We start from the raw sequence: 134849 nt of genomic DNA on the forward strand, positions 1-134849 counted from the left end.
GGCACCCACGGCCCTGCCATCAGCAGCCACGTGGGCGTCGGCTCGCACGGAGGGTGGGTGTCCAGCATGAGGGGACTCGGGGCTGACGCCGTGGTGTGGGTCTAAGCAGTGAAGCAGGGGGCACAGGAGAGAGTCTGGGCTCAGAGGCACTCGGGGCATCCACGGAGAGGTCGCGGGAGGCCCCCGCAGGGCAGCAGAGACCACACAGACACGGCCCCTGATAGCAGGTGCATCCAAGACTTTATTTGTAGACAACAAAGGGGTCTGGCCAAGCTGGCCAGAGACTCCTGTCTCGGCCTCTGTCATGCCCGGTCCTGAAGGCCCCCACAGCTCCTGCCACTGTGAGTTGTGGCAGCACCCACACCTGCGGCAGAGTCCGGTCCCTAGAGGGTGGACATCTCCCAGGGAAGCCTGGGCTCGCACAGTCACCTCCCTGAACCAGGGGCTTGCATGGCGCCCCCAGGCCAGCGCGAGGCCCTGTCGGGCATGGCAGGCTGCCCCGGCCGTGGGGGCCCACGGTGGATGTGCTGTTCATGACGAGCTCACGCGTCAGGACAGGAAGTGAGGCTGCCGGTCCCAGTGGCCCCTCGACTCCGAACTGTCCCTGTCCCGAGGTCTCTCGGCCACCTGAGATGAGTCCATGTGGCCAGCTGAAGCAGGGTCCACCTAGACTGACCTTGCTCAGCAGTCCAGGCCCGCGTGGGCCTCGGGGTCAGCCGAGTCATGTGCAGGCCACTGGAGAGCACAGCCCAGGCGCCATGGGGCCCCCAGGGACAGCCCAGCCCTGAGCGTGGAGCCACAGGCCGGGTCTGGGGTCAGTAGTGAGCCCCGAACAGGGTGGCCGCCCTCTGAAGGATGGGCTTCTGGTTCCCATACAGCGGGATGCGCCTGTCCACCACCTGCCACTGGATGGACATCCCTGGGTCGCCGACCTGCAGGTCCTGGGAGACAAAGGCAGAGCTCACTGCCCGCCTGCGCTGAGCCCACGGCCCCGCCTGTGGCTGCTCATCCGCTCTCCCTCCCATCCCGCAACCCTCCCCCCAGTCCCTCGTGGCCACTGTCCCACCCCCCGACCCACTGTCTGCTGTCTATCTCCCCTGGGGCTGCGGTGCTTCCGAGGCAAGACTCTGACCCCCCAGTGCCACCATCTTCTGGTCCTGGGCTCTGGCCCCAGCACCCCCTGGGAGGCCCCTCCCCCACCTTGCCCCGCCCTCCTGGAGCCAGCCCCCTACCGAGTTCAGCCTAGTCAGCTCCACATCCTGCTGGTCCTGGAAGTGGACGCTCACGGCCACCGTCTCGATCCAGGCGTTGTCCGTGTTCCTGGGGTCGTCCACGTACCCTTTGTACACCTGCAGGGGCACAGCGGCAGTGAGCAGGTGCCCCCGCCCCGTCCCACCCGGGGCCCTCGCTTCCTCTTCCCCTGAGCCTCGGGGACCCCACCCGCCCGGCCTTGGCCTCTGGAGCCAGCGGAAGGGCTCGGTGGAACACTGTAAACACCGCTCGGTGAGACAAGCCAGACGCCAGCGCCGCGGGTGCCAGGAGTCCTCTGCACCCACTGTGCACAACAGGCCGTCCGTGGGCCGGGGTTGGGAAGGCTGCGGCCCCCCCCCCCGATGCAGGAGTGGAGGGAGCCCCTGCGGAGGGTCCCCACGGGGCAGAGGGGCGCTGCTGACCCCGCGCCACCTGTGCCCCTCCCATGGCCCTCCCAGCCACAGGGCCCAGGCCGCCCCTACCTCGGTGCCCTGCCGCAGCAGGTTCTCAAAGGGCAGCCAGCACGCCTGCCCCAGCACCTGCTTCAGCTTCCGGGGCAGCGTTTCCCCTGGCTCCCGGGAGCCCTGGGCAGAGCGGGGAGAAGGCAGGTCAGCAAGGCGCCCGAGCCGGATCCCAGGCCGCCCGGGGGCCCAGCAGCACTGGCCACCTGCCCGGTCAGGGCAGCCGGCCAGCCCCGGGGAGCTGAAGGCAGACGGGGCTCTGGCAGCCCGGCGTCGGCTGTCTCCAGGCTGCAGTGACACTGCCCAGAACCCACCGTCCACGTCAGCTTCCGAGCGCCGGTGCAGCCCGAGCAGGGCCACCACTTTGCAGGGCAGGGGCAGCGCCCACGATCCCAGGCCTGGGTCACACGCTCGGGCCCCCGAGGCCACCCTGGCACAGCCTGGCTGCCTCCTCAGTCCGCAGTCCCAGGCCCAGCTCTGGCTCCCCCCAGGCTGCCGCGTGGCCCTGCCACACCCACCCCGGACTCGGCTGTCACTCAGCTGCCCGCTGAAGCACACAGGGGTCGCTGGCGACTGTCACGCCCGGCCCACCTCAGCCCGCTGGGGCACTCCCGGCACTGGGGAGCACAGGCAGTCCCCTGCAGAGGCAGGACGCTGGGAGACTCATCAGAACACCCCGCAGTGTCCAGCTGGAGTAGACGGGGCTGCTGGGCAGCAGGGCCCCGACGGAAGTGCCTGAGAGCGTAGGGTGTGTAGGGGCAGGAACCCCAGGACGAGGGGACCCCAAAGCTAAGAGCTCCTCCAGCCAGTGGCAGGGTCCTGGCCCCACTGCACGGCTGCCCCTGCACACCCAGACCCCCGCGCCTCGCCTGGGGCTGGTCCTCCTGGCAGGACGAGCGCCTCGGGCCCTCTGGACAGGGCAACCCGGGAGAGGACAGGAGTGGCCGGAGCCACTGGACAGGAAAGACCTGGCCTGCCGCTGGGTTCTGTCTGCTGCCCCCAGGAGCCTCCCATGCGGTCGGCCCTCAGCCTCACGGCCAGCGCTGGCCCTGGGCAAGGCAGCCAGTCGCAAACCCCAGGCAGCGGGAGGGCGGTGGCCAGCTGAGGTGCCTGTGAGGGGCCCTCCCGACCCGCCCAGTCCCTGCACGTGCTCCAAGGAGGGGTTCCGGCCAGCAGACAGCCTGCACCCACTGTCCTTCAACCCCAGGCGAGGGCCTGGGAGACAGACGAACGGCGCCGGCGCGGCGCGGTGCGGCCAGGCTCACCCCCGGCAGGGCCCAGTGCTCCCAGCGCGGGCGCTTCAGCACCAGCACCTCCAACATCTTCCTGCCACTCTGCCTGCAGATGGCGCCATCCTGGTTGCGCCGCCACCTGCCAGAGGGAGCATGATGGGGGGGGTCAGCTTCCCCAAGCCCTGACCCCGCCTGAGGGCCCCGGACCCTCTACCCAGCACAGGTCCGGACCCTGTGGAGAACAGGTCCCGGACTGTGGAGACGCGGCCTGAGTCTGCCTGGGCGGGAAGGACCCCAGGCGCCTCCCTCAAGCCCGGGGCTGGGGTCTGCCTGGGACCCAGCGGGGCACGGTGCTCACTGCGTGATCACAGGGTGCAGCTGGTGGTTGGGCCCAAAGTAGCGGAGGCTCCCGCGTCCACGCAGCCCCGTGCGGCCCATGGGGTTCCTGGGGGGGACAGGGCTGGGCTCAGGAGGGTGACGGAGTCGGGGAGAGGGGCGCAGAAGGGGGTCCTGGCTGGGCTGTGCCAGAACAACGCCTGCTTTGCCAAGAGGCAAGCCCGGGGGAGTCGGGCAGGGGCCACACTCACAGGGGCAGCCCCTCCTGCACGGCGTAGGCCCCGTGGAAGCTCTGGCGGTCAGTCAGGCCGTCCACCGCATTGTAGCTGATCTTGGACCGAGGCTCCAGGGCACTGGGTGCAGGAGGAGAGGATGGGTGCTGGTGAGAGGGGAGTGGAGAGGGCGTAGGCTGCCCCCTCCCCCACAGCCTGGCCCACCCCACAGGCCATCTGCAGCCCCCTGGCCTCCCCAAGCCAGGAACGAAGCAGACGCTGGCCGGGTCTGTCCCTCAGAGGCGCCCCGGGCCCCCCGGAGACTCGCACTCACTCTCCCGTGGGGTCCGTGGCGGCCGTGTAGCAGGGGGGGTCGTAGATGGGGAACTCCGTCTGCAGGGAAGCGTGGCCCCCTCAGGTGTGTACCCAGGGGTGGAGCACCCAGCTGCGAGCTGGGGTGACTGAGGAAGGGGCTCAGCAAGGACCCCCATGCCCGGGGAAGCCGGGAGGGGGCAGGGGTGGGACTCAGCAGGAGGCAAGGAGTCCACGTGGGGAGAAGGCACCGGGAGCAACAGCCCAGAATGTTCCAGAAGGGCCAGCAGGCAGGGGCACCCCTCAGTGCCAGCACCCCCTTCCCTGTCCCTGGGGGGCTCCCCCTCTTCCACACCTGGAGCCCAGCGTGGAGGTGGAAGGGGTTGGGGATTCGGGGGAGGGGGTCAGGGATGGGGGTAGGGAGTACCAGGCCGGGGGGCGGAGCCAGGGTCGGAGGGGGTCAGGGATGGGGGCGGAGGGGGTCAAGGGTGGAGGCAGGGGGTCAGGGGCAGGGGGTCAGGGCCAGGGGCGGGGGCGTGCCAGGGTCCAGGGCGGGGGCGTGCCAGGGTCCAGGGCGGGGGCGTGCCGGGGTCAGGGCGGGGGCGTGCCAGGGCCAGCGTGGCTGTGCAGAGCCCAGGCCACAGCTCCCTGTGTGCCCTCTGTGCCTCAGCTGTGGGGCTGCAGCGACCCCTCCTGGCCCGGGCCGGGTTCTCACCTCCCAAGGCACCTTCTCGTTGGGCACGGGGAAGCGGGAGACGGGGCTGTCGGGGTAGGGCAGGTGCCGGGCGTTGATGTGGTAGCCGTCACCCAGTTCCTCCGCCTTCCTCCGGCTGCCAGCCTCTTCATCCGGCTCCTCCGCGGCCTTCTGGGGTGCTGGGAACAGCCACACGGACGTGAGGCACAGCCGAGCCCGGGGCCAGCGGGACGGGGGCTCCCTCTGCTGCCCTTGGCCCAAAGCTCCTGGGCCACCTCACCTCCCCAGAGCCAGACAGCCAAGCCGGCCACAAGTGGGCACCCCTGCCCGGGGCCTTGCACCGGGATGGTGTCCCCGGCCGGCCCCTGCCTCTGTGCCCGGCAAGGAGCAGAGCCCACAGGCTGCTGGCCACAGAGGCCCCCCAGTGAGCGTGGGCGGACGCGCCCTGGGGCCGCTCAGGTTTCTCTGCCAGCTGCAAGTTGAGGAGGACAGACAGCTGTCACTCAGCCCACCCAGGGACCAGGCCTGGGGTGACTGCAGGAGCTGCCCAGCCCCCGCCCATTGCAGGAGCCCAGCAACCTGGCCAGGTCGGGGGCAGGCTGCACCTGCATGCCCACAGCGGTGGAACAGGCCTGTGGGGCTCAGGCGCAGGTGCCCCCAAAGCCTCCCCCAGCCCAAGCAAGAGCCCCGCCAGCTGCCCCCAGACTCCACAGCTCACAGGCTGGCCCAAACCATCCACAGCACGGCCACGCTCACCCAGGGTGGGGACATCAGCCTCCGAGCCAAAGCCACTATCCCGCAGGGCCCTCACGATCCAGTGCAAGGCTCTGGCCGTCTGGGCCACCTGGAAGGCAAAGCCCAGGGCAGGTGGGTCAGCACCTGCTGCCCGCGCCCGGCCAGCAAGGCCAGGGCATTGCGTACACCCGGACGGAAAGAACAAGCCGCCGCCCCGCAGCCTGCACACTGACAGGATGTGAAGGAAGGGTGCTGTCCACACCCCTGCGGCTGGCAGGCAGCCACAGCCAGGGCAGACACGGAGCCAGGAACCAGCCTGAGGCCCACAAGGGACGCATCTGAACCTGGGGTCGGGGGGGAGCCTCCTCGGGGGTGGAGTCCTCTGCGCCCCCTCCCCAGGAAATAGCGACAAAGGCCGAGTGTGCAGCCACAGGAGCCACCATGATGCACCCAGAGACGCAGCTCGGTGGCCCCTCGGCCTACATGAGGTGTCGGTGAGGCGAGGACCCCAGGGAGCTCGCCGGGGCTCAGGGGGCAGGGCCGGGCAGGCAGACCCCATCACACAAGGGCTGGAGGCAGCAGCACCGGTGACACTGTGCGGACGGCACCCGGAAACCCAAGCGGGAGCCGGCGCTGGCTGCCTGGGGTGGGCAGGGGCTGAACGATGCTCAGTGTCAAGTGGACCAGTGGTGGTGAGGGGGTGCCTGGGGCTCCGCTGAGGTCTGCCCAGGGCACCCAGCTGCCGTGAGGCCGCAGAGCCGCCCTGCTCCAGCCTCTGGGCGAGGACGAGGGCCCGGCCTCGGCAGGACGGCGCCACCTGGTGGCCTCCTGCCCATGGACACCCTCGGTGCTGCCGCCCAGCCAGCGCACCACCAGCACCCTAAGGAGGCCCGAAGAGGGGAGCAGGGTTCCCGCAACGCGAGGGCAGCAGCGGCCACTGCGGGAGGCTTGGCTGGAGCTCAGGAAGGTCCTCCTCCGGCTGCCCGCGCAGACCTCTCTGCCTGCAACGCCGTCTTCACGCCGCCAGCAGGAAGCACCCGCCCCGCCCCGCCCCACCAGGGCCCGCCCACAACCCACCTGCTCCTCCAGGGAAGCCAGTCTCTGCTCCACCGAGCCCAACTGCTTCAGGGGGTCCACGTCCAGCAGGTCCACCATAGTGTCCACCCTGAAAGAGGGCACAGCTGAGCCGGCCGCAGCCAGGCCACGGCAGAGGCCTGAGGCCGGCTCTGCGGCGGTGGCTCTCACGTCCGTCAGCTTCCTCTTCACATGAAAGCTCCTCTGGCCCGGTGCCCCCTGCCCAGTGCCCGGTGCCCCCTGCCCCCTGCCCGGTGCCCCCTGCCCCCTGCCCAGTGCCCCCTGCCCCACGGGGAGGGGCCTCAGCGCACAGACTACCTGGGCTCCCAGGCCTCGCCTCGGAGGGTCGACAGGGAGAGAAGCGAGGACAGAACTGCACACACCTGAGCCACTCCCCTCGTTTGCCACCAAGTCACAAATGGCTGAGTCCCTGCTGGGCACGGCTGGGTGTGTGGAGGCGGGAGGGGGCGGGGCAAAGCTGTTGTTTGGGGCGTGTTTGCTGTTTGTCTTATTTTGCTACAACATAGGAATTTCACCCAACCCTGGCTCGCTGCGTTCATTTGTTTTCATTGGCACAGGCAGAGAGAGATCTCGCACTTGCTAATCCACTCCGCAAATGCCCGCAACAGCCAGGGCTGGGTCAGGCTGAAGCCAGGAGCCTGGACCTCAAGTCCGGTTCTCCCGCGTGGATGGAAGGGACCCGAGTACTTGAACCATCGCCTGCTGCCCCCGGGGCGTGCGTAGCAGGGAGCTGGGACTGCCAGCACAGGCAGGGCTCAGACCCGGGCCCTCCGAGGGGGCACGAGCACCCGTCCAGAGCTGTGTTTGCGGTGGAGCACCCGTCCCAGGTTCTGTCGGCTCTTCCCGCCCACGCGCGGCCTGAGGCCCCATGTCAGCTCCTGTGATAGCGTCAGAAGCATTTCAGAACCGGCCAGCGTCGCGGAGGAGACCTCTAAACAGTCGAAGAGAGCACCCCACGGAAAGACTGGCCGTTTGTCCGGCTCGCTAACACACGAGAGCGACTTCCCGCCCGCCTCGTCCGCCCAGCGCCCGGATCGTGCCGGGCACTTTCCGTGCTCCCCATGGCACCACTCACTAGGAGATGCGCAGACCCCAGCCGCCGGCCCTGCCGCGTGCTCGGCTCAGCCACGAGGCAGCGAGTCCTGGCACGGCACAGTACAGCAGCCCCGCCCCGGGCCTCACACCTTTCACCAGGCCACAGGGAGCAGGCAGCTCGGCCAGGGGGCCTGCTAAGGGCTGCGGAAACCAGGGCTTCTAACCAGCCCGAGGGACAGCTCAACACCCCAGGCGCCAGGCCAGCTCTGTCGCCATCTGCAGGCCCATCTTGGTGTTCTGAGCTCCTTCCACCCCAGGCCGGGGCTCCGGCATCAGACAGCCCTGAGGCTCCTGCAGCTGCGAGGTCCGGGGCAGGCGGGGCTCGGAGCTGGCGTCCGGCGCCCGTTTCTTCGGGTGCAGCCTCGTTCCTTAAGGCAGGACACTGCAATGTCAGGGGCTCACCCTAAATCCAGGCTGCCTCTGGGGTCTCCACTTACGCCTCAGTAGAGCAAGATGGTCCAGCGGCCGCGCCCAGTCACAGGGCCCTGCCACTCAGTGGTCCTGGCCATCTCGCGCCGACCCTGCTGGTCATCAGCATGGCCAGGGCCTCCCAGCAGCAGGGCTGTGTCATGGACGTTCCCAGAAACACCCCGAGCCCAGCCCCGGCCACAGCCACGGTCCAAAGTCCAATGACACCAGACAAGGCCATCGGTGGAGGTCGCTCTTGGCCAGGGAAGGTCTGAGAAGGTGCTCGGAGGTCACAGGCACCCCAGAAACTGGACATCGAGGCTGAGCCGGCCTGCAAACCAGCCACCCCAGGGCCCTGCGACCCTGCTGCGCCAGGGCTAGCGGCAGCTCCAGGTCACCGGGGAGCGTGTGGGACTCTGTCCCTGCCCTCACGGAGCTCACACCTTCATCCAACCAACCCAGCAACACGCCGGCCCACTCACGCACAACCAGCAGCCCACACTTGGAATTTTAAAAGAGCAAGGTGTGGGGACAGAGGTGAAAGGCACGGAAGTTCTCTGATGAAGTGACACGTGAAAGACAGGTGACAGCAAGTCCCGCCTCCCCGGGGAGAAGCTTCCCAAGCAGAGGGCATGCCAAGGGCTGAACTTACTGTCTGGCGCCCAACTACCGCCAACAGGGCATGTGTGTCTGGCCCACTCAGTGTGGGGCCTGTGAAGGACCTTGGCCATCAGCTTCACTCCGAGGTCCTTACCACGTCAGTAGCAGCAGTAGCACTCTCACCACCATCATCATCAACACCACCATCACCACCCTCACCACCATCATCACCCTCACCACCATCATCACCATCACCACCACCATCACCACCCTCACCATCATCACCACCACCACCACCACCACCACCATCACCACCACCACCACCATCACCATCACCATCATCACCACCACCACCACCACCACCATCACTACCATCACCACCCTCACCACCACCATCACCACCATCATCATCACCACCACCATCACCACCATCATCACCATCATCACCCTCACCACCATCATCATCACCACCATCATCTATCATCATCACCTTCACTACTACCATCACCTTCATCATCATCACCACCATCACCACCCTCACCACCCTCACCACCATCATCACCACCATCATCACCACCACCATCACGATCATCACCACCACCATCACCATCATCACCTTCACTACTACCATCACCTTCATCACCATCACCATCATCATCACCACCACCATCACCACCATCACCACCATCATCACCATCATCACCAGCACCATCACCACCATCACCACCACCATCATCACCATCATCACCATAATATGATCACCACTATCACCATCACCAATGACCTTCATCATCACCATCCTCACCTCCATCATAACCACCATCACTACGTCACCCTCCCCCTCCTCACGACCATCAGCACCCTCCCCATCCTCACCACCACCATCGTCATCTTCACCATCATCTCCATCCTCACATCATCACCCTTGTCACCACCCACAGCACGAGTGAGGACGAGAGCAAAAGCATAACCACCGTGCTGGCCAAGCACTGGCCACGGCTCGAGCATAACCTGTGCCGGCGCTGTACTAGCCCAAGCCCAGCAGCCCGCAACAGCAGCAGCTGACCCATGCCACTGTGGTCGGCAGCCAGAGATCAGGTGAGGCAGGTGAGGGACCACAGAGGCGGGGCGTCCGTCCATGCTCCCCCTGCCCCAGGACCCCCTCTCCATCGCCTGCAGGAGCCCTGCCTCCTCCTCCCTCCCTCACTGAGGGGCTGGCGCCAGGCGGGGGACACACACTGACAGCAAGCCCAGAGGCCAGCTGTCCCTGGGGTGCCTGCCTGGCTGTGGGGTCGGGCGAGGAGAGAGGGGGCACAAAGACCTACCTGGGGAGGGGGCAGTGTGAGAAAACCGAGGGAGGATGGAGAGGGCGGCGCCGAGCTCCGGGGCTGGGCGGGGGCTGGGCAGGCTGTGCACACCCACTTCCCCAGGCGTGTGCCTCCGCCCGGCCCCACTCAGCCCGCCACGGCTCGCCCTCCCGGGCCCCTGCTGGCACCGGCCGGCTCCCGTACCTGCTGCTGATGTCCTGGATCCTGTGCTCCGGGCTCTGCCTGTGCTGCGACTGCTGGCTCTGCAGGTAGTTCTCCTTCAGGTACATCTCCCAGGACAGCAGCTCAGCCTCCTCGGTTTTCTCCAGCGTCTTCTCTGCGGGGGCCGGGCACCGGGCACCACCGGGGTCAGGGTCCGCACACGCACCGGGCAGCCAGGGCCGGGCCGGGGGAGCTGCCGCGCCCACCCCCTGCGCCGGAGTGCCCGGGACTCACTGAGCTTCCTGCGCGGCTTGGCCCGGGCCTTCAGGAAGACCCTCCTGAGCAGGAGCTGCAGGTGGCTGAGCAGGATGAGCGGGGGCGGGGCCGGCGGCCGGCCGTGGTACTCCTCGATCAGGTCGTGGCGCTGGAACTTCCAGATCTGGTCCGTGTGCTCCTGCACCTGCTGGAACGTGTAGCTGCCGGGGCGAGAGGCAGGCAGCACCGTGAGGGGTCTTCTGGAGCCTCGGGGGGCCGTCCCAGGACGGCAGAGCCCAGAGCCCAGCACACCGTGGGGGGCAGCGCAGTACCGGCCAGGACCCAGCAAGCTGCAGAGCTGCCAGTCCCCTGGGAGCTGAGCACACGCAGGGTGAGCGCCTGCAGCTCCCAGGTTGGACAAAGCTCACGGGCACGGAAGACAGTGCGTGTCTGTCGGGGGAGGGGCACTGTGTGCCTTGAGCTCAGAGAGGAAGGGGCTCATCCGGGCTCTACCGAGCACAAGGACGGGTAGGTGGGCATCCTGGGGGTGGGGCTCTCGGCACAGCGGGAGAGGCCAGGGCGCAGAGGCCACAGGCGTGAAACGCACGGGTATGCACACACATACACGCACACACATGCATACACACACGCACACACACAGGAACGCACACACACACATGCGCACACACATGCATACATACACACGCACACACAGGAACGCAGACACACACATGCGCACACACATGCATACATACACACGCACACACACAGGAATGCAGACACACACATGCACACACACATGCATACACACATACATGCACACACAGGAACGCAGACACACACATGCATGCACACACACACAAACCCTCACTGCCGCGGGGACAGGGCCCTGCCATGCCCAAGCCTCTGCCCCAGGGCTCCGGCCCACGTGGGGGCTCTGTGTCCGGAGATGCTAGGACAGAAAAGGCCACTGAGTGGAGAGGGAGAGAAGCAGGGCCTGACCAAGCCAGGGTGAGGGGTCTGCATGAGGGTCTCCATGCGCTCTGTGGGCCAGGAGGGCTTTCTGGGGGGATACGGGGTGTGGCAGGAGAGGTGGGGACCCCGGGGGCCATCTGTCAGGGCTGCGGCCAGGAGCCAGCCCCTCATTCCCCCCTGCCCCCCACCTCCACCACCAGCAAGCGCTCTCTGCTTCACAAAGACAGCAAATACTCTCGAAGCCCTAGCCAAGACGGGATGCTTCCAGACGCCAAGGATGGGGTCGGCGCCGAGAGACAGCCGGTGAAGCCGCCACCTGCCGCCCGGCGATCCCAGCGACCCCGGCATCCCGCAGGCTCCACCTCCAGCCCCGCTCCCTGCTCATGGCCTGGGAAGGCAGCAGAGGGTGGCCCAGGTGCTTGGGGCCCTGCTCCCGTGCGGGAGACCCGGATGGAGCCCCCGGCCTCAGCCTGGCCCAGCCTGCCACTGTAGCATCTGGGGAGGGCACGGGGATGAAAGACCCTCTGTCTCTTTCTCTCCCTTGCTCTCCTGCCTGCCAACAACAAAAACCAAGGGTTCCCAGAAAACCCTAGAAACGCCCTTCCCCAGGGCCTGGCTCGGGGCTGCCCGGCCTCCTGCCTCCGCTGCCGCTGCCCCGTCCGCCTGCCAACCTCCTGCCTCCCTCACACCACCCTGCGCTGACACTGCAGCACCCCGATAATCCTGGACAGGCCCTTAACTCACCCATCCCCGCGGGCTCAGGGGACCAGGATGTGCACATCCCTGGGGCCCAGCTCCCCACTGGGCACACAGCACAGTGACGCCACAGCACCCCCAGGTGTGCCCACGGGTAGCTGCCCAGCGGCCAGGCGCACAAGGAGCAGCGGGGCTGAGAAAGCCCTCACGGTGCTGGAGAACCAGACCCCAACTCCAGGGAGACGCCCCGAGGAAGCTGCAGGCCGGCGCGGCCAGAGGTGGGCAGCAGGCGCAGCAGGGACACGGCTGTGGGCAGCCAGCAAGTTCTGGGGCGTGCACTGAGTCACACGGCGTCCCCACAGCCGCTCAGCAGGAACGGGGCCCACCGCGGCCTGCAGGGAGCGAGAAGGCGCCGGGCCCCGGGCCCCGCCCACCGGCGCTCACTTGAACATGGCGATGAGCAGGTTGAGCAGCAGGATGTTGGTGAAGAGCAGGTAGAGGCAGAGCAGGGTGACCGTCAGCCACTGCGGGAAGGCGGGCAGCTGCCGCGTCTCATCGCTCTCGGGGCACTTGGGCTTGTAGGGGTCGGTGCCATTGGGGCTGCACTGGTCCAGGTTGAAGTCCACGCCTGGCATTGGCAAAGCCGAGAGAGTGGAGTCACGGGGGTGCCTGGCCACCCGGTCACCACAGAGGGTCCCCAGGACACGGGGCACCTCGGGAGCCCGGGCTCCTGGCAGCTGGCTCCGAGGGATACCCCAAGCCGGAGCTGCCCCAGGCTCTCCCCGGACCCCAGCCAGGGCTCAGCAGAGGACACAGATGCAGCCCCAGGAGCTTAGCTCGGTGGGAAAGGATCGGCAACCATTCACAGCCATCACAAAGAGCAGCGAGAACGGCAGCGGCCGCCGTGGGGAGCGCATCAGAAGTCAGCCAGCTGAGCAATGCGATGCGAACGTGTCCCCAGCTGTGGCGCTGAAACCGCCGAGGAGGGGCCGGCTCTGGTGTAGCCGGTAAAGCTGTGCCTGTGACGCCAGCATCTCACGCCAGCACTGGTCCTAGTCCTGGCCATCCAGGACTTCCCATCCAGCTCCCTGCTAGTGCACCTGGGAAAGCAGTGGAAGATGCTCAAGTGTTTGGGCCCCTGCACCTCTGTAGGGACCTGGAAGACGCTCCTGGCTCCTGGCTTTGAATTGGCGCAGCTCCAGCCATTTGGGGAGTGAGCCAACGGATGGAAGACCTCTCTCTGTGTCTCTATTACTGTGCCTTTCAACGGGAGGGAGTGAGGGAGGGAGGGAAGGAGGGACACAGATGGCTTCCCAGGTGAATCATCCAGGTGTTGAAGGCGGAGCTTAGCCCAGGCCTCCACAAACTCTTCCCAGCCAGTGTGTGGGAGCAGCGGGACCCTGGCACCCAAACCAGACTGGCGCGTTCCAGACAGCACAGACCCACGGCCCATGTGAAGCCAGTGCAAGCAAGTGAACTGAGCAACCTGGAGGAAGTCCCACGACGTGACAAGGGAGCTGCATCAGAGGAACTCAGCCAGCCACATGCCATGTCCACCGGCCACACACCACATCCACCGGCCACACGTCACACCAACTCCAACTGGCCATGTGTCACCGGCCACGTGCCACGGACACGTGCCACATACCATGTCCACAGCACGAAGCACAGAAGCCACAAGGATGCTTCCCCAGGGGCAGACAAGGCAAGCACCCCGGGGGCCAGGGACAGGAGAATTCCTTCTACCCGATAAAGGACACTCGTGAGGCCTTGCCCAGCCTCGCCCTGCCCCGGGGGGCGCCCCCAAGCCAGGAGCCAGGCAGAGACTCGGCTCTGGATCGTTCTACTCCCAGGTTCCAGGCAGGACGACTAGGAAGGGACAGGACAGGCATCCAGCCTGGAACGGAACCCGTGAGGTCCCGTGCGCAGGTGACGTGGTCCTGTGTAGGACACCCCCGCCAAACCCCGACAGAGCACAGAATGCATCACGGTTTCAATGCAAAACACCACGTGCTTCACGGGGGATTCAACATTGAAAATGAAGACGGCCGGCAACTCTATTCAGAATGACGTGGAAAAGCAGGAAATCCTTGGGGATGCGTGACGTGGAAGACGGCAACACGCGGCTCAGAGCAAGGTCTAGGGGCACGGGGACCTGTGCCGTGGTCAGAGTCCCCCACGCCTGAGAGCTGGCGCAAACTCCCTGCGGGTCCAGCGGACTCAGAACAACCTCGAAAGAATGAAGTTGGACGACTCACGCTTCCCAGCCCCAACTTACTGCAAAGCTACAGAGCCCCTGCCGACAGGGCCCGACCCCAGGGACGGACACACTGACCCACCAGCACCCAGGGATGGACACATGGACCCACCGGCTCCTAGGGACAGACACACGGACCCACCAGCACCCAGGGACAGACACATGGACCCACCGGCTCCTAGGGACAGACACACGGACCCACCAGCACCCAGGGACAGACACATGGACCCACCGGCTCCTAGGGACAGACACACGGACCCACCAGCACCCAGGGACAGACACATGGACCCACCGGCTCCTAGGGACAGACACACGGACCCACCAGCACCCAGGGACAGACACATGGACCCACCGGCTCCTAGGGACAGACACACGGACCCACCAGCACTCGGGGATGGACACACGGACCCACCAGCACCCGGGGATGGACACACAGACCCACCAGCACTCGGGGATGGACACATGGACCCACCAGCACCCGGGGATGGACACACAGACCCACCAGCATCTGGGGATGGACACACAGACCCACCAGCACCCGGGGATGGACACACGGACCCACCAGCACCCGGGGATGGACACACAGACCCACCAGCACCCGGGGATGGACACACGGACCCACCAGCACCCGGGGATGGACACAGACCCACCTGCACCTGGGGACGGACATGCAGACCTATAGCACAGCGTCCAGACTCGTCAAGCAAACCCCCAGGCGATGGCCAGCTGTGGTTCCGCAGGGCGGGGACAGGGCAGTGAAGAAAGGCCACCCCCCACGGGCTGAGGAGGGACCCACAGCACACCGCGTGGAAAAATCCGCTTAACTGAATCGAAGGCTGCCACAGAGCCGGGGCCGTAAAACTCTCAGAAGAGGAAAACACAGCACGAGCCACAACCGGCGCTCAGCCGAACGCTTCTCACCTCCGACGCCCGGGCTCAGGCACGGGGACACCGACGGCCGACGGACTTCGCCACAACACGAGGCGCTGGCTCCTCGGGGAGCCCAGGGAAGCGGGGGCGGGGCACAGGAAAACCGCTTCCCAGCAGCCCCGGCCTCACGTGGGGCCCCCATGCCCGCCAAGCAGCCCTCTCGCCACGGAAGCTCGGCGCCCTGAGCGCTGGAGGCAGAGACCCCACCCCACCGCGTGGGGAGAGCGGGCAGCCACGGGGCCTCACGTGCTGCCACGGACACACAGGGGGCGCAGCGGGGCAGCTGCAGGTGCCCGTGTCCGTCTGAGCACTGGGTTTGATCCCTGACCCTGGCTCCCGGTCCCAGCTCCCTGCCACTCTGCACCCTGGGAGGCAGCAGGTGGGCTTCAAGTAGTTGGGTCCCTGCCACCCACGTGGGAGCCCTGGACCAAGTGCCCAGCTCCCAGCCCCAGCTGATGTGGGCATTTGGAGAGCGAACCAGCAAATGCTCACGGCCCACTGGTGCTGCCCCAGAGCGGCGGGGAGGGGAGGAGAGGACCAGGCAGTACTGAGTGTTGGGGCCGCTGGCGGCTGACACCCAGTGCCCAGGCCACACCGCGCCCACCTCTGATCTCAGCTCGGTGCATTCCGGGCCCCCCGGCAGGCACCCCCTCCCCAAAGGAACCACACAGGTCCCCTCGCTCTCCTCCATGCAGGCGTCACAACCCCGGGTCGACGCTGACCACCCCATAGGCCACAGGGGCAGCAGCTGGGCCCAGCCCTACCGTCGATGTAGGCGGGGATCTGGCCAAAGATGGTGAGGTAGGAGTGGTAGACGGCGCCCCGGAAGATCCAGTCCACACGCCTCTCATTGTGGATGAGGATGGCCTGCTTCGCCACCCCGAAGGACACTACCCACACGGCCAGCAGGAAGAGGAAGAAGAAGACGTCCTTCATCTGCCAAGACAGCGGCCGCCGCTGCAGCTCCCGCCACAGTGTGCACGGGGAGCAGCCCTGAGCGCTGGGTGCCCCCAAGGCGATGAGGGGCCCCGGGGGCGCCTGCAGCCGGATCAGGGGTCAGCCAAGAACCAGGAGCTGTGAGATCAGGAGGAGGTGGCATGCGGGCTGCGCAGGGCACCGGAGGGGCGGGCTGGGGGACTCGGGGCCCTGGGCGGTGTCCCCCGGGGACGCGTCCCCTCACCATGCGCCTCAAAATGATGATCTTGGGCCCCAACGTCTTGCTGACGGTGAAGATGTGCATGAGCCGCAGGCAGAACATGATAAAGGCCAGCGAGAGGACCACGCGCCCGGGGTACAGCGTGGCTGGGATGAGCCTGGGGGCGGGGGGCGCAGTGAGCCGTCTCAGCTCCCTCGCCAGCCATGGCCCCAGGACCTCGCTGTGTCCAGTCTGGGTGGGAGGTTGAGGGCAGAGCCCTGGGGACACGATGGGAACACGGCAGGCGAGGAGGTGTGGCCAGGCCCTCTGCTGGTTGGGAGCGGCCACAGCCTCACAGGGACATGAGGCCTCAATGACACCAAGTGACACCCATGGGGGTGACCTGGGGGCCCCAGTAGCACGCGCACCTCCCCCCCATGAACAGCCCACGGCTGCACACCTGCAGGTCAGCCCTGGATGGACCCCAGCCCGCCCACGGCCGTGCACTTTCAGGTCAGCCCTGCCACGAACAGCCCACGGCCACGTACCTGCAGGTCAGCCCCGCCACGAACAGCAGGATGGCAGCAACGTCCAGCTTGTTCCAGAAGCTGCTGAAGTACGAGGCCGCCATCTTCATCAGCCCGTACTCGTCAGGGCCACAGAGGAGCTGCAGAGAGCATGCCATTACCAGAAACCCTGCCCTCGGGGCAAGGGAGCCCAGGGAGTGCCCGCCCCCTGCGCCCCATGCTCCCGGGGGGGGGCCCGAGAGGGGAGGGGCAGCCGGGACAGTGGGGGAGCCCAGCTGCGGGCAGGTGGGCCAGCGGGAGACACAGGCTCAAGCACAGGACAAGTCGGTCTCCTCGGGGTCTCGGGGGCGTGGGGGACGCTGGACCCCATGGCAGGGGCGTGGCCACAGCGGGAGGCTGTGCAGGGCCAGGGCTGAGCTGCATTCGCCAGCCCCTCGGTCAGAGCGCTCGTCCCAGCCCCGGCTGCTGCACTCCACATCCGGCTCCCCTCTCCTGGCCTGGGGAGGCGCTGGACGACGGCCCCGTGACGGAGTCCTTGCCACCCCCCGGGGGCCTGGCTGCAGCTCCCGGCTCCTGGCTTCAGCCTGGCCCAGCTCTGGCTGTTGCAGTCACTGGGGGGTGAACCAGTGGACAGATCTCACCCCTCCCTCTCTCTCCCTCTCTCTCTGTTCTCTACCTTTCAAATAAATAAGAATAATCTTTTTAAAAATACACGAAAGCAAGAGGAGAGTGTGGCAGGGCCAGGGCCACGGCCCACCTGAGCCCACAGGCCTCCCAGGGCCGACAGGCAGGTGCACACCCCACCCCCACCCCACCTGCTTCGTGGCAGAGGGAGGCTGAGCGGGGCCTCATCCCAGCCCGAGGACATCCCAGCCGGGAGACAGCCAGGTGACCCAGCGAGACCCCCTGCGTTGGCCCTCGCCTCAGCCCCTGGGGTCCCCCCCGAGGCCTGGCAGCGTCCCGCCTGACAGTTTTTGTGTGCCAGGGGTCTGGGGGCCTGCAGTGTGCCCTGGGGTGGGGCCCACACCACATGGAACCAGCTTGGCCTCTGGAGGGGCTGAGAGCAGGGTGGCCACACAGGCTGTGGTCCCATCCACAGGACACCAAAGCCAGCCCACGGGGCCGTGTCACTCTCCCGCTCGGAGGACTGAGCAGTGCCCACACCCAGGATCCAGAGCTCTCCCGGGCCCAGCCTGAGCTGGACCCTGAGTGCCACAGCTCTCAACAGGCCTGAGCCCACTGGGCGAATTCTCAAGCCCGAAGGTGGCCATGGGGACCCCAATGCATGGCAACGCCCCTCGCCAGGTGGGGGACACACAAGTGAGGGCTTCCTGTGGTCGGATGAGGCTTCAGGCATCAGAGCTGAGTGGGGAGGGAGTGGGGGGACGGAACCGAGGGGCCCCCGGGGGAGAGGCCTCGGTCCCACTCCAGGACCTGGGTGAGGCTCAGTGGGGACGGGCACTCGGCCAGGCCCCCCCCAAAGCGCTGTGGCACCCGGCCGGCCCGCACCTGCCGCATCTCCTCACACACGAGCGAGAGGAGCCAGAGGTAGACGAGGTACTCCCAGTAGGAGGGCGTGGGCTGGAAGTCCACCATGAGCACGTAGGCGAAGAGGCAGAGGAAGGCGAAGTAGGACAGAGTGTTCAGGTGGAAGACGACCACGGGCGCGGTGAAGAAAGCGTGGGCGCGGGCCAGGCTGCTTGGGGCCTGCAGGCTCTTCTCCCTGCCGGTGGCACACGGGGCGCCGTGGGGCTGGGGCCCCAACACCGCCCACGGGGAGCTGTGCTGGGGCGTCCCGCCTTGGCTCCTGTACACTCCCGTGTCCTGCCACAGCCACTCGCTCTCAGGGGCTGCAGGCAAGGGAGAAGCTTCTGGATCCCGGCCCCCAGCCCTCAGCCCCCGCGCACCTGAAAGACACCAGCCCCGTGAAGACCAGCGGGAAGGCCACCATGCACAGGGCCAGCCGCCACAGCCCGTTGTCCACGCACAGCTGGCCCCACCACACCTTGGTCAGGAAGGCCTGCGGGGGCAGGCGGGGCCTCAGGACAGTGGCCGCTGACCCCAGCCCGCACACCCTGCCCCCACGGGAAATCCCACTCCCATCCGGGCCCTGTCCTCCACGGCCGCAGGTCCTGGCCCCTCTGTGCTCTGTAGGCTCGGCAGGGGGCTCTGGCCCAGGCCCGGCCCTGGATGTGATAGAGCCTGGGGAACGAGGTGACAGCACGAAGTCGAGCTGCAGGGCTCCAGCGTCCAGGGACACTCAGCTCCAGCCAGGCCCCACGGAGGACCCAGACGCAGGGCAGGGAGGACACCGTCCCTCCCGATGTCCCCAGAAGGGGGCGCTGACGTGGCTCCAGGGCCACCGTGGACTGTCCCCGCTCCCTGCAGGAGACACCCCTGTGCACGGAGCGCCACCTTCCCCCCTGATTGCTGGGCTGTGGCCTCCTCATGGGCAGCGTGGGAGGAGCCTGTAGCCATGAGCAGGTGACTGCCCGTCAGGTGCCAGCCCTGGTCGCCGGAGGCCCTGATTCACATGTGAGTACCTGCACCATGTGTGTGCATGTGTGCACATGCGTGTGCATGCATATGTGTATTTGTGTGTGTGCGTGTGTGTGCCTGTGTGTATGCGTGTGTGTGCTTGTGTGTGTACATGTATGCTTGTGTGTATGTGTCTATGCATGTGCATGTGTGTATACATGTATGTGTGTGCATGCATGCGTGTGTGTATGAGTGTGCTTGTGTGTACATGTATGTGTGTGTGCATCTATGCATGTGCGTGTGTGTGCGTGTGTGTATACATGTATGTGTGTGCATGCATGCATGTGCGTGTGTGTGCGTGTGTGTATACATGTATGTGTGTGCGTGCATGCATGTGTGTATGTGTGTGTATACATGTATGTGTGTGCATGCATGCGTGTGTGTATGAGTGTTCTTGTGTGTACATGTATGTGTGTGCATCTATGCATGTGCATGTGTGTGCGTGTGTGTATACATGTATGTGTGTGCATGCATGCGTGTGTGTATGAGTGTGCTTGTGTGTACATGTATGTGTGTGCAACTATGCATGTGTGTGCATGCGTGTGTGTATACATGTATGTGTGTGCGTGCATGCATGTGTGTGTGTGCGTGTGTGTGAGAAGGAGGCTGAGACCCCGTCGAAGCAGGCTCTGGAAGAGTCACCTGGGTGCCCCCGTGGGACATGAACTTCATGTCCTTGGCCTCCAGGGCCAGCTGCAGGCAGGTGGTCTTGCCCCAGGCCTCGGACACGCGGGTCAGCAGCTTCTGGGCACTCTTCTCTTCTTTCCGGTAGCACTCGGTGAAGACCCCTGGGCAGGAGGGAAGAGCCGAGTCACGACCCTGCCAGGTCCCTGGGGACAGGGGCGGGGCCCAGGCCAGGGTGGGAACGTGGGGCTGGATTCCCGAAGTGCCCATCCCAGGGGCCGGGCCCCAGGGTGACAACCCGGCACCTGCCCCATGGGCTCACCGACGGCCCTGTGCTCAAACTCGTCGGCCAGAGCCTGCATCTCCTCCAAGGTGTCCGTGTCCTCCTCCTCCTCGGACAGCGCCTTCAAGATCTTGCTGCAGGCCAAGGCGGCCACAGTGCAGTCCCGGCTCTGGGGGCCCAGGGTAGCACAGTGAGGACACGCAAGGCCCACGCCGGCTCGCCCAGGCTGGGGACCCGCCACTCCGCCCGGGGGCAGTGGGGCGACAGCAGTGAGCTGCGACAGCCCCAGCCCATGCACACAACTGGAGTCGCCCTCTCTGGTGGACTGTCCACTCTGCCTGCACGGTCTGCCCGATGGGCCTCAGGACTACAGCACCGCCTGGCCAGCCTGGGCTCAGCCAGCTTCGGTCCTGGAGAGGAAGAACCCACCCCTGCCCAGGGCTCAGCTGTGCCTTCTCCAGCCCTGGGCACCCGAGTCCCTCCTGGTGTCTCCACCCCCTGGCCCGCCCTCACCCCGCGGCCGAGAGCTGCCCATGGTCCCCATGCGGCTGTGCCCCAGGGAAGCGGCTGTCCTTACCTGAGCCCAGATGATGCCAGCCAGCTCCTGCCGGTTCTGGACAACAGCCCAGATAAGAAGGTCACGGACCGGGTCCATGGTGAAGGTGATGTGGTCTGATGTGCGCTTCTGTAGGTTCATTCCCTGCACCTGAAGGACAGCCACACTCACAGTCCTGCCCACCGCCCTGGGGCCCCGCCCATACCCCTGGAGTCCCGCCCACGGCTCTGGAGTCCCCGCCCACAGCCCTAGGGCCCTGCCCACAGCCCCGGAGTCCCACCCACGGCCCTGAAGTCCCACCCACAACCCTGAAGTCCCACCCATGGCCCTGGAGTCCCTGTCCACAGCCCTAGGGCCCTGCCCACAGCCCTGGAGTCCCTGCCCACGGCCCTGAAGTCCCTGCCCACGGCCCTGAAGTCCCTGCCCACAGCCCTGGAGTCCCCACCCATGGCCCTGGAGCCCCACCCATGGCCCTGGAGCCCCGCCCACGGCCCTGGAGTCCCCGCCCACGGCCCTGGGGTCCTGGGGAGCCTGGGAGTGCAAGTCCCAATCCAGCTCCTACCCTCTGGATCACCCCCGGGGTCTGTTGGGGTGCAGGCCCCGCCCTCTCAGGATCACCCCCGATGCTGAGTGCTGCCACTGCCCTTTCCACCACCCCCAGGTCGGTCTCGTGCACACCGAAGTTCTGACAACCACTGTTCTGGAGACATCTAGAAGCATCTAGAAGGTGGAAGGGCCCTCGGCTCATGCCAGCCCTAGCTTCCTCCGTCTTCCTGCTGCCGACACGAGGCTGAGCCCCTGGGGGCCCCGCACAGTGAGTCCCACAGGGGAGACCATGGTGCCCCACGGCTCCAGCGCCCAGAAATCGTGTCTGGACCGACCGTTCCCAGGGGAGAGGACGTATCCCCCACATCACACGCGAAGCCACACTGTCCGCGGTTGCAGAAATGTCCTGAAGGCTTCTCTTTATAAGGAAACCGACCCGCTTCTAGGCCGCAGCACAGCCAACTGAACTTCTGCTTTGAACCTGCCTACACACGTTCCCGCCCAGCACCTTAAGGAAACCTCAAATCCCGACGGCAGGACCCCGGGGGCCGGCGCCTGAGACGCAGGCATGGCGCCCGTGAGAGCACCAGATCTGGTCCCAGCTGCTCCACTTCTGACCCAGCTCCCTGCACCTGGGAGCACAGCAGGAGACGGCCCGGGCGCTTGGGCCCCGCCACCCACATGGGAGACCCGGATGGAGCTCCCGGCTCCTGGCTTCCTCCCCGCCCAGCCTGGCCGTTGTGGCCATTTGGGGAACCTATCTCGTGTGTGTGTGTGTGTGTGTGTGTGTGTGTGTATAAAACTCTGCCTTTCAAATAGATAAACCAGTCCTTAAATGAAGAGGAGGAGGAGCAGCCGTGTCGTCCTTCGTCTGGGACAACGGACAGACTGAGAGCCTTAGAGGAAATGGACCGTTTTCTAGCAAGAAAAAAAAAGTGACCTGAACCTGACAGGCGACAGAAACAACTGGGAAAGAAACAGAGGAAACCGCCAAAGTTTTCACCCGAACCAGACTGGGCAGGGGACTCGGCCACGAGAGCCGGTCCGGGGCAGAGAGAGAGAAAACAGCTTTCCAGGGTTCCGCAGAGTCCCCGAGTCCAGCCGCAGTCGGAGGCAGGCTGCCGGCGGCGAGACCCGAAAAGCTGGCCAAGGAATCCGGCCTGGCATCACCCATGGCTGTGCCGCGGGCGGAGGAGGAAGCCAGGCCCGAAGCCCAGCCACAACCGGGGCCCTACAGCAAAGCACGGTGCTGTGCTGTGCAATACCCACCCACGCCAGCGGGGGGAGCTCCGCAACACAGACTGAAACAGCAGCAGCGCTCCCAGCCCCAGACCTCAGGGATCCCGAGGGGCGGGGGTCGTTCCTGGCCTGTCCACTCGAAGGCCCCAGGACTCCTGGGGGCCAGACCCCGGCTCAAGGCAGAGGGGGTCGCTCCCCACGCGAAATCTTTGAATTGTGAGCCGCTAAAATTCCTATGGGGAGGCCCAAACCCTCAACGTGGCTGCAGGATTGGAAGTCTTGGGGTGCGGCCCCCATCCCGTAGGAGGAAGAAGACCCCGGGAGCTCCTCCCACACGGCCACAGCGGAAACCACCCGACAGGCACCCCAACTTCCCAGCGCAGCCCCCAGCGCCGCGGCGCCCGTTTCCCTCTCAGAGCCCAGGCCGGATCGCTGGACCACGAACGTGGGCGGGGTTGTCACCAGCACGTACTTTGGGCTTGTTGGGGGACACCAACAGCCGCCGCGAGCGCTGGCGGTCGTTGTGGCCGGGCCCCGGGTACAGGAGCTGCGTGAAGTCGCCGAGCAGCTCGCGCAGCACCTGGGCCACGTGGTGCATGATGTGCAGGGTGTCCTCGGGACCCTCGTCCTGCACCTTCTTCAGCTTGCGGTTGAACAGGCAGGACTTGAGGTTCTGGTAGAGGCGGCACAGCGTGTCACAGCTGGCGAAGTCCGTTAGCTGCACCCCGTGCTCCAGGAAGAGCTTGACAAACTCGGGCTTGTTGGAGATGAGGGCGTCCTCCAGCATGGGGTACAGATCTGAGGGCTGAGAGCCGGCCCGTGTGGGTGACCCCGCAGGGGGTCCACACGCAGCCACCTCCCGGGGCAGCCCCCAGGGCCCTACCTTCCACTGCCACTCGTCGGTGAAGATCTCGCTGCGGGCGATGTCCACACGGTTCCAGGCCACTGCCAGCTTCAGCTGGTGGACCCAGTTCTCGTGGCCAAAGTGGTCCTGGCTCCGCGAGGCTGTGGGGAGGAGCTTGCGGGTCAGGGGCTTCACGCTGGGGGCCCGCCACGGCACCCCTGCGAGACAGACGCCCCTTCAGCCCACCCCCGCTCCCCCTGCCCGGCTCCTCCACGCCCAGCAGCAGCAACATCAGGAAACAGCCCCACGGCGGCTCCCTGGAAGGCAGGATTAGCTCAGAGATCCGGGAGCCACAGAATGTCCTCACCACTCGGCTGCGACCGCCTCCTGGCCAGGGCTCAGGTGCGGCTGAAGGGGGGGACTCTGGGGCTCCTTTAGCCTGCACTGAAAATTCACGAGACACTGGGATGGCCACAAAGGGGACGGCCAGCTCGGGCTGCAAGGGGGAGACGGAGCGAGGAGCTCCCACCCCAGCATCAGGTGGAGGGCGGGAGCACGGCCGAGGCAGCTGTCTCTCCACCAGAGCACCCCTCATAGAGAACCCCACCCACCAGAGCACCCCCTGATAGAGAAACCCCTGATAGAGAACCCCACCCACCAGAGCACCCCACCACCAGTGCACCCCACCCACCAGTGCACACCACCCACCAGAGCACCCCACCACCAGTGCACACCACCCACCAGTGCACCCCACCCACCAGAGCACCCCACCCACCAGTGCACCCCACCACCAGTGAACCCCCTCACAGCACCCCACCCACCAGAGCACCCTACCACCAGTGCACCCCACCCACCAGAGCACCCCACCCACCAGTGCACCCCACCCACCAGAGCACCCTACCACCAGAGCACACCCTCACAGCACCCCATCCACCAGTGCACCCCACCACCAGTGAACCCCCTCACAGCACCCCACCCACCAGAGCACCCTACCACCAGTGCACCCCACCCACCAGAGCACCCCACCCACCAGTGCACCCCACCACCAGTGCACCCCACCCACCAGAGCACCCCACCCACCAGTGCACACCACCACCAGTGAACCCCCTCATAGCACCCTACCACCAGTGCACCCCACCCACCAGAGCACCCCACCACCAGTGCACCCCACCCACCAGTGCACCCCACCCACCAGAGCACCCCACCCACCAGTGAACCCCCTCACAGCACCCCACCCACCAGAGCACCCTACCACCAGTGCACCCCACCCACCAGAGCACCCCACCCACCAGTGCACCCCACCCACCAGAGCACCCTACCACCAGAGCACACCCTCACAGCACCCCATCCACCAGTGCACCCCACCACCAGTGAACCCCCTCACAGCACCCCACCCACCAGAGCACCCTACCACCAGTGCACCCCACCCACCAGAGCACCCCACCCACCAGTGCACCCCACCACCAGTGCACCCCACCCACCAGAGCACCTCACCCACCAGTGCACCCCACCACCAGTGAACTCCACCCACCAGAGCACCCCACCCACCAGTGCACCCCACCCACCAGTGCACCCCACCACCAGTGAACCCCCTCACAGCACCCCACCCACCAGAGCACCCCACCCACCAGTGCATCCAACCCACCAGTGCACCCCACCCACCAGAGCACACCACCCACCAGAGCACCCACCCACCAGTGCACCCCACCACCAGTGCACCCCCTCACAGCACCCCACCCACCAGAGCACCCCCTGATAGAGAAACCCCTGATAGAGAACCCCACCCACCAGTGCACCCCACCACCAGAGCACACCACCCACCAGAGCACCCCACCCACCAGTGCACCCCCTGCCAGTATACCCCACCACCAGAGTACCCCAGCACCAGTGCACCCCAAGACCAGTGCACCCCACCCACAGGGCATCCCACCACCAGAGCACCCCACCTGCCAGAGCATCCTCTCACAGCACCCCACCCGCCAGAGCACCCCCTCGCAGCACTCCACACACCAGTGAACCCCAAGACCAGTGCACCCCCTGATAGAGAACCCCACCCACCAGTGCATCCCACCCACCAGAGCACCCCCTGCCAGTATTCCCCACGACCAGAGCACCCCACCACCAGTGCACCCCAAGACCAGTGCACCCTCTCACAGCACCCCACCCACCAGTGTACCCCAAGACCAGTGCACCCCCTCACAACACCTCACCACCAGTACACCCCAAGACCAGAGCACCCCATCCACTAGAGCACCCCCTCCAGCAACCCCGCACCCCACCCCCACCTTTGAGCAGCGCCTGCAGGATGGCCACGTCCACGTCCTGCTGGCCGTCCTTGCCCTCCCGGAAGACGGTCAGCAGCTGCCTCTGCCGGACGATGTCCTGGATCTGCAAGAAGCATCTCCCGGTGAGAGCCGCGGCCACGGGCACGTGTCAGCCCGGCCCTGGACGCAGGTCCCGCCCCTCGAGGGACCTGGGCCGCCACCTGCCCTCCCCACTGACACCACGGGGAAGGGGAAGACGCCAGGATCACACGTGGGAAACACGACCCACAGACCCCTCCCCTTAACGGTGACACGGCACCTGCTGGACACAAGGCCCCTCCTCCATGTCCACCTGCCCGGGCCCAGCTGCTCCGCACCTCAGCTGCCTGCCTGCATACCTGTCAATCATCCAGCCAGCCAGCCAGCCAGCCCGCCATCACCTATCTGTTGATGGACCTGACTCCCCATCTATCCATCCATCCACTACTCTATATCCATCATCACCCACCTAAGGTGTGTGTCCATGTATCTAGCCAGTAGCTATCCACGTCTGCCTGCCTGTGTATCCATCCACCTGTGTAACACCCGTGCGTGTACTTGTCCACGTACACCTGCAGTCTGTAGATCTATTGGCCAGTCAGCCAGGTAGTGATCTCGCCCGCTCATCTACCCCTCCACGGGTGTGTGTCTATCCGCCCAGCTACCTGTCCGTCAACCCCTGTATCTATCCGCCCACCATGTGGCTGTCTCTCTGTATCTCTCCATTCACTCACCTACCCGTCTTGCTGTCCACCCACCCATGCATTTACCCATCTACCCATGTGTGTGTCTGTCCACCCATGCATTTATCCATCTACCCGTGTGTCTGCCTGTCTGTCCACCCACCCATTCATTTACCCATCTACCCATGTGTGTGTCTGTCCACTCATGCATTTATCCATCTACCCGTGTGTCTGCCTGTCTGTCCACCCACCCATTCATTTACCCATCTACCCATGTGTGTGTCCATCACTCATGCATTTATCCATCTGCCTGTGTCTGTCTGTCCACCCACCCATTCATTTACCCACCTACCCGTGTGTCTGCCTGTCTGTTCACCCACCCATTCATTTACCCACCTACCCGTGTGTCTGCCTGTCTGTTCACCCACCCATTCATTTACCCATCTACCCGTGTGTCTGCCTGTCTGTCTGTCCACCCATGCATTTACCCATCTACCCGTGTGTCTGCCTGTCTGTCTGTCCACCCATGCATTTACCCATCTACCCATGTGTGTGTCTGTCCACTCATGCATTTATCCATCTACCCGTGTGTCTGCCTGTCTGTCCACCCACCCATGCATTTACCCACCTACCCGTGTGTCTGCCTGTCTGTTCACCCACCCATTCATTTACCCACCTACCCGTGTGTCTGCCTGTCTGTTCACCCACCCATTCATTTACCCACCTACCCGTGTGTCTGCCTGTCTGTTCACCCACCCATTCATTTACCCACCTACCCGTGTGTCTGCCTGTCTGTCCACCCATGCATTTACCCATCTACCCATGTGTGTGTCCACCCACCCATGCATTTACCCATCTACCCGTGTGTCTGCCTGTCTGTCTGTCCGTCCACTCATCCACCAGCTGTCCAAATATCCAGCACGCTGTCCCCCGCAGCTGCTCCTCCTCCAGCAGCTCCTCCGCCTTGCGGCCAGAGTGTGCCCTGCACAACTGCATCTCACCAGGGTGCCCCACGAGCACCTGACCCCTCCCTGTCGCTCCCTAGCCTGACCGCCCTGTGCTCACCTGGAGGAGCCCTCAGCCCTCCCCCGCCTCCGGGCCCCAGAGCCCCCCACCCCTCAGGGTCCAGCTTCCACGGCAACTCCACGATGCTCCCCGGCTCGCACCGGCCCCAGCTGCATCCGCCTCCTCCAGAACCTAACCTTGCCCTTGGCGCGCAAGAGCGGCTGCCGCCACCGAGCACAGCTATGCTGGTGCCACACTTGGCACCCCACACGCCGGGCCCCGTCCCGCCAGCTGTGCCAGGCGCTCCCAGTCCCTCTGCTGCAGGTGAGGAGAGAGGAAGCCGCCGCTGGCCCCAGGGCGGTGAGACCCCTCGGTGGACGCCCGTCTCCCGCCTGTGAGACTGCCGAGCCCTCCCTCAGTGTAGACCAGGCCCAGAGAGCTCTGTGGAAGGGACGGCGCTGGCCAGCGGTGCCCCCGACGCAGCTGTTGGAAACGGCATGGTCTGGGCTGCACTTGGCAGTGGAGCGTGGACAGGCAGCTCTGGACGACAGGAAATCGGACTCGGCTCGGAGCTGCCCAGTGCCGTCCAGCTCAGGGCAGAGGCGCCGGGGGCCTGCCGGCCGTTCCCCGAAGTGGGGGCTGGGTCGCCATCGGGCCCCTCGGACACAAGCGTCTCACCGGACCCTGGTGTCCCCAGGCGGCCACAACGGGGGCCCTGTGCTGCCCAAGGTGCCGCAGCCCCGCCCGGGCCAGCAGGTCACAGCCTAACAGTTGTCCCTGCAGGCTGTGGCCGGGGCCTGGCTGCCCACAGGACCCAGGCCAAGCGCTGCTCCACAGGTAGCCCTGAAGGTGCGGGAGCCCTGACCACACTTTCCCTCAAGGAGCCACAAGGATGGAGCAGCCTGGCGGCTCTGCCAGCCCTGGACCCTGCAGGAAATAGAGGTCAGGGGACCCCCAAGTCCCGGGGTTCTGAGTGAGACAAACGGCGAGGTTGGCTCAACCACAGCCACCCGCAGGGGCGGGGCATGCTCGGCCGGAGCTCCTGGGACGAGGGCTGCCCAGCTCCGCCCTTCACACCCACCCTTTGGGGTCATGGCCATCGGCTCACCAGGGGCACCCAGGATCCAACTTCCGGAGGGGACTGGCCACTGCTGAGGCCACCCAGCCTCAGGTGACCTGGGGGAGGAGCCACAGGACACCCTGGCAGCCACACTGCCAGGCAAGGCACAGGTGTCCAAGCATCTCAGAGCCAAACGGCTGAGTCGGGGGTGACCGTGGCCCTGCCAGGGCCAGCATGGGGAGGGGCCCTCAGGCCGTCCGAGCTGGCAGAGCGCCCTGCCCGCCACCTCTGGGATCTGGCTGCCCGAGGCGCCGGCCTTTTGAAGGGGGAGGCGGCTATGAAAAGCGAGCAGGCTGGACACAGTGCCCAGCTGTGGCTTGGATCCCGGACAGAAAAAACACATTAGTGGGAAAACGGGAGTCAAGGAGCGGGCTGAGTGCGGCCGGCGGTCACCCCTGGGGCCGCTCAAAGCGCTCCAAAACAGGAGGCTGCTGGGGGCTGGCAGCCAAGGGCCCCGCCCGCCCAGGAGGGCCGCCCCCAGCCTCCCCACTGCAGGGTCGGCCTCCACTGCCTGTCCCCCCCCCCGCAGAGGGCACCCCCACAGGGAGCAGCACAGCAAGGCGGGGGGAGGTGTAACTCACCCCACTCCCACACGGATGTTCCCAGCCCCTCCCCACCTCGAGAGTCCCCCTGGATGTGTCCACTTGAGGGGTGCACAGTCAGTCTCTCCCCCGGGGGTACAGGTCAGGTGAGCCCCCCACCCCAACTACCCCCCTTCCCCAGGGCGGGCTCAGGGCAAAGCCATCCCAGTGACGTGAGACCCGAGGTCCCCGGCCAGGCCCAGGACACGCAGGGCCCACGGCTGCCCCCGCCCCACTCATCTGCTCTGAGCTCCCGCCTGGGCCACACGGTGGGGGCGGGGGGGCTCCCACTCCTCCCGCCCTGCCTCCCTCCTTGCCGGCCTGGAGGGCCTCCATTAATCTACCTGGGAGGCCGTGAGCCTGGCCTGGCCCCACCTCACTCCCCAGTACCCAGCAACTCCCCTGCCGCCCCAGCCTCAGCCAAGGCCTCCCCTGCGCCCTCTCAGCCCCCAGCAGCCGCGCCCCTGCGCGCCCAGCTCGGCCTCACCATCTTGGTCCACTCTACGATGCTGCGCTCCGTGAAGGTCTCAAACGCCTCCTGGAAGAAGAGGCTCAACTTCTGCTGGATGACGGCGACGGTGATGGCAGAGATGGGCAGGCCGGCCACCTGCGCGATGACGTCGGCCACGCGGCCCGAGCCCTCCACCACCACGCAGGGCGTGCCGCAGGTGATGGCGTTGTAGATGGTCTGTGGGGGGTGCACGTGGGCACAGAGCTCGGGCAGCGGCCAGGCTCAGGGCCATGTCTGTCCACTCGCTGCCCCCTGGCTGCAGGGGGCGCTCATCGCCAGGGGCCCCCCTGCTGAGGGGGTGGCAGCGCCACTCGGCATCACCGCAGTGAGAGCTCCCGACGTCACCACCCAGCGACCCGCACCTGGACGCACAAAGGCCCCGAGGGGGACCAGAGCCCGGGGGAGACCCCCAGGGCCCAGCCTGCGCCTGCTGCAGGAGGGCCCTTGTGACAAAGCCACCCACAGAAAGGCCACCTTCCCGTGAGTGATGCCCTGAGTGTGGCCGCAACGGGGGACTCGGCCCACGGACCCTGTGGAGACCCCACGTGCCACGATTCCTGTCCAGCCTGGACAGCCCCGGGGTCATAAAATGCCACAGGCCACACCCCCGAGGTGTCCGCCGAGGCTGCTGGTGCCCCAAAGGGGGCCATGCCCCAGGGAGCCACAGCTACTGCTCCCACATCTGGGCGGGGCCTCAGGCCTGGACTGGGCCAGGGTGGGCTTCTGGGAGCCGCTGCTGTCCCCACTGGGGTCCTGGAGCACTGAGACTCCAGCCCTCTCCTCGCCCCAGGGCCCACCCCTAGGGCCCGCCTCCTACTCCTGTCCATCAGCAGCTGCCTGGGCCACCACGTCCACCCCGGCCAGAGCCACGGAGCAGCCCCTCAGCCTTCTGGGAAACAGCCCTGTCCCGTGGGGCCGCTCTTTCCCACATCCCGGGCGCAGCCCCCACCCACCTCCCCCGGAGCCCAAACTCACGTGCAGCGTGCCAGGGCCCCCCTCCAGCACCACGCACACGATGGGGATCTTGATGGCCATGCCTGGACAAAGCACAGAGCCCGAGTGAGGGGACCTGGGGTTGCCCGCCCCAACCCCAGTGTAGCCCCAGCTGAGGCCTCCGTGGGGAGGCGTGGTCAGTGACAAGCAGCTTTGGAGGGGCCTCAGACCCTGCTGCAGATTGGCAGGTGCAGGAGCACCCTGGCAGCCATGCCTGTCCCACAGCTGGGCGGGGCTGCAGGCCTGGCCTGGGGCTGGGACGGGCTTGCGTGCATCCCCCCCATGGCCATGTCTGTCCTCTCGCTGCCCCCATCCCGCCCGACTCCCCTCCACCCGCAGGGACAACCCCTGCGCACTGAGGCACCCCCTGGTGGGAAGGGCGGGAGAGCAACCACCACGGCACTGAGTGTGAGGAGAGCCGGGGAGGAGGCCCGGGAGACTGCGGCCCACGGCTCCTGCTGCCACGCCTGTCGGCCGCCCGCTGCCCCTGGCTCCCGGCGCCCCGCTCACCGCCTTTCCCCTTCGTCTGCTCCGATATGAACTTCTCCAGCGTGGCCCTCAGCGGGATCTCCACCCCGTACTGCCCGTGGGTGCCGTCGTCCACCAGGATGAAGTGGGAGTGGTTGCTGTCCAGGCAGGTGAGGCTGCCCTGGCCCTCCTCGTCCACGCTGTACTCTGCGGTGAAGTCCCCCTGGGACGGCTGGGGAGGCAGACACAGAATGAGCAAACCCGCAGCCAGGGAGCCCGGGGGACCTGCGGCTGCGGCCTCGTTTGGAGAAAGAATCTCCAGGGGATCGGGACAGGGGCCCCAGCCGGGCAGGATGGACCCGCACCGTCCCTCAGGGCCCAAAACTCGACGCCAGAATCCCAGGCCGCATCTCGACCCGTGAGTCCCACGGATATGAACGTGGAAGGGGCTGGAAGGAATGAGAAGCGTGGTCCGGCATGGCTGCACCGGGGCAGGGCGCCGGGCTGGATGTGGGCGCCACGCTCCATGTGGGAGGCAGAGCCGCGAGCCAGGAACTGAGCTCTTTTAGTAAAGAAACTTCCAGAAAGCATCGAGGGCACAGCCTGGGGCTTCTCGCAAAATGCAGACGCAGACAGACACGGAGAGGGGAGAAGCAACAGGCAAAAAAAAACCTAGAACTTGATGCCTCGGAACACTCTCAGCTTTCAGACCACACATAATGGGAACACAGGAGCTGCGCTGAGACGCGTTCTCCCGGGAGGCAGGGGAAGCGAGGCCAGAGACGGCGTCAGGGAGGCAAGCACGGGTTCACGGAACCAGCGCACGCACAGCGCACCAGGGCAAGCTGCACACGTCTGCAAACCCGCACCCGAGCTGCAAGAAACCACACAGCCCCGGCCACTCCCCCTGGCCCAGGCCCCTCCCCCCGTCCTCAAAGTCAGGAGCCTGGCACCCCTGTGCGGACCCATCCCGCAGCCAAACGAGGGGCCTGTCCTGGCTCACTCCTGGACACAAGGGTGCGGCATGGCCGGAACCCAGCCAGGGCCCCTGCGTCCTGCCTGGCTCTCCCCAAGCCCACCCGGGCCCCACTCACCGTGCGGCGGATCAGGCTGTCCCGGTTGTGAATGGTGCCCCACGTGGCCACCCCGATGGTGACGACGCCCCTCTCTCTGCAGCTGCTGCTCAGACTGAAGTCCCGCACCGCCTCCCCGACCTGCTTCATCACCCCGGTGTGGGAGCCCCCGGTGATGATCCAGGCCCCTGGGGAGAGCAGACGCCCGCTGAGTGTGACACGCACCTGCCACGGGGAACCTGTGCCTGCGTCTCGCTCGGGAGCCTGCAAACCTCCGGGGGAAGAGGCTCCACAGCCCGAGGAAGGGGTCTCAGGGACAGTGGCTCCACGTCACAGCTCGGGGACGAGGTGCTCCCACTGCTGGGGGCGGGCGGGGCGCAGGAACAGGGACCCCAGCTTCCGATGCCCCACCCTCACGCCCTGCTCCCCTGCTGCCCCTCCAGGTCCCCGCACCGGGGATTCCTGGGCCACAGAGCAGGAGCCCAGGTGGGGGCTGGGCCGTGGCGATGGCACCACCTGGGTCACGTTCAGCACGAGCTGAACCAGAGCCCATAAACCCAGGCCCGGCAGCCGAGGTAGTGTCACCCGGAGAAAAAACGCAAACAACAAAATCCCTCCAGGGCTGGGGCAGCGGCGGGGAGAGCAGGGACAGCGACCTCGGGCACACAGCAAGACCCAGCCCCACAGGACCAGGCTTCGTGGGAGGCGTGGGCGTGGACAAGGCGGGGCAGAGGCAGAGGGGAGAAAGCTGGGGCAAAGCCGATGGGGCCCGGAGCCTCACCGCCTGGCCTGGCCTAGGCGAAGACCTCGCTCAGGCATGGACCAGGGCAGTGAGGCCGCCCCCACGCCCCTGTTGTGGCCAGACCCCAAGATGCACTGGGTGACCCCAGGATGCACTGAGTGACCCCAAGATGCACTGGGTGACCCCAGGATGCACTGGGTGACCCCAGGATGTAGAGTGACCCCAGGATGCAGAGTGACCCCAGGATGCAGAGTGACCCAGGATGTAGAGTGACCCCAGGGTGCAGAGTGACCCCAGGATGTAGAGTGACCCCAGGATGCACTGAGTGACCCCAGGATGCAGAGTGACCCCAGGGTGCAGAGTGACCGCAGGGTGCACTGAGCGACCCCAGGGTGCACTGAGTGACCCCAGGATGTAGAGTGACCCCAGGATGCAGAGTGACCCCAGGATGTAGAGTGACCCCAGGGTGCACTGGGTGACCCCAGGATGTAGAGTGACCCCAGGATGCACTGAGTGACCCCAGGATGCAGAGTGACCCCAGGATGCAGAGTGACCCCAGGATGTAGAGTGACCCCAGGGTGCACTGGGTGACCCCAGGATGCAGAGTGACCCCAGGATGTAGAGTGACCCCAGGATGTAGAGTGACCCCAGGATGCAGAGTGACCCCAGGATGTAGAGTGACCCAGGATGCAGAGTGACCCCAGGATGTAGAGTGACCCCAGGATGCAGAGTGACCCCAGGATGTAGAGTGACCCAGGATGTAGAGTGACCCCAGGATGTAGAGTGACCCCAGGGTGCACTGGGTGACCCCAGGATGTAGAGTGACCCAGGATGTAGAGTGACCCCAGGATGTAGAGTGACCCCAGGATGCAGAGTGACCCCAGGATGTAGAGTGACCCAGGATGCAGAGTGACCCCAGGATGTAGAGTGACCCCAGGATGCAGAGTGACCCCAGGATGTAGAGTGACCCCAGGATGCAGAGTGACCCCAGGATGTAGAGTGACCCAGGATGCAGAGTGACCCAGGATGTAGAGTGACCCAGGATGTAGAGTGACCCAGGATGCAGAGTGACCCCAGGATGCACTGAGTGACCCCAGGATGCAGAGTGACCCCAGGATGCAGAGTGACCCAGGATGCAGAGTGACCCCAGGATGCAGAGTGACCCCAGGATGTAGAGTGACCCCAGGGTGCACTGGGTGACCCCAGGATGTAGAGTGATCCCAGGGTGCACTGGGTGACCCCAGGATGCACTGAGTGACCCCAGGATGCAGAGTGACCCCAGGATGCAGAGTGACCCCAGGATGTAGAGTGACCCAGGATGTAGAGTGACCCCAGGATGTAGAGTGACCCAGGATGCAGAGTGACCCCAGGGTGCACTGGGTGACCCCACACAGCACTGGACAATCCCAGGAGGAGCTGGATGACCGGTGGGAGACCCCAGGCTCCCCTGCCCCCACAAGGGCTCCCAGGGCCTCCTATGGCTCCTGCTGCTGCCATGCAGGCACACCCCTCTGTGGCTGCTACGAGTGGGGCCCTGCCGCGCCGTTAGGTCTCCGGTGGGCTTCGTGTCCTCACGAAGGGGGCTGCAGGGACCCCCGCCCCGCCGTCTGCCCATGAGCCGACCCCGTGTCTGCCAGCAGCACCCAGAACCACAAGAAACCAGGGTCCCTGTAACGTCGTGTCACAGGTCGCGACCTCAGAGCCCCTCACCCACTGCCTCCCGAGGGGACCTCCTGGCTGTCACTCCGCCCACGCGCACCGGCCTGGCCTGGCCTGGCTCTCACCTCTGCCGCCACCCCAGCGGCCCGGAGACAGGGACGGCCTCTCCCCCTCCCGCTGGCCCCGGCCCCACAGCCACGCGGCCTGGGCCATGGGCATCACGGGTACCTGTGGTCTGCGCCACCTTGACCAGGCCCCTGCGGAAGATGCTCTTCAGCCGCGGCTTCATGTTGAAGTTCTTGGCGCCCCCGGTCACCGAGATGAGGAGGCTGGGGACCTCCAGGTCCCAGTGCTGGGTCATGAGGTGGTACAGGACGCTGGGCGGCGTATCCTGGGCGACGCGCACGTACTGCAGGGGTCAGGGCACAGCAGTGGGCAGCCGGGTTCAGCAGGCGGCGCTGTCCACCCGCCCCGCCACCCCGGCCCTGAGCCCGGCAGCTCAGCCCCGGAGCATGGCAGCTGTCACTTGTGGGGGTGGGGCCTCTGAGGGGGACCAGACGCCAGTGCCAAGCCCAGGGCCCTGCAGCCGCAAGCAATGTGACACAGCCTCGGACAATGCCCGCTGGGTGGAGGACACCAGGCACCTGAGCCTCAGACCCAGCAAGGAGTGAGCGGGGCAGGGACCCGGGAGAGAACAGCACCCGCTCTGTCTCCACGTCTCAGGATCAGCTCAGCCGTCACGGGCGCCCTCCGCCCTGACCTTGGCCTCCTAGGGCTGCCCGCCGCCCATCCCACGCATCCCCCCTCCCGGGGGGGGCGGTTCTTGCTGGGGGCGGGGAGGTAGCCTCTGTTCCCCAGGAGCCCCCGGGGCCTCGTCCTCTCTCTGCTCGGCCATGTCGGTCACCTGGCCTGGCTCACCCACCCAGACCCGAGAGTGGTCACAGAGCCCAGGAAATGGCCAAGGTGACCTCAGAGCGCGCGGGTCCCAGCTCGGCCGCTGCCTGGGTTCCAGCCCAGCCGCTCCGCTTCTGCCCAAAGCCCCTGGCAGAGAACCGGGCGAGGGCTCAAGTCTGGGCCCCTGCCACCAACAAGGGGGATTCGATGCAGCTCCTGGCTCCTGGCTTCAGCCTGGCCCAGCCCTGGCTGCTGCAGGCATATGGCAAGTGAACAGACACACAGAAGACCCCTCTGAGTCTCTGTCTCTCTCTCTCTCCCTCCCCCTCTCTCTCTCCATGCCCCCACTCCTCCCTTCAGGTGGAGGAAAATAGGTAAACATTCTTCTTAAAGACCTAATCTGCACCACAGGGGCAGCGGCCAGTCCCTGGTCAGAGCAGCAGGCCCCCGGGGCTGGCAGGTGCCCGCAGGACTTTGTCCCCAGACGCCCTCTCGCCGAGGGACTGAGCGCTGTCCTGGTCACCAGCTGTCCCCGTTGGACCTGCACAGAGGAGCTGGAGCCAGGAGGGCTCAGGGCTCAGGACCTGGACACCCACCATGGCCTTGAGCAGCGGGCAGGGCTCCTTACCTGAAGCCAGGTGAGAGCAGGGGGCCCTGGGGCCCCACCCCACCAGGGACCCCAGGCCACGAGGCCCCCTCCCCAGGACTGTCCTCCTCATCACCCTTGGCCAAGGGCCTTGGGGACACTTGGGGAGCTGGGGTGTCAGCAACCCCAGTGCTAAAGGAGATGCCAGCCCCACCCTCAGCACGGGGCAGTGGCGTCGGGAGCCCTGGCGGAAGCCTCCGGAAGCTGTGCCAGGCTACAGGGGGCGCTGCTGCGGGGACCACAGGGGCGGGGGGACCGCAACCTGGGCCTGGGCTCCCTCTGGCAGTCTCCGCATCTCCTCTTCTCCGGGCAGGCTCTGAGGCTCAGAGACCTCCGAGTGAGCCCCACCCCGGGCCCCTCCTTCCCACGATGCCCTGGGCTACCCAGCCAGAATTCACCAGAATCCGCCGGAATTTGCCAGCGTCCCGTGGGCCTGCACTGGCCACACTCTGGGACAGCACAGTCTGGGCCTCCTTCGGCACCTGGGGTGCTCGGGGCCCGTGTGCCCGCCCATCTCCCCGTCGCCCCGGGAAGCTCAGAGGTCCCCGTGTCACCGCAGCGCCAGCCGCCAGGCAGCGCGGGAGATGGAGCTCACCCTCCCCTGCTTCTGGCGCAGGCCCTTGAAGACGATGTCGCCGAAGGCGTCCGTGGGCAGCTCCTTGACGTGCGTTTCTGGATCCCATTTCTTGCCCTGTAAGGTGGGGGACTGGGGGACCGCCTCCAGGTGCTGCTCACGCGTGTAGCCACACTCACACGCCACCTTCCTGCAAGACACGGGGCACACGGGTCACCACGGAAGGAGTGGCCGCTCAGGTCCCTGCAGGGACAGGTGAGGGCGGGGCAAGGGACGCTCGCAGGGTGGGGCCTCTTTCTCCTGCTCCCCCCCAACACCAAGTATAAGTTCAGGCTGAGGACAAGTTAGATTCTGCGCCCAGCGGCAAGATCCAGGGGCAGCTCCACCCGGGACCCGGAGGCTCAGCCCACAAAACCCACGGCCGGGGCTCCACCAGGGGACCCAGAGAACCCGGGAACGAGGAAAGAATCAACAGCCACCATGTGGAGGGGGCGTGGCCGGGGGAATCCTGACCACCACATGGAGGGACGTGGCCGTGGGAATTCTGACCACCGCGTGGAGGGGGCGTGCTGGGGAGGGATGTGGAGGGGGCGTGGCCGGGGGAATCCTGACCACCACATGGAGGGACGTGGCCGTGGGAATTCTGACCACAGCGTGGAGGGGGCGTGGCTGTGGAGGGACGTGGAGGGGGCGTGGTCTGGGGAATCCTGACCACCACATGGAGGGACGTGGCTGTGGGAATCCTCAGACAAGGATCTAAGTGGCCATCGTGACTAAGCAGTCATGTCTGTGTGGAAACGTGAACAACGCTGATTCAGCAAAGACAGAGAACAGGAACCACATGCCACGTGGGGAATTCAGCAGTGAGAAATACAGAAACCTAAATCCTAAAGAAGCTCCCCAGATGGGCTCAGCAGCAGGCTGCAGGGGCCAGAGGAGGCGGACGGATCCTCGGGCCAGGAGGTGAAACCACAGAAGTCACCGCCACGGACCACAGATGGCAAATCAACCAAGGGGAGAGGGCGGGACAGGGCCTGGGGACGGTCACAGGGGCTCCACCCTGTCATTGATGGTCACCGGGGGGCGGGACGGGGCCTGGGGACGGTCACGGGGGCTCCACTCCTGTCATCGATGGTCACGGCAGGGGGGAAGGGGAGAGGGCGGGACGGGGCATGGGGACGGTCACGGGGGCTCCACTCCTGTCATCGATGGTCACGGAGGTGGGAAGGGGAGAGGGCGGGACGGGGCCTGGGGACAGTCATGGGGGCTCCACTCCTGTCATCGATGGTCACGGTGGGGGGAAGGGGAGAGGGCGGGATGGGGCCTGGGGACAGTCATGGGGGCTCTTCTCCTGTCACCGCAGCCCCGGGGGAGGTGGGGGGAGGGTCAGGCCCTCCCCATCTCCCCCCCCCCCCGACCACAGCCTAAAGACGCAGCCGGAAGAAGCCACAGAGGCTGTCATGGCACAGCCCAGTCAGCCTCCAACACTCGGCCTCAGAGAGGCTCTGGGGACCCGGAAGACGGTGACCATCCAGCCAGAACCCCACTCAGCGGCGAGGAGGGGGGCGCTCCCCGGGTCGGCTCCCACAGCGAGGACCAGGGGCAGCTTGGCAAGCAGACACAAGCAGCACGAGGCCTGGGATCCTGAGGGAAGAAGTCACGGTGGCCACGGGACACCCGCTCCGTGGCCTGAATTCCCTGGGTTCAACCCTGTCTCTCGTGGGTCTTGGTTCACGGGAGGAAGCGCTTTAAATGCTTGAGGTGCTTCTTTTGTAAAGGTTTGTTTTCTATTTATTTGAAAGGCAGGGTTGGGGGCGGGGAGAGAGAGGTCCATCTGCTGGTTCACTCCCCAGATGGCTGCAACAGCCAGAGCTGAGCCGATCCAAAGCCAGGAGCCAGGAGCTTCTTCCGGGTTTCCCACGCAGGTGCAGGGGCCCAAGGACTTGGGTCATCCTCCACTGCTCTCCCAGGCCACAGCAGAGAGCTGGATGGGAAGAGGAGCAGCCGGGACTCGGACTGGCGCCCGCATGTGATGCCGGCACTGCAGAGGCGGTGTTTCTGCACCTCCCACATGGCACCAGTCGCTGCTTATGCAGCTCTGATAGTGACAACTTTAAACTGTCCAGGAGGAGATGTGCTCAGAAAAGTAGCCCAGAAAAGCCAAAGACAGCAGCCAGTGCTGTGGTGTAGCAGGTAAAGCTGCCGCCTGCAGTGCCGGCTCCCATGTGGGCGTCAGTTCGAGTCCCGGCTGCTCCACTTCCAATCCAGCTCTCTGCTGTGGCCTGGGAGAGCAGGAGAAGATGCCCAAGTGCTTGGGCTCCTGCACCCGCGTGGGAGATCTGGAAGAAGCTCCTGGCTCCTGGTGGTCATTTGGGAAGTAAACCAGCAGCAGATGGGAGATCTCTCTCTCTCTCCAACTCTGCCTTCCTAATAAATAAATATTTAAAAGAAAAGAGACAGGCAGTTTGTATTTTTAAAAAATAGGGTGCCATTACCACTCCAGATATAATTACTAGCCAGGCTGAAGGAGGCGATTGCTCAGCAATAAAAAAGAGCAAACCACCGACAAGCACACCCTGGGGGCTCTCAGGTGCTCCGCACAGAGGGCAAAGGTCACGCAGTGCCCGCTTCCACCTGTGTGACACTCGCACAGGGAGGAGGAGCAGGAGGAGGGGGAGGAGGGGGGAAGAAGGGGGAGGAGGAGGGTGAAGGAGGGGGAGGAGGGGGAGGAGGGGGCAGAGGGGGAGAAGGAGGAGGGGGAGGAGGGGAGGAGGGGGAGGGGAGGAGGGAGAGAGGAAGGGGGAGAATGAGAAGGGGAGGAGGGGAGGAGGGGGAAAGGAAGGGGGAGGATGAGAAGGGGCAGGAGGAGGGGACAGAGAGGGAGATGAGGAGGAGGGGGAGGGGGAGGAAAGAGAATAGGGTCAGGAAGAGGGGGAGGAGGGGAGAGGGAGGAGGGGAAAGGGAGGAGGAGGAGAGGAGGGGAGGAGTGGGAAAGGAAGGGGGAGAATGACAAGGGGGAGGAGAAGGAGGAGGGGAGGAGGGGGAGGGGGAGGGGGAGGGGGAGGGGTGAAGTAGGGGGAGGAGGAGGAGGGCCAGGGCTCTGACCCTCGGCTGCTCCTGAGGCAGATCCCGGTACTTGAAACCCCGCGGGGACCTCAGAGACCCCCGCGTGACCCCCTTCTGAGGGGACAGGACCTGGCTCCAAGGCAGGAAAGAAAGCCCGGCCCAGCGCTGCCCCCTTGCTCTCACTTCCAGGCTTGGTCTGTACCAAGTGGCCTCCTTCCCAGAGTCCCTGGGCCCCACCCTCGACAATCCGGAAACTGACCCAGAAAGGAATCAACCAGAACACATGCTGGGTGCCCAAGGGCCCAGAGACAGAGGTGACAGATGTGACAGATATAACAGACATGACATGAGACACGTGACATGAGACACATGACCTGACATACAGACATGACAGATACAGCACATGATAGACATGATATGCCAGACATGACACATGTGGCAGTTGTGAGACAGCATGATAGCTAGGACATGACAGATGTGACAGATATAACAGACATGACACGAGACACGTGACATGAGACACGACATGACCTGACATACAGATATAACGTACAACACTGATTGACATGACATGTCAAGACATGACACATGTGGCAGACGTGACACAGCATGATATGACAAGACAGCTAGAACAGACATGACTGATAGATACGACAATGACTGACCCCAGCTTGCAAACACTGGGGCTCACGCTGGACAGTCAGGGACACAGGGCTGACGCACAGAGATGTCTGTGCCAGCGGTGCACTGCGTCCCCCTCCACCGTGGGCGAGCACAGCAGGGGAGCACGCAGACCCCGCCTGGCCCCTACCCCTGGCCGAGCAGCCATGGGTCCCTCGGCCACAATGCTCGGTGGCGAGGAGCTGAGCCACACAGTCCCATCCGCCTCCGTGTGGCCAGCAGAAGCAAACCACAGCAAAGCCACGCCCCTTCCCCGCCCCCCTCGCTTCTGAGTGCACGGGGGGGGGGGGGCAGCAGCTGCAGGGGTCCCACCCCAGCCTGCTCAGCACGTGCCGGCGCCAGCCCATGCTACAGACCCCACTCTTCCCACGGGGCACCCCGTCCTCCTCCTCTGTCCGCTGTCTCTCAGTACCTGCTCCAGGGTCCCGGGGACCCCGCAGTCCACACGCGAGTCTCTCATGGCCCCACTGCCAATCCAGCCCTGCTCCCGCCTGCACCCCGCGGTCTCGGCTCCGCCCTCTCTGCGGGAGCCGGAGCATCCAGACAACTGCCAGCACCTGGCGGCAGGTGCTCTGCCGGTTGTTGGGAGCAGCGACTAGAACGCTCTGGCTGTGTCCCAGGACACCGCGGCCGTCAGCCGGGCGAGGTGGCCGCCTGCGACCCCACCGGCGTGTGCTCCCCGCGCTGCCCCAGAGAAAGGATGCGCCCATCGGGGTGCCCACAGTTCCACAGGGACCCTCTCCTGCTCCCCAGGGAGGCTCCTCCTCCCCACAGCACCCAGGAAACAGGAAACAACTCAGCCTGCATCCCAGCCTGAAAGGGGAGACAAGGCAAAGCCACGAGGAGCCTATGGCCCAGGAGGGCTGCACGGCAGCGGTGGCACCTGCAAAGGCCCCAAAGGGGGAGCAGGAGCCCAGCAGTGGATGAAGACGTGAAGCGAGAACGTGGCCCAAGGCACCGGTGTGAACGGGGTGGCCGGGGGTCCCTGGGCAGTGCCAGAGCCGCCCCCAGGACAGCTCCCTGGGGAGGAGGGACCTGGGCCTGAGCCAGGGCCTCCACGTGCCCTCAGTGGGGCTGAGACCCCCAGCTGCACCCAAGAGCGAGGACGGCGGCCCCGTGCCACCCCACAAGCCACCCGCACCGCACACCTGAGTCTCTTCACCTGCAAGCAGAGTGGGCAGGCTGGCCCACTCCCCACGTGGGGGTCAAGTGGACACGCTCTGGGGGTGCTCAGCCTTAGTGGGCACCGGGATGTCCTGTCCACTCCGCAGAGGCTCTGCGTGCTCCGGGCGTCACTGGCCGCCCGGGGCAGAAGGGCGAGCAGGGAGCCTGGGACACAGGCGCCACTCACCCAGCATCCGAAAGCTTGCAGCTCTCCACGAAATACACGCACGCCTTCTTCTTGATGTTTTCTGGAATCCACGACCTGAGACTCTCTCGCTGAGGGCAGAGAGCGGCGTGAGGTTCCCGGGCCATGGAGTCGGTGTCCACCGGTGGCCACGCTGCGCCATGGCTACGCCCCCGACACGCATCAGGCCGCACCCTCTAACACACGGTGGGCTCCCAGGCGAGGGGGAACGAGCCCCCCACTCCTCCCCGGGGCTCCGCCCGCCTCCCCGCCTGGGAACCTGGGCCAATGCCCTGCCCTTGCTGTTGCCCACGCCCTGACCAGGGCGCCAGACATCGCCGGTGCGACCTGCACAGCTCCCCGGGGCTCCTGGTGCGAGGGCACCTGGGCCTCGTGGCGATGCGCCGAGCCCTCAGTGGGATGGAGGTGATGAAATCGGGGTGCAAGGGGCAGGGGGGCAGCCGATTCCCCAGTCAGCCCAGGACGGGAAACAGCTGTGCCAATCTCGCCGCTGCAGCCCCCCAGCCTTCCTCTCCCCGCTGTCCCTCAGCAGACTCCCCCACCCGGGCAGGACACGTGCCCACTCCGCGGTGCGGGCTGTGCCCACGAGGGCCGGCGCGAGCCCACCTTTTCAGTGTGGTCGATGGAGCCCTGCAGCCTCCGGTTGCCACGCAGGCTGTCGCTCCGCTGTATACGGAGGACCACCCCGTCCGGGACACTCCTGGGCGGCCCCCCAGAGCCCTCCTGCAGCTCCGAGCTGGCCTTCTGGGAGACCAGGGGCTCCATGCTGACCCGCGCTCGCCTCCTGCTGCTGGGACCGGGCTCTGGACAGAAAGCGAGAGAGGGAGATGAGGTCGGCGGGCCCAGAGCCTGCCTCTGCATCTGGCTTCTAGGGCCCAGCATCTCCAGAGGGCACGGCCCCGCCCCGGGCAGTCGGGAAGAGCACAGCTGAGCAGGGCCCTCACCTCCCCGGACCAGCGGGGCAGCAGCCGCAGCCGCCTGCTGAGAGCCCCCCGCCAGCCCACGATTCCACTTCCGCACAAGCCAATTCGCTTTCGCTTTCCAAAATTAAGAAAAGGACCCCAGTGCCCACAGAGTGCCTTCGAGAAGTGGCACAGCCCTGGCAAACAAGCCCACTTAACCAGAGCGGCTTTCAGTTTCTGTAGCCCTCACTGCGGTGCGGCGGCCACAGCGCCAAGTGGAAGTTGACCTGGCTGCGGGGTCACAGAAGGTGGGGGAAGGTCACCCGGGGTCAGGGCTCTGCTCCCTCTCCCCACGCCCTTCCCCCACCCGCCCGCCCCTCCACATCTGCTCACCGAACCCTCCCTGCCCACCTCGGGCAGTCACTCCCGGGTCCCTCCCGCCATCTCCGGGCCACACTCTGACACGCGCGCGCACACACACTCACTCACACACTCACACACCCTGCAGCCTCCCAGCACACGCACACTTGCACACACACTCACATATACCCCCCACAGCCTCCCAGCACACACACTCACACACACACCCTGCAGCCTCCCAGCACACACTCACACACACCCCGCAGCCTCCCAGCACACACACTCACACACACCCCGCAGCCTCCCAGCCTGCTGGGAGGTGGGAGCAAGGCAGGGTACTGTCCCTCCCTCCACAGCCAACCTGGCCTCCAACCTGCCCGTGCAGGGCTGTGGGCAAGACCCCACCAGGGGCCGAGGTCTGGAAGGGGTCGGGCCCGGGCAGGACGGACGATGGCGCCACGGGGGCCTTGACGGGGGCCGTCTCAGCACCCCCCGGGCCTCAGGCAGACTCCCGGGACCCCAGTGGCACCTGATCACGGGGAGGCCCCCCAGCCCCTGCCCTGCCAGGCCAGAAAGCCAGGGTCCAGCAGGAGCCGGTGCCTCAGTGGGTCCCACACCCTCCTCCCCGGCTCCTCCGTCCAACCCCCGTGGCTGCTCTCTGTTCCACACAGCACCTGGATGCCTGCTGGCCACCTGGGCTTACGGTCGAAATCCACACAAGCTGGAGCCTAAAACCTTTTGTAGTTAGAAGGAACAGCCAGGATCGGGTGCCTGGATCCGTGTCGGTACCAGAAGGACCTCCGTGACTGCTCCCTGACCCGGGCACCTGGCGGACACAGGACGAGCAAGCTGGGGCAGGCGGATTTCCAAAGCTGAACTCTGCCCCAATACCTCCTGGAGGAGAGAGGCCCTGGAGGAGCCCCAGAGAGGGCGGAGGGGTGGTGTTGCACCTGCCGTGGCCCCGGGTCAGGAAGAGAGGCCAGGAGCAGCAGGACTCGGCCCCACGCCCACGCTGGGCACCCAGTCCCGGGGTCTCCCCCAGCGCTGGGTACCCGCACTCAGCTGCCCCGCTGTAAGCCCGGTGGTGCCCCTCCCAGGCCTCTGAAAGCCACTTCTGTCAGCCACAGGCTGGGACCCCTGCCCTCTGGTCTGAGGAGCTGAAGTCCTTCAGCCCCCGCTTCGCCCGACTGGGACAAGGTCGCCCCTGTGGGGCACAACCTCCCCAGCCCCCCACAGACACCGCGAGGGATCCCGTCACCGCCTGGGCCTCTGGACCACCTCGCACCCGCACCCCTGCACGCACTCTGCACCGCGCCCCCGGACCCAAGCACAGCCTCCCGCCTGCCCAGCGCGGTCTCCGCAAGCCCGGGCTGCAGCAACGCGCCACTCACCGGGCCAGCGCCCCGCCCGCCCCGCACTGTCCTCCGCTGCACCCCCACCCCCGCTCCTGAGCGCGTGCCTGCAGCGCGCCCGGGTCGCGCACCTGCTCCGAACCTGCCCCGCGCCCCGCCTCACTCGCGCCGCAGCGCTAGCTGGGCCGCCCGCATCGGGGGCGGAGCGAACACCCTGCGCCCTGTGCCCCGCACCGCCCGAGACGCCCGCGGCGCGTTCTGCGGCACTGGGGCCCAGAGTGATGCCTGCGCGCCCCCGAGGCTGGAGCACGGAACAGGCAGGCGAGGCGGGGCTCTCACACCCCGCCCCCGAGGCGCCCCGCCTGCTGGTGCGGCCGCCCCCGAAACCCTGGGAACCGGCCTCGAAATGACCCGGACGTTCTGGAGCGGGAGGCGGGGCGCCAGTCCCAGGTGGACGCCACCCCCCAGACCCCGGGACCCCCTGCTGAGACCTCTCAGCCCACCTCGCAGCGGAACCCAAGCCCGGGACCTTCTTTGGGGGCGCTGGGCATCTGCCACACCAGGGCTGATGGGCACGACCACACACACACACACACACACACTCGCCTCCCTGGCCCGCGATGAGCTGTGGTAAGCGTGGTTGGCAGAGCCCGGCCCCCGCCCGCACCCAGCTGCGTCAGGGAAGCACGCTGCTTGGGCAGCTCTGCCCAGGGTCGGTGGCACAGACCCCCGCCCTGGCCACCGCTGCCTCCTCAGAGCCTGGCAACTCGGCTGTGTGATGCCAGGTGCCCTGGGCCCCAGCCAGCCATGCCCAGCACCGTCCCCCCCTCCCCGGGACCATCTCTTGAACTAAAACCTCTCGTGCAGGGCAGTTAATACTTCCTAAGACGGCAGGCGCCGCAGAGCCCTGGGCGGGCAGGCTGGGCTTCGGTTCCCAGGTCCCCGGAAGCCTCTGAGGGGGAACTTCAAGGGAAGTGGTGGGCGAGCTGACATCCACAGGCCGTGTTCCGCCTGCAGCCACCACCGCAGCGGTTATTGCAAAACACCCTTCCTGTCCACACGGAGGCCTCGTGAGCGGCACCGGCCGATCCCCGCGGAGCGCGGGTCCCGGCCTCCAGGGCAGGAACCGTCCACGGCCCAGCCATCGCCCAAGACACAAGCCCTCCCCCCGACTCTGGCAGTAGGAAGAAAACCATGACCTGTCTGAGGGCTCCGGGCTCCATGGGGGCCTCTGCTCACAATGACAGAGCCAGGAAGCCCTGGGGCCGGAGAAGGCAGAGGACAGGCAGGGGCCACACGCTCACTCCACAAGCCTTGCTGGCCGCCGGCCCCTGCTCTGCAGCGGGAAGCAGCCGCGGGCAGTTCATACTGGACCGGTGTGGCTGTGCCAATAAAACATTCTTGAGAAGCAGGCAGCGGGGCAGACGGAGCTGGTGGACTGTATTTGCTGAGCCCTGGTCGAGGGAAGTGGGTTCCAGGCTGGGGACCACCTTGGCTCTCCGCCAGCCGCCTGCCTGCCTGCCGTGCAGAACAGCTCCTCGGGCGGCGCAGGTTAAGCAGTGGCTGGTGACACCGGCCTCCGGCTGGAGAGCTGCGTGCAGTCCCAGCTGCTCGGCTCCCGCTCGCCTCCCTGCTGATGCGCCGGAGGCAGCGGTGACGGCCCGAGTGCTCGCGCTCCCGCCACGCGTGTGGGAAACCCACGGAGTGCTGGGCTCTGGGCTTCATTCTGGCCCACACCTGACTTGTAGGCATTTCTGGAGTGAACCAGTGGCTGGAAGATTCTGTCCCCCCCCTTTCTCTTTCTCTCTCTCTCTCTCTCTCTCTCTCTTTCTCTCCCTGCACCCCACCTTTCAAATAAGTGCAGCTTTTTAAAAATACACACAAAAAAATCGCGTACAAAAGCACTGCTCTAGAATCGAAAGCCCACACCCGTGGAAGGGCAGCGAGTGGTGCGGCCACCGGGCTGCACCCCCGGCCCCGCCCCCACCTCCACGGACAGGTGGCACACCCCCATCCCCATGGCTACGATGCCGGGCGCACAGCTGGAAGTGACCTCTGAACAGACTCTGCTCCCCCTCCCCCCAGGCCACGCTGGGGGGGATCGAGGGGCGTCGGCGGCCAGGGCTGTCCATCACGGGGAGTCCCCACCCTCGCCGTGTCCAGGCCAAGTCTCTGCTGTTGATGAGCTGCATCGTCTGCGAGGTGTCCAAACCCCACTGCCCAGTGGTTGAGGGCGGGGCTGTCTGGGAGGCGCTGAGGTCACATGGGTGCAGCCTGCTGGCCTTTCTCTCCCCATGGGAGGACACAGCCAAAGGTAGACAGGAACCCAGCTCTGCCCGGCTCACCCACAACCGCGAGTGGTGAGTGCCACAGCCAGGGCAGGTGCACAGGGAGAACGAGGAGACGGCGTCGGCTGCCCTGCGGTCTGCAGGAACCCAGGACACGGGCACACCCAGCGTCCAGCGTCTCGGGCTGTGAGCTCATCCACAGAGGAGCCGCGGGAGAACGGCGGGCAGCCGCCAGCAGGGTGGCCTACACGAGCGGGGCCAAGCCCAGTGACGGAGCAGGTAAGGGTGGGGGTCCCCGGGGACACCAGTCCTTGCATTTGAGATGGGGGCAGCCGGCACAGCAAGCCAGGATGCTGTGGACTGGGTGGGGGTGGGGCAGCAGCAGGTCAGGGGGCCTGCAGGCTCTGGGCATGGGTCCCCCTAGCAACCTGTTGGGCCAGACATCCTGTGAGCCCTGGGGCTATGGGGCCGGGAACCCTTGGTCAGGAAGGGTGAGCCCTGGCGAGAATCTAGCCACCTGTCCTTGGGGTGGGTGCTGCACGTGGGGCTCAGGCTGGAGTCGCCACTGGCCAGCTGGCCTCTGGGCAAGGGTGGCAGCCAAGTCAGCCTGGCACGCAGGGAGCCCAGGCTGTGGCTCAGGCCCGGCCTCCATCTTGGCCACCGTGCCTACCCTCTGTGCCCACCCAGCCGTCAGTGGCCAGAACAGCCAAGGATGGTGGTGACGGATGCCAATGGCCACACTGCTTGCTTGCTTGCTTGCTTTCCTTCTTTCTTTCTTTTTCTTTTTATTTATTTTTATTTTTTGACAGGCAGAGTGGACAGTGAGAGAGACAGAGAGAAAGGTCTTCCTTTTGCCGTTGGTTCACCCTCCAATGGCTGCCACGGCCGGCGCACCACACTGATCCGAAGGCAGGAGCCAGGTGCTTCTCCTGGTCTCCCATGGGGTGCAGGGCCCAAGCACTTGGGCCGTTCTCCACTGCACTCCCGGGACACAGCAGAGAGCTGGCCTGGAAGAGGGGCAACCAGGACAGAATCCGGCGGCCCAACTGGGACTAGAACCTGGTGTGCCGGCACCGCTAGACGGAGGATTAGCCTATTGAGCCGCGGTGCTGGCCCCACACTGCTTTCTTGCCTGGTGGCCCCGTGACTGTGCGTGGCTGAGCCCCTGCTGGGTGTTCACATCTGAGGCTGCCTCTGCCCCTTCTCCATTCCTTCTCAAGTCCCTCCCGGGGGGCGGAGCCACCGGCCCCACCCACGAGCCTGCACCTCTCTGTCCCGCCCACTTATCCCGCCCACTTCTCCTGCCACTCAAAGCGGATGACCCGCAGCCCCTGTGGGGCCCAGCCCACCCCTACCCCCGTCTTGCTGGGGTGCCCAGGCCAGTTCTCAGGGTGGCTCCTGCAACTGGCAATGTCTCCCCAGACAAATTCGGGGTCACTTCCTGCTTGCTTTGGAAGCCATGGACTCTGCTGGGCGTCCCTGGACGTGTGCAGCGTCCACGGGGCCTGCCATGTGTCTCCCTGGGGTCAGGGTGACCTGGGAAAATGCGCCGGTGTCGGCATTGCCTGCCATGCTGGGAGTGACCGGCCGTGCCCCGTGTCTGACCGGAGCCCCCGACTTCAGCCACCGCGCACCCCACTCACTGGAGGCATCGGCCGGCACCCAGAGCTCTCGGGGCTGCTGTTGTGGGGCACACAGACTAAAAACACAGCGAGACTTTGAGGTCAGATCAGGAGTCTATTAGCCAGCTGGCGACGGCCCTGTCACAGAGCAGGTCCAGAGAAGACAGCCCCGAGTTGCTGGGGGGGGGGGGGGGGTTAAAGGCAGAAACCACATTTTGGTGGCCTTGACTGTTATCAAGCAGGCAGACGAACAGAAGCCAGAAATGTGCCGGTTACAGCCGGAGGAGCAGACCGGTACCTCTGACTTGTTTCTCTCAGTGCTCTGAAACAACCAAGATAACCCCCCAGGCAGGCTGTGTCCCACAGGAAAACCTTAAACGTACAGCCACCCTGTCACGCTGCCAGGCCTCGGCGTCCGTTCTGACCCTGATCTAGATTCCTCGTGCCAGGGCCCAGCTCGGGCACCCTGGGCAGCTCCCGGCTCCCCCACCGTGCCCCTCTCCCCTCCTGGCTGAGCTTCCCGCTGCCCCGGAATTCCCATCAGCCCTCACGGCTCCCCCTTCTCCAGGGACCTGGTAGAAATCCGCGTCTGTCACTCCCCCTGTCCTGCCGCGCTGCCTCCTGTCTCTCCCTGCGCCCCCCACCCGAGCCTCCTCCTGGCCGGGCGCCCTGTGTGCGAGCTCACCCTCCCCGCCCGGGCACCCTGCACACGCTCACCCTCCTGAAAGGCCTCCAGACGAGCCCGGGGCAGCTGCGCGAGGCGCACGGTGCCCTCAGCTCGGCTCACCGCTGCTGGAGCTCCCACCCTGCCACCCCGCGTGGCCCAGCAGGCCCCTCGGATGGGGCCTGCCATGATGCTCTGCTGGGATTCTGAGCCCCAGGGACTCCTGTCCCCTTCCCTGACACCAGCACTGTAGGGCTCAGCAGGTGCTGCAGGCCAGAGCGGGGCCACCCGCACCTCAGCAGCGCCCGGTGTCGGGGTGAGGAACGGGGCTTGGCACCCACATGGGTCACCCTGGGGGTCCCGGGGCTGGGACAGGGGAGGGGGCCCTGGGAGCTGGGGGAGGCGGTTTCCTTGGCACAGACCCCCCCTAGCAAGGAGAACTGGTGACTGAGGGCCCAGCCTGCACCCTGAGGGGACCTGGGGAGGGGCCCATGGAGCCCACCACTGAGCCGGCCAGACAAGAGCTCTAAGATGGACCCTGGGGGCCACTTCCCATACTGCACCAGGGCTGCGGGGCATTGGCGTCAGCTGAGATCGCAAAGACGACGCCTCCTGAGCCCTGACAGGGCCTCAGCCTCTCCCTGTCCCCCCGTCTCTCTCTCCCCGTCCCCCCGTCTCTCTCCCCGTCTCCCCATATCTCTCCCCATCCCATCTCCGTCTCTCCCCATCTCCCTCTCCCTCTCTCCCCGTCTCTCTGTCTCCCTGTCTCTCCCGTCTGCCCATCTCTCTCCCTCTGCCTGTCTCCCTGTCTCCCCATCTCTCTCTCTCTCCATCTCTCTCCCTGTCCCCCTGTCTCTCCCCATCTCTCTCCCCATCCCCCCATCTCTCCCCATCTCTGTCTCCACGTCTGTCTCCCCGTCTCTCTCCCTCTCCCCGTCTCTCCGTCTCCCCGTCTCTCTCCCTTCTCTTTCCATCTCTCTCTCTTCCCCCCACCTCGCTCTCTTCCCCCAATCTCGCTCTCCCGCTGTCAGCAGCCATAGTTGTAAGGGGTCCCGAGGAGGGCTCCAGGGTGGGGATGGAGCTGAGTGACCCTGCAGGCTGTCCCGATGGCCACCCTGGCCTCTGGGGCTTCCTGACGCTCAGGCCACCACAGGTGTCAGTCAGGGGCAGGGGTGGGGCCTGGACCATGGACCAGCCTGACCCTGGACCAGTGGGGCAGTAGCCACAGCCGCCTGCTGAGAGCCCCCCGCCAGCCCACGGTTCCACTTCTGCACAAGCCAATTCACTTTCCTTTTCGCTTTCCAAAAATGAGAAAAAGCCCTCAATGCCCACAGAGTGACTTCGAGAAGTGGCACAGCCCTGGCAAACAAGCCCACTAACCAGAGCGGCTTTCAGTTTCTGTAGCCCTCACTGCGGTGCGGCGGCCACAGCGCCAAGTGGAAGTTGACCTGGCTGCGGGGTCACGGAAGGTGGGGGAAGGTCACCCGGGGTCAGGGCTCTGCTCCCTCTCCCCATGCCCTTCCCCCACCCGCCCGCCCCTCCACATCTGCTCACCGAACCCTCCCTGCCCACCTCGGGCAGTCACTCCCGGGTCCCTCCCGCCATCTCCGGGCCACACTCTGACACGCGCACACACACACACACACACACACACTCACACACACCCTGCAGCCTCCCAGCACACACACTTGCACACACACTCACATATACCCCCACAGCCTCCCAGCACACACACATACCCTGCAGCCTCCCAGCACACACTCACACTCACACACACCCCGTAGCCTCCCAGCACACACACACTTGCACACACTCACACACATACCCCACAGCCTCCCAGCACACACTCACACACACCCCACAGCCTCCCAGCACACACACACATGCACACACACTAACACACCCCGCAGCCTCCCAACACACACTCACACACACCCTGCAGCCTCCCAGCACACACACACTCACACATACCCCACAGCCTCCCAGCACACACACACATGCACACACACTCACACACACCCCGCAGCCTCCCAGCACACACACACACATGCACACACACACACACCTATGGCGGTGCCCCCAAGCAGCACCGACCAGAAGCACTGGAACCCCCCATTCGCCGGTGAAACTATGAAGGGGGTGCAATGCTTGTGCAGGTAGGGGAACAGTCATAAAGTCTTAAGGCACAGGGTGGCGTTATCAGTACTCCCCGGCCCGGCTGCTTAGCTCTACCTCAGTAGTTTTCCACTAAGAGGCCACATATCGCACGTCCCCGACATCTCCTCCTTTCTTATCAGTTAAACAGAAATGGTGCTGGTTAGGCCAAGCGTGATGAGCGAGCAGCGCCTGTCTTAGGAATCGACCCGGAGCTCCAGCACCTCTCACCCGTCATTGGACACCCCTGCCAGTCCCCAAGGACTCCCGTCTTAGGTGGGTGAGGTTCCGGGAAGGTGCCCGTCATTGGCTTACTGCTCGTTTAATTGATAGGCCTAGGACCCTTCCTGGGCTCCCGACTGGGGCAGCAGCAGACCGAAGGGGAGAGTCAGTTGTTGGAGGGACCGTGACTTCACCGGCCAGACCTCACCGGCCAGAGAGAGCGGTAACGTTCTCCAGGGGACCTTCCATGGCCAGACTTTGGTAATGTATCTGACTTGGTCTGGCTGCTAAATTATCTACTTGCTGTCTGATAAAGGTCATCAGCCTATTGAGCAGACAAGGACCTATAGATAGCACAACAAGCAACCCAACAACGGGGCCTAAAAGCGGTAGCAAATAGGGAAGCAGTCCATTCCATCATGGCACCTCGAGGACGCGCCAGATCTTCTTGAAGTGTCTTGATTTTATCGCGAACAACGCCGGATTTGTTAGCATACAAACAGCATTTTTCCTGTAAAGCCAAGCAAATACCTCCCTGTTCAGCAAGTCTAAGCCTCTACGATTTTGTAGAACCACTTCCGCTAGGGAGTCAATTTGATCTTGAAGGTCCTGAATGGTGGTGGATAGGGTCTGCACATCATTAATAAGTTGTTGGGACAACTCTCTATATTTGTGGACCGCGATTCCTAGTCCTGCGGATCCTGTAAGCATAGCTGAGGAAATTCCCAATGTGGCTAATAAAGGAATAAATTGAATAGCTCGTTTTTGTCTCCCTGCAATATAATCAAGGGAGGGGATAGGAGCAGGGTATCTCCATTGATAACCTCTATATCAGGAAAAAGTATAGCATGCATGCAATTACCGGTCCAATTTGTTGGTAAAATGGTATCAGCTAAATTATCCCTACATACAAAAACAGTGGAATTAGGGGCATATTATTTGTACAGAAAGGAGCAAGGCCCACGTCGATATCGGAGGGATTGTTGTTGGGAGGTCTGTAAAGGCAAGTGATATTTTCCGTTGGGACAGGAAGAACAGGGAAGGGCTGCATGGGGGGGCGGCCCAAGGAGATACTGAACTCAAGGGTATTATTAAGCGGTAGAAAAATGGCAAGAGGAAGGGGGATCCCTGGCATGGACAGAGCCAGCAGTCTCTTCAAGGTTTGGGGCAGAGAGATTAAGCAGTTTATGGGTGTTGGGAAGGGTATCGATGGTATTGACATCCAAGTCTTTGTTTCCTCTGGAAAGAACTTGAGCCAGGGGGTGGTACTGGAGGGAAGGGTAAAGGCTTTCAAATACGGTTTCGAGTACCTTCTGTGTTTTTGATTGTGTAAGGGTATCCTGAGGGCCTCCACCGTCAGACACTCCCACAGGGGCTATGGGGTACCAGCAGGCTACTTGTCCCTTAGTGGGGCAGGAGGGGGAGCTGAAGCGTGAAGAGGACAACTCTCCTCCGAACAAAGTTCCCTCATAATCTCCTGATGTAACAGCAAACAATAAACGCTGATTTCCCTTGTTACAGGCTTGATACTGCGTATAACAGGAGGAGTGCACGGAGTAACGGATAGTTTTATTGCCCTCTGCCGGGCACTGATCCCCAGCGCGGGTAAGAGTCTAGCTTAGGTTTGGGAGCACAGAACCATCCATCGGAACCAGGATGGTCAGATAAGCAGTTTTATCTCCGCAGTCTCGTGTAAAATGCGGCTTTTGAGCGCAGCCATGGGTTTGTGGGAAGGATACTATTATGCCCCCCCCTGCCCCCCAGCAGGTACAAGGGTGATGCTGTTGAAGGGGTTTTTGAATGCCCTGAGGGGTGTCAAGCCCTGCAAAGACTGGTGGCGCCCAATGGATGGTGTAGATTGCCACCATCAGGAGAGCAAGGCTGAGGGCCATTCTATTAGGGCCCTTTGGAGGGGTTAATCAGCGAGCCCTCAGGTAATGTGGCGGGGGAGGAGAGAACAGAGAGAAGATAAGATACACAAATAGCAACAATGGCAACAATGCTGGCAATAATAAGGAGTCCTGTAATGAGTCCCAGTAGCGTCCAGTCCAGCCGGGTCTTTTCATTCCTGTGGGTATAAAGAAAAAGTGTTCTCAGGGCCAAGTGCAGGCTCTGGAACAACATCATTATTGTAGGAATTGGCGAATTAACTTGTTTAATTAATCTTTCGGGTAGCCATCGTGGTGCCGATTGTTTTTGGTCCAGGATGCAGGCTGAGCACGTCCCCAAATGAGTACTGGATCTGGGCCGTGCCAGCTACTGGTGAGGGGGTCTCGCCACACTACCATAGGCGGAGCCGTGTCAGGGGAAGGGTGCCATTGACGGTCCGCAGCTGAATGATTATTATTATCCGAGGTCAGGAAGTTTAGCACAGAGCGCATGATTCAATCGGTCGCGGGGAGAGGCAAAGGATAAGGAAGTGGCTTCAAGCCGAGTGAGCCAAGTTTGTAGTGTTTGACGGGCTCTTTTCCCTGTGGATTGTAGGGAATTCCTGTAATGTGGTTAATACGGAGCGCCTCACAAAACTGTTCAAACTTAGCGCTGACATGAGCAGGACCGTTGTCTGTCTTCATCTGAACAGGTTTCCCAGTACAGAAAGAGCCGTGACAAGGTGCGAGGTAACATCCTTAGCAGCTTCTCCGGGGGGGGGGGGGGGGGGGGGGCAGAGACAAAGCCACTGTAGGCGTCTATAGAGACACGGAGATACTTCAGTTTGCCACATTTTGGGACGTGTGTGACATCCATTTGCCACAGTTGATTAGGGAGAAGACCACGCAGATGGACTCCCAAATGCGGTACAGGTTGGCTTGTACCGCATGGGGGCATTTTTTGACTCTTTCACGAGCCTGTTCTCGTGAAATTTTACAAAACAAACGGAGAGGCTGAGCATTTAAGAGACGCAACCGATGCACGTTCTGAGCTTCCTGCACTGATCCCACAGTCGTGGGGAAGGTAAGCCTTGTAGCAGCACCTGCCTGGGCATTACCTTCTGCGTTCTGAGCTTCCTGCACTGATCCCACGGTTGTGGGGAAGGTAAGCCTTGTAGCAGCACCTGCCTGGGCATCACCTTCTGAGTTCTGAGCTTCCTGCACTGATCCCACAGTCGTGGGGAAGCTGAGCCTTGTAGCAGCACCTGCCTGGGCATTACCTTCTGAGTTCTGAGCTTTCTGCACCGATCCCACAGTCGTGGGGAAGCTGAGCCTTGTAGCAGCACCTGCCTGGGCATTACCTTCTGAGAGTGATCCTGGTAGGCTTGTGTGCGCCCTAATGTGTCCCAAATAGAAGGGCAGTTGTCTTTCTCATATTAGCTTTTGAATTCGTATAAACAAGGGCATAGCGTTGGAAGTTGTTGTAAGAAAAGGAGAAGTCTCAAGCAACGGAATGGAGTGAGCTACATATGCACTATCGGTATAAATATTTACAGCCTGACTGGAAAACTGTGTAAAGACTTGAAGTATGGCATACAGCTCAACCAACTGGGCCGACTGATGCTTTAAAAACATGGGAAGGGATATCTGTAAACACCGTAACAGCCTTTGGAATGGGGTTACTTTTTGTATTTTTGGGGAAAATAAAGGAATAGGATCGGGCAAAGTGTAACACGGGGTCATCAGGGAGGTGATTGTCAATGACTCCCATAAATCCTGACATGGCTATTCCCCAGTCATCAGGAGTTTGAAGAAGGAACTGGGTCTGTTCTCGGGTATATGGCACTACTACAACATCGGGGTCTTTTCCGAAATATTGGCGGGAAAGGAAGCGAGCCTTGATGATTATTGAAGCAACCTGAGACAAATATACTGTAATTACCTTAGATGAGGAAATGGGGAGATGAACCCAGAAAAGAGGTTGACCTTTTTTATTGGGCATGAGGGATTTTTGCCAAAAAACTCCAGTGGGCGCATGTGGTGTGGCTAAAACTACAAAAAGCAGGGGGAGAGTATAAGAAATCTGTGAAGGCCGGCGCCGCGGCTCACTAGGCTAATCCTCCACCTTGCGGCACCAGCACACCGGGTTCTAGTCCCGGTCGGGGCGCCGGATTCTGTCCCGGTTGCCCCTCTTCCAGGCCAGCTCTCTGCTGTGGCCAGGGAGTGCAGTGGAGGATGGTCCAGGTGCTTGGGCCCTGCACCCCATGGGAGACCAAGAAAAGTACCTGGCACCTGGCTCCTGGCTCCTGCCATCGGATCAGCGCGGTGCGCCGGCCGCGGCGGCCATTGGAGGGTGAACCAACGGCAAAGGAAGACCTTTCTCTCTGTCTCTCTCACTGTCCACTCTGCCTGTCAAAAAAAAAAAAAAAAAAAAAAAAAAAAAGAAGTCTGTGAAACAAACTGTTGGCTGATGGCTTGCGCTACTTGGTTTAATGCGTCTCCCGCAGCAGGGGCGAGCTCGCGGGGGGAAGAGGGACCTGGGTCTCCTCGCAGAATGTCATTGAGGGGCAAAAGGACATTATTAGATATTTTTAAATAGGGCCTGAGCCACTGAATATCTCCTAGAAGTCTTTGAAAATCATTAAGGGTCTGGAGGCAATCCAAGCGGAACTGGATGCGGGGCACAAAAACCAAATCCTGCTGTAATTTTAAACCCAAATAGGTAAAGGGGTCTTGTAACTGGACCTTATCAGGAGCAATTTATAAACCAAGGGCAAGAAAGGCTTTAGAAAGTGCCGTAAAGCAATCTTGTAGGTCTGACTTGTTCTGAGCCGCCAGTAAAATGTCATCCATATAATGTAGAATATAAATGTGCGGCCAGTGCAAACGAACCGGGTCCACTGCCTGTGCTACAAACTTTTGACAAAGGGTGGGGCTATTGGCCATCCCCTGGGGCAGGACTTTCCAATGAAATCTTTGCATCGGTCCCTGCAAATTAACACGGGGGAGGCTAAAGGCAAAATAAGGACGGTCATCAGGGTGTAGAGGAATAGTGAAAAAGCAGTCTTTGAGATCTATAATGATTTTGTAATAACCATTTGGGATGGCCACGGGGGTTGGGATGCCAGGTTGGAGGGCTCCCATGGGTGCCATGACCTTATTAACGGTGCGCAAATCCTGTAAAAGGCACCATTTACCAGATTTTTTCCTTATGACAAAAATGGGCGTATTCCAGGGAGAATTGGAAGGCTCTAGGTGTCTGGCCGCGAGCTGCTCCTGTACAAGCGCTACATGTAGCGGCATTTAGCTTTTCTTGAGTAAGCGGCCACTGATCCACCCAAACAGGAGTTTGAGTATTCCATGTGATTTCGTCTGCATGGGGTACAGGAAGGCCAGTGGCCGTTGCTAAAAATCCGAATATCCGAGCCCATGTCTATCTGTATAGAGGGGCTGTAATAGGCTGAGTCACGCCCTGTCTCATTTTCCAAGTCCTGTGCCAGGCACATAATCCATGCGCAGCATCTGTTGTGTGACCACAGCATCAGGGCTGCACAGGATAACTTCCATTTGGGAGAGAACGGCACGTCCCCACAGGTTAACAGGGAGGCCTGGTAATACAAAAGGAGTCACAGTGCCCGGATTGCCTTCCTTATCTTTCCAGCGTAATACCCTTGAGCTGACTTGGGGGTTATTGGACTGGCCTATACCTCGCAAATCGGTGAGAGATGCGGTCAGCGGCCAATGGGCGGGCCAATGATCTTGAGCTATGACTGTGGCATCTGCCCCTGCGTCCAAAATGCCCTTGAAATCCTTTCCTGTCATAGTAAGGGTTAACACAGGCCTATTTTTTGTAATTGGCTGGACCCAATAAGCATCCGGGGAGCCCAAAGGGGTAGTGCCTCGGGGCCTGGAAGAAAGTGAGGATGAATTTCCAGTAATTAAAGGCAGAAGAACCAGCTGTGCTGGACGGCTGCCCTGTGGAACGGCAGCTACTCCACTGATAGCGGCTGCTAGGATTTTTATCTCCCCGGTAAAGCCACCGTCCATAATACCAGGAAAAACTTGAATGCCTTTAAGGGTGGCTGACGCTGGGCCAAGAATAAAAGCACAGGTACCCGAAGGCAAGGGGCCCCGCACCCCTGTAGGGATACTTTGTGGGCCTGGGTGGAACCTAATATTGTATGGGAGGCGGCACAGAGGTCCAGTGCTGCCTACCTGGGGTTGCTGAGCCTGAGGCTGGGAGGGGGCAAACCGTACTGCCCCAGGGTCTGTCCTTTGAGAAACCGGGGCCAGGGGCTGGCCCCTCTGGGAGTCCCCCCCCCCCCCCCCGCACGCGAGGAGGGAGGGGTTGGCCTGAAGAATTAGTCTTTGACCTGCATTCGTTTGCCCAGTGATAACCCCTATGACATGGGGGCATGGGGTGGAGGGGAGGGGCTGTCTGGGGGAGATGGAGCCATGCCTTGGGCCGTGGGCCTGTTTGATAAGGCGGTTGGACATTTGTGGGCAAAATGTCCGGGCTGTTTACAGGCGTGGCAAGTGGAGGTCCCCTTGGAGGGATTTTTGGTCAGTTTGAGCGCGGCCCCAATTGCCAAGCCCACGGCATGGGCCGATCCCACACCAGCGCAGAGCCTCACATAGTCTGAAAGATCACCCTTATGTTTCTGAGGCCGAAGAATATCTTTACAAGCTGGGTTGGCATTTTCAAAGGCGAGGTGCGTAACAAATGCACTTCCATTTTCTCCTGGCCAACTAGTCTCTCAGCCGCAACATTAAGGCGCGAGACAAAATCACTGTAAGGCTCGTCGGGCCCTGCTGAATCTTAGCCAAGGAGGCGGTGACTGGCCCCCTTTGAGGAAGCTTTCTCCAAGCCCCTAGTCCGGCAGTTTTAATTTGCGCCAGAAGTCCATCGGGGAACCGGACTTGTGAATTGTTGGAATTATACGGAGCATCTCCCAAAAGTTTTTTGAGGGTCCAATTTTTAGATGAAGTTTTAGCAAGATTTTGTTGGGCTATTTCTTTACAAATTTGAACATAGTCAGCCCTCCACAGAACGTAGTCACCTCCGCTGAGAGCGGCTCTGGCGAGGAAGTCCCAATCATTAGGTGTAAGCCAGCGGGCACTCTGGCTTTCCAGTAAGGCCTGAGTATACGGGGCGGTGGGACCATACTGGGTGCAAGCAGTTTTAAGTTTTTCAATAAATCTGAGACTAAGGCTTTTATAGGGTGGCGGCTGTCCGTTACCAGGTCCTTGATTGGGGTCCTGGTCTTCCTCCTCCGACAGGTTCCTCACTGTCTTCCCCAGAGGGGTGGGGCGAATTCTCCGCAGCCTCATTTTCCCCTTCAGCGGCAGGCTCAGAGCGACCTCCGGCTTGCCTCCTGGCTTCAGGGAAGGCTGGAAGGGGTTGGGTTTTGGACCTGACTTTACCTTGTTCAGGTTTTGTGAGGGGCTGCTCTAAGGCAAGGTGGCGGAGCTGGATGTGCTCTCGTCCGTGTTGAAGTGACTGTCGCAAGGCCGACAAGTCAGGCACGGGAGGGTTAAGGTCATAGAGAGCGGGGGCACAAATGGGAGGGTGCGGGTGAGTATTGTACGGCGGGGGATTTTTAACATTGTGGGGCCAACTGGAATTATGATGGTGCACAACCTCTTCCCCTGGGGCAGCTTCCTCATCCGAATCTGATTTGTCTCGGATGGCAGGATAGAGTCGGCTCGCTTCGTTGGTAGGGGCTAAAGTGGGCTCTTTGATTTTATTGCTGGGGTCATCATCAGTGGAGGGTGTATCCAGAATGACAGATGGGCATTTAGATGCAGGTCGGGAGGATCGCTGTAACGTCTCCTCACCATCCCTTACTAGGGCATCAATAGTCTCATCTAGGTGACGGGTTTTTAGAATGTCATTAATCAGGTTCCAATATGAAAAAATCGTAATAGGCACTTTTGCAGGGCCAAAGGTCTCATGAAAATCCTTTAAACAACTTCCAAGTCTTTCCCACTTGATCTGTCAATTGTTCCTTCCTTGGGGAACCAGGGACACAATCTTTCTACATACTCAAAAAATGCCTTTCGATCCTTATTTTTAACCCGAACTCCTCGTGTCTTGAGGGCCTCCCTGAGACCCGAAATGAACATTTCCCGTGACGATAATGCCTGTCCCATGGCTGTCACTTACCTTGCGCTGTCTTCACTCCGCAGCGTCGACCGACGCTAATGATCTCGGGTGGGCAGTTCCGAGCCGGTCGCACAATCACTTGGATCCAAGTTTTCCTCCTGGAAGGCGGCGTTCCTCCAATCTCGCAGGCACTCGAACCCCAAGGGCCGCACTCGAGCCCCACGTTGGGCGCCAGTTGTCCCGTCCCGCGGGACAGCAACTGGGGCCGAGCACCTAGAAGGAGAAAGGAAAGGGACAGGAGACACCAAGATGGCAGCAAGACAAGTGCCGATCAAGCTGCGATTTTTATTTTTCAAGCACACACTTATATATCATAAAGGCAGGATGTCGGGCGGGGGGAGACGGGGAGTTTACCTTGCAGCTGCGATGCTTGTGCAGGTGGGGGAACGGTCATGAAGTCTTAAGGCACAGGGTGGCGTTACCAGCACTCCCCGGCCCGGCTGCTTAGCTCTACTTCAGTAGTTTTCCACTAAGAGGCCGCATGTCGCACGGTCTCCGACAGTGTCAGGCCCTGCTACTGGAAGTGTTAGGTGGGAAGTCAGATCTGGGCTTGTGTGTGTGACAAAGGCCCACAGAGCTGACATCCAGGTCCAGCATCTGCATCTCAAAGTCATCCCCACAACGTTCCAGGGGCAGCCCAGTGTCGCATCCTGCCCCGCCCCCTCCTACCGTGGGGTCCCCGGCCCTTCTGCCTGCCTGACATCTGCATTTCAGATACCCTGCTCCGGATCCTGACTCCAGGGGGTCCTGCCCATCCTTCCTCTAACCGGGGGCAGCGCCAGCCGGGCTTCCCCCTGTCTGATACCTTCAGGGGGAAAACTCAGGAGATTTTCTATTTACATCCAAGAAGTCCTTTGTTCCAAGAGGAGCAGAGATGGGCAGGCAAGGCCCATCCTCTTAAAACCCCCCGGCCTCACCCGGATGGCGCGCTCAGCCCTCTTCTCTCTGCTGACCGCCCGCCTGGCCTGCCCAGGTGTGTTCTCTCCACTCAACCATGTATCCCCGCTTTCCCCAGTCCGAGCGACTGGGCTCTCTCTCAGGTCCTGTCTGGAGAGGTGCCCGTCCGTCCTTACGGATGTCCCTGCCCTAATAAACCTTGCTGTTTGCTTTCCGCTGCTCTCTGTCTCACGCCTGAATTCTTCCTTGCGTGAAGACAAGAACCCTGCAGTTCTACGGTAACAGAAGGATGTCAGCAGGTGTGTCACCCTCACCAGGCAGGCTCAGAGTCGGGCCCCGGGGGTGTCGAGGGGCAGGAGCCCCCGGAGTCGCCACTTTGGAGGAGGGAGGAGCTGGGCTGGAAGAGGACGAGGACTGCAGGCCCCGGAGCCGCGGACCCCCAAGCCCCTGCCCAGTGGCCTCTGGGGAGGCGCAGGACCGAGGGCCAGCAGCCCCCCGAGGCAGGTGCAGGCGAGGGTCTCACCTGTGAGCAGCCAGGGACCCCACGCTGTCACTGCTGCTCCCCGTGCTCCCGCTGGCCCTGGGCTCCCCGTGACCCCACAGGAACCTGAGCACCAGATGGACAGGCGACCCTGGCCTGCTGCCCACCAGAGGGAGCTCCGCGGGAAGAAGGAAGCTGGAAAGGCGGCACCCACTTCCCATCAGGGTTCCCGGGGGACCCCCGCTCCGGCCTGCACGTCAAACGCAAGCCCAGCAGGGCCCAGCGACAGCCACAGGTGACCCAGCCTGGCCTGAGTGGTGGGGAGGCCTGTCTGCCGTGAGGGTGGGGACGAGGCCCAGCCAGGCTCCCAGACGCCACGGGGCTGCTCAGCCAGGGGAGCCCCGTCCGGTTTTGCGCCGGAAAAGTTTGGGGTGCGTTTCTGCCCATGTCAGGGCGCCTTCGAGGAAGTGAACCCTTGAGAGTCCCGATGCTGATTCTAGGAATTCGTGGCTGTGCAGCCATTGGCGATGCGGGAGGCAGGGAGCAGGAGCAGCCAGGCCGGTCCCTGAGCAGCGTCTCCCGACCGGCGCCGCAAACCGAGCGCAGCGTGAAGAAGGTTCTGGAAGCCCAGGAGCACGGCGCAGGCGTCCGGCTGGCAGCTGGGGAGGTGGGTGTGTGTACCTTGTGCTGTCCACGCCGGGAGACGGCCGCTCTGGCCAGCAAGGGGGGCCCATTCCCTCCTGAGGCTGAAGCAGGCGCACGAGAAGGCAGCGTGGGGCCGGGGTGGGGAGCCAGGAGCCCCTCCAAGGGTGGTGACGCCCGCGGTGCGGGGTCCCTGTGCGGTCACCGTCCCGATCCCCACCAGCCGCGGAGCCCAGACCACGGCCCTCGCCCTCTGTAAGTCCAACTGCACCAGCACCGCCAGGGCCCGCCGCTGCTCCACCGCCCCGAGGCCAAGGACCCCGCGCCTGCCACCCCTCTTCCCCCACGTCACGCCGAGGGCGGCTCGGGCTGCCGCCGATTCCTGCACCAGGAGAATCCACAGCCCCGCCCGCGCCGAGCGCAGCCAACACCCCCTTCCTCACTGCCCAGCCCCAGGGCCGCTCCGCCTGGAGCACCTCCTCGTTCCAGCAAGCCACCACCAAGGCCCCGTGTCCCGCTGCGGGTCCGGCCAGCGTCACCGCCCCTCCTCCGTGCCCCTGAACCCCGTCGAGCGCGCGTGACCACGCACAGGACGACAGCCCGGACCGAGATGGCGTTGGGAGAGGCCCACAGCCTGTGACAGCGCGGGCCGGGTGGCATGGGGGGGTCCCATGGCAGAGTCCACGCGCGGAAGGTCCGGCCACTGCCCGCCACGAACCCGGCACAGAGACACGACTCGCCCTCCCGACGCCGAAGCCACTGTCCCGGCACACCTGTGCTCGCCCCAACAGGACCCCGAGGCCCCGCCCACCGCGCGTCGCGAAGAAATGCGTCAGAGCCAGGCGCCACTGTGGAGCATGCGCAGAGAGGCGCCGGCGGGCCGGAGGGCGGGCCGGAGGGCGGAGCCGACGCGTTCAGGCGGCGTTCAGGAGGTCCCGCCTCGCCCGCGCCGCCCCGCCCCTCGCCCGGCCGCCAATAGGCTGTCAGTCCCCGCCCCTGACGACGCGGGCTCCGCCCCCTGGAGACGCGCCGCCGCCCGCGCAGGGAGCGACGGCAGGGCCCGCCGGGGCCTAGGGTCCCGCGGCTACCATGAAGCTGACGCGGAAGATGGTCCTGTCCCGGGCCAAGGCCTCGGAGCTGCACAACGTGCGGAAGCTCAACTGCTGGTGAGGGCCGACGCGGGGCCGCCCCGCCCTGGCCGCGGGCATCAGAATGGCACGCAGGGCTCCTGCGCGGCGCGGCGGGCCCCACGACGCCCCAGTGCTGCGGCCGCCCGGAGCAAGTGCGCCGGGGCGTGGCCGGCCGCGCCGTCTGCCTGTGCGTGGCCAGGGCGGTGAACACGTGGGGTCGCTCCAGGTGGGGCGGGCGAGAGGAGCGGGCGCGGGGCTGTGGGGACGCCAGGTACAGAGGGCGGGCGAGGGGAGGGGCACAGGTGCTGTGGGGACGCCAGGTACAGAGGGCAGGGAGGGCAGGGGCTGTGGGGTGGCCAGGTACAGAGGGCGGGCGAGGGGAGGGGCAGGTGCTGTGGGGACGCCAGGCACAGAGGGCAGGGAGGGCAGGGGCTGTGGGGTGGCCAGGTGCAGAGGGCGGGCGAGGGCAGGGGCTGTGGGGTGACCAGGTGCAGAGGGCGGGGAGGGGAGGGGCAGGTGCTGTGGGGACGCCAGGCACAGAGGGCAGGGAGGGCAGGGGCTGTGGGGTGGCCAGGTGCAGAGGGCGGGGAGGGCAGGGGCTGTGGGGTGGCCAGGTACAGAGCGCAGGGAGGGCAGGGGCTGTGGGGTGGCCAGGTACAGAGCGCAGGGAGGGCAGGGGCTGTGGGGTGGCCAGGTGCAGAGGGCGGGCGAGGGCAGGGGCTGTGGGGTGGCCCCGGGGTCACTGGCCCAGAGCAGGCGCTGGGCCTCGTGGAGGTTAGGACCCCACCCCCCCCGGAAGGGCAGAGTTTGAGGTTGGGGCCTCAGAAGAGCAGCCCCCCTCCCCGTGTGTCCCCAGGCTGGAGGGTGTGGGCTGCGTGTGGGGGCAGGAGCTGGGCGCCACCTGTGTTCAGCAGGGACAGCGGCCAGGGAGCGGCGCGGTCAGCTCGGGCTGGGCCCCTCGCAGTGCGCCCCGGCTGCACGGGCGGGGGAGGCGGCCCCGGTGCCCCCAGCATCCCCCGTCCAGCCTGGGGACGGCCAGCCTCCCGGTTATGTGGGTGTGCGTCCTTGAGCCTCGGGCTCTGTCACATCACAGCTGTCATATCTGTCGTGTCATCTCACGTGTCAAGTGTCACGTCCTATCATGTCAGCCATGTCATGTCTCATGCCTTGTATGTCATGTCTGTCACATCTGTCATGTCTGTCACATGTGTGTCACGTCATTGTATCACGTCATGTCTGATGTCACACTTGTCATGTCTGTCACATGTCACATCTGCCATACCTGCTGTGTCACATCTGTCACATCTCATGTCTGTCGTGTCTCACATTACATCTGTCATGTCACATCTGTCATGTCCTATCATGTCAGCAATGTCATGTCTCATTCTCGTGTCATGTCACATCTGTCATCACGTCACATCTGTCATGTCTCACATCTGTCATGTCACAACTGTCCTGTTTCATGTCTCATGTCACAGCTGTCATGTCTGTCACATCTGTCATGTCATGTCTGTTACATCTGTCATGCCATGTCTTATGTCATGTCATGTCTGACGTCACACTTGTCGCATCTGTCATATCTGTCGTGTCACGTCTGACATCACTGTGTCATGTCTGTCACATCTGTCGTGTCACGTCTGTCACATCACATGTCACGTCATGTCTGAGTGCAGCTGAGACGGGGCTAACACAGGTGTCTCCTCCTTCCCCAGGGGCAGCCGTCTCACGGACGTGAGTATTGGGTTCACCACCCCACGTGCCCTTATCCCAAACGCCACGGCCTCTTCCCCGGGACACGTGCCACCCCATGCCCGCACTTGGTCACCTACTGGTGACAAAAACCACGAACGAGAAAGAAGCCTCCCTGCCCGGGTAGGCTGTGCAGGGGGCGGAGCCCTGGCTCTCACCCCAGGGTCCCTGCGCAGCTCCGTGGCCCCAGCCCACCCCCTCCGTCCCGGGTCTGAGACCAGCCTCACACCCGTGTCCCCTCGGCCCTGCCGTGCGCTGCAGGGGCTGCCAGCCCTCCCTCGTGCCTCAGCGGGAAAGGCGCCCGCGGCCCCCGGCCTGCTGCCGTCGGTGTGGCACCGGGACGTGTGCGGGCTCCTGGCAGCATCTGAGAGCGGTGACTGCCACAGGAGGGATGCGCACAGGCGAGCAGCGAGGGGACGTCCTGGCCACGAGGCCACACCCACGGGCCCTGCTCTGCTGTGCGCCGTGGCCCGCGTGCCGTGGCCCGTGGCCTGCGTGCGTCCCTCTGCCGGCCTGAGCGCAGAGCAGTGCTTCCTGCTCCATCTCTGCCTTGCAGATCTCCATTTGCCGGGAGATGCCCAGCCTGGAGGTGATCACGCTCAGGTACCACTGCCCCCGCGTGGCTCCGGCCCCTGGGCCACGGAAGCCAGGAGGAGCCTGGAGTTCCTCCTGGGACGCCACATGGAGACCCCGGGGGCAGCTTCTGGGGCACGCGGGGCTGGGGCACACGGGCTGGGGCACACGGGCTGGGGCACGCGGGGCTGGGGCACACAGCGCTGGCTGCTCCCGCGGCTCCTGTCTCCCCCTCTTAAAGGTCTAAAGATTTATTTGATTATCTGAAAGGTAGGGTGACAGAGAGAATCTTCCGTCCACTGGTTCGCTCCTCAAGTGGCCACAACAGCCAGGGCTGGGCCAGGCTGAGGCCAGGAGCCAGGAGCTGCATCCGGGTCTCCCACATGGGTGGCAGGGGCCCAGGTACTTGGTCCACCACCTGCTGCCTTCCCAGGCCATCTGCAGGGGGCAGGATCGGAAGTGGAGCAGCCGGGACTCAGACCGGCGCCCACCTATGGGGTGCGGGCAGCAGGGCGCCTGCCCCCAGCTCCTGGGTTTGGCCTTGAGTTACTGTGGCCACCGCTGGCCTCGCAATGGAGCGGCCGTCCCCTGTCAGGCCTCCTTGTAATGGGGCGGCCGTCCCCTGTCAGGCCTCCTTGTAACGAGGTGGGCGTCCCCTGTCAGGCCTCCTTGTAACGAGGTGGGTGTCCCCTGTCCCCTGTGAGGAGGGTGGAGCTTCCCACCTCCCCGGCGGCAGGCGACAGGGCCTCGGTGCCAGGGAGGCCTTGGTGTCTGTGCACTTGCAGGCCGCGGGGCTCCTGCAGGGAGGGGGCGAGGGCGGTGGCCCAGGGGCCCCGGGTGCCGAGGCGGGTGGCATGCGTGCCCTCACCGGCTGTCCCCGTGCAGCGTCAACAGCGTGTCCAGCCTGGAGCCCGTGAGCCGCTGCCGGCGCCTGAGCGAGCTGTACCTGCGCAGGAACCTCGTGCCCAGCCTGGGCGAGATCTTCCACCTGAAGGAGCTGCCCCACCTCAGGGTGCTGTGGCTGGCCGAGAACCCCTGCTGCGGCCCCGACCCTCACCTGTACCGCATGACCGTGCTGCGCAACCTGCCCGGCCTGCAGAGGCTGGACAACCAAGGTGGGCTGGCGGCCGCGGCCTCCTCCCCCTCCCTTCTCCTGGCCATGCCCCCTTCCCTTCCCTTCTACTCTGGCCATGCCCCTCCTCCCCTTCTACTCTGGCCACGCCCCTCCCCGTCCCTTCTACTCTGGCCACACCCCTCCTCCCCTTCTACTCCTGGCCACGCCCCTCCTCCCCTTCTACTCTGGCCATGCCCCTCCCCTTCCCTTCTACTCTGGCCACGCCCCTCCTCCCCTTCTACTCTGGCCACGCCCCTCCTCCCCTTCTACTCTGGCCATGCCCCTCCCCTTCCCTTCTACTCTGGCCACGCCCCTCCTCCCCTTCTACTCTGGCCACGCCCCTCCTCCCCTTCTACTCTGGCCACGCCCCTCCTCCCCTTCTACTCCTGGCCATGCCCCCTTCCCTTCCCTTCTACTCTGGCCACGCCCCTCCTCCCCTCCTTTCTCCTGGCCACGCCCCTTCCCTTCTACTCCTGGCCACGCCCCTCCTATCCGGCCTGCAGAGGCTGGACAACCAAGGTGGGCTCTGTGGCCAGCCATGGCCGGCCCGAGGGGACACGGCGCCCCCACCCCCACTGAGACACAGACGCCTGCTCCCTCCAGTGTTCTCGGCCGGTGGGCGTGGGATCTGCCGTGAGCCCGCCCCCGCTGCTCTCCCGGCCATCTGCGCTGCCGTCTTCCTCTCTGGGGGCTCTGAGCCTTGCTCGCCTGGGTCAGGTTGCTGGGCGCCGTCCCTGCCCCCAGGCCGCGGGCTCAGCTCCCCCTGCCCCACTTGCTCCCCGTGCCCCCGCATTGCGCACCTGCTCTTGGCGCCCTTCCCGGCGCCGCCTGCTTGATCAGCTAGGAGGCCGTGGGCCAGACCCACCCATCCGTGGTGCCTCCCTCCCAGGCCGCTGAACGCGTCTCCGGTCGCCTGCGGCACAGCCAGGCGCTGGCGTGCACTCCCCAGGGGCTCGCAGGATGTTGCCGGGAAACCGCGCGTGGATTTCAAACGTCCTTTGCCCCGAACGTTGTGATTCCACTCTCACGCGCTAAGTGCCCTTGTTGGGGTGGCGCCTGCGCCTCCCGTGTGTTCCCAGCCCCCACGACCGCCGGCTGTGAGCGGGAGCGGTGGACCCTTCACGGCTCGGCTGTCCCGGGGCACGTCCCACGCGTGCCTGGAGCTCGGCAGCCGGTGCACGTGCGCGGTGAGGCCTCTCGAGGCTGTGTCCACTGACGCCCTCCCTTCCTGTCCCCCAAGCCGTGACGGAGGAGGAACTGTCGCGCGCACTGCTGGAGGGCCGTGAGATCACCGCGGCCCCGCCCTGCACGCTGAGCCCCGGCAGCACCACCGCCGACGCCGAGGCCGACACCGACACCGACACCAGCCGCTACCCGCTGGGCTACAGCGAGGAGGGGGCCAAGTGAGCCTGGGGGCGGGGCCTCCTGGGGTCAGGCTGGGATGGGGCGGCCCCGTCTCCCGTGGGAGTGACCCCCGCGACCACACAGCGCTCGGAGCTGCGGAGGGGACGGTGCTGGCCGGGGCCGGTTTGCTGCTGGTCGTGAAGCCCCCAGGCTGATGGGCCCTCCCTGTGGGCCGCCCTTGTGGTCGGGCTCGCCCCCCAGCCCCAGCCAGGTGCACGATGGCCTGTGGCTGATGGGAGGCGAGGGAGATGCGCTGCCGCTCGCTCCCTGCTGTGTCCCGGGTGGGCCGGCCCCTTGCTACGCCGGGAGCCTGACTGCGAGGACGAGCGCGCCCCGGGCCCTCAGACCTCGCCGTCTCCGTCTCCCTCTGCAGCCTCCAGGCCCAGCTCGTGCCGAAGCTCCCGTTCTCGCAGAGGGACCCCCCTGGCAGTCACAAGAGCAGGGTGAGTGGGGCCGGGGCCGGCACGGGGACGCGAGAGTCCGGGAGGGGGACGGGCAGCGGCCGAGCGGGGGGGCAGAGCAGGGCGGGGTGGGGCTGGCTCCGAGGCAGAGGCCACGTGGGGCCAGCCCCGGGAGGCGCTGAGCCGTGCCCCCGCCCACAGAACGTCCTGGCCGCCGTCCTGCTGCTGCTGCGGGAGCTGGACGCCGAGGGGCTGGAGGCCGTGCGGCAGACCGCGGCCAGCCGGCTGCAGGCGCTGCACGGGCGGGAGCCCCAGCAGGACGTGGAGTGAGGGCGGCAGCCCCGCACGCGGACTGCGTGATGAAGTATTGTTCCAAGTCTGACCTGGAGGCAGACGTGGCCGGGGGCTCCCGGGCGCCTGGCCCCTCCACCCTGGTCAGCAGGCGAGGCTGTGCCGATGGACACTGCCCATCTCCTCGCTTCTTCTCCTAAGAGTCCCGCAGCCGCATGGGGTTCCCCCCACCCCACAGCGGGGGCTGCGGCTGGACCGGCCTCGGCCCCGTCTGGGAGCTGCGTCTGAGAAGGGCTCCCGGGAGGCCGTGCTGTCCCCGGGGAGGGAGGCACTGCCCGTGGCCCTGCCCCCGCCCCGGCCACCTGCATGGTGCTGGGACCTGGGCTTCTGAAGCACCTGGAGCTGGCTCACTCCTGGTCACGTGACAGCCACGTGGGCCACGACCCCATGACGCAGGCACCATCCTGAGGGCCTGAGAAGGCAGAGGTGCAGGTGCAGGCGGGGGCGAGGGGGTGGCCACCTGGGCCTGTGTCCACGCCTGCCCAGCTCACTGGATGCCCTCAATAAAGCACCGTCAGGACGGCCAGGGCTCACGCTGCCTTCCGTGTCCTCCCCTCCCCGCCCGCCCACCAGGCAGGGCCCCCAGAGATCTCCCCTCTGCCCACCAGGGCCCTCTGAGGCCCTCAGACTTGACTGGGCACTGACCTCCGCATGTCCACCCCGGCCTCAAACCTGGGTCTTCTGGCGTCCAGGGCCATTTCCCGTCCCAGCCCCACTCCCACCAAGCAGCCCAGAGAGCAGACAACCACCCCTCACCTAGAGGGGCAGACAGCAGCCTCTCACCCAGAGCCACCGCCCAGGCCAGCCTGGAATGGGGCAGAGCGGGCAGACAGCGGCCTCACCCAGAGCCAGCTGTGTGGCTCAGAGCCTGGCTGGTCGAGCCCCGGGGCCACTGCCCTGAGAACCGAGTGGCTGTGGGTTGGTGCCGACATGGCCACTGCACAAGCTGCCTGCGCCTGCCTGGCTGGGACCCCACTGTGCGGGGTGGGGAGGGCCCTGGGCCCTGGAGCAGACATGGCGGCTTTGCCCTGGGCTCCTGGGGGCCGGGTCATTCTCGAGATGGGGTGTGTGGGGTGGGAGCGATCCCGAGGGCCCCTAAGCCCGGGCTGGCCGTCACGGTCCCAGCGGCACGCCCACTGCCAGCCTGCGCCACCACACGGCACTCCCAGCCGGCCTGTGCTGAAGCCCCTGGAGTGTGGGACACAGCAGCTGCGGGGGCTGGGCTGGTCGGAGACGCACAGGCCCCCTCCCTGCCAGCCCCAGGCAATGGGGGCCCAGCACCCTCACCCGGCCAGCCCGGGGTCCCCAGGGGCCCCCTAAGGAAGGGGTTCTGTGCAGGGGTCTGGGGCATGGCCAACTCCAGTGTCCCTGCTGGGCTCCACGTGACAAGGTCAGGGGGGACAGGCCAGCCCCAGAGTGATAGAGCTTCCTCTCGCCGCCCACCCGTGTGCCCCAGGACACACACCAGCTGCGGACCCGACCCCAGCCTAGCTGTCTGGACGCTCGTTCAGGGCCGGCGTGGGGGCCCCACAACCAGCTCAGGCCCGGGGTGGGTCTGGGACCAGGGCAGCCTCCCCTTGGCGCAGGCCCCAGGCTAGGGAGCACCAGGGCGGCCGCGTAGTCGGCCCATGCCCCCTCCCCCCCCCGAGGCCCCGCATCACAGAGGCTGACGGGACTCCAGTCAAGGCGTTTATTTCTAGAAAAGGCGACGAGCGCTGCCGGCCGGACGGCAGTGCAGGCGGCAGCGGCTCCGCGCGGCGCTGTGGGGACACCGGGGCAGGGCGGCAGTGCAGGTGGCAGCGGCTCCGCGCGGCGCTGTGGGGAGGCCAGGGCCAGGTGCTGGCCGGCGGCCGCGGCTCAGAAGCCCTTGTCCATGCTGAGGCTGCGCCGGGTCACGTGCTCCAGCTCGCCCGACACGTACTCGGCCATGCTGACGCGGTAATGCGCCAACATCTTCAGCATCAGCCGCAGGTTCAGCCACCACTGCTCCCGCGGCATGCGGTGCCTGCGGGCCGGGCCGGGGGCAGGGGTCAGGCTCGGCGTGGCTCACACCCTGCCCGGGGACCCCGTCCCTCAGGGGTCTGGCTTGGACACGAGTCCCGGCCCCTGGGTGACCCCTCCTGCAGGCTGCCCCAGCGTGGGGACCCCCGCTCTCCACGGGCTGGGGCTCAGGGCCCTCGGGACTCACTCGAAGTCCGTGTCTTTCTTGAGCTCGGTGACCGGGCTGAAGGCCACCGCCTTCTTCCGCAGGCCAATCACACAAGCCGAGTCGGGCGCGTTGGCGAAAACCCGGCCTGTGGGCGCAGGCAGACAGTATCCTAGATGCTGCCCCACCCCAGCCTGTGCCCAAGGCCAGGCCCTGCCCCCCTCATCCGCCTACCCTTTCGGTACACGGCCTGCAGCTTCTCCGACACCCACAGCATGGCCTTGACCCCCAATTTGGTCCCGTAGTTGCGGTCAAAGGGGGTAGGAGCCCCGCCCTGCAGAGGAGACAAGGCCTGGGTCTGGTGCCAGCCGGTGCCGACAGGCACGCCACGCACTGAGCCCAGACACCACCCCTGCTGGCCCGTTCTGCCCCCTCTGAGTCCAGCCAGGGGCCAGTAGGCTGCCCAGTGACTGGGCGGGGTGGCCCGGGCCTCAGCACCACAGGCAGTGGTCGGGTCGGGGGCCTCTGGCTGGCTCCTGCTGCCAGCATCAGGCGGGGGGGGGGGGGGCCTGGGTCTAGATGGGGAGGGGCTGGAAGGGGCAGGGGTCTCAGGAAGCGGTCAGCGGGTGGAGGAAAACTCAGCTGCAGGGTCCCAGCCCCGCCCTCCAAGGGGGCGGCCTCAGCAGGAGGCGGGCCTGGGCGCCCCCCCCCCCATAAAGCGGGTGACAGGCACCCAAGCCAGGACTGAGAACTGAAGGGCCCGAGGGCGCGGTGGGCAGTGCCGGCACGGGGCCTGCCTTCCGGAACCTTCCCGCCTGCACCTGCTGCAGGTGGCCCAGGACGTTGGTCCTGCAGTCGAAGACGCCCTTGCCCTCGGACGAGTAGAGGTTGTACAGGAACTCCGTGGTGTAGTAATCGTGGCACCTCTCGTTCCTGGTGGGAGCAGCGGGGACCCCAGCTAAGGGGGAGCCTGCCTGGGCTCTGCCCGCCCTGTCCTGAGCCCCAGGGGAGCCGGAGCTGCCTCCAGGCCCTGCTGAGACCCTCAGGGCCTCCCCGTCCCACAGCCCCGCCTCACCGCAGCACCAAGCCCCTCTGGATGTCCGTCTTCATCTTCTCTGTCATGTGCTCCACGTTGGCCTGGGGACAGGGGGGACCACAGATGAGAGGCCAGGGGACTGGGTCCCAGGTGACCACAGGGGGAGGCACCCCGACGGACAGGAGGGGCTGGGGACCCCGGGCACGAGGACCCCTCTGCTGTCTGTGGGGCCGCCGCGCTCACCTTCAAGTCATGGATGTTGAAGGGGTCCTCGAAGACATAAGCGGCGTCGGCGCCCACGGCGATGCCCGTCACGGTGGCCAGGTAGCCGCAGTAGCCGCCCATGGTCTCCACGATGAACACGCGGCGCTTGGTGCCCGAGGCCGACTGCTTGATGCGGTCACAGCTCTGGGGGCCAGGGCTGGGTCAGGGCCCGCAGCCCCATGCTGCCCAGGGGAGGGGGCTATTGGCGCGGCAGGGAGCCCGGCACAGGTGAGTTGGGGAGGGCATGGGAGGCGCTGGCACGGACACGGGCTGGGGCTCAAGGCCCTGCCCACCTCAGCCCCCGGACCAGCGGCCTAGGGACACTGTGTCGGTCACTGCCCCGGCAGGGCCTGGGGCGCCGCGAACAGGCTCTCCCCACGTGGGCCAGGCGCACGCTGAGCCTCAGTTGCTCGCCTGTGCCATGGGGTGGCAGCATCGCTGCCCCTGCGGGCTGCTTGTAAAGAACAGGCCAGCAGCACTCGGAGGGAAGCTGCCCCCAGACGCCGGTGAGAACAGGGCAGGGTGACAGCAGGACACGGGACAGCAGGGCGGGTGACAGGATGTATGACAGGACACAGGACAGGATGTGTGACAGACACGAGACAGCAGGACGTGTGACAACATGGGACAGCAGGATGGGTGACAGGATGTGTGACAAGACATGGGACAGGACACGAGACAGCAGGACATGGGACAGGATGTGTGACAGGACACGAGACAGCAGGACGGGTGACAGGATGTGTGATAGGACACGGGATAGCAGGATGGTGACAGGATGTGTGACAGGCCACGGGACAGCAGGACGGGTGACAGGATGTGTGACAAGACATGGGACAGGACACAAGACAGCAGGACATGGGACAGGATGTGTGACAGGACACGAGACAGCAGGACGGTGACAGGATGTGTGATAGGACACAAGACAGCAGGACATGGGACAACACGAGACAGGACGTGTGATGACATGGGACAGCAGGACGGGTGACAGGATGTGTGATAGGACACGGGATAGCAGGATGGTGACAGGATGTGTGACAGGCCACGGGACAGCAGGATGTGTGACAGGACACGGGACAGCAGACACAACATGGGACAGAACATGAGACAGCAGGACATAGGACAGGACATGGGACAGCAGGACTGTGACAGGATGTGTGACAGGACACAAGACAGGACACAGGACAGCAGGATGTGTGACAGTGACAGCAGGGACAAGACACGAGACAGCAGGACGTGGGACAGGACACGGGAGCAGGATGGGTGATAGGACACGAGACAGCAGGACATGGGACAACACGAGACAGGATGTGTGACGACATGGGACAGCAGGACGGGTGACAGGATGTGTGATAGGACACGGGATAGCAGGATGGTGACAGGATGTGTGACAGGCCACGGAACAGCAGGACGTGGGACAGGACACAAGACAGCAGGACATGGGACAGGATGTGTGACAGGACACGGGACAGCAGACACAACATGGGACAGAACATGAGACAGCAGGACATAGGACAGGACATGGGACAGCAGGACGGTGACAGGATGTGTGACAGGACACAAGACAGGACACAGGACAGCAGGATGTGTGACAGTGACAGCAGGGACAAGACACGAGACAGCAGGACGTGGGACAGGACACGGGAGCAGGATGGGTGATAGGATATGACAGGACACATGACAGGACACAACAGTAGGGTGTGACAGGATGAGTGCAGGACAGGACGTGTGACAGCAGGACATGTGACAGGATGTGTGACAGGACATGGGAGCAGGACGTGGGACAGCAGATAGTGGCAAGACGGGACAGGATGTGGACAGGACATGTGGCAGGATGTGTGACACCAGGACACGTCACAGACGTGTGACAGGACGTGTGACAGTAATTCCAGCCGCGTACAGCTCAGAGTGGAAAGGAAGTGGAAGATGAAGGAGAAACAGGACCTGAGCCGGGAGGTGAAAGATCAGATGCCGCTGGACCCTCACCCAGCCCGGGACCCTCACTCTGCCCGGGACCCTCACCCAGCCCAGGACTCACCCTGCCCAGACACTCACCCAGCCCAGGACTCACCCTGCCCAGACCTCACTCTGCCCGGGACCCTCACCCAGCCCAGGACTCACCCTGCCCAGACCTCACCCAGCCCGGGACCCTCACCCAGCCCAGGACTCACCCTGCCCGGACCCTCACCCAGCCCAGGACTCACCCTGCCCGGACCTCACCCAGCCCGGGACCCTTACCCAGCCCAGACCTCACCCAGCCCAGGACTCACCCTGCCCAGACCTCACCCAGCCCGGGACCTTTACCCAGCCCAGACCCTCACTCAGTCTGGGACCCTCATCCTGCCGAAGGCTCTCACCCAGCCTGGGACCCTCACCCTGCCCGGACCCCCACCCTGCCTGGGGCCCAGCCTCGAGCAGACAGGGTGGCACTGAGCGATGGGCAGGACCAGCTCCAGGAGGAACACACAGAAGTGAGTTCAGCTTCCCCGGGCGTCAGAGCCACAGTCCACACGGGACCACCCCCAACCCAGTGGCAGGAACGAGGCAGGGGCCCTGTGCACACCCCCTTCAGCCCAGCCACACTACGTGCTCCCCACTCGGCCAGCATCGCCCCTCCCGCACGCCCTCTGAGCCCGCACCTCCATGGCGGCGTTCACGGCGGTGTCAGAGCCCAGGCTGAAGTCCGTGCCGGGCACGTTGTTGCTGATGGTGGCCGGGATGACGCACATGACGATGCAGAGCTCCTCGTAGCGCCCGCGCGCCTCCACCAGCTGCAGCACCCCCTCGTAGGCCTGCAGGAGGGACCCTGTGCTTGGCTGTGCCCTGCACGCTGGCGGTCCTGCACCTGCCGGCTTCCCGTGCCAGGGCTGGGGTGGGGCCTGCACCTGCCGGCTTCCCGTGCCGGGGCTGGGTGGGACCTGCACCTGCCGGCTTCCCGTGCCGGGGCTGGGTGGGACCTGCACCTGCCGGCTTCCCGTGCCGGGGCTGGGTGGGACCTGCACCTGCCGGCTTCCCGTGCCGGGGCTGGGGTGGGACCTGCACCTGCCGGCTTCCCGTGCCGGGGCTGGGGTGGGACCTGCACCTGCCGGCTTCCCGTGCCGGGGCTGGGGTGGGTCCTGCACCTGCCGGCTTCCCGTGCTGGTGGCACAGGAGAGACCCACTGTTGCAACCCTTCCCACCCTCTCAAGTCTGGTCCTCTGACATCAGGGACTCTAATGGGGAACAAGGGAGTGCCCACCGGAGCGGCCCCAGCCCAGACCTACTCCACGCGGCCTGCAGGAAGGGGAGGGTGGCGTGTGTTGCATGTTTGTCAGGAGCCTGATGAGCACCAGGACGTGCCCTGATTGACGCCTCCCAGGCTCACGAAGCTCCCACAGGGTCACCTGCCCCTGGCGAGCCCCAGGAGAGGGCAAACCCTCCCAAGGTCAGGCGGCCCCTGACCTCGAACCCGCCGATGACCAGCAGGGCTTGGATGTTGTAGGCACGGACGTTCTCCACGATGGGCTCGAGGTGGGCCTTGGGCAGAGTCCTGCAGGACAGACAGGTGTGAGTGCAGGGCGGCCATGGATAAGACACACCACATCCGGTCACAGGAAGACACTCCCCTTGGCTGTCCCCAGAGCTGTCCAGCAGCCACTGGACCCCCTCTGTGTAGCTGGGAGGCCACATAACTGCCTGCCCAGGGCCCTATCTGTCCACAGCTTCCTCTCGCGACCCAGTAGCAGGAGGGACTCTGGCCACTGCGGTCTCTCCAATGGGCACTTGGGGTAACTGTGACCCCCATGCCCATCAAGGCTACCGGCCCCTGGGGTGAAAATGTGGGGCGGTCCCAGCACAGCCGCAGACAACCCAGCTCCAGCTGCCTGCCCCCAGAGGCAGCCCCGGGCTTGAGGCCACCCGAGCTGCCTTCTGCTACGAAAGTGACCACAGTGGCCACCGGGAGCCCTTGACTGGGGCCCAAGCAGGGGGGTTGAGCCTGATGTGGGCAAGCTGCCTGCCAGAAGCAGGGGCTGGCCCAGGGCTGCAGGGCTGCCGGGCCCTCTCGAGACCCCCACCCCCACCACCACCCGGACCCTGGCGCTGCCCCCTGTTTGCCCAGTGGCGGGGGCTCACCTCTTGGTCCCCAGCATGGAGCCCCCGCGCCCCAGCCAGCCGGCCACATCATGCCAGCTCACCTCTTGCACCTGTGAGGAGGGAGACAGCCTCAGGGGCTCAGCCAGGTCCCCTGGCCTCCACCCCGGGGGCTGCGAGCCTCTGAGACCCTCTGAAGGCACGGCCCCCACCCAGCCTCGGTCACAGCCGCACCCACCTACCTGCCCCTTGGCCAGGCCCTCGAAGCCGTCGTGCACCACATACACGGTGTGGCCCTGGGAGATGCCCGTCCGCACCGCCGAGCGCACGGCCGCGTTCATGCCGGCCGCCGGGGCCCCCACGTTCAGGATGGCCAGGGAGAAGTTCGTCTGCCGAGGGGACAGGGTGGGCATGAGCCTGGGGCACAGCAGGGCCTGGCGCCCGGCGACAGCGCCGCAGGAACCGGCTCCTATGCAGCCAGGACCCTGTCCGCCACGTCAGTGCTGTAATTGCAGAAGATTCCAGAAGACAGTGCAGGCACCGCCCACGGGCCACCAAGTCATCCGGCAAAGGAAGTGCTGGTCACCAGCACCTGTGCTGGGGCCGCAGCGTGGCCGAGCCAGAGTTGGCTGCTGTGAGAAGCCTTGGCAGCCGCCCAGCATGGAGGGTCACCTGCCCCCCACCCGTGCACTGGCCCAGAGCAGCCACACCGAGGATGTACAAAGCAATGGGGCCGTGCACTGCCGCACCGCGCCGGGGAATCCACAGAGAAACGCCCAGCGCCGGCCCCCACACCTGTGCTCCACGCCGGCTCTCGAGCCCGGGGCGTGGAGGCTGGACCAGCACGCTGGCTGCAGGCATCCCTAGTGCCACATGGCCATCGTGGCTACTGGCGCCCCCACGTGGCCCAGCTGTAGGTCCCACTATGAGCCAGGCTCTCAGCCCCAGTTGGGTGCCGGGAGGGGGAGCTGCCAAGGCCGGGACCCTCGGAGACAACCGCAGGAGAACAAGACTGCTGCCCGGAAGGCATAGCCCGGGCCCCAGCGCAGCTGCTGCGCCCCCAGCAGCTGTCCCACAGCCCCACGTCAGGGGCCAGGACCCCGACCTTGTCGCCCGGATTTCAGAAACAAGGCCTGTCCTCGTCCCTCCTTGAAGCCGTCCTGCTTCCCGGGGCTTCGGGTCCCGGGGACGCCTCACCTCCCCGCTCTGCCTTGGCCTGACCTCCGTTCCACTTCTGGGTTGGGCAACACTGCAGCCAGGGTCCCCCAACTCACTCACCCCGGGCCGGGCCACAGGCCCTGAGCCCACAGCACCCAGCCCCAGCCCGGGCAGGAGCGAGGGAGTCCAGCAGGCAGGCGGGCGGGCGGGCAGGCATGAGGACCCCAGGGACAGCAGGGCCAGGCCGCCCTCACCTTCTCCTTGGAGAGCTTCTGGTGAGCGAGCAGCTTGTAGATGTTCCAGTTGTTCTCAAAGCTCCTGGAGAGGACGCCGGTCAGAGTCCAGCCCGCAGGACACAGCACACGGGGCTCAGCCCGGGGCGGCCCGGCAACACCCAGCACGCAGGCCTGCGCTCAGCGGGCAGCAGCGCGGGGCACCGGCCGGGAAGGGGCCGGACGGCGTGCAGGCCAGCCACCCGCTCAGCTGCACCCCTCTGAGCCCCTCCACAGGCGTGGAGCCCACAGGGCACAAGGTCACAGCGAGGCGCGTGGTGGCACCCAGGTGTGCGGCCTCGGTCGGCAGCGGTCTGGAGGCCACGTCCACTCTGACCTCACCCACCCGAGGCTGCAGGCCAGCAGCACCCCAGCCTGCCGGGGACCAAAGCCACACAGCTGCTGGCCTCTCCCACCGCCCCGGACGCCCTCTGCGTTCTGCCCGTGCAGTGCCGCTGCCCCCAGGCCGGCTCCCCCCACACCCTGCCTGCCTCTCGTCACCCCAGTCCCGGCCCGGCCCCTGCAACCCGGGCTTGGCCACGGAGGCTCTGGCATGCCTTGGGCCCTAGGCCGCAGAGCGCGCCCCCGAGACCGAGGGGCCCTCCTGGGGCCGGCCGGCCGCCCTCACCTGCCACGGAGCTGGATGGCCTCATCGAAGCGCCGCTCGTCCATGGCCTTCTGCACCTCCTTGGTCTTGGAAAAGAGAGGCGAGCAGCAGAGGCTGTGGGGAGGCCGGGGCGGCACCCTGGCCACAGCCTCGCCGACGCCTCCCAGGCCTGGCCACCGACCTGCCGGCCTCGCACAGACGGTGACCCCCATGCGGGACGCCCGAGGCCTAGCAGGTGCAGAGCCCTGGCCACCCAACCTGGGAACCCAGCCAGGGCCGTGAGCTGCCCCGGCCCCCAGCCCAGCTGTGCCCAGTGCCCGGCTCTGTCCTCCACTCCCTCCCTTCACACCCCTCCCCTCCTGACCAAACACCACCCCTGGCCCCAGCCCAGGTCACTGCCTCCAGGGAGCCAAGAGACCTTGGCTCCCACCCACCCCAAGAAGCCACGGTGTGCTGGGGGGCGGCAGACACAGAGAGGACCGGGTGGGAGACGCTACTCACCACCTGCACGCACTCCATGAGGGGCAGCCGCACCGACTGGTTCCCAGACAGGCTGACCACGCAGGCCGGCGTGTCGGGTGTGGCCTCCAGCAGCGCCATCACGGCCTCCATGCCCATCTTGCTGCTCTGTGGGGCAGAGCGCCGGGCTCAGTCACCGCCCACCACGCACTGTGGGGGCGGGGCAGGGGCTGTCTCCACCCACTACACACCACGGGGGCGGGGCACAGAGCTCAGTCTCCACCCACCATGCACCCTGGGGGGCAGAGTGCAGGGCTGTGTCCGCCCACCACACACCACGGGGGCGGGCACAGTGCTCAGGCTCCGCCCACCATGCACCTGGCCCATGCAGGTGCAGTGATTCAGCACAGCCGCCCCCTGGGCAGGGGTCAAGGGGTCACGGGTCTCCCGCTACCGGCCAGGAACACCTGGCCCAACCCCACAGTGGCAGGCGGGTCACTGAGCCACGAGGTCGGGGGTGGGTGGCTGGGTCCCCAGGGTTCTCCCCGGGACGAGATGCCTCATGACCCTGACAGCTGTGGGGACTCAGGGCTGGGCCAGCCTGTGGCCCGAGTAGCCAGGAACTGCCTCAGTGGGGCGGATGGCAAACGCAGCTCCTGGTGGACAAGAAAGCAAGGCCGGAGGACCGCGGTCGTGGCGTGTCCAGGCAGCAGCCTCAGAGCAACGACCGTGGCGTCTGGGGAGCCTGTGCCGCTGGGTGTCTTGCCAGACCGGTGGGGTCCCTGGCCTCCCCGTCACCATGGGACAAGGGCTCGGGCACCAGCACACAACAGTCTGGTGCCACTGCCCTTCACCTCTGACCCACGTCTCAGGTCTCCCGCCAGCAGCCGTGAACGGGCGGCTGCATCCCCGCCACCAGGTGCGGCCGAGGGCCCTGTCCTCCTCCCCCGAGGGCCTGCCCCGTGCCAGGAGGGCCAGCGACCCTGACGGCCAGCATTCGTGCTGCGGACGGGCAGCAGCAAGGAAGCACCTCCCACCCCCGGACAGCCACACTGCCGCTGTATACACACCTGCACACACCTGCACACACACAGCACACACCTGCACACACACAGCATACACCTGCACACACAGCACACACCTGCACACACACACAGCACACACCTGCACACACACAGCACACACGTGCACCACACAGCACACACGTGCACACACACAGCACACACCTGTACCACACAGCACACACCTGCACCACACACACAGCACACACCTGCACCGCACACAGCACACACCTGCACACACCTGCACACACACAGCACACACCTGCACACACACAGCACACACGTGCACACACAGCACACCTGCGCACATACACAGCACACACCTGCACACACACAGCACACACACCTGCACACACACACAGCACACACCTGCACACACACACAGCACACACCTGCACACACACAGCACACACCTGCATCCACACCGCACACACTACACACACAGCACACACCTGCACACACGGCATACACACAGCACGCACACACACACAGCTCACACTAATCACGCAGCACACTGAGGCCTGAGCGCCCCCACCTACCAGGACGCGGTCGAAGGCCGAGGGCGTCCCTCCTCGCTGCACGTGGCCCAGCACGGTCACACGCGTGTCGAAGCCCAGCCTCTGGACCACCAGCTGCTCGTGGAAGATTGTGGGGGTGTCCACGGGCTCCAGCCTCCCCATCCCGGGCTGCTGGCCACCTCCACCCACCTCAGGTGGCCAGGGGACGGTGCTGCCAGGGCCACAGCAGCAGAGGGCAGCTTCCGTGTGTGTGCGCGCACAGGTGTATCCGTGCACAGAGGGGTGCTACGCGTGGAATGCAAGCACATCCGTGCACACAGTGGGCTGGGTGTGCAGGCCATTTCCACAGGGGGCCCTCGGGGCTGGACGTGGCCTCCAGGCACAGGTAGTGTCCACTGGCCCCTGTGGCTCTGGGCCACCCTGGACAGAGGAACCAGCTAGGGCATTGCTGGCCAGATAGGATCGATTCCCAGTCACAGGGCAGGTGGCCAAAGGGAGGGGCACAAGGCCCCCAGGGGCCTGCAGGACGGGGACCTGGGTGGAGCAGAGGTCACTGGGGCCGGCTCCTCATGGCCTGTGCTGGGCACTGGCAGTGGGCACCCCATTCTCAGGGCCTGCACAGGACGCATCCCGAGTGAAGACAGGGATGCCGAGCGCAGAGCCCAGCCTGGCCCCACACCGCCTCCCTGCCTGGCCGGGGCCCGGGGCCCAGAGGCGCTGGGTGCCCACTCACGTCCTTCACGTAGCTGGACGAGATGGGCTTCCCGCTGCGGTCGATGGCGCCCTCGGCAATGATGATGATGTTCAGGCGGGACCCCCGGCTCCGAGTCTGCGTCAGAGACACCACGCTCAGAGGCCAGGCACGGCCACGAGGTGCTGGGAGCCTCTTGGGGCCCGAGCGGGGGTCCCTGAACCCATAACTGCCCCCAGTCTGCAGGAGGAAGCGAGTGGAACTCCGCCGGGACCCGCCTGGACTCTCACCGCCTCATGGCTGGGGCAGGGGTCTGGGGGAGCGTTCTTTGCCCTCAACCCAGGAAGTGGGCAGAGCTGGGGAGGAAGAGGTACCTCCGGGTGGCGACCAGCAGGTGGCGCAGCTGGGACTGGACTTTGCAGGTGCAGCAGCCCTCCCTTCCGCCGCCTAATACAACCTGGGTGTGCAGGTTTAACTCCTGCACCTTGCAGCTGGGGAAGCTGAGGCTCCCGCGCGGGGCGGGGGGGGGGTGTCAGGGGCTCCCAGGAAGGCCCAGCCCTGGGCTGAAGGCTAAGCCAAGGCCAAGGTCAGCCGGGGCCATGGCTTCCAGAACCCAGCCCCATGGAGCCTGCGCAGGGTGGAGGGGGCCCTGGGGAGAACACAGGCCTCCTCACAGGGCCAGCGTCCTGGCCAGCCTCACACCCTCCCTCCCCACAGCTCGCTGGAGAAGGTTCCAGAAGCCACGGCAGCCTCTCCTGCTCCAGCAGTGGATGGGAGGGAAGCTACCACCTCCACACAGGGTCAGGGACACCCTGCCAGCCCAGGCCCACCCGCTGCCCCCAGGGCTGGCCATGTGGGCCAGCCTCTTCATCAGAAAACAAAAGTCCAACACCACCGAGCAGCCCCAGGCCCCCAAGGCCCCCACCCTCACCGAGCCCAGCCTGCCTGAGGGGACGGCGGCTCTAGCTGGGATCTGGGTGCCCACAGAATCCCCCCAGCCCCATCCCCTGGGGCCCAGACGGATGTGCCAGGGCTCCCACCTTCTCTCAGCTGCCGCCTGCCCCACAGACCATGCTGGGGCCCAGTGCACTGCTGACCACTTGTGCCCCTGGCTGGAAGCCCACACCCCAGGGCCCCAGGGGCAGCCCCCCCTCCCACTGCCAGCCCTGCCCCTCCGCCTGGGCCTTTCCGGCTGGCGGCTGCTCTGAGCCCTGGCCACTCACCCACCCGAGGCCATCCCCCACCCCGGGAAGCCGGCCTGACCACGTTGCCCGCGCTGGCCACACGGGGCGGAGCCCAGGAGCCCCGGCCACTGCCCTGCCGCCCCCGCCACTCACCTCCCCCAGCCGCTCGCACATGAAGTTCTCCCAGCCGTCCTCGGGGGGCGCCTCGGGAATGAACAGCCAGTCGGCACCAGAGGCCAGCGCAGACACCAGCGCCAGGTACCTGAGGCGGGGGCGCCTGGCATGAGGAGCCCAGCCCCTACAACGGGCTCCCTCCCACCCCTGCCCAGCCAGCTGCCCCGGTCACCTCCCCGCCCCGTCACCCCCAGTACCCGTCCCCGCCCTGCTCACCCGCAGTGCCGCCCCATCACCTCCAACACAAAGGTCCTCTGGTGGCTGTGGGGACAGAGCAGGCAGGGGCGTCAGTGCTGGCCTCACGGCAGCGCCAGCCCCAACAGCCCCAGCCCTGCCGCAGGCCCAGGTCACAGGACAGCCTCCCAGCACAGCCAGGCTCCTGGCCTTGGGGCTGCTGGAGGCCTCAGGGTACTGCAGGCCAGCCGGGCTGAGCCTGCCCAGGAGCCCAAGGACCTGGGGGCTGCACCAGCCAGGCTGCCCCGCCGAGACCCCCGGGCGCCGGGCCCTGCCGGGCCCCTCCCCCGGCCGGGGACTGGGGCCTACACGGGCGGGGCCTGGCTCACCTCTGGGCGGTGGTGGTGATGGCGTCGATCACCTCCATGATGCGGTGCAGGGCCGAGTCGGTGCCGATGGTCATGTCGGTGCCACAGAAGTCGTTGTCGATGGAGCCCACCAGGCCAGCGATGTTCAGGTGCGAGTAGGTCTGAGCCGTGCTCTCGGAGATCTTACCTGGGCCAGGAGCGGCGGGAGGAGCCGGGTGAGGCCTCCAGACCCCCCCAGGCCACCATCCACCTGGCAGACAGCCGGGACAGGGACCCTAGAGCCCCAGGCTCGGCCTCCCCCTCCCAATCTCAGCGGCCGGCAGCTGGAACCACCCACACCGAGTGTGACCTTGACCCCCAGCTACGGGAGGTCACTGCCTGACCCTGGCTCGGGCAGCACCGCCCACCACATGGACGCTGACGTCCCAGGCGGCCCCTCCCCGGCCGGCGCCAGCCTACGCCCACCTTCCTGCACCAGCTCCTCCAGCAGGCTGCCCCACTCGCTGCGGAAGATGTTGGCGCCCGTGAGGCTGCCGTCCCCGCCGATGACGCACAGGTTGGTGATGCCGCGCTGCACCAGGTTGTAGGCCGCGGCCAGGCGGCCCTCCCGCGTGGTGAACGCCTTGCAGCGGGCGCTGCCGATGATCGTGCCGCCCTGCGAGGCACAGCCGGGACCTTCAGCCGGCGTGGCAGGGGCGCAGACAGCCCCGGGGCACAGCAGGACCCCCGCACTGGGCAGCAAGAGGGCTGGCGGGCCCAGGAAGGAGCCGGAGAGGTCCAGGGTCCGCTCCAGAGCCCGGCAGGAACCCCCGCCTCCCCCGCCTCTCTCCTGGGACACAGGACAAGAGCCCACCCCCAGGCAGCTATGCCCCACGCGTGAGCACGTGCGCACACACACACACACACACACTTGCTCACCTATGCAGGGAGCAGGCTGAGCCCCGGGGGAGGGGCCTCAGGAGCTCTGCTGGACTCTCTAGGCCCCTTGCCCCAGGCTCACCAAGGACCCTGCACACCCCACACCCCCGGAAGCACCGTGCTGGGGTGATGGCAGCCCCTGCCTGCCCGTGGCGGCTGTGGGGACAGAGGCTGCACACCCCAGGCTGGCTCCGGCTGGCCTGACACCCATTTCACCCCAATGCCAGTGGCACCACCCCCAAGCACAGCCCCACCGTCAGTGTCTGCACCCCCAGCCGCCCAGTCCACCCCATCTCAGGCTTGGGCCCTGCCACAGCCCTGGTGGCCCTCCTTCCCTCACACCCACCCCCGGCAGCCATACAACGTGGCCAGCACGGAGCTGAGCCCCTGTGGGATGGGGTGTGCACGCGTGTCTGTGTGCGTCCACATGCACACACGCTCACACGCATGCACACGGGTGCTCCCGGGCAGGCAGGGGACGCGGGCCTCACCAGCTGGATGATGTTGGACACGCTGAGCCAGCTGGCCGGCTGGATGTTCTCACCTCCTTCCACGAGGCCCTCGTAGCCCTGAAACAGAGCAGCCCACCAGTGGCCGGCAGCACCGCCCTCTGGGAGAGGGGCTCGGACGGCGGCCTGAACCCCAGCAGCAGACGGCAGGCCCCAGGGGCCTGAGGGCAGCCGCACAGGACAGGGCATCCCACGCTGAGCCACGTCACCAAGCCCAGAGCAGACGGAACCCCGGGGACGAGCCCTCCCCCTGCCGACAGCGCCCACGGCTCCTCCACAGGGGCCTCCGTGGCCGCCTTGCACCGGGCTGTGCCCCTGGCCGCTGACGACCGCGGGAGGCAGGAAATCAGGCAGCCCTGTGGCACGCACGGGGCGCCCTTGCCCAGAAGGACCCCGAGTCCATGGGCTCCCAGACGCCCCACACCTGTGTGTGGCCAGCTCCTCATGTCCCAGCGACCCCTCCCTCAGCCCGGGCCCATCCCAGGGACATGGGGACGCGAATCCCCCGAGAGCTGAGGCCAAGGCATCGGGTGGGGGCGACCACACTGCGCGTACCCAGAGGGTTTCGGCTCCGAACACAGTAGGGTCACAGCCAGCACCGACACGCGGCCTCCCTTGCCAGCTGGACACCTACCTGGGCCAGGCACCAGCCCTGCCGGGAGCCCGAAGCCAGGGTGTGGTGCCCCAGGCCAGGGCCACCCAGCCTCAGTAGGCAGAGAGAGAGCCCGCGGCACTGCCCGGGCACGCAGCTGCGAACACAAAGCCACCTGACAAAACCTGAGATGGGCAGAGCCCAGGGCCTGGTGCGGCCGGGCCCCGCCCCACTGTGTGAGGTCCCAGCAGCCCCCAGGGACCCCAACCGGGCGGCCCAGAGCTGCCGGCATCCAAGCACCTCAGATCTCTCCCCCTGAGAACCGGCCGGCTGTCTGCACACCTCCCACTGTCACCTTTCCTCCCAGGCCCAGCTCACCTCTCCCCGCCCCACCCTGCATGCCCACCTCCTGGCCAGGCCCCCAGGCAGCCTCTGAGCCCACCAGGGCCTGGAGCTGAGCTCCTGGGCGGGTACCAGTGGCCCGTCCACTGGGCTCACCGTGGAAGGCTCCAAGCCCGCGAGGAAAGAAACACCCAGGGAGGGGGGAGGTGAGGACACACCTGGCGCTCAGGTGCCAGCCCAGGGCCCTGCAGACTCAGACCTCGCCCTGCCTGCCTGAGGCCCTCGGATGCTGGGATCGGATTCCTAAATCCAGGGCCAGGACTGCAGCCAGGCAGGGGAGGGGAGGAGCCTGCACAACCGCTCACTCCTCACTCATCCACTCCCTCAGACAGCCGTGGAGTGGAGCAGAGGGCAGGGGTGGGGCAGGGCGGGGCGGGGGAAGAGACGGAGGGGCAGAGGCACAGCCGGCTGGCTACACTGTGTGTGAAGAATGAAAACAAGGTAACAAAGCAACACCAGAAACCACAGGAGGCAGCCCCGGAATCCAGGAAAAGGGGGCGGGGCTGAGCCCGCAGGCTGGGGACGGCCCCAAGGGTGGGGGGGCACAGAACTGGAATAGCACGAGGCTCAGAGGCGCTGGCAGACAGGACAGGCGCCAGCTCAGGTCCCCGCCTCCAGGGACCCTCCCTCCATGGCCCAGTGACTGCGGGGTGTTGCCCCCCTCCCCTCCCCTCTCCACCAAGCCCCCAGGCAGCCCTGGGGCACCTGTCTAGAGGAGCCATCAGCCCAGGCCCCTCCCTTCCTGCCTGTCACCCCGTCCATGTGTACCCCGAGCTTCCAGAAGCAGAGGCCAGGCATCGGGGTGACAGGCCTCACTGACAGTGGAGAACACAGGCCCCACCCCTGTGTCATCCAGAATGACAGGGGTCCCAAGCCCCGCCCCCACATCCTTACCTCGTAGATGAGGAAGACTTTGGCGCCCACGTAGATGCCCATGCGCGTCACAGCCCGCACGGCCGCATTCATGCCTGCGAGGGGTCGGGGCGAGGGTCAGGGGGCACCAGGCCCCGACACGTGAGGACGGCTCAGGGCACATGGGAATGGGGGACCCCCATGAGGCATGGAAATGGGGTACACACGCTCCAGGGTGTCCAGCTCCTCTCCTCTCCCCTGTCTCCTCACACCAGGGTGTAGCCAGCACAGTGTCCACCCCGGCCACCCACAGGGCCTTGTCTTCTGCCACAGTGAGGCCATGACAGGGGCACCTGCTGCAGGCCCTGGACAGGGCCCACTGCCCCACCATCCGGGGACAGCCCACCCGCCCCCCGGGCTTCAGGCTGGCTCCTGCAGTCTTGTCTGCACCTGACACTGGTGCCATCAGCCTGGGCGGTCACTTCCCTGCCGTGGCCCCTAGCCCGGGGCTCCCAGGACTGAGGCCTGGGGAGGAGCCTGTCCCGGGCAGCTACTCTACAGGGGTCTCCTGAACTGGACAGGCCTCCGACTCCCTTCCCCGGGGGCCGGTCCCAAGAGACAGAGCGATCTAACCTAGAGGGGGCCAGCGGGGCCGCCCTGTCCTCCACTCCCCAGTCGGCTGGGCTGGGGGCCGGATCCCGGCTCTGCTCCCCTCCCCTGGGGCCCCAGCACCCGCTGACCCTTATCCTGGGCACCACCTACGCCCGGGAGCCCAGGAGCTCGGGGTTAGTGGTGCCCCCTCCACTGGGGCAGCCAGCAGCCTCCCCGGTCCCTTGAAAGGTGGGGGGCACTAGGCACGGCGGTCAAAGCGCTGCCCAGGATGCCCACAGCAATGAGTGCTCTGCGGTGATGGCTCACGCGGTTGAGCCCTGCCCCCACCACGGGAGGGGATGAGTCCATGTTGCCCGTGCATCTGGGAAGTAAACTAGCAGATGGGCGCTCACTCACTCCCTCTAAAATAAAATGAACATAAATTTAAAAAAAAAAATGTTTACCCAGGATCTGTGGCCAGTGAAAATACAAAGAGTGACAAGGGGTGTGGGGCACACAGGGGCCCTCACCCTGGCGACAGGAATCCCACAAGGTCTTCACTTGGCCTCAGGGAGGGGACGGGGCTGCGGAAGCCCAGCGGGCAGAGGCTGCCCCCACGCTCGCCGCCCAGGGCCCTCACGCAGGGCTGGGCTCAGTGACCCCCAGGCCCGGGAGCTGAGGGGTGGTCCTCAGGGGAGGCACCTAAGAAATTTAATCCACAGCCTCCAGGCGATCAGGATTACAGCCAGTCCCGGGGTGGGGCCCCGCTCAGTGCTGGCGGCTGCGCAGAGGACGCACACAGGGGCGCCTGCCGGCCCTCACGGGGCGCACCTGCCGGATGAGGACCCAGAGCTCGCCGCTCCAGAACGGTGAGCCAAGAGAAGGCTCTGTCCCCCATAACTCGGCCACGCCACGGAACTGGGTTACCACCCACGTAAATGGACATGTCCGGCCATGCTGTCTGTGTCACAGACGAGAAACTGAGGCCCAGAGAGAGGGTAAGGGCCCCCACAGGCCAGGCCAGGCACCTGGGGGCTGGAGCCAAACCCAGCATTGCCCCTGCCAGGGGCTCCCAGCAGGGGACACCAGACATAGGCAGGGTGCAGGGGCCAGCAGGGGCCCCACACTGGCCACTCGCAGCTTGCACACTCAGCCTTAGCAAGCAAAGGCCCATTTCTAAAGAAACAGTAAATGCCTCACAACCCCCGCCCCCCACAGATGGAAGTGAGGTTGCTAAGGCTGGAGCTGGGGGGAGCCCAGCCAGCACCCCACATACATACCCAGACAGCTCAGCTGCCCCAGAACCCAGGAGAGGGAGGTGCCCGGGGGCTGCAGGCCGGAGCCCCCCGGGCAGCCAGGCCTCCTCATCTTGCCCCTCCCCAGCTCTGTGGGGGGGGACTCCCCAAGAGGCAGGAGGCAGAGAGGGCTCAGTGGTCAGAGACCCAGGCCCATCGTCACACTTGAAGGTCCCTCAGGTGACTCCCGGCTCCTGACGGAGCCCACGTGTGCCGGGCAGGCCAACAGAGGCCACAGCCACCTGCCCAGCCCATCTGCAGGTTCTGTCAGGACCCCTGGGGACAGCCACAGTGGGCACTGGACCTTGGCTCGCAAAGGACTTCAGGAAGCAGCAAAATAAAAACCTCTTCTGACACCTGGGACCGCACAGCGGCAAGGGCCAGCCATGTGGTCAGCCACCCAGGAGGAGTGCGGTGACCGTGCAAGAGGCTGGCCTCCTTCCAAGTGGACGCCCGGTGACCCAGCGAGAGGCCGGCCTGGGGGCAGAGTGGACGGGACGCCCGGTGCCCCGGCGAGAGGCCGGCCTGGGGGCAGAGTGGACGGGACGCCCGGTGACCCAGCGAGAGGCCGGCCTGGGGGCAGAGTGGACGGGACGCCCGGTGCCCCGGCGAGAGGCCGGCCTGGGGGCAGAGTGGACGGGACGCCCGGTGACCCGGCGAGAGGCCGGCCTGGGGGCAGAGTGGATGGGACACCCAGTGCCCCAGTGAGAGGCCGGTTTGGGGACAGAGTGGACAGGACCCCGAGGCACAGGCCGCCTCCCCGGAAGCTGTGTGTTCCTAGCTGCCCTTTAATCTGCTTTGCCTCTCAATAAACCCAGGGCGGCAGGGGAGGGGCCTGCTGCTGTCTACCCCTATGATCAGCCCCTCCCAGGGCCAAAGGCTCCCTGTCCCTGGAAACACAGGAGGTGAGGAACGGAGTCCGAGGCTGGCATGGCCCCTCCAGCGTCTCCGTGGCTCTCGGGATGCACAGCAGGTGAGACCGGGCGTAGTGCTACGTGCCACTCAGCTCCCAGCCACCAGCAGCAGGAGCCTGGTGTACCCGAACAGCCACAGAACCACGTGGGGAGGTCGGGTGACCACCCTCACCTGCAGGCTGGACGCCGACGTCCACACAGACCGCCAGGGGAGGCAGCAGGGGGCTGGTGAGGGCCAGGGCATGGCAGCCCCTGTAGCACTGGGCTTCCCTCGGGTCACCCACACCCTGGGGCTGCAGGGGCAAGTGGCCAACGCCAGGACGGGGTCTGCTGGACCAGCCAGGTCTCGCACGTCCTGACCCACACCCCGCGGAGGAAAACACGGCGTGGCCCCACTCCCCCCAGCTGCAGGTCTCGCACGTCCTGACCCACACCCCGCGGAGGAAAACACGGCGTGGCCCCACTCCCCCCAGCTGCAGACACGGGAGGGCAGGCGTGGAGCCAGCGTGTCCCCCCTGCTCCCGGTCCTGCAGGTCAGCCTTCCGTGGAAAGCACCAGGGGCCCCAGAGGGAGGTCTGGAGCCAGACCCCAGGAACAGTGCTGGCAGGAGAGTGGTGCGCAGCCACACACTGCGCCCCAGACCCCAGGAGAGGCTGTGGTCCCCGCTCACAGGGCCAGCCGCCCCACGTGGCACCCCCACCCAGGCCGGGAGCCCTCTGCCCTGCCCGAGGAGTGGGACAGGGTGGGGGTCCTTCCTGCTCCCCAGCTCGAGTCCCTGCCTGCCGCGCTCCAGTCGCTCTTGCTCCCACCGGAGACCCTCCCCAGAGTCTGTCCCCCAGCTGGTCTTGGCCCTGCAGTGACCGGCAGGTGCCTGTCCTCAGTGTACACTGGGGCGGCTGCCGCACCGGCACAGCACTCACCCTTCCCCACCCCAGCTGCAGGTGCCTGTGTGTGCGGGTCAGGAACCTGGCTGGGAGGGGGCACTCCCAGGGCTTGGAGGGTCCTTAGTGGACAGCCCCTGTGTGGTAGAAGGTGGGTCCCGCCCCTCTGGGGGGTGTGTCCCCCAGGGCTCTACCAGACACGAGCATGCTGGCGGCTCCCCTCCAAGTGGGCCCAGAGCCAAGGAGCACTCAGGGAAGCAAGCCTGCGCCCTGGCTCTCGCTCTCACGCTCTGCCCAGCCGTGCAGAAGGGGCACCGGCCCCACTCAGCTCAGCACAGCACAGGTCAGCCCCGGCCTCCTGGGCTTGCCCCTGGAAGGCCATTTCCTCTCCTGCTGCTCCTGGTAGAGAATGGGAGGGAGGTGCGGCCACATTTTCTCAACTCTGGGGACAGGAAGAGGCCAAGAGAGGCTGCAGGTCAGAGGCGGACGGCCTGACCCTTCCCGGCGCCTTCTCCCCTCCTCAGAGTGGGCGACGGTGGGTGGCAGTGGATGGAGACCCGCAGGCCAGCCGGGCAGGCATAACTGGCCCCTGGTGGGGGTTCGGGGCTCCCCAGAACTCGGCCAAAGTGCGCATCGCCCCCTGACGACTGCTCCCACTCCTACGCAGGCCCCAGAGCAGGGACGCGGGGCGGGCGGGAGGTCCGGAGGAGGCCCCGGGCGGAGTCTGCCCCGGCCCGATAGGGCCCTGGCGCGGCGAAGCTGCATGCTGGGAGCCCGCCCGGCAGGGACCCCGGACGGCGCAAACCGGAAGCACCTGGCCCCCGGCGCCCGTGGGGACCGGCCCTGCGAGCTACCAGTCCTGCGCCCGCGCGCGCCGAGGCCGGGGCCACCGCTGCCCGCGCGGCCACACCCCCGGGGGGGCCGGGCTCTGCGCGCAGGGCGGGAGCCGGGAGCCCGTGGCCGCCCGCACGTACGCGGCGACCCGGCCGCGCAGGGCAGGCCCCGGGCACCCGGAGGGGCGGCGCGCGCGCGGCGGCGGCACCTGCTCGCGTCCCCAGCCCCAGGGCGAGGGGTGACGGTCGCGCCCGGTGGGGCCCGGGGACAGCCGGGCCCCCGCGCCCCGGCCCGCGTCCCTACGCACCTTGCGCGTCGCCGCCGCTGGTCAGCACGCCGATGGCCTTCCCGGCCCCGGACATCCGCAGTTTCTCCAGGTCCACGGTGGCCATGGCGGCGACGAGACCCGGGCCCGCGCTCACCGTCGCACCCGCTCTGCGCCGCGGTCGCCGTCGCCTTCCCCGCCCCCGGCCCGCCCCTCGCGCCCGGCCCCGCCCCGGGCCCACCCCCGGCGCCACGTTTGACGGACAGGGCAAGGCGCCCGGCGCCCGCGGTCCCCCGGTGGCCGCCGCTGGGGTCCCGAGCTGTGCCCGCGGCCATCCGGAATTCGGGTTCCCCGGCGCGGGGGTCAGCGTCCGGATGGCGCGAGTCTGCGGCCAGGTGTGCTGCTCGCCCCCCTGGGCCTCTGGGGTGTCGCGGGCGCTCTCAGAGCCCCGCGAGGCCGCGTGCAGAACCTGGTGGCCCGGCTGCGTGCGGTTCCCGGGCGGAGGAAGCCTCGCTCGCTGTCGCCGCCCTAAGTCTGCGGGACCTTTGGGAAAAGCCTCATCGGGCGCGTGTCTGGGCTGCCGGGCCGGGGCTGGGGCAGTGGCTCCACCTTGGGTGGCCCGGGGGTCCGTCAGGGAGTGGGGGTCCCACTGCAGGCCCCACCCCGCACCCCCGGGCTCGCCCAGACTCCCGCTGGGGCCTCGGGTGGGGTAAGCCACTGCCTCTGGCGTCCCTCAGGAACCAGGGTTGGTCTCAGCTCCCTGCCTGGGAAAGCAGCAGAGGATGGCCGGGTGCTGGGGCCCTGCACCCACGTGGGAGACTTGGACGGAGCTCCTGGCTCCTGGCTTCGGCAGGGCCCAGCAGATTATGCAGGCCACTTAGGGAGTAAGCCAGTGGATGGAAGATGGATCTCCCCCCACCCCCCCCCACCCCCGCTCTCTTTCAAGTAAGCAAATCTCCATCAAGCGCTCGGCTTGCGAGCTCCTCTCCTGTGCTGTGCTGTTTTCCTGTGTGCCCTGTTCTGACATCAACGCAGGACCCAGAGCAGGCCCTCAGCAGACCCGGCCCCTGTGTGCCCAGCTCAGCGCTCGCAACTGCAGCAGGCAGGCAGGCAGGCGACCCCGTGGCCGCGGCTGGAGGACCACCGCGGGCTTTCTGCGAGTCCCCGGAGGAGCTGAGCTGGGGGGGTGAGTGCCGGTCGGGGAGGGGGGTTGGTGGTCATGGGGACGGGCGGACACTGTGTGTGTGTGTGTGTGTGTGTGTGACAGTGCTGCCCTTGCCCAAGCACAGAAGGTGGGTGGCGGTGAGGCCTGTGCCCTGTGCACGCCCCCACAGTAGCGATCGGGGGGAAGTGTAGCCTAATGGCCAACACGAGGCTGTGGAGCGGCCGCCCTGGCTGCACCTGGGGAAGCAGTGAACCGGCTTCCGGTAACTCTTGGTGTGGAAGCCGCCTGTCCCCGGCCCCGGGCTCAGGCGACTGGTCACAGTGGACGGAAGGCTGGACCCCGGGTCCCGGTGCTGGGCGCCTGTGGGCCAGGAACCTGGCTGCAGGGGAAGCAGGTCCCCGCGTCCTGCCTGACTCCGGGAGTGGAAGGAGCCCCAGCTTGAAGCCACAGGCATCCGGGCATCCGGCGGTGTGTGGGCGGGGCAGGAGTGGGCTGTGTACTTCCCACTTCCAGCGGCCTGGACACCGTCAGAGCAGGGTGGGGGGAGGAGTCCCGGCCGTCCTGGCTGGGACAAATCAGGCTGAGACTGGGGCCATGGCAACCTCGTGGCCTCAGGTCAGAGCTGGAGGGCAGGAGGGACCGGAGCGCGGCGGCCCTCGCCCCGCCTGTGTGTCCGTGCCTCCCTGTGGGACGTGGTCCCACCACCAGGCGCACGGCTCCTCTGGAGAGCGCCAGTCAGCCGTGGATCTCACTGCCACCTGCTCCCTAACAGGGACAGAAAGAGATCTTCCATCTCTGGTTCACCCCCCTGAGGGGCCAAGCTGAAGCCAGGAGCCAGAAAGGTTCTTCCGGGTCTCGCAGCAGGTGCAGGGGCCCAAGGACTTGGGCCATCTTCTACTGCTTTCCCAGGCCATAGCAGACCTGGATTGGAAGAGGAGCAGCCAGGACTCAAACCGGTGCCCATATGTGATGCCAGCACTGCTGGCGGCAGCTTCACCCTGTTAGGGGCTCTTTCAGTCCTCAGGCCGTGGGCAGCAGCAGACCATCTGCATGGACAGGGCCCTCGTGGTGACCTTGCTGGGGACCCCAGGACTGGCGCCCTTCTCCAGGGTCCGGCTCAGGACATCTTCCCACATCTTGCTGGGGCAATCAGGACCCTGTGACCTGAGCGCTGTGAGTGGCCGCCCACGCCCAGCACTGTGCTCCTGGTAGCCCTGGGCCTCATGAATTCCTCAGGGGGCCCAGCTAGTCCTGACCTCCACTGCAGCCACGTCCACCCCTTGTAGCCCCTCCCCTGCCTCCGGTGCCCGCAGGGTGAGGGCCCCTCCAAGGCCCCTGTGCTAAGGCCCACGGCTATCCACTGGTGGCCCCAGGCGGCCAGAATTTCTGTCTGGGCTCCTTCCGGGAGACTGGAGCAGGCAGGGCAGCTGTGGGCAGTCTCCAGGGCCCTTGTCTGCCGCCCCGGCCCTGACCTGACCCCTCTGGGACCCAGGTGCCTGCGAATCAACACCGACCTCTTGCAGGCTCCCATAAGTCGTGTCCACTACTCCTGGCTTGTGGCCTGGCGGGGGTCACCTCGAGGCACAGGGGCCACGGAACAGACGGAGGACCCAGGGGAGGGCAGGGCGAGGCTGGCGGGGCGGGGCCGGAGGTTTTGGTTTCTGCTCATGGGCCTGTTCATTTTGTTCAGAGAATTTTACATATAGTATGCATTTACGTATATTATATATGCGCGTTTTCTCACTTGTATCTGTGGGGACTTCAGCAGGTTCAGGAAAATGGAACGAAAAGGGCAAAATAAAAGACGTGCACTGTTTTTCTGGGCACAAACGTCGTCTTGGTGAGACCCTTGCCCCGACCCCCCCCCCCCCCCGCCCGCCGCTGGGCTCCGGAGGGCGGCCGCGCCTGCGCAGTTCTTGTTCCACTGCTCAGTGCGGAGAAACACTGAGTGAAGCCCAGGAGACAAGGGGCCCAGGAGCCGACCCGCCCGGCGAGTGGGTGCCTAGCGACGCCCCCCAGGACCCCCCAGAGAACTCCAGACCTGGGGCGGCGTCGGGGAGGGGCTCTCTGGGAGTCACTCCGGGGGCGGGGTTCCCTCGTGGGGTGGGGTCCCCCCAGCGGCACAGATGCCCTCCAGAGGGCGGGGTCCCGCTGAACCTTTGGCCCACTGCCTCGGAGCCCCGTCCTGGGAGCAGGTCGTCCTCCGTCTCTGCGCCCCCAGGAAGTCCCCACGGAAACGCCGTGGGCGTCCCCCAACACCTACTCGCGGCCCTGGCTCTGCCCGCCTGCTGGTGCTGCGCGGTGCCGGCGGCACCTTTGCCAGTCTGAGTGGCGGCTGTCGCTTCTGCCGCTAGTCGTCTTTCCTTGTCAACCAGGGGACGGACAGGTGCACCCAGCCTCCGGGCTGGACGGGGGCGTCTGCCCGGTGCGCTGCGTCCTCGGCCCGGCTCGTGGTCTCTTGAGCGCGGCGTCCGTCGGCGGGACGCTGACCCCTCGGGGGACCCCGTCGTCCGCATCAGGCCTCCGTGAGTCCCCTCCCGCCCAAGCTTCCCCACAAATCGAGGTCTGCGCTTGCCTCACGTCCGTGAACCCACGTTGCGGTGACGCGGGCTCCCTTCAAATGGTCGCTTACCCTCCCGATGCCCCACACTGCTTCCTGTGCTGACACGGCCACGAGAGTTTACTTTGAGCAAAAACATTTTTAAATCCGTTTCATAATGTGCACACTCTGAAGAGCCGAGCCCATGTGTGCATGTCGGTGTGTGTGTGCGTTTTATTCTTTTGAAGATTTACATGAAACACAGAGCGGGGGGGGGGGGTGGACAGAGTGGAGAGAGGTCTTCCATCCACTGGTTCACTACTCAAATGGCCACCACAGCCAGGGCTGGGCCAGGCTGAAGCCAGGAGCCAGGAGCTCCATCTGGGTCTCCCCTGTTGGTAGCAGGGGCCCAAGCACTTGGGCCATCTTCCACTGCTTTCCCAGGCCGTTAGCAGGGAGCTGGATCAGAAGTGGAGCAGCCGGGACTCGAACCCGTGCTCATATGGGATGCCGGTGTTGCAGGCAGTGGCTTAACCTGCTGAGCCACGGCGCCGGCCCCTGGATACCTTTGGGTTTTTTGTTTTGTTAAGATTTATTTATTTATTTATTTATTTGAAAGGCAGAGTTACAGGTGTGGGTCCTCCATCCACTTGTCCACTCCCCAGGTGGTCACAATGGCTAGAACTGAGCCGATCCGAAGCCAGAACCAGGAGCTCCTTCCAGGTCTCCCACATGGGTGCAGGGGCCCAAGCAGAGAGCTGGACTGGAAGTGGAGCAGCCGGGACTTGAGCCGGCGCCCATGTGGGATACCGGCACCGCAGGCAACAGCTTTACTATGCTACAGCACCAGCCCCTGGATACCTTTTAAAAAATTTAGGGCTTATTTGTTTGCCCACCATGCTCATTCTTGTCTTATTTTTATTGTCTATATAACAAATTATTTGTAACTATAACATGATTTCTCAAAACATTCTCTTAATACCAAGCATTTAGCTTTTCTTTTAAAAGAAGTGTTTATTTGTTTGTTTGTTTGAAAGGCAGAGTTACAGAGAGAGGAGAGAGAGAGGTCTTCCATCTGCTGGTTCACTCCCCTCAAATGACCACAATGGCCATGGCTGGGCCAGGCCAAAGCCAGGAGCTTCCTCTGGGTCTCCCCTGTTGGTAGCAGGGGCCCAAGCACTTGGTCATCTTCCTCTGCTTTCCCAGGTGCATTAGCAGGGAGCTGGATCAGAAGTAGAGCAGCCGGGACTCAAACCAGAGCCCATTTGGGATGCCAGCATTGCAGGCCTGGGCCCCTTAGCTTCTTGTCAAAGTGTCATTCCCTACTCAGCAAATCTTTGCCGACAGCCCCGGTGCCTGCCCTGGAGGCCCTGGGCTCTCATGTTGAGCAGGACAGGTCCGGGCTGTCCTGTGGGAGTGGGGGCCTGGAGGGGAGACCACAGGCAGCAAGGGGACAGACAAGCAGAAGGGGCTGGTGAGGGCCAGGCCAGAGCCCTGCGGAGCTGAGACCCCCGTCCTCTACGAGGGCTTCCCTGCTGCTGGGACAGAGCCTGGGCTGGGTGTGTAAGGGGGTCTCCCCGGCTCAGCGAAGGCTCACGCCGGGCACCTGCCCCTGCAAACTCACCCTCCAGGCCTGGGGGAAGAGCTCACTCACCCCGCCCCCACCCCCGGTGCCAGCAGGACCATCCCGGGGGACTCCTGCAAAGTCCTGAGACCCCCTGCGAAGCCTGCAGCACGGGGGCTGGGAGACAGAGCCACCCCTGCCCCCGTCCTCACCTCCCCCACACAGCAGCCATGCCTCTGTGCTGGGACCACAGTCTGTCCTGAGACAGCACTCACCGCGCCCTCTGCTCAGGCCCTCCCCACGGCTCCTTCCTCCTCCCAGTGGCCTCAGCCCTGACCCCACCCACCCCCCAAACTTGGGGTCATCACCTTGCTCCCCCGTGCAGTGAGCCTGGTAACAGGCTCAGCAAGCGGAAGAGGCGCAGTGCAAGCTCCCGAATGAATGAACGGACAGAGCGAGCGCGCGAGCGACGTGGGCCTGAGAGCTGGGGACAAGAAGCAGACCTGACCTGGCAGGCTCCAGCGGAGGGACGGTGGTGCCAGGCCCTGGGGTGGCACCCAGCTCGCTGTCCTCAGCCTAGGGCGTGGGGGGGCACAGGTGCATCGGGCGGACCCCAAAGCACAGCGACGCAAAAGCCCATGGTGGGGGGCAGGGGATTTTATTTCACAGCACTGGAGACTTCCTGGTCCTCATCCTGGCGTGCGTGCAGGCTGGCCGAGTCCACCGCGGCGGGCATGGCCGTCCCGGTCAGGAGGGGAAGGGCGGAGCCTCAGCCAGCGGGCGGGACAAGCTCTGGATGGCCCAGTGCAGGATGCCGTCGAAGGAGTGCTGTGGGACAGGGCGGTGGGCAGAGCCAGGGTGGCCCCTCACCCCAGGCGGGGCCGTGCCCATCAGGGGAGGGCCCTGTCCAAGGCAGTTCAGCCCCACCCCGCGGTTCTGCTGCTGGGGCCAGCTCTGTCCCCAGCAGGATCAGGGCACTCATGGGGGATTAAGTGACTCTGGCCGCAGGAGGCTGCCGCCTTGGGGGGCTCGCAAGCCCACCCCTCAGCTCTCCCACTCACCCAGTGACTGCCCACCTCCCGCCTCTCAGCCCCCAGGGTCCCCAGCACAGGGCAGTCAGGGTGTCAGGGTGTCCTCCTGACAACAACGCAGCTGGGAAAACCTCGTTGCCTTCCCAGGGAGCCCACCTGTTCCCCTTCCAGACCTGAGCTGAGGGCAGTGCCAGAGACCCTCCTAGGACCAGGTGCGGGGACCACCCCCCACCCCCAGGGGGAAAGCACCAGGCATCTCGTTGGATCCCGGGCCTTGTGGGCCTGCAGAAAAGGGGAGGGGCTCCTGCATGGGCGTGGCCACCCAGCACATCCCCGGGAGCAGGGAGGGTGGGGGTTTGCTGCCTCCATGGCAGCAGGTGCGCCCAGAGTCTGGTGGGCCCAGATGCTCGGTGGTAGCTATGGGGGCCAGGCAGCAGGTGCAGCTGGGCCAGGCGGTGCCATACCTCACTCAGCAGGGACTCCAGGTCATCCCTGTGCAGGGCGGCCTCAGGGCCCACAGACTCATCTGGGACCTGGTGCCCGGGGAAGGGGAGAGGTCACTTTAAACACCAGGCCGCTGGGGACATCAGCACAGAAGCCCACAGGGCCTGGGGCAGCGGGGGTGCCACGGTGCTGTCCCCAGTGGCTGCTGCCAGGGTGTGAGGGAGACCCACTCAGTATTGGGGATGCTGAGAAGGGGCCTGGGGTCTGCAACTCATCACCAACATTAAACAGCACCCTAAGGAGCAAGGGTCCCAGCAGCTGAGCACAGAGACCCCAGGAGGCCACGGGGAAGTGGCTGGGGGTGAGGGCCCCAGGAAAGCTGCCTGGAGGTAGTGGCATTTGGCCCACTGGGGGCAGGAGATGGGGGCAGGGGGTGTCCATAGCGTGGGCCCAATGGCGGGGTGGAGCCTGCACACTGGGTGCTGCCATGTCACCACCCCGGAGGCTCCCGCACAGGAACCCAGGACACACATGACACCTCATCCGACCAAGGAGAGCGGGGCCAGGACAAAGAGCCTGGGGCCCAGCCCTCTGCCTCTGCAGGGGCCCTAGCTGCCCCGAGCTCCCTGCAGCCCACGCGGGTCCCACCCCGCTCCGGGGCAGCACTGACCTTGGCGGGCCCGGGAGTTGGACAGGCGGGACTCGGGCTGGGCCCCGCCAGCCCCGGAACCGGCGCGGAGTCTCGGGTGCAGGACTTGCAGTGTGCGCGGGTTCTGCGGCGGAGGGGCGCGCAGCCGTGGGCTGGGCGGGGACGCCGCGGGGGGGGGGGCTGACCCCCGGCCCCGCCCGCTCCCCCACTCCATCCCCCCCTCCCGCAGGCAGGCACTCACCCGGGCCGCGGCGCGCTCCCCGGAAAGTGGCATCGCCAGTGGAAAGCGGCGGCGCAGTGCGCGCACCGCAGCGCACCCACGCCGTCCCCACACACCCCGCACCGCGCTCCAGGCGTCGGGCCCTGCGGGAGGGCGACAGCGCGGCGACGCGGGGGTGGGGGCGGGAGACCAAACCCTAGCTCCCCTCACGGTCTGCCTGGGTCCAGCCAGAGACAGACCAGGGTGCGCGCGCCCTGCGCCCCCCAGAGGAGGGGACTGGGGCTCCCAGCCGTGCAGAGCCAATGCCGGCCTCGTTGTCCTGCCTGGAGCTCCGGGCGGGGTTTCGGGAGCAAGCAGGAAAAGCCGCCCGGGAGCCTCCCCTCCCACCCGGTCCCCAGCTGCAGCGGCCAGCCCGGCCCCTCCCCTCATTCTGCACATCTCAGTTCCTCCAACTGCCCTTGGTCCTGAGCCCCTCACCTGCTGCCCCTCGGGGCCGGCGCTCAGTAGGGGGCTCAGGGCCACCGGGGCCAGCATGGGTAGGGGGGGTGCCGATGGAGGGGCCAGCAGGTGTGTGCAGGTGAGGGCAGTGTCCATGCCGGCCGCGGGCTCCCTGGGCAGGCCTCTTCCTTCCTCTCCAGCCGGCAGCCCCGGGGGGACCTGGAACCCAAGGGTCAGCTCTTGGAGGGGCTGCAGGGGCCCTGCCCAGCACCACCAGGAGGCAGGGTGGACAGGGAGGGAGCCATACTGGGCCAGAAGGAGCGGGCGCCAGTGCCAGCTCGTGGTCCTCAGGGCCTAGGGCCCTTTCCCATCTGAAAATAGGACGCCCAGTGGCCTCGGGCTGTCAGCTCGTGTCACACCCCGGTGTGGGACCAGCCCACGCCCCCAGCCAGAGCCCTGAGACAGAGGAAGGGCCCAGTGCAGCTCAGCCCACCAGGCTGGGGATGGGCTTGGGAGTAGCCGGGCAGGGGGGCAGGAGGGGCTGATCCCCCCCCCCGCAGTGGGCCAGTGCATACCGGGGTCTCTGCAGGCAGCTCCTGGGGCCGCAGCTCCTCAGCCTGGGGCGGGCCCCGCTGGACTCTGCCCTGAAGGCAGCTGGAGCACCTCCAGGTACCGCTGCACGTGTGGTCACCGGTCAGACGCATGCAGGACAAAGCAGAGGGGCCAAGGACTCCACCCGCAGGTGTGACACTGACCCCCCCCCCCCCGGCGGGGTGGCCCCTGCCAGCGCCATCAGCGTCCTCTTGAGTGCTTCTCTGATGCCCACTCACCAGCAAGGCCTGTGCCCCCCAGGGCCAGGCCTGGTTCCACGGTCTCATTTACATCCTGGGACCACCCATGCTCCCTCGGGGAGGGGTGCCCAGCAAAGAAGGAGCGGGTCACGGGCAGGTGGGAGTAGGGAGGAAGAAGCCGCCATCGCTGCCAGGAGCTGAGTGAAGACCCCGGTCCACTGGCTCAGCGACGGGGAACTGAACTCAGAGATCCGGCAGAGATCCGGCGGCGAGCGAGCGGCAAACAGAGCCCAGGGCTGGGACAGGGGTCTCTGGACCCCGGCAGGGGCCTCTCTTGATGGGTCCCTCGCACTGGTGGGCAACACCACCAGCCTGTAGGGGTGCAGCTCCGGGGCCCCGTGCTTGCAGATGGGGCTGGGACGGGGCTTCTAGAAGGAGCAGCTGCCCACAGGGGTTCCGGCAGCTGGGGGAGACAGGCGGCATGGCCGTTCTGCCTTGCTGCTCTCAGGGCCCAGTGTGGGGCATGGAGGGAGAACCCCAAGAACCCAAATCAAAGACCTTCCGAGTGGGTGTTGCCTCCTGCACCAGGAAGCCGGCAGCCTGGTGGTGCTGGGGGAGGGGCGGCCACAGACTCACCTGGGCACGTCCCGCAGCGGGGGGCACAGGCAGGCCAGGTGGAAGGCCCGGGGGCAGCCGTCACAGCAGATGAGCTCCCCGCCGTCCCGGCACACGGCACACTCGTCCTCATTCTTCTGACGCCGGGGACAGTCACCCATGCAGACCCGGGGGGCACGGAGCAGCACTGCCCAAGGAGCCCCCGCGTCCCCTCGCCACCCCCCTGCCGCTCGCTGGCCTGAAGTCCCGCCCGCCTGCCCCATCCAGGCCCCAGCTGTCCCCTCGCCTGCCCACCCCGCAGAGGTCCACCAGGTGGCCCCGCACAGCAGCGGCCACACCCTTGCTAGCTCTTCCCCAGACCCCTGTGCTCAGGGCGGGCCCTGTCCAGGCCCAGGGCTGGGGCCGGCAGAGGGTGTGGCGCCAGGGTGTGTGGGTCTGTAACCGACCCACCCGGCAGACGCGGCCACACGGTTCCGCCGCTGGGGGCACAGGACAAGCTTCGCGCTCCCGGTGGACGCTCCCCACTCACACCAGGACCCCGCCCCCCCCCACCCCACCCCCGCTCAGACCCCAGGACTCAGGAGCCTGGGACGCCCGCCTTCCTTTGACGTCTCACATCTCAGCACTTGTGTCTTCAGAAAAGACCTCCCATCCACTGCAGGGGCCCAGGACCAGGGACAAGGCCACCTGCGGGGACCCGGGGAGGACAGGGCTTGTCCCGGGGTCTCCTTGTTACCTGGTGGGGCTGGGGCTCGCTGGGGAGGTCCGGAGGGGCGGGGGCCCTGCCCTGCTGGCCTGCCCTCGGCTCGCCTCCACCCTGGGAGAGGGAAGAGGGTCACGGGCTGGGCAGGGCCTGGGCAGCAAGTGGCCGCTGTGGGGGGGCGGCCGTGGGACCATGGGAGTCCCTCCCCTAGGCACACTCACGGGGGCAGTGGCTGCAGCTCCCTTGGCTCGGACGGGGGGCTTTGGGCCACTGCCCCCGCGGGTCCTGTTCTTCCCACTGCCGGGGTCTTCAAACTTGGTGGGAGTGTAAAACTCGCCCCCAACCTGGATGCACTTCTTGGAGCCCCCTGGGAGGAGACGCCCACTAGTCCCGGGCAGAGAGCTCGCCCTTCCCCACGGCTGTTCCAGCAGCCACCACAGCCCAGCCACGAATGGGGCCAGGTGCTGGGTGCAGGAGGGGACTCCGCTGGGGGCCGCACTGAGCTGCCTGGCATCCCCAGGAGCCCCGCGCGCCCAGAACCTCGGCACAGGACCCTGTTTGCAAGTGAGGTCTTGGTAGCTGCAACCAGCAAGGACATGGTCGTGTTGGACCCTACACCCAATGATGCGTGAGAGGAGGGGACAGGGACACGGAGGAGGGGACAGGGACACAGAGGAGGGGGTACAGGGACATGGAGGAGGGGACAGGGACACAGAGGAGGGGCCACAGGGACACAGAGGAGGGGCCACAGGGACACAGAGGAGGGACAGGGACACAGAGGAGGGGCCACAGGGACACAGAGGAGGGGACAGGGACACAGAGGAGGGGACAGGGACATGGAGGAGGAGGGACAGGGACACAGAGGAGAGGGTACAGGGACACAGAGGAGGGGACAGGGACACGGAGGAGGGGACAGGGACACAGAGGAGGGGGTACAGGGACATGGAGGAGGGGACAGGGACACGGAGGAGGGGACAGGGACACAGAGGAGGGGGTACAGGGACATGGAGGAGGGAAAGGGACATGGAGGAGGGACAGGGACATGGAGGAGGGAAAGGGACATGGAGGAGGGGCCACAGGGACATGGAGGAGGGGACACAGGGACACAGAGGAGGGGACAGGGACACAGAGGAGGGGACAGGGACACAGAGGAGGGGACAGGGACACGGAGGAGGAGGGACAGGGACACAGAGGAGGGACAGGGACATGGAGGAGGGACAGGGACACGGAGGAGGGGCCACAGGGACACGGAGGAGGGACAGGGACACGGAGGAGGGGACAGGGACACGGAGGAGGGGCCACAGGGACACGGAGGAGGGACAGGGACATGGAGGAGGGGACAGGGACATGGAGGAGGGACAGGGACATGGAGGAGGGGACAGGGACACGGAGGAGGGGACAGGGACACGGAGGAGGGGCCACAGGGACACGGAGGAGGGACAGGGACATGGAGGAGGGACAGGGACACGGAGGAGGGGACAGGGACACGGAGGAGGGGCCACAGGGACACGGAGGAGGGGACAGGGACATGGAGGAGGGACAGGGACATGGAGGAGGGGACAGGGACACGGAGGAGGGACAGGGACATGGAGGAGGGACAGGGACATGGAGGAGGGACAGGGACATGGAGGAGGGGACAGGGACACGGAGGAGGGGCCACAGGGACACGGGGGAGGGGGTACAGGGACATGGAGGAGGGGGTACAGGGACACGGGGGAGGGAACAGGGACACGGAAGAGGGGGTACAGGGACAGGGAAGAGGGGGTACAGGGACACGGAGGAGGGGCCACAGGGACATGGGGGAGGGGCCACAGGGACATGGGGGAGGGGACACAGGGACATGGGGGAGGGGACACGGGGACACAGAGGCAGACTGGCTGAGGCCACCACAACCAAGGAGCAGGGGTCACTCACAGCCACCGGAGCTGGGGGCAGGGGGTCCTCCCAGAGCTGGAGACAGGGGGTCCTCCCAGAGCCAGGGGTCAGGGGTCCTCCCAGAGCCAGGGTCAGGGGTCCTCCCAGAGCTGGAGATAAGGGGTCCTCCCAGAGCCAGGGGTCAGGGGTCCTCCCAGAGCTGGAGACAGGGGGTCCTCCCAGAGCCAGGGGTCAGGGGTCCTCCCAGAGCCAGGGTCAGGGGGTCCTCCCAGAGCTGGAGACGGGGGTCCTCCCAGAGCCAGGGTCAGGGGGTCCTCCCAGAGCTGGAGACAAGGGGTCCTCCCAGAGCCAGGGTCAGGGGGTCCCCCCAGAGCCTTTAGAGGAAGCCTGGCTTGGCCACCTCCTTGATTCTGGGGCTCCTGCCGTCACTGGCGTGCGACCAGCTGTCCCCACAGCCCTTGGATCTCCCGTGGGCCCAGTCCTAGTGCCGTGAGACTATGGCACAGAGGGGACGCTATGATAGCGACTGTGGACAGAGGGACAGGATGGCCACAGTGGCACCCTGCAACCAGCGCTGGTGGCTGTATGCCGCCTTTGCCATAGTCAGCCTCCTGGGGCTTTGGGGGGAGCCCGGTGTGAGGCCCCGGTCGTCAGAGGGGCTCAGCAGCAGCAGGACTTGCCAGGGCCCAGCTCACACAGGAGGTGACCTGGACCCCTGGGCTCCAGGCCCACAGACGGACACCCCTGCCCCCCCCGCTTCAGGGGAGCCCCCAGGCGCTGCTCCTCTCCTCCCAAGCTGGCAGGCTCGGGGCAGGTGGGGTGCTGGGGGCAGCCCCGTCTTCTCTGGGGCTCCCAGGGACCAAAGGGCAGGCCAGCACCCACCCTGGAGCCCTGGAAGCCTCCCCCTCCTCTCCCCTCCCCTCCCCCTTCTCCTCCCTCCCCCCCCTCCCCTCTACCTGACTCAAACACCTGCTGGATGAGGACCCCCTCGACGTCGCCGGCGGACACAGCCACAGCTCTCTGCACAGAGGCCGACATGGTCTGAATTCCTGGGGAGGGGCCGCCCACACAGGGTGGTCAGTCAGCCGGGAACACGGTTCCCCTGCGGACCCACTCCGCGGGCAGCCCCCAGGTGAATGTAGACACGCAGGGCGGAGGGTGTGCACACATGTGTGTGCGGTGCTGTGTGCATGTGTGTGGTGGTGTGTGCATGCGTGTGCGGGCAGCCGTGTCAGCAGAGCAGAAGGCACTGGGTGGGAGTGACCAGGGAGGGCCCCTGACATGCCCTGCCTTGTGCTGGAAGGGACACCAGGGTCCCAGGCCCAGCCCTCAGGGTGAGCTCCGGGCTCCTGGGCACTGGGGAGGGGAGGTCCAGGGACAGCAGGGACAGGGATGTTCCTGGCTGCGTCCAGGCCCTGGGGTGGGGGCTGGGGAGGCGGGGCCCAGATTGGGTACATAGGGGAAGTGCAGGGCACGTGGGGGTGGCTGGCCGGGCCATGCTGGACCCAAAGCGTCCCCTCTTTCCTGGGTCTGGACACACAGCTGAGGTGGTCGGGATGAGGCGCCAGGCCTGCATGGCCTGGGTCCCAGGACAAGACCCCGAAGGGCCCTGCCCAGCCACAGACTGCACCGCCCCAGGAGCAGAGTCTGCACCCACCGTTCCCCAGCGGGGGGCGCTGTGGCTCCGCGTGGCTCTCTGGCTTCTTGGGGGGCCTGGCCTTGGGCTGGGAACCTGCAAGGGGGAATTGTGGCAGCCTGGGTGGGCTGGCAGGGCTGGGGGCACAGCCGCAGGGTGGGGCCGGGGGCTGGGTCTCCCTGACTCCCCTGGGTCCCTGGCCTCTACCAGGCTTGGGTTCCCTTCCGGGTAAGAAGATGAACCTCCGGGAACACTGTAATCAGGATGTGGTTGGGAGGGGAGGGGGCTCTCTCAGGCCCCTCGGTGTGACTCTCAGTGCCCACGGCACGGCCCTGAGCCCAGGGGGCGGCCAGCAGGGGACAGGGCATGGCGGGGTTGTCAGGCTGGGTGGTGGTGGTGAGGGGAGATCCGTGACCCGGACGGGCTCCCCCTGCCGGCTACCTGGGCTGGAGATAGCCCTGGGGGTCAGGGCTGCCGGCACCGCGGCTCCAGGCTCCTCCAGCGCCCTCCTCTTGGCGGGCAGTCTGGGCGGCAGGACTGAGACTTTGGGCACAGCCGGGGGCTTCCTCCCCTTCCGCGGCTGGCTGAGGTCCAGGTCTGTGGTCCACGGGCAGGAGCAGGGTTCCAGCCTCAGAGCCTTTCCCCAGGGGGCAGCCCCCAGCACGGCCCCACCCCCAGGGGCAGCGGAGGACGGCCCAGGCCCACCTCGGGGGAAGCTGTCCAGGACGGCCTGCAGCCGGGCGTATCTCTCCAGGTTGTAGTCCTTAAAGAGAACCTTCCAGAAGTCCAGGATGGCCGCGGCGTCCTGGGTCAGGAGCCAGGACAGCAGGGCGTGGAAGGCCTGGGGGCAGCCCTCCTTCTCCTTCAGGCGCAACGTCTCCTGCAGCAAGGGGGTCCCCGATGCCACCAGCATCCTGCTGTCGCACCCCACCAGGCGGGAGGGCCCGCTCGTGGGTGTGGGGTGGGAAGGGCGCTGAGGGTGAGGCCCGGCCCCTGGAGTCCGCCGGGAGGTCTTGAGGAAGGGGCTCTGGGGCCAGGGGAGCCTCCTTGGCTTGTGGGTGGGGGATGCGGGGTCCCACCTGGAACTTGTCCTCGGGGACCACGTCGTGGTCGGCCAGCGCGTGCAGCAGCGGGAAGGCGCTGTCCACGGCCACGGCGATCTCCGTGCGGTGCAGTCTCAGGAGGCGGCGCAGCGCCGCGTCCCCTCCCGCCCGGGCCTCGCCGGCCATCGAGTCGCAGGACCCCGAGCTGGGGCGGGCAGCGCCGGGCGTGGTGCTTCCTGGGGCGCTCTCACACTCCCGGAGCCCTCTCCCAGCCTCGGGTGCGTCCCCAGGGTCCCACTCAGTGGTGTCCGGGCTGAGCGCCCCGCGCTCCCCGCGCCAGGCGAGCACCCGCGCGGACACTGCGCCTGCACCTGCGCGCTGGCTGTTATACCCGGCGCGACCCGACCCGGGAAGCCAGGCAGGGTGGGAACCTGGAGGAGCGGCCCCGCCCCCGCCCCTTTCCTCCGCAAATGGAGCTCCTGGACCCAGGGCTGTGGCTGAGACCTGGGAGCAGGGAACCCGCTGAGGGGAGGGCTCGGAGACCCCCACCCCGGCTTCCCTATCTGGGGTCCTGCCTTTCTGGCCAAAGGAATCAGGAGAGGAGCCCCGAGCCGCACAGGGGCTGCCCAGATAAGCGGGCCTCTGAGTGGACACAAGAAACCTCCGCGGGGCTGGGTGGGGCACCTGACAAGGAGAGGTCAAGGTCACAGCCTCCTCACAGGTGCACCCATGTCCTTGGCTGGACTCCGATGGCGTGGGCTGGCGTCCACAGCCTCCTGTTGGAGATTAGCAGAGACTGGGGGAGTTTCGGACTTTCCAGCCTGCCAAGGGGCTTCCCGCAACAGCCCCTCCCGGCAGGTGGGCCGGAGCCGCCCAGGCTGTGTGGAGACTGCCCCCCAGCTCTGAGGAGCGGACTCAGGCTCCGTGACTGAACCACCCCACTTCGTCACACAGCCAGGAGGGGCAGAGCCAAGATTTGGATCACAGAGGACAGATGGACAGACGGACAGACCATCTGCAGACTTGGCATGCCCAGGTCACACAGGGCTCATCAGCCTGCCGAGAGGCGAGAGGGCAGGGCCGAGGGGGAGGTGGGGGCTGCCCCTTGTCCCTCACCCAAGCCGAGAGCCAGGGCCTCCCCCACACAGCAGGGGGAGGCTCCATGCTGTGTGGCCCCAGCAGGGGTGGCCTCGGGGACACAAGGCACCAGTCAGGAAGGCCCTGGGTGCCCTGATGACAGTTGTCAGACTCTGCCACCCGCGCCACCCTGTGCCTCTTTCCCCATTGTGAGGACAACGTCGGCTTCCTGCTGGAGCGGGGCGGTCACTGCGCTGGCATCCAGGTCAGGAAGGGCACGAAGTCCCCAGCCAGCCTGCTGTCCCCACCGAGGAAGGGCACGAAGTCCCCAGCCAGCCTGCTGTCCCCACCGAGGAAGGGCACGCAAGTCCCCAGCCAGCCTGCTGTCCCCACTGAGTGCCCCAGCGGGTGGGTGCCGAGCCCCCCGGACACGGCGAGCCCCCTCCCGGACACAGCGGTGGTCACTGCCTCAGCCCCCGTTCCTCCTCCTCAGCACACCCCGGCCAAGAGCCCGGATGGAAGCCACGTTCTCAGAAAACCAGGGGCGGGCTCACGATGCGTCCTCCTTACAGACCTGGCTGCCTGCCAGCAGGCCGACCCCATGCCCAGCTTCCGGGCCCTTCTCTGGGCATCGGCCACCTCTGTGGTGGGAACCTTTGTGCGACCCCCACGCACGGCGGGGGCTTCAGTGGTGACCAAGTCTGTGAGTGGCATCAGTGCCCCATAAGAGAGGCGAGAGGTGGCCACCCGTGGGGAGAGGGCCCCCGACACCGCGCCCCAGAACGCTGGTCCTGCACCTGCACCTGAGTTGTGAGACGCCAGTGACCATTTGTCCAAGCTGCCCAGGCCGAGGCGCTTCGTTACAGCAGGGCGGTGCCGGCACCTGCTGTCTCAGGTTCACCCTCGCCCAGCCTCCCTCCCCCTCCTGCTCGGGGCGTGCTGCGCAGACCACAGCTCCCACAGGTGGCTTCTCGGCACAGGTTGGACCCTCACCCAGAGGGCAGCATGCCTGGCCGGGTTCCCCGAGAGCCCTGGGTAGTGCTGGGTGGGGTGGGGACCCCCGTCCCTGCCCCCAGGACGGCACCGGGCACCGTCAGCTCACGAGCAGCCCAGAGCCTACACTCTGGGGTACACTGTCAGGAGGCTCCCCCCTCGGTGGGGTCCAAGATGGCCCACGGAGGCAACAGGTCAGAGACCCTGAAGCTGGGCCCACCCCCTGCCATGTGGAATCGAGGGGCTGGGGGTGCTGCTCGGCTCACGGCCAGGTCCCTGGCTGGGCGGGGGGCTCGTGGCCTGCCTCTGACTGGCCGGCGGTAGGGACTGGCGAGCACAGCCCGTGGGCTGCCTGCAGGTGGTGCGCACCTGTTTCCTGGGCCCAGAGCTCCTGGCAAAGCAGAGCCCAGGACCAGCAGGCTGTTAGGCCCGGGGGTCGCGGTGACCTGGTGGGCCGTGGCCCCCCGCCCACAGTGACCTCGGTCCCGGCCCTGGGCTCAGTGAGTTGTCACCAGGTGGCGGATTTGCTGCAGCTCAGGGAGCAGCCTGGGGGCTCAGCGCGCACCGCGTCGGGGGAGGGGACCGGTGTCCCTGTGCCAGGGAAGCCCCCGCCCCCGACCTCTCCACGGGCGGCAGCTGCAGCTCCGTTGACTTCGTGTTGTTTGTGCGCAGTCTGGGGATTACCTGCCCGGCCCCAGATCCTGCGGCTTGCCCCGGAACCTTCTGGAAGCTTTGTGATTTCCTGCGTGCCCTGAAACCCCGTGGTCCTTTGCAGTCAGCGTTTCCGTGGGGCGTACGGTTGGGGTCCAGGCTCCGCCCCCCGCGGGCTGCAGTGTGCTGAAAGCCCTCCTTTCTCCGTTCTTTGTCAAAAGACGCAAAATGGGTCACAGACTCACAGGGAAGATCGGAAGCTGTTTCCCTGGGAGGAAAGAGACTAACTTCACCACCATGGATTTATCCGAGTTTTGGTTTTTATTTAAGATTTATCTATCTTGAAAGGCAGAGTCACAGAGAGAGAGAGGTCTTCCATCTGCTGGTTCACGCCCCACATGGCCGAGACAGGCGGGGCCGGGCCAGGCCAAAGGCAGGAGCGTTTGTGCGTGGAACGACCTCTGGGACGGCGCGGGACCGGGGCCCAGCAGCAGCGCTGCGCTCCCCACAGAGCTGACCCCGCTTCCAGCAAGGGGCCGCCTCCTCCTCTCCGTGGGCGTGGCGGGCAGCTGGGCCCCTCTGCAGGATTCTCGGCCTCACCACGCAGGTGGCCCCTGGAGCAGCCGGGCTGCGGGCTGCCTGGGCATGGGTGTGCAGTTCCCACTCTGGCCAGCAGAGGGGGGTGTGCGGTCACGTCTGGGAGCACCTGCCCTTGTGGCCGCAGGCACCCTTCGGTGGTCTTGCTTCTCTCACGTTGTCACCGTCACCAGGTTTTTTCAGATTTCCCGGTTTCTTTCCTGCCCCTGCCAGGGTCCTATCTGGAAAGCCACGGGACACGAATCACCCCTCTGCTGAGACCCCTTGTGTCTGGGGCAGTCTCAGGTTCCTGACAGTGCGGAGAGGGGCACTGCCCAGGTGGGGGAGAAGGGGCACTGCCCAGGTGTGGCATGGGGGAGGGGCACTGCCCAGGTGTGGCATGGGGGAGGGGCATTGCCCAGGTGTGGGGGGAGGGGCACTGCCCAAGTGTGGGAAGGAGGGGCACTCCCAGGTGTGGGGGGAGGGCCACTGTCCAGGTGGGGGGAGGGGCACTGCCCAGGTGTGGGGGGGAGGGGCACTGTCCAGGTGGGGGGGAGGGGCACTGCCCATGTATGGGGTGGGGAGGGGCATTCCCAGGTGTGGTGTGGGGGAGGGGCACTGCCCAGATGGGGGGGAGGGGCACTCCCAGGTGTGAGGGGAGGGGCACTGCCCAGGTGTGTGGGGGGAGGGGCACTGCCCAGATGGGGGGAGGGGCACTGCCCAGGTGTGTGGGGGGAGGGGCACTGCCCAGATGGGGGGAGGGGCACTGCCCATGTATGGGGTGGGGAGGGGCACTCCCAGGTGTGAGGTGGGGGAGGGGCACTCCCAGGTGTGGGGTGGGGGAGGGGCACTGCCCAGGTGTGGGGGGAGGGGCACTCCCAGGTGTGAGGTGGGGGAGGGGCACTCCCAGGTGTGGGGTGGGGGAGGGGCACTCCCAGGTGTGGGGGGAGGGGCCTGCACTGGGCAGCTACTGGTGCCCCCCCCGGGGCGGCTGGCTGTGGTTGCTGGGAGGAGGCTCCCACAGGTGCACCCCACCAAGGGCAGGGCCTGTCTCGGAGGTGCTGACCTTGGTCCAGGCCCCTCTCGGTGATGCTGACTTTTGTCCGGGCCCAGGCGACCCCCCCACGCTCACTGTGGAAGTCGCCAGGCCAGCCCACAGCTCGACCACTCACTGAGCCAGCACTGCCCCCAAGCTATGCACCTCGCTGCCTTAACCCCGTAACCCCTCACCCGCGGGCTCCCCGCCCCTCCCCCCCCAGCCTGGGGTCCTCCCCGGCCGCCCCCGCAGGTCACGCCCACACCCGCACCCGGGAGACCTGGACCTCCCGGAAGTTTCTCCTGGCCCCTGCTCCATGGCTGTCTCCTCCCCTGGGACCCCGAGCCCACAGACCCTGGACAGCCCAGACCCTGACTCCGCCCACCACCTGGACAAGCAGTGGTGGCCGCTCTGTGAGACCCGTGAGCCCTTCCTTCCCCCAGCCACCCTGCCTTTGAGGGTACAGCTGCGCTGTGCCCGGGGTCCCTGCCTGGGGCCGCTGTGGGAGGTGGGAGCGTGGGGTCCCTGTGGGGCCCCAGGTGGTGCTCGGAGGGGGGGCCCTCATGACGCTGGCTTTGTGGCGGGGGCTGAGCAGGCGAGGGGCCCACCACAGGGACACTGCCCCTCTCTCAGGGGCCCTCGCCGGTCCTCCCCCCTTCTCCCAGCTCCAACGGGTGGGTGTCACCATGGGGGCAGGTCTGGCCAGCCCTGCGCTGGGCATCGGGGTGATGCTTTGTCTGCCTCTGCCCGCCCTGTCCTGGCCCCGGCACGGCCCCCTCCCGCCGTGGCAGCCGACCCCGCCCTGGACCCGGAGGCGGAGAGCAGCATGGACGTGATCCTGGTGGGCTCCAGCGAGCTGGCGTCCCCCTCTGCAGCCCCGGCGGGCAGAGGTGAGAGCCGACCACACCACAGAGCTCGGGCCTGTGCCATGTCCAGGAGGCCCCTCCCAGTGCCACCTGGGCTCAGATGTCTAACACAGCTGGGCGGTCGGCCACACTCCCAGGACGTGGAGGAGGGGCCCTCCTTAGTTAGGGGAGACAGCGGGACAGAGCCTGGGGTCTTCACTCAGGCGTGAGCCGGGCAGGGGTGGCCAGGCGGCCCTCAGGACGGATCTGAGACAGTGCCCAGCACCAGGTGGGGGAGCACGGTTTAGTGGAGAGAGCGCACCTGCCGGGCAGACGGGGGCTCAGCTCGGGGCGGTCAGCCTGGGGCTCCCACGGGGAGGGGTCCAGCTCTTCCCTCCCCTGGAAGGGGAGTCCAGCCCCCTTCTCCTGGACAGTGTCTGCTGGGTGTGGAATGGGGAACCCCACCCCCAGTGTCGTCAGGGTGGGAGCCCACCTGGCACAGCCTGAGGGAGTCTCCTGGGCGCCTGCCTGGGGGAGGCTGGGACCCCATGAGCTTGTTGGGGTCAGCAGAGGCCGCCGCGTCATCGGCTCCGCCCCTGGTGCCCTGTCCCCCTGGGCCCCCCTCTCACAGGCTTTCCTCCTGTCACTCTCCTCTTTCCCAGACCGTATCGCACACGAGGTCAAGGTGAACCAGCGAAGCATCGAAGGTGGGTGCAGCCGTGCCCACGAGCAGCCCAGGGCAGTCTCAGCCAGCTGGGGACAGGCCACGGTGTGAAGACGCCGCTGGGGAGCTGACACTGCCCCCCAGGCCCCCACCTCCTCCGGGGGCCCTGTGGCTTCCCTCGGGCAGCAGCTCCCCGTTGTCAGGGTCTCCACAGCCAGGCAGCCAGCACCATTGTAGAACCTTAAACAAAAAGATTGTATTTCTTTATTTGAAAGGCAGAGTGACAGAAAGGGAGAAACACAGAGAGAGAGAGAGAGAGAGAGAGAGAGAGAGAGAGAGAGAGAGAGAGAAATGTCCACTGGTTCACTCTTCAAACACCTGCAACAGCCACGGCTGGGCCAGGCCAAAGCCAGGAGCCAGGAGCTCCATCCAGGCCTCCCACGTGGGTGCAGGGCCCAGCACCTGGGCCGTCTTCCCCTGCTTTCCCAGGCGCGTTAGCAGGGAGCTGGACTGGAAGAGGAGCAGCCATATGGGATCAGCAGCGGTTTAACCTGCTGCACAAAGCCAGTCCCATCATTCCTGAACATTTTGATCACCTGCTGGCCGTGGCTCCGCCCCCTCCCGCGCCCGCCCGCGCACTGCTGAGCTGCCGCCTCTCCCGGGGCCCCTCCCCCACGTGGATCTGCGGATCTGTTATCAGCTCCCGCTGCAGGGACAGCCGGGGTTTCGAGTGGGATCCGTTGGCGCCGCACTTCCGGTGTGACTCCTGGTCCATGAACACGGGCTGTGTCCCCACCTAGTTAGGTCTGGAATGTCCGTCGTGGGTGAGGGGTGGCGCCCGGCTGGAGGTGCCCCCCCCCCCCCGGCCACTACTCGGTCTGATGGGAGCGTCCAACTCTGCTCTGCTTGCTGCAGACGTCTGCCTCTGCTGTGGGAGCTCCCGGGTCCACGCGCAGCACCCCCTGTTCGAGGGAGGCATCTGCGCCCCGTGTAAGGTGAGCTGCGTGGGTGGGGGCGCCGTGGGCTTCCCGGCGGCCTGGCGCGGGGGATGCACAGCCACCCGCCTGCTGTGCGCCAGGACAACTTCCTGGGTGCCCTCTTCCTGTATGACGACGACGGCTACCAGTCCTACTGCTCCATCTGCGCCTCCGGGGAGACCCTGCTCGTCTGCGAGAACCCCGACTGCACCAGGTGAGGCTCCGGGCAAGCCACCCCGGCCACGCCCCTCAGTCCGCAGTGGGGGGTCCCTCCAGCGCTGTCCCCTGCCTGTCTCCGATGCCTCCTGGGCACGGGGCCTCACGTGGGAGGTGGGTGTCCAGAGCTGCCTCTTTTCTGTGTGGTCAACAACAGGAAGCTGCCCCTCAGCCAGGACCCCTGCAGTGGGGGTGCACAGGGCGCGCCCCCAATCTCTGCTCTGGTCCCCTCCCCAGGGTTCTTGGGGCCCTCCTTGTAGTTACAGCTCCAGCCCCCAGCCCCTTACCCCCCCACCCCGGCAGGCTGCTCCTGCAGGCTCCAGAGTCGGGGTGGGGGGAGAGAGGGACCCCTCTCCAGCCTACAGCCTACAGCCCCCCTCCCCCGCAGGGACGGGCAGGGCCTGGGCCTTGAGGAAGGCGCAGAGGTGCCCCTGGGTCACGTGGCTCTGTTGGACCCCAGGGGCTACTGCTTCGGCTGCTTCGACGCCCTGGTGGGACCCGGGAGCTCGGGGCGCGTGCAGGCCATGAGCAACTGGCTGTGCCCCCTGTGCGCGCCCATCTCCCGCAGCGGCCTCCTGCGGCGGCGGAGGAAGTGGCGCGCCCGGCTGAAGGCCTTCTACCAGCAGGAGGCGGTGAGGCCTGCGCGGCTCGGCCCGGCTGCGACCACCCGGCCTGGGCGCTGGACAGCCCTGGGGAGGGCACTCCTTCCCCACCCCTCCCATGGTGGTTTGTCTCTTCCAAGCCTGGGCAGAGCCGGGGGGCGGGGGGCGGGCCGGGGCAGGAGCCTGGTGCAAAGCTCGGGGGTCGCCAGCGTCCCAGGCGCAGCGGGGCCAGACCCGTGACCTCCTGAGGGCCAAGACCAGGAGCCGGGGGCCAGGCAGGGCCTGCGGGTTCATCGGGGTGTGGTGGTGGGCCGTGTCCCCCAAGAGAGCACGCAAGTCCTAGACCCAGATCCAGAGATGGCAGGTCGGGGCAGGGGGCGGGTCCCGGGGAGCCAGCACGGCCAGCGTGTACGGTGGGGGACGGAACAGGCGAGGACAGGGCCGGCCTGCGCCTCAGTCAAGCCACAGGTGTTCCGTGCTGCCCCGGGCGGAGGCCGTAGCGCGCAGGCTGGGTTGGCGGGAGCCAGCAGCGCCTCCTCTCTCTCAAACGCAGGAGAGTCCTCTGGAGATGTACCAGACCGTGCCCGTGTGGAGGAGAGAGCCAGTGAGGGTGCTGTCCCTTTTCGGGGACATCAAGAAAGGTGACTGTGAGGAGGCCCCAAAGGCGCCCAGGAAGCAGGGAAGACAGGGAGCCCAGGGCAGCTGCCGGGGTCAGGGAGGGGAGGGAGACAAAGGACATTCTCCGGGTGTCCGAGGCCAAGGGGCCAGGGTCGGGGGAGTGCCCGCGCCCCAGTGTGCACTGGGAGGCCTGGGCAGGGGCAGGGGGCTTGCAGGGGGCAGCAGAGACGCACCTGTAACCAGGCACCGAGCGGGGAGCGCCCCCTGGGGAGGAGGTAGAGCACGCAGGGCTGGAGCTCAGGATGAACGCAAAGTACTAGGAGCCAGCGAGGCAGGGGTGGGGCCCAGCCAGGCTGGGTGTGCACCTGCCCCAGGGCACCCTTCCGCTCAGCCTAACCCCACCCCCACCTGCTGTGTCCCCACCCTGCCTGGAGTCCCGCCCCTCTGGGCGGTGCTGCCCGGCACGGAGGGGGGGGGGGCCTGCGGACACTTCCTGCTCTCCGGCTGACCCCGCCTGGACTGGTGGGGACTTTACATCGTCACAGCGGCCCCCCGTGCGGGTGTCAGCCCGTCCCGGAGGAGGGGGCAGAGCTGACCCAAGCCTGCGTGTGGACCCACTGCCCCCGTGGTTTCCCGGGCCCACAAGTGCCACGGCCACCAGAGGGGGCTGCTTTGGCATCTGGCTGTGTGACCGCTAAATCAGTGTCTAGAGTTTGCGGGTTCAGCTCGCTGTGAGGCGAGCGCAGGCCCTCTGTGCTGTCGCTAGGGACGGAGCTGGCGCTGGGGCAGGGTCCCCCCCCCCCGTCCCCCTGCGGGCTGGCGCAGGCTGGAAGGCAGACCCGCAGCAGCCTCTGCGCCCTGCTGTGTCCCTCCAGAGCTGAGCAGCTTGGGCTTCGTGGAGCAGGGCTCTGACGCTGACCAACTGGTGCACCTGGGTGACGTCACAGACGTAGTGAGGAGGGATGTGAGTACCGGGCTGGGGCGCCCAGGGCCAGGCCGAGAGGGGGAGGGGCTGGGGCTCCGGGTGGCACCGACACTGGCTGCAGCCTGCACCGAGATCCCAGCTCTGCCCTCAGCCTGAAGCTGGCCAGGCGGCAAACTTGTCCACCATCCTGAATCCAAGTGGCCAGCGGCCACTGAGCGGGAGAGAGGGCTGGCCAGCGGCCACTGCACGGGAGAGAGGGCTGGCCAGCAGCCACTGCACGGGAGAGAGGGCTGGCCAGCGGCCACTGGCTTAGAGAACACCCAGGATGCTGCCCAGAGCCGGGCAGACCCAGCAGTGCCTCCTTCCGCCCGCACTGCTCACAGCATCAGCCGGCGGGGCCCATGGGCAGTGCAGCCTCCTGCGCGCGTCGCTGCCCGTGCAAGCCAGGGACCCTCCTCTGCCCCTCCCACCCAGCCCAGTGCCCACAGGCCCCTGGGAACACGGCTGCACTGGGGGTTCCGCGGTGACACAGGAGAAAACACTAGAGGGGCCTCGGGGACTTAACACAGCACCCGGGCTGTCATCGGTGATTTGGGGGTGCAGGGAAGCAAAGTTCCCGTCTGGACTGGGAGCTGTCGGGAACGGGGGTGTCGGGTAGTGGGCATCCTGTCGGTTTCGTTTAGGAAGAGCGACTCTGGGCCGGCGTCACCATGGGTAACGAAGCCGGCGGCCCTGGCGCCACTCGGGGAGAAGCGCATGCTTGCCCGCCTGCGTCCAGCGGGCTGGCCGTGCTGGCCGGGCTCATCTTTCGGCTTGGCCATGCATGGCTGCATGGTCACAGGTCTCCCATAGCTCTCTGCTGCCCACTTGGGCCTGTCTTATCCTGGAGGACACTGGGCGAGGCCACAAGAAGCCGGGGTGGACCCCAGGCTTGGTCTTGGGGGAACAGTCTCAGACTGGGGTGTTCTCAGAGGCCAGAGGGACAGCGGGGGCTGGGAACAGCCCTGCCGTGTGGCGTCTGCCCGGCGCTGGCCCAGTCTTGGGGCAGCTGGCCCCCAGGGGCTCACGCACCTCTGCGCTGTGTCTGCAGGTGGAAGCCTGGGGCCCCTTCGACCTGGTGTTTGGCTCCACCCCTCCCCTCGGCCAGGACTGCGACCGGTCGCCGGGTAAGGACTTCAGGGGAGGGCGGTAGTCAGCTCTTGTTCCTCTAGGTCGGCCCCAACCCCGCGGGCAGGGGAAAGGTGGTCGGTCCACATATTTAGAAAGTAGCCGTGTGGAGACTTACCCGATGCCTGTTCAGGGCGACGGCCGCAGAGGCCAGGCTGCCTTTGCCCGGAGTCCGTCCCCAGCCTCCCGCGCTGGCCCTGCCCACTGCCCAGCCCCGTCCCTCCTGCCTGGGCCACTGGGGCCTAGCAAGCAGGCCGGGGTCTCTGCGCACCCAGGCCCCAGGGCTGGGGGCGGGCCAGGGCAGAGCAGTGGTGGGGGCAGGTGGGCGTTCCGGACCGGCCCCGCCCCCAGCCGAACGCCCTGCCCCCAGGCTGGCACCTGTTCCAGTTCCACCGCGTGCTGCAGTACGCGCGGCCCTCGCCGGGCGCCCCGCGGCCCTTCTTCTGGATGTTCCTGGACAATCTGCGGCTGACCAGCAACGACCAGGCCACCGCGGCCCGCTTCCTGGAGGTGCGTGCCCGGGGGCTCCCCAGGGGACACGCAGGCAGTTTGCAGGTGCGCTGAGGCACGGACTGCAGCCGGTGGGGACTTGGGGACCCTGGAGGACAGCCACGAGGGCCACCCCAGCTGCACCCCACCCCCACGTCCTCAGAGCCCTCTCTGGACACACACACAGTACACCTATGCTCACACGCACACACCTGTGCTCACACGCACACCTGTGTTCACATGCACACCTGTGCTCACATGCACACACGCACACCTGTGTTCACATGCACACCTGCGCTCACACATGTACACCTGTGCTCACACGCACACCTGTGTTCACACGCACACCTGTGCTCACACGCACACCTGTGTTCGCACACGCACACCTGTGTTCACACGCACACCTGCGCTCACACACGTACACCTGTGCTCACACGCACACCTGTGCTCACACGCACACACGCACACCTGTGTTCACACGCACACCTGCGCTCACACACGTACACCTGTGCTCACATGCACACCTGCGCTCACACACAGTACACCTGTGCTCACACGCACACACGCACACCTGTGTTCACACGCACACCTGCGCTCACACACGTACACCTGTGCTCACATGCACACCTGTGTTCACACGCACACCTGTGCTCACACGCACACACGTACACACACCCGCTGGGCACTTTTGGGCTCGGTGATTCTGCCCAGGACTGACCTGGACCAGGCACCCCAGCCACATCCCTGCCAGGCGAGGGGCGGTGACGTCGTGGGCACAGGACACAAGGGAGGATGAGGCTGAGGGAAGAGGCCACGGGGAGGGGCCGCAGCCAGCGGCCGCAGGACTCCCCCCAGGCAGCACAGAGACGCTCCGGGGGCGCGGGGCGGGGTCTATCCTGCCAGGATTTCAGGAAGTCACACAAAAGCAGACAGGCCAGGGCGGGGGAGGTGGGGGGGGAGACTTTCATTGGCGCCGCGTGGGCTCCGGACTGTGCCAGGAGGAGGGTGTGGAACCAGCCCAGCAGGGCTTCCCAGCAGAGGGGGTGGGTACCGGACCCCCACTTCTCCCAGCATGCCTCCCTCGCGTGCAGGTGGGACTCAGCCCGGGGCTAACGTGCCTGGCGGACATCTCCGGCTGCACGGACCAGCCGCATCTCCCTCCGTGCCGCCGGCCCCCTGTGGGAGCCGCACACTGCCGTGGAAACCCCACTCGGGAAGCAGCGCCTTGTGCGTGCGTGCGCGTCTGCCGCACCTGGGCTCAGGTGTCCTTGCAGGGACCTGAGGGACCTGCTTCTCCTCTGGTCCTGGAAGAAACCCCGGCTGTCCCCAGCCCTCGCTGTGGCGCGCGGTGCTTCCCCGGGGCGCCACGTGTTGGGGACCTACCTGTGGCATACATTCTGGGAGTGAGCAAGTCCAGCGTGAGCGGGCTTGTTCCCAGCCGCCAGCCCGCGCGGTGCCCGCTCTCGTCCCGTTCTTGCTGCGTTTGTGTCGCCTTCCTGGTTTCTCGCTTGAGGTTTTATTTTGTGGGCAGTCTCATCCATGAAAACCTGTGGGTTTCTATACTTTGAGTTTGCTTCTGTGGCTGAATGGGTTACCGTGTGGGACTCCGGGGCGCAGGTGACCCCTGCCTGGCTCCCGATCCCCTTGCTCCTGCGGTTCCCCGGTCAGCGGTACTCTGCGGCCCAGGTGGCCGCCGGAGGAAGTGACCGTCGGTTCCTGCTCTCCTGAGGGCAAGCGCAGTGGCTGAGCTCTGAGCTAGAAGGGGGGGGGGGTCTCCCTCCAGGCTGCAGTGACAGCGGAGCGAGAGATGGCTTCCAACCCGGAGCCCTCCTTGCACTCCTGGGAAGGCGCACCTCCGTGTGTCCTAATGCGGAGCTGAGCTCTGCGGGTGGGGCGTTTCAAAAATATTTATTTATTTATTTACTTATTTATTTATTTGAAAGGCAGAGTCACAGAGGGGTAGAGGAAGAGAGAGAGAGAGAGGGAGAGAGAGAGGGAGAGAGAGAGGGAGAGAGAGAGAGAGAGAGGTCTTTCATCTGCTGGTTCACTCCCCAAATGGCCACAACGGCCGGAGCTGCACTGATCCGAAGCCAGGAGCCAGGAGCTTCTTCTGGGTCTCCCACGCGGGTGCAGGGGCCCAAGCACTTGGGCATCTTCTACTGCTGTCCCAGCCATAGCAGAGAGCTGGATCGGAAGAGGAGCAGCCGGGACTCGAACCGGTGCCCATGTGGGAAGCCGGCCCTGCAGGCGATGGCTTCACCCACTATGCCACAGCCCCAGCCCCGGCCCCAGTGGGGTGGGATTTTGCTCAGGGCTTCTCAGTGCTGGCCCAAAGAGTCTGGGGCGTGGTTCGCTCGTGCTGTCGCTGGTCGCTGGATTTTCGGGAGCAATGTCAAGTCGGCTTCATAAAAGCCTTCGAGGAAGGTGTGCAGCCCTCCCTGGAGGCACTGGTCCTTGCCTGCTTTAAGCCGAAAGTGGCTGTGCCGGCGGCGGCCGCGGGGGTTTCTTGAGGCCCGGGGGCTGGCTCTCCTTTCCCAGTGTGGTCCACTTAATGAAGGCCTTAGAGCGGCCCATGATTCCTTTCCTGTCTCCCACCTCTGCGGTCATTTCTCCTTGTGAGGAAATCCGGAAATTCTTAGAATGCTGGCGTAACGCCCGGGAGCGCGGCCGTGGATGGCCTGTGACAGCTGCAGCCGTGTGGGCGACAGGCAGGCGCGGCCACCTGCCGGGAGGACAGCGTGGACGCTGGCCTGTTCCTGTCTGGGCGCATCGGCCGGAATTCAGAGGTGGCGGGAAAGGGCGCTGCCCACATTTCCTGCGCCCCCCTCCTTCCAGCGGGGGGAGCAGTCTGGTGCTCACTCTCCAGGCCACTGGAGACCTCTGGCCTCTCCCACCCAGGCGTCCAGAGCAGGAGGGGCCAGCGCGTCAGGGGAGGCGGAGTCAGGGCCTGGCCCTGCCCTCCTGCCTTGGTTTCCTTTGCTGTCTCTCTGGGCTCTCTGAGCTGTCCCACTCCCACTGGGGGAGGGTCCACCTCCCTCCTCCTTCCAGGCCTGGGGGGGCTGACCAGCAGAGTGCGGCTCTGGGCTCCCTGGGAGCCCCTTGACCGTGGTGGGACCCGCCCCAGGCCAGAGCAGCATTGCTGGGCGCTGGCCCCACCTGAGCGCTGGGGGGAGGGGCGGGTGAAGCTGCGGGGGAGGGGGCGTGGGCGGGGGCCGCTGACGCGGGGGTGCCCCCCTCCCACCCACAGATGGAGCCCGCCACCCTGCAGGACGTCCGGGGCAGAGCGCTCCAGGGCGCCGTGCGCGTGTGGAGCAACATCCCGGCCGTGAGCAGGTACCCCCGGGCAGCGGGCGCTTTGCGGGGGTGGGGGGGCTGTGGGGGTGCACCGGGCTCGCCAAGGTCAGAGAAAGAAGCTCTTCTCCGGCCCAGCCAAGGCCAGAGCAGCCGCTGTGTCCGAGGTTGACCTCTGGGGTGGGCTCAAGGTCGCGAATGCCCCGCCCTCTGGGGACCTCTTCCATGTCCACCCCACGGGCGCCTCAGGGTCTGGCCCCACGGCTTCACCAACCTTCCCTGGTCCTGAAAGCCCAAACTCCTGGCCCCCGGGGCTGTGGGGGCCTCGGTGTCCCCACTGTGCCTCCTGCACACACCCGCGTGTTCTGAGTGCCCACTCACACACATGCACACCCACACACTCAGATGTGCTCACAAGTGTCTCTCACACACACACCCCGACACACTCTGTGGTCACACACACACATGCACACACACGCACACACACCCCGACACACTCTGTGGTCACACACACACATGCACACACACCCCGACACACTCTGTGGTCACACACACATGCACACACACCCCGACACACTCTGTGGTCACACACACACATGCACACACACCCCGACACTCTGTGGTCACACACACATGCACACACACATGCACACACACCCCGACACACTCTGTTGTCACACACACACATGCACACACACCCCGACACTCTGTGGTCACACACACATGCACACACACATGCACACACACCCCGACACACTCTGTGGTCACACACACACATGCAAACACACCCCGACACACTCTGTGGTCACACACACATGCATACACACCCTGACACACTCTGTGGTCACACACACATGCTCACACACATGCACACACACCCCGACACACTCTGTGGTCACACATACATGCACACACACCCCGACACACTCTGTGGTCACACACACATGCACACACACCCTGACACACTCTGTGGTCACACACACACATGCACACATACCCTGGTGCTCACTCATGCACATGCACACATACATACATGCTCACAAGCACACACATGCTCACACACCCTGACACACTCTGTGGTCACACACACATGCTCACACACCCTGACACACTCTGTGGTCACACACACATGCTCACATGCACACATACCCTGGTGCTCACTCATGCACATGCACACATACATACATGCTCACAAGCACACACATGCTCACACACGCACACACCCTGGTGCTCACTCATGCATATGCACACACACACATGCACACACCTGGCTCACACACACTTGCTCACAGGTACACATATTGAACAAGTGTTGGCTGCATTTCTGGGTCAGCTCAGTCATGTCTTTTCCTGCCCCAGTGAGTTTCCCGAAACTTCTTCCCTCACCCTCACAGCCCCAGCGTTTTCCCAGCTCACGGCCATGTTGAAATCCCAGGCCTGGTGCCCGCGGGGGCGTGGTGCCTCCCAGGCCCGCTCACCCGGCCCCTCCCAGAGTGCCTAATGAGCTGGTGCAGGCGACAGGAAGGCCGCTGCTCCCCTGCAGGCCTGGTCCCCACGCACACCCTGTGGCCCCCTCCCCATTCCACTCCCTGGCCCTGGCCAGCGGGTGGCCTTTAACCCAGGGCGGGGCCGAGCTGAGCCCTGTGTCCAGCAGCGGAGTGAGAACACCTCTGGAAGGCCTTTCCCGCTCCTGTCCCCAGCTGTCGCACCTGGGCCACCTGCCAGGTTCCTGCCCAGAGTGCCCCAGAGCCCCTGGGGTGGCCAAGGGTCACCTGGGCCCAGGAGGAAGCTGGGAGCTGCCTTCTCCTTGGGCCTCCCCTCCCAGGCTTGGGGTCTTAGCATGAGCCAGGCACACCTGCCTGGAAGGCAGAAGTCACTGTGCGACGTCACCTCCAGTCGGCCGCTGTGGGCCTTGAGAGCATCGGGGACAGTCCCCAAGCTGCCCTGGGAACAGGTGCGGGGGCACCCTGAGCCCCATTCCTGGCGGGGAGCAGCAGGAGGGCCCGGCTTGTGCCTCCAGATGGCTGCTTGGTTTGAAAGACAGACAAAGAGGCGGGATTTTCCTTCTGCCAGTTCACCCCCCAATGCCCACAACAGTTGGAGCCGGACCAAGCCCAAGGCAGGAGCCTGGAACTCCGTCCTGGTCTCCTGTGTGGGTGACAGGGACCCCAGTACTTCACCCTCAGCTACCTCCCAGGGTGCGCATCCGCAAGAGACCCCTGCGGGGGAGCTGGGACTAGAACTGGGCACTCCGACGTGGGAAGCACGTGTCCCAGTGGTGCCTTAGCCACTGACCACGTGCCCACCCACACACAAGTTACGAAGCCCCGGCCAGGTCCCCGTCCTCCCCTCGCCCTCGTCCTCTGCCCAGGGCAGGGGCCCCCAACCCACCTGATGACCCAAGTGCTGGGGGGGGGGGGTCTTGGTTATATCAGAATTCCTCGGGAACGCTGGGAGGGCCTGGCCATTCTCACCCAAGTCCTCCCTCTCCTCGGTGCGGGCTCAGTGCCCGAGTGGCCACGTCCACTCACGGTGGCTCTGGTCTCGACGTCCACACTGAAAGGGGCTGCTTCTGGCAGGACGAGCTGCTCCCCGGGAGGCGGGAAGTGTGGGCCCCGCTGGCCCTTGCTCGGGGACTCCCCCACAGCTTCGAGGGAAGCTCACAGAAGCTGGTGCCCCCCGGCGTCCCCCATGCCTGCCGGCAGGTGCACCCCTGACGGAAGCGCTCTCTCCCGGCAGCAGGCACGCGGCCTTGGCTCCTGAAGAGGAATCGTCCCTGCTGGCTCAGGGCTGGCGGAGACCGAGGCTTCCCAGCGAGGGGCCGGCCAGGCTGGCGCAGAGCTGCTTCCTCCCGCTGAGAGAATATTTCAAGTATTTTCCTCCGAGCTCACTTCCTCTTCATGAATGAGTCACGGCGCCCGGGAGCACCTTTCCTAGAACAAACCGTCCTCCCCTGCCGCCCTGCTCGCCGGCCGAGTCCTCTGCCTGCCCCGGCTCTTTCCTGGGCACCGCACACCCATCTTCAGCTGGCCCTGGAGGTGGGTCCCTCCCCAGGCGCCCGGACGGTGCAGGTTGTACCTCCAGGAGCCTCCGTGCCTTCCTGTTGAAGTTAAAAACACTCTTCTGCTAAGACGGCTGTGGGTCGTGTTTTCACCGCCCGTCCTGTCTGCCGTGGAGCACAGCGGGGTGTGGGAGAGGTGAGTGGGACATGCATGCACACGCGTGGCTGGCGCCCCCGCACACGCCTGCGTCTGCCTGCCTGGTTGAAGCCCCTCGCTCTGATCACAGCTCCTCAGACCTCTGAACCCTGCAAGGGAAGCGCGGGGCGGCCGTGGAGACGGTGCAGGGGCCGAGGCCGGATCTGCCGGGCCCGTGTGCAGCTGTCCGGCTGCCGACCACAGGGCTCTGGCCGGCCCTGGCGTCTGTGCTCGCCCGGAGCTCGCGTCCCCAAGAGGAGAGACTCCCAGCTCACATGTGACGGCCCCTGCATCCGCCTTGGTCGGAAATCGTCCCCCAGGGTCTCTGCTCACAGCACCCGGAGCACTGAGCAGAGGTACACACAGGGCTCCGGGACACCTCCCGCGTCCTGGGAGGCTGGTGCTGGGCTCTGGCAGCACAGGTCGTGTCCAGGGCCGACGTAGCAATTCCCGCAGTGAAACTGGCGCTGCAGAAGCCACAGAGGCACGGCGGGGGCGGGCGGAGCAGAGACAAGCAAGTGACCTTCCTGGTGAGGGCGACCCACAGAGGGGCCGGAGCGGGCACCGCTCGCCTGCAGCCAGCCCTGACCAGCCGCAGCAGGGGGAGCTCTGTCCTGGGCGTGCTGAGCCCAGGCTGTTCCCGCCCAAGCTGAGGGTGCCCACGCTGCCCGCCAGCTCCACGGTGAGGCCACCCAGCCACGCCCTGCAGCCCCCCCAAACGTGGGGTACCTGGTTACAGCACCCAAAGAAGGCTGATGTGGAGTACTAGGTTACAGCACTCACAGGAGGCTGTTTGGGGTGCTGGTGCAGGGTACTCGGTTCTAGCACTCAGGGTGCTGGGGTGGGGTACTCGGTTCCAGCACTCACAGCCCACAGAGCACACGTCCGGTTCCCGGTCCTGCCGCAGGGCGCTCCGCAGCGGCTGCCGGGTTGGCCCGGGAGCTCTGCCCCGCGCCCCCAGCCCGGATGGCCCAGGGGAAGACCCCGACCCCCGGGTGCGAGATCGACTGGGCGTCTCCGCTCCAGCCCCGCAGCGGCCGCAGCCAGAGTCCACTCGGCTCGTCCAGCGCCTCTTCCTGCCCGCGGCTGGAGCGCCAGCCAATCAGCGCGGCGCACGGCCCTGCGGCGCCGTGATAGGCCCAGAGGTGGGCGCCGCCGCTGGGGCTGTCCAATCAGAGGGCGCCTCGGGGTTCGCGCCTGGTCCCACAGAGCGAGGCGCCGCCCCGAGCGCTCCCAGAGCGGAGCCAGGTGGAGACCCTGCTGGACGTACCCGCGCCCCCCGGGACCGGGACCCCGAGACCCCACGGCGCGTGCCCTCCCTTCCCCGCCCTCCAGGGCCGGCGCCCGCCCCTGCAGCCCCGACCTCTGTCCGCGGCAGCACTGGTCACTTGTCTGCCCCACGGGGGAACTTGGCTGGCTGACATTTTTATTTATGCACTTATGGGGGGGTCTTCTAGGCGTTGGGTCACCCTTGAGGCCCACAGTGGCCAGGGCTGGGCCAGGAGGAAGCCAGGAGCCCGCAGCTCCGTCGGGGTCTCCCCCGTGGGTGCGAGGACCCAGTACGTGGGACAGGGCTGCGCCTCCCGGGGGCGCATCAGCAGGGAGCTGGAACGGTGGCGAATGAGCATGGTGTCTACACCGCAGAGTGCGGACCTCGGTGTCCGCACTGGGCCTGGTCAGCGTCCAGTGACCCCTGCACAGGTGCCCGCGGGGGGCGAGCCCCTCCCCCGCCCTCGCTGGCCTCCCCAGTAGCCTGGGCGGTGGGATTGGGGGAGCCCTCAACCCGCGCCTGCTCCGTGGGACCAGCCAGGCTGGGCCAGGGTCCCTGGAGAGAGGACTGACCCGACCCTCTCCATCAGCCCCGCCCCGCCTCCGGCAGGTGCGGGAGCCCTGCCCCCCTGCTCATGTCACTGGCCCCGCCCGCGGAGTGGAGAGGAGTGCGGGTGGGCCGGGGGAGAGAGTAGCCGCCCCCCCGCCAAGGCTGTACCGGGCTCGGCGGGGTGCGCAGTGCCCGGTAAGCGCGCAGGGTCAGCGCTGGGCCGGTGTCCAGGGCACCCAGGCCGAGTTCCAGCCCCGGCCCCGGCCGTGAGCCACGTGGGCAGGACCTGTGCGTAACCCCGCCTTTCAGACGAATAAACACGCGTGCCACCGAGCCCCTCTCGCCCCGCAGCGCCGGGGAGCAGAGCCCGCGAGCCGGGGGGTGGGCGCTCCGGCGGCCCCCTCCTTCCGTGTACAGGGTCTGAAGGCCCCAGGACCCTTCACCCCACACCCGGAGACCCCCGCAGAAGCAGGGAGCCCGCACCCGGTCCGCACCCAGCCCACGCGCCCTGGAGTCACCCCAGGGGAGGCCGCAGCGCCCGGCGGGCGCGGGGACCGGGCTCGGTCTCCCTGGCGCCCCGGCCGCCACCCCACAACCTCGGCCCTGACATGCGAGTCCTCCCCACCCCAGCGCCCACGTCGGAGACCCGCAGACAGGAAAACTCCGGCCCGACCGTGTGGGAAAGGCTCGGCTCCCCAGGCCAGCGGCGGGGCGGGGGCGGGGGCGGGGCGGGGCGCGGGCGGCCCACGGGGGACGGAGGAGGGGAGGAGGGGGCGGGGCGGGACGGGGGCGGCCCACGGGGGACGGGGGAAGGGAGGAAGGGAGGAGGGGAGGAGGGGGCGGGGCGCGGCTGGTTGGGGGGGGGAGTGGGTCGGGACGGAGGGCGCGGGGCGACTTAGGGGGCGAGGAGGGGCTGGCTTTCGGGGGGCGGGGCGGGGCGGGGGCGGTCCACGGGGGACGGGGGAAGGAGGGGACGAGGGGGCGGGGCGGGGCTGGCTCGGGGCGGGGGCGGGGCGGGGCGCGGGCGGCCCACGGGGGACGGAGGAGGGGAGGAGGGGGCGGGGCGGGACGCGGGCGGCCCACGGGGGACGGGGGAAGGGAGGAGGGGAGGAGGGGGCGTGGCGGGACGCGGGCGGGGGTTGGTCCACGGGGGACGGGGGAAGGAGGGGACGAGGTGGGGGCGGGGCTGGCGCGGGGCGGGGCGGGGCGAGGGCGCGGGGCCCGGCCGCTCCAGGGTTCTTAGGCTCAGAGGCCGGCTGGAGCGCAGTCTCCACGGCCCCGGCTCCCCGCACCCCGAGGTCCCGGAGCCCCGAAGCCCCGGCACGCGGAGGTCTCGGCCCCGACCATGCTTCTGGGGAGGTGAGGCGACCGCGGGCCTGCGGTGCGGGTTCGTGGGGAGCAGGGCAGGCGGAGAGCGCCCCGAGGGCGGCGCCGCGGTCCGGGCCGGCCGTGCCCAGCTCGCGGTGCGGCGGCGGGAAGCGCGCGAGAGGGCGGTGGCGCGGGCGTGGAGGCCGCCGCCGAGCGCGGTCACCTGTCGGCAGGGGGCGCGCAGGGCGGGGGCTGGGACACACGGACCCGCGGCATTGCGTGGGTGTGCTTAGGGCGGGGTCCCCAAGGGCAAGGGGAGGGCTTCGGGCGCGCGCCGGCGGCGGGGAGAGCTCACCCACGGCCGGGCCGACTTTCCGCGCCCTGTGCCCCGACCCGGGCCACCTCAAGTCCGCTGATACCCAGCCGGGCCACCTCAAGTCCGCTGGCGCCCACCGCTTGGGGGACGCCCCCTCCCCACCCCCACTCCCGTCGGGGGCTGCCCGGGGCATGGGGAGGTGACAGCCTGGCCCCCTTACTTTTTGTCAAAATGGCCTTTCAGGGGGTCCTCAGGCTTCCACTTGCACACTTGGTGCCCTGGCCAGCGTCCCGGTTAGAAACGTGGGCAGTGAAGAGCATCCCTCAGAGAGAAAATAAAAGTCCCAGTGTCTCAGCCGCCCACGCCCTGGAGCAGTGGCCCTGCCCTGCTGCGGCTGACCCAGGGCCAGGGCCTGGGGCGATGGGGACTGGGGCGGGGAGGCCTGGTGGGAGTTGACACGCTGTCCCATCCACCGCCAAGACACCAGCCCGGCGCTGCCCCTGCAGGCTTACCAGGCTCTGGACGCCCAGCTGAGTGCAGTCTAGCATTGGCCAGGAGTGGTTGAGAGTGGGAGGAGGCCGGGCCCAGGCCTCCAGGCCCCCAGGCCCTCATGCCAGTGCCCTGGGCGCGGGTTGTGTGGCCCCTCAGTGGCCCCCGGCGTTTCCCAGGCAGAGGCTAAGAGAGGCAGGACGGGAGGGTCCCTCAGAGAAGTCGGGCGACCCCAGGGGCTCCCACCTCCTGGGGAGCTGGCCCCAGAAACAGATGGCTGGGGGGTGGGGCCCAGGCCACCGGACAGCAAAGGTGAGACGCCTCCGCCTGCAGCACCAGCGTCCCTGGAGTCCCGGCTGCTCCACTTCCCATCCAGGTCCCTGCTAACGCGCCTGGGAGAGCAGCCGGGAGTGGCCCAAGTGCTGGGCCCTGCGCCCACAAGGGAGTCCCGGACGGAGCTCCTGGCTCCTGCTTCGGCCTGGCCACTGTGGCCAACTGGGGAGTGAACCAGCAGATGGAAGAGTTCTCTCTCTCTCTCTCTCTCTCTCTCTGGAACTCCGACTTTCAAATAAATAAATAAATCTTTGAAACAAAAGCAAAGCTGAGGCGCCCTGGGGGACTGTGGAGGAGGCGGCCGGGCCGTGGCGCCCGTGGGAAGGATCCCAGGCAGAAGGTGCCGGAGCCTTGGGGTCACGAGGGGCCGAGCGTGGAGGATGTGAGAGGCGAGGCGCCGCCTCGTGGGTTTCAGATCGGCCGCGCTGCTCCAGGGGCTGCCCGCAGCTCACCGCACTCGCTCCCCCCCCCCCCCAAGCCTGGAATCCCTCCCCAGGGAGCTGGGCCTGGCCCTTTCTCACTGCTCCTTGTGGGCGGCAAGGCCGCCAGCCCCTGGGGACCTGTGGTATGTAGGGCGCACGCGGGGGGGGGGGTGTCCCGGCTCCTCTCCCAGAATCCCTGGGGTTCACGTTTCTGTGGTGGCTGCTGCTACCTCCTGCCCATGGGAGCCAGCCTGCTCCTGTTTGGAAGAAGCAGGTAACTCCCCTGGGGCCTGTCTCCCCTGGGGCCTGTCTCCCCTGGGGCCCCTCTCACCTGGGGCCTGTCTCCCCTGGGGCCCCTCTCACCTGGGGCCTGTCTCCCCTGGGGCCCGTCTCACCTGGGGCCCGTCTCACCTGGGGCCCCTCTCACCTGGGGCCCGTCTCCCCTGGGGCCCCTCTCACCTGGGGCCTGTCTCCCCTGGGGCCCCTCTCACCTGGGGCGTGTCTCCCCTGGGGCCCCTCTCACCTGGGGCCCCTCTCACCTGGGGCCCCTCTCACCTGGGGCCTGTCTCACCTGGGACCTGTCTCACCTGGGGCCTGTCTCACCTGGGGCCTGTCTCACCTGGGACCTGTCTCCCCTGGGGCCCCTCTCACCTGGGGCCTGTCTCCCCTGGGGCCCCTCTCACCTGGGGCCCCTCTCACCTGGGGCCCGTCTCCCCTGGGGCCCGTCTCCCCTGGGGCCTGTCTCCCCTGGGGCCTGTCTCCCCTGGGGCCCCTCTCCCCTGGGGCCCCTCTCACCTGGGGCCCCTCTCACCTGGGGCCCGTCTCACCTGGGGCCCCTCTCCCCTGGGGCCCCTCTCACCTGGGGCCCGTCTCCCCTGGGGCCTGTCTCCCCTGGGGCCCCTCTCCCCTGGGGCCCCTCTCACCTGGGGCCCGTCTCCCCTGGGGCCTGTCTCCCCTGGGGCCCGTCTCCCCTGGGGCCCGTCTCCCCTGGGGCCCCTCTCCCCTGGGGCCCCTCTCCCCTGGGGCCCCTCTCACCTGGGGCCCCTCTCACCTGGGGCGTGTCTCCCCTGGGGCCCGTCTCCCCTGGGGCCCCTCTCCCCTGGGACCTGTCTCCCCTGGGGCCTGTCTCACCTGGGGCCCCTCTCACCTGGGGCCCGTCTCACCTGGGGCCCCTCTCACCTGGGGCCCCTCTCCCCTGGGGCCCCTCTCACCTGGGGCCCCTCTCCCCTGGGACCTGTCTCCCCTGGGGCCTGTCTCACCTGGGGCCCCTCTCACCTGGGGCCCGTCTCACCTGGGGCCTGTCTCCCCTGGGGCCCCTCTCACCTGGGGCCCCTCTCCCCTGGGACCTGTCTCCCCTGGGGCCTGTCTCACCTGGGGCCCCTCTCACCTGGGGCCCGTCTCACCTGGGGCCCCTCTCACCTGGGGCCTGTCTCACCTGGGGCCTGTCTCCCCTGGGGCCCCTCTCACCTGGGGCCTGTCTCCCCTGGGGCCCCTCTCACCTGGGGCCTGTCTCCCCTGGGGCCCCTCTCCCCTGGGGCCCCTCTCACCTGGGGCCTGTCTCACCTGCGGCCCACCCGTCTCACCTGCCACCCGTCTCACCTGCCACCCGTCTCACCTGGGGCCTGTCTCACCTGGGGCCCCTCTCACCTGCCACCCGTCTCACCTGGGGCCCACCCGTCTCACCTGCCACCCGTCTCACCTGGGATCTGTCTCACCTGCGGCCCCTCTCACCTGCGGCCCACCCGTCTCACCTGCCACCCGTCTCACCTGGGGCCCCTCTCACCTGGGGGCCCTCTCACCTGCCACCCGTCTCACCTGCCTTTCTCGCGTTTGTTTTGCAGCGCTGGACTGTTCGTGCTGCTGGTCAGCGGCCTGCAGGCTGGTAAGTGCAGCCAGCGCCCCACACAGCTGCCCCCCTCGAGTGTCCAGCCTGCGCCCCGGCCAGCACAGGGCATGGGCCGTGTTCAGGTTTAGCTCCGCGCCCCGGCTGGGGCAGGAGGCCGCGCCTCTCTGCCGTGGACTCCCCGGGTCTTTAAGCAGGAGCGGCCCGCAGAGCCGAGCAGGGCCGAGGCCTGGGGCGCCTCCCGCTGGCAGCGTGGCCCCTTCGCACGCAGGCATTGAGTGGTCGCAAGCGAGAAACCGCCCTGCTGCGCTGAGTGCTGGCCCCAGCGATGTGTCCTGGACTGTTCCACGCTCACTCTTGACACAGTTCCAAGAAGCAGCAAAAGGGCGTGGTGGGCGTAGGCGCCACCCCTGCTTCTCCCAGCGGGCGCCTGTCAGGGCAGGAAATCCCGGGTCTGGCCGCACGTGGGTGTGCACTGTGGCAGGTCTGGCAGCACACACGCGTGCGCACCATGACAGGTCTGGCAGCACACACACGTGTGTACCGTGGCAGGTCTGGCACACACGCATGTGCACTGTGGCAGGTCTGGCACACACACGTGTGCACTGTGGCAGGTCTGGCACACACACGTGCGCACCGTGGCAGGTCTGGCAGCACACATGCATGTGCACCGTGGCAGGTCTGGCAGCACACATGCATGTGCACCATGGCAGGTCTGGCACACACGCGTGTGCACTGTGGCAGTGCCACTGCAGCCCTGCACGTGTCTCGCCCGATTCCCTTCTGCTCGGATGAGTCAGAACTGGCGTGTCAGGCTGCCTGGCCGCATGGCCTCGGCGCTGGGAGTCAGCGCGGGAGAGTGAGCTCCGCGCATGTCGGTGCCTGCAGGTGCCGCGGAGCAGGAGGTGAGGGCGATGGTGGGCAGCGACGTGCAGCTCGGCTGTGTGGACCCCAGAGGGGGCAGCTTCGACCTCAGCGACCTCATGGTCTACTGGCAAGTCGGCGGCTCGCACACCGTGGTGGCCTACTACTTCCCCGAGAACAGCTCCGCCAGCCACCAGGACGGCCAGTACCGGAACCGGGCCTCGCTGTCGCTGGCCGCCATGAGGCGGGGCGACTTCTCGCTGCACCTGCGCAACGTCACCCCGCAGGACGGGCACACGTTCGACTGCCTGGTGTTCCGCAAGTCCGTGCTGGAGAAGATGCTGGAGGCCAAGGTCACGCTGCACGTGGCAGGTGAGGCGCGCGCCTGCCGGCCGGAAAGGGGCCTCAGCTCTGCAGGGGGCTTCTGCCCACCCCGGACGCTGAAGGGAGGGGTCGAGGGGAAAGCCCTGGGCCTGTGGCACTCCCAGATCCGCGCTCTGCCACCCCCTGGCAGCTTGGGCGAGATCAGAATTCAAGAGGGGCAACAGGGAGCCCAGGGCACAGCCCAGCAGGGAGGTGGCTGTGCCCACTGCCGGGCCGTCCACGCCGCCCGTGGGAAGTGCAGAGCCCAGCAGGGGCCCGGTTGCCACCCACCAGGCTCAGCCGCCACCCTCCTGGAGGTGGTTGGGGGAACCAGTCCGGGGTAGAACTTGCCTGTGCCACTGCTCAGTCCACAGCCCCATCCTGCAGCCACCCAGGGTCAGGGGCTGGGCAGCCCCTCCCCTGCAGCCTGGCCCTGCCCTCCCCGCCCGTTCTCAGCCGGCGGGTCCCCACCCTCGCTGACTGCCTGCCTCGCTCCCCCAGCCAACTACAGCCTGCCCGTGGTCAGCACGGCCAGCGGCGCCTCCCCGGACGGGGCCCTGACCTTCACCTGCATGTCCAGCGACGGCTACCCGCGGCCCAACGTGTACTGGATCAACAGGACGGACAACAGCCTGCTGGACGAGGCTCTGCACAACAGCACGGTGTCCCGGAACGCGCGGGGCCTCTACGACGTGCTCAGCATCCTGAGGGTCCCTCAGGCCCCCAGCGTGGACGTCGGCTGCTGGATAGAGAACGTGGTGCTGCAGCAGAACCTCACGGGCAGCAGCCGCACAGGTACGGCCGGCCGGGCTGCGGCGGGGCCTCGCGGGCAGAAAGCCGCCCTCCGCGGGCCTGAGCAGAGCCACAGGGGGCTGGGTCCCTGTCGGCAGCAGCAGATGGGGCGCTGGATGCCCCTGCCAGCTGTGGGGCGGGGTCCTGTGGGGCCCGAGGCCCAGCAGGAACACAGGGCCCCCCGGTCCCGAGCTCAGGACCTGCTGGCCCCTCCTGGACATGACTGGGCACTGGCCCTGCTTTCTCTCTGCACCTGCAGGTGCCCCCAGGGCCGCCGTCTCCGCCCCAGCGCACAGCGGCCTCTCTCAGAGCCTGTGCTGCCCCGTGCCCGGGACCAGCAGCTCCGAGCCTTGGCCCGGGTTTTCCCAGGATGCCGCAGGGCCAAGGCACCTTCCATGTGTGCCTGCTGCCCCCAGGGCTGCCATGGCTCTGCGGGGCAGAGCTGACAGAGGGCAGGAGCCTCGTGCGCCCTGGGGTGGAGGCCATGGCGAGGAAATGTCCCTCCCAGGAACCCCCCCGGAAGGCTCCAAAGCAGGGCCCCAGAGACCTGCACACGTGCTCACAGCACCCAGCATGGTGGATTAACACAGCGGGGTCCAGGCTGGGACAAGGGACACGTGGGGCAGGAGCCGGGGGCCACGCCACGCATGAGCCCCCGCGTGTGCCATGTGGCACACAGCCGCTGCCGCCCCACGGAGCGGGGAGAGAGGGGCCATGGCTGCTGGGAGGCGCGGGGCTTCCTCTGGGGTGAGGAAAGTTCTGGAATGAGCGGATGCCCTGGCCACGCCACGCCCTGGAGGCAACAGGTGTCACTCAGTTGTGCTTTTGAGACGGTTCATGAATTTCCCCCTGATGACAAGAGATCCAGCAGAACCTGCCGCGGGCCCCCGGGGGCTGCGTGGGGCGGGGCCGCCGTGGGGGCGCCCCCTAGGGGTGGAGAGAGCCCCTCTCTCTCCGAGGCCCTGAGGGAATTGGGTTGTTTCCTGTTCTTGCAGAAACTTTCGTCGGGACCACAGACAGGATCACAGAGCACCCGGCCGGTCCCCCGGAGGAGAAGGGAGCAGCCGCGCTCATCATCCTGGCTGTGCTGTGCATGGCAGGGGTCGGGGTCGGGGCCTGGGTGTGCAGAAGCAGGTGTCCGCGGGGCGGCTACGCAGGTACGGCCGACGCCGAGGTGGGGGGGGGAGGGGCATGTCAGCGTTTCGGCTTCCGGGACGTCCCTCGCCCCGTGGCCCGGGGCTTCCATTGGAAATGGCAGGCTGAGCAGCTCGGACGCGCTGGGCTGTGGGTCCTGGGCCGGCCGAGCCATGGGGGTGCCGTGAGAATCCCAGAGTCCCAGTCCCCGGGAGTGATGGATTCTAAACTAGAGGTGGCGTCTGGCTGCTCCCTCTCTGGGGTTCGGCCGCCAAGCACGGGGACGTGTGAGGTGGAGCGGCAGAGCCTGCTGGGGCGGGAAAGTCCGCACGCCCAGCGGGGGCTCTTCCTGGGGAGGCCGGGAGGGCAGGGGCAGGCGTGGGGGTTATGGGGACGCAGCGTCCACTGGGTGGAGGGCTCCGCTCCCATCGGAAGTTGATTTGTGGCTCCCGTGCGTTTCCACCAGTTGTCCCAGCACTGCCCACCCGGCTCGGCTGGGTCGGGACCCCTGAGCCTAGGACATAGGACAGCGGCCCCTCCCCCTGGAGGCCTGGGGACAGTGGGGGCAGGGCTGCCCTGAGCTCAGAGCCCCGCCCCTGCTGCCTCCTTGAACCCCTTGGTTTGTCCCGCAGGTGCCCAGACTGTGGGGTCCACACTGGAGTTCACAGGTGAGTTGGAGGTGGGCGTCCTCCCTGTGCTCGGAACAGAGACAGTGCGCACCCCGGGCGGCACGCCAGACCCCCCTGGGACGCCGGTGCCCCGGTTCCTCCCTGCATTGGGACAGGCGCTGCCCCCCCTCCTCAGGACTGGGGCGGGGGCGGGGTGTCACACACACACACACACACACTCACACACCCTCACCCCATCTGGGAACATATCCACACGCGGTCACCAGCCACCTACATGGGCAGTGGGCCTAGCAGCCAGGCCACCCCAGGCTCACTGCCTGTTTGCCCGCTGACCCTCCCCAGAGGCCAGGCTCCCCGGCTGCATCCTCGCCGGACCCATCCCCCCGCAGAGCCCCAGGAAGCCGGCTCACGTTCCTCTCTCCTCTCTTTCCATCCAAGACCGTGCCTGATTGGAACTCAGCGCCCGGGACACAGAGGCGTCGGTGAGAGGGTGTCAGCCACTTGAGAAGGGACAGGCGTAGGCCAGGTGGCAAAGGGGACCAGAGCTCCCTGCCCCAGGAGTGCTGCCGGCGAGCGCCCAGCGCTGACCCCAGGGCCCTGAGGGAGGCCCGCCCGGAGGGTCAGCAGCCCCGCGGCCGAGGCCCCAGGCGAGTGGGCCTCACCTGGCCACGCGCTCTCCCGCCCAGAGCCCAGGAGCGGCTGCGGCCGGCACAGGCCCTGCTCAGCGTGCCGAGCAGGCGAGGACACGGGCCATTCTGAGACGGAACGAGGGACTCCGGATTCCTGGGAAGAGGGCGTGGCTGCTCCCACTAGGACATTTGCAGCGCCTGTCACAGGCGCTCCCGCGTGTGCACACGCGTGTGTGTGGGAGTGCAGGAAACGCCGGACACGGGAGCTTCCTTCTCTTCCGGGACGTTCGCTGGGAGGACGCCGTCCCCCTAGAGGCCCCGAGAGTGGCTTTGCCCCAGGAAGCCTCTCCACAGCCACAGGGTGGGCGGCCCACGGCCGGCAGACTCTGGGAGGCGGCTGCGGGTGACACGGGCACTGGACCAAGGCGGGACACGGTGGGCAGCTTGGCCTCTGTCTCAGACGCAGCACTGGCCCCCGGGCTGCGTCCCTGCCCATCCCAGGACCGGTCAGGCTCAGGCCACTGGGTCCATCGCCGCCGGACGCCTCTGCTGTGCAGACCAAGCCCAGAGCTCCGAGAGACGGCGTCTCTGCAGGATACCTCCCGCGGGCGGGCGCGGCGAGGGACAGCAAAGCAGTAGGAGGTGGCCGTGCGCCATGCCAGAGCTCCGCGGTTGTCATGAGCCGCAGTGGGGAGGAGCCGGTGCCACCCAGGGCCCCCGCAGCAGGACTGCGCGCTCGCTCCCCCCTCAGCCTGAGCGTCCCCTGGAGAGACTGGGGCTGGGCAGCGGTGGCTGTCAGCTTTACCCGCCCCCCCGGCTCCTCCCCCACCACTCCCCTGCGGGCGCAGCGTGCACCCTGAATGCAGTGGCCGCCCCAGCCCTGTCTCCCTGGGGTCCTAGCAGCCCCTGGGACCTGGGGCTGGGGAAGAGCCTGCGCTTGTGCGTTTCCGAGGCTCGCCCGGGTCCCAGCCCCTCGGCTGCGGCTCTCAGAACTGTGCGGAGAATACAAGCCGTGAACCACGCCTGTGTCAGAGCTGTGCTCAGCCCTGCGTCCGGCGGCGGCAGGGCCACGTGTCCCCAGCACTGCTGTCCGTGATGCCCCAGAGGCCGCGGTTGGGGCTGACCGTGGCACACTCCGGGTGTGACGGGCACCAGCACCCAGTGTGGCCTGCCGCAGCCCAGGGCCAGCATCCCCGCCCCTGCCTCCCCTTGGCTCCCGCTCACGGCTGTCTGGCGGGCAGGCAGGGCCCAGGCCCCTCCTCCACTGCACTTGGAGTCCCAGGCATCAGCACCAGGGCAGAGGCCTCCTGGCACTCCCTGGCTCAGCCGTCAGGGTGTCCGTGGCTCTGGCAAGCACCAGCCAGGGCGGTGGGCGGGCTGTCACCAGGGCAGGGGACAGGAGGGCAGCCGCTGACCAATGACCCCGAGCTCCTCGCTGTGCTGTGCCTTGGTTTCCCCTCCTGGAAGCCAGGATGCAGTGCCACTGTCCAGGCCTGGGCACTGCCTCCACCCCCTCCCCCGCCAGCCTGGCCAGGCCCTGGGTCCTGGTCGGGGGCAGAGGGCAGTGGACTGCCACTCGTCTTTGCCTCCCTCCAGCCCCTGCCTCTTAGGGGAGCGCCCCAGCT

At 66.3% G+C, this 134849-nt stretch overlaps 7 protein-coding genes, 1 long non-coding RNA gene and 1 other non-coding gene across 13 annotated transcripts in view; 3 read left to right on the forward strand and 6 right to left on the reverse strand.

The window, feature by feature from the left end:
- Positions 1 to 221: 221 nt before the first annotated feature.
- On the reverse strand, positions 222 to 44596 carry TRPM2 (transient receptor potential cation channel subfamily M member 2). 3 transcript variants are annotated; one of them, XM_051839924.2, is made up of 34 exons: positions 44419 to 44596; positions 43610 to 43761; positions 42280 to 42476; positions 41656 to 41744; positions 36579 to 36747; positions 34672 to 34852; positions 32064 to 32230; positions 31012 to 31201; positions 30484 to 30545; positions 29485 to 29685; positions 25591 to 25693; positions 23345 to 23466; positions 22934 to 23266; positions 20698 to 20826; positions 20160 to 20289; positions 19856 to 20001; positions 18583 to 18695; positions 18185 to 18398; positions 16697 to 16815; positions 16194 to 16326; positions 15778 to 15949; positions 12271 to 12454; positions 10195 to 10376; positions 9943 to 10075; positions 6311 to 6398; positions 5255 to 5342; positions 4520 to 4677; positions 3827 to 3885; positions 3532 to 3633; positions 3303 to 3389; positions 2978 to 3083; positions 1734 to 1835; positions 1233 to 1349; positions 222 to 941 (listed from the first exon to the last, which is right to left on the reverse strand). In XM_051839924.2, exons 3-34 carry the CDS (start codon positions 42436 to 42438, stop codon positions 816 to 818), a joined length of 4464 nt encoding a protein of 1487 aa, XP_051695884.2. In that variant the 5' UTR covers positions 42439 to 42476; positions 43610 to 43761; positions 44419 to 44596; the 3' UTR covers positions 222 to 815. The 3 variants fall into 3 exon arrangements, with proteins under 3 accessions (XP_051695884.2, XP_051695885.1, XP_069927870.1); XM_051839925.2 differs by lacking the exons at positions 9943 to 10075; positions 10195 to 10376; positions 12271 to 12454; ... (19 more) ...; positions 43610 to 43761; positions 44419 to 44596 and adding an exon at positions 6626 to 6954; XM_070071769.1 differs by lacking the exons at positions 9943 to 10075; positions 10195 to 10376; positions 12271 to 12454; ... (19 more) ...; positions 43610 to 43761; positions 44419 to 44596 and adding an exon at positions 6691 to 6736.
- Positions 1792 to 1866, reverse strand: LOC127489038 (Z6 small nucleolar RNA). Its single transcript, XR_007916962.1, has one exon. It is a non-coding gene; the product is annotated as a Z6 small nucleolar RNA (small nucleolar RNA).
- An 8189-nt stretch (positions 44597 to 52785) lies between the features above and the next one.
- LOC138849222 (uncharacterized) lies at positions 52786 to 61146 on the reverse strand. Of its 2 annotated transcripts, XR_011387671.1 has the most exons (4): positions 59626 to 60166; positions 59272 to 59484; positions 55391 to 55514; positions 52786 to 53305 (listed from the first exon to the last, which is right to left on the reverse strand). It is a non-coding gene; the product is annotated as an uncharacterized lncRNA (long non-coding RNA). The 2 variants fall into 2 exon arrangements; XR_011387672.1 differs by lacking the exon at positions 55391 to 55514 and having other exon boundaries at positions 59626 to 61146.
- Positions 61147 to 62292: 1146 nt separating this feature from the next.
- Positions 62293 to 68539, forward strand: CFAP410 (cilia and flagella associated protein 410). 2 transcript variants are annotated; one of them, XM_051839960.2, is made up of 7 exons: positions 62293 to 62457; positions 64134 to 64152; positions 64727 to 64773; positions 65698 to 65858; positions 67098 to 67260; positions 67635 to 67704; positions 67864 to 68539. In XM_051839960.2, exons 1-7 carry the CDS (start codon positions 62381 to 62383, stop codon positions 67990 to 67992), a joined length of 666 nt encoding a protein of 221 aa, XP_051695920.2. In that variant the 5' UTR covers positions 62293 to 62380; the 3' UTR covers positions 67993 to 68539. The 2 variants fall into 2 exon arrangements, with proteins under 2 accessions (XP_051695920.2, XP_051695919.2); XM_051839959.2 differs by having other exon boundaries at positions 62295 to 62457; positions 65629 to 65858.
- Positions 68540 to 69689: 1150 nt separating this feature from the next.
- PFKL (phosphofructokinase, liver type) lies at positions 69690 to 90453 on the reverse strand. The gene is made up of 22 exons (XM_051839926.2): positions 90289 to 90453; positions 85509 to 85582; positions 83603 to 83680; positions 82659 to 82848; positions 82215 to 82380; positions 81868 to 81912; positions 81631 to 81739; positions 80336 to 80431; positions 79624 to 79716; positions 78066 to 78191; positions 77586 to 77650; positions 76940 to 77003; positions 75770 to 75916; positions 75570 to 75640; positions 74898 to 74985; positions 74096 to 74248; positions 71439 to 71603; positions 71235 to 71296; positions 70981 to 71092; positions 70394 to 70493; positions 70202 to 70307; positions 69690 to 70018 (listed from the first exon to the last, which is right to left on the reverse strand). The coding sequence occupies exons 1-22, from the start codon at positions 90371 to 90373 to the stop codon at positions 69871 to 69873; spliced, it is 2343 nt and encodes a 780-aa protein (XP_051695886.1). The 5' UTR covers positions 90374 to 90453; the 3' UTR covers positions 69690 to 69870.
- Positions 90454 to 94945: 4492 nt separating this feature from the next.
- AIRE (autoimmune regulator) lies at positions 94946 to 105145 on the reverse strand. Its single transcript, XM_051839923.2, has 14 exons — positions 104996 to 105145; positions 104622 to 104796; positions 104358 to 104513; positions 103938 to 104012; positions 103237 to 103329; positions 100627 to 100772; positions 100439 to 100519; positions 99724 to 99839; positions 98872 to 98971; positions 98336 to 98515; positions 97880 to 98001; positions 97660 to 97762; positions 97010 to 97078; positions 94946 to 96342 (listed from the first exon to the last, which is right to left on the reverse strand). Exons 1-14 carry the CDS (start codon positions 105143 to 105145, stop codon positions 96262 to 96264), a joined length of 1647 nt encoding a protein of 548 aa, XP_051695883.1. The 3' UTR covers positions 94946 to 96261.
- Positions 105146 to 109608: 4463 nt separating this feature from the next.
- On the forward strand, positions 109609 to 122124 carry DNMT3L (DNA methyltransferase 3 like). Its single transcript, XM_070073106.1, has 12 exons — positions 109609 to 109808; positions 109926 to 110182; positions 110800 to 110844; positions 111717 to 111796; positions 111880 to 111992; positions 112455 to 112626; positions 113150 to 113237; positions 114090 to 114178; positions 115230 to 115305; positions 115677 to 115816; positions 119043 to 119128; positions 121826 to 122124. The coding sequence occupies exons 1-12, from the start codon at positions 109609 to 109611 to the stop codon at positions 121992 to 121994; spliced, it is 1515 nt and encodes a 504-aa protein (XP_069929207.1). The 3' UTR covers positions 121995 to 122124.
- GATD3 (glutamine amidotransferase class 1 domain containing 3) overlaps positions 112979 to 134849 on the reverse strand; it is a 64032-nt gene continuing 42161 nt past the window's right edge. The window contains exon 8 of the mRNA XM_070071774.1: positions 112979 to 112991. The gene's annotated coding sequence lies outside the window, so the exon portion shown is untranslated. The remainder of the gene's footprint in view (positions 112992 to 134849) is intronic.
- On the forward strand, positions 125308 to 134245 carry ICOSLG (inducible T cell costimulator ligand). The gene is made up of 7 exons (XM_070071772.1): positions 125308 to 125461; positions 128812 to 128852; positions 129702 to 130049; positions 130542 to 130835; positions 131828 to 131989; positions 132599 to 132634; positions 133034 to 134245. Exons 1-7 carry the CDS (start codon positions 125448 to 125450, stop codon positions 133042 to 133044), a joined length of 906 nt encoding a protein of 301 aa, XP_069927873.1. The 5' UTR covers positions 125308 to 125447; the 3' UTR covers positions 133045 to 134245.

The sequence above is a fragment of the Oryctolagus cuniculus genome, chromosome 4, assembly GCF_964237555.1.
Source record: "Oryctolagus cuniculus chromosome 4, mOryCun1.1, whole genome shotgun sequence".
In the NCBI taxonomy this organism is placed as follows: Eukaryota; Metazoa; Chordata; class Mammalia; order Lagomorpha; family Leporidae; genus Oryctolagus; species Oryctolagus cuniculus.

Excerpts from the sequence above, each read along its gene's own strand:
- CFAP410 (XM_051839959.2), top strand. The coding sequence starts at position 62,381 with ATGAAGCTGACGCGGAAGATGGTCCTGTCCCGGGCCAAGGCCTCGGAG. Across the intron at positions 65,859-67,097 it reads GCAGAGGCTGGACAACCAAG|CCGTGACGGAGGAGGAACTG; the intron begins GTGGGCTGGCGG and ends CTGTCCCCCAAG. Across the intron at positions 67,261-67,634 it reads TACAGCGAGGAGGGGGCCAA|CCTCCAGGCCCAGCTCGTGC; the intron begins GTGAGCCTGGGG and ends CTCCCTCTGCAG.
- PFKL (XM_051839926.2), bottom strand. The coding sequence starts at position 90,373 with ATGGCCACCGTGGACCTGGAGAAACTGCGGATGTCCGGGGCCGGGAAG. Across the intron at positions 83,681-85,508 it reads AAGTCTTCCTCATCTACGAG|GGCTACGAGGGCCTCGTGGA; the intron begins GTAAGGATGTGG and ends GCTCTGTTTCAG. Across the intron at positions 80,432-81,630 it reads TGTGCGAGCGGCTGGGGGAG|ACTCGGAGCCGGGGGTCCCG; the intron begins GTGAGTGGCGGG and ends TCTCTGACGCAG.
- TRPM2 (XM_051839924.2), bottom strand. The coding sequence starts at position 42,438 with ATGGAGCCCCTGGTCTCCCAGAAGGCCAGCTCGGAGCTGCAGGAGGGC. Across the intron at positions 12,455-15,777 it reads GATCCCCGCCTACATCGACG|GCGTGGACTTCAACCTGGAC; the intron begins GTAGGGCTGGGC and ends TGCCAATGCCAG. Across the intron at positions 6,399-9,942 it reads ATCCAGGACATCAGCAGCAG|GGTGGACACTATGGTGGACC; the intron begins GTACGGGAGCCG and ends GCCCTCTTTCAG.
- ICOSLG (XM_070071772.1), top strand. Across the intron at positions 128,853-129,701 it reads GGTCAGCGGCCTGCAGGCTG|GTGCCGCGGAGCAGGAGGTG; the intron begins GTAAGTGCAGCC and ends CGGTGCCTGCAG. Across the intron at positions 130,836-131,827 it reads CACGGGCAGCAGCCGCACAG|AAACTTTCGTCGGGACCACA; the intron begins GTACGGCCGGCC and ends CTGTTCTTGCAG.
- DNMT3L (XM_070073106.1), top strand. The coding sequence starts at position 109,609 with ATGGCTGTCTCCTCCCCTGGGACCCCGAGCCCACAGACCCTGGACAGC. Across the intron at positions 110,845-111,716 it reads GAACCAGCGAAGCATCGAAG|ACGTCTGCCTCTGCTGTGGG; the intron begins GTGGGTGCAGCC and ends TGCTTGCTGCAG. Across the intron at positions 119,129-121,825 it reads AACATCCCGGCCGTGAGCAG|CAGGCACGCGGCCTTGGCTC; the intron begins GTACCCCCGGGC and ends CTCTCCCGGCAG.
- AIRE (XM_051839923.2), bottom strand. The coding sequence starts at position 105,145 with ATGGCCGGCGAGGCCCGGGCGGGAGGGGACGCGGCGCTGCGCCGCCTC. Across the intron at positions 100,520-100,626 it reads GAGCTGCAGCCACTGCCCCC|GGTGGAGGCGAGCCGAGGGC; the intron begins GTGAGTGTGCCT and ends TCCCTCTCCCAG. Across the intron at positions 98,002-98,335 it reads CCGGCCCCGAGGGGCAGCAG|GGCCCGACGCCTGGAGCGCG; the intron begins GTGAGGGGCTCA and ends GCCCTCCCGCAG.